At 34.9% G+C, this 144,179-nt stretch overlaps 1 pseudogene; it reads right to left on the bottom strand.

Annotated features, from left to right (window-relative positions):
- Positions 1–87,481: 87,481 nt before the first annotated feature.
- LOC122747723 lies at positions 87,482–140,633 on the bottom strand (annotated as a pseudogene).
- Positions 140,634–144,179: the final 3,546 nt, after the last annotated feature.

The following is a 144,179-nucleotide window of genomic DNA, read 5'->3' as shown; positions in this document are numbered from 1 at the left end:
TTGTTTGCTTATAAACTTTATAGATAGCATTCAAAGTTTGTATCATGAAAAATCATAAACAATTAATCAAAATTCTGTATTGTCAAAGGAGGAAAAACGTACATGAAAAAGCCTCAAGTATGTAACAAACTGCTTATTATCAACTCGGTAATTGTTGAACAGACTGGCTTTACTGACTATCACAGTCTTTGACTCAGTTCTGCACTCATGTCTTATTGTGTACTGGCAGTATATAAAATAAACACTATTATAATGAGAACACAGGAGGATTTGACATTCACATGCGAAACAATTCTCCAATAAATTGCAACCCAATGACAAGAAACATCCTATAAGATGTGTCATTTTTCATTGAGACCAATGATAATGGTTGTTCCTTGACATCAATTTTTATTCATCCAATTAGAGTGAGTTATGGCTTCCAGATTAAAGATTGTTTGAATAGAGAGTCTTACCATTTGATGTATATGGATGGCATCAATCTATGTGACTCCATAGAAAAGAAAAAAAAATTAACAGTTCCTTCATCTCATGTAATAGTTCTCTACTAAAGCAATTTCAAGGAAAAATAGACTGACTTCAAGCTTGTACATGGAAGCCAACTAGAAGTTGGCTAAAGTGTTAGAAACTCTTGGTTGTCTATAGGAATGACACATTGAGCATTGATATATAAAAGAGAAAAACTATGGCTATATATATTTAAGACATACAGGGATCTTGAATCAAACTTTATTAGAAAGAACATATCTAAAGTAATCTATAAAAATATAATTGGTAATGTATATCTTTTGAATTATAGAGTAAACCAAAATTAATTCAGAAGTACTCTTATAAAAACATATTCAATATTATCAAAATATAAGTACCCACACTCTAACTGAACTATAGAAAGAGTAATATTTTTGTGCTTAAATGGAGAAAAGCTATAGAAACTGGAAAGGAAACTCAGAAGCAATTTAGTTTAACTTCATTCATTATATTGATGAGGAAACTGGGGTCCAAAGAAGAATAAGTGCCTTGCCCATATTCAGTCAAGTATTGTATCAGAAGTGCAATTTGGGGACAGCTAGGTGGCTCAGTGGATAAATCACTGGCCTTGGATTCAGGATGACCTGAGTTCAAATCCAGCCTCAGACACTTGAAACTAGCTGTGTGACCTTGGGAAAGTCACTTAATCTTCATTGACCCACCAAAAAAAAATTAAAAAATTAAAAGTGCAATTTGAAAACTATTCCTCTGTTTCCAGAATCAGTCCTTTTCACCTGAATCCTGTAGCCTATTCTTAGAGCATATGATTAAATGGTCAAAAGTAAATTAAGTGATATTGAAAGCTGATACATATTGTGGAATTCCTAGAATGTAACAGAAAATAGTTTAGCTCCATATAGATTCTATACAATGTCTAAAATTCAATAATAAATTTCAAAGGGCCTCTGTGAGTTGCATCACCATCACTTTATCCCCTTGAGGTAAACAAGAAGCATCAAAATATTTATGTGTCTAATGGATGTTTGTGAAAAGAGATATTTTTGGTACTCAGTTGTAAGAAACCAGTTCTTAATAATAAGGGAATTTAAACTAATGAAGATTATGCAAAAAAATCAATGAAGACTATGCAAGACATCATTGTAAACTGTAAAAACTTCATTATTTAATGAATACTTAACAAGAAAAACTTTGGTGGCTAGGATTCTGAATCAAAACATTAAGAGAATGCAGGTACTGGTATATTAAATGCCCATACTACAAATATAGATCTTAAAGTATTATAGGAAATCCAAACAATATAAATTACTTCAAAGAGATAATTATAACACATGGAATAATTCACATTTAATATTGCTTCGTGCAAATTTAAGAATATTTTAATAGATGTCACCATCCATATACTTGTAATATTCCCAATATTTGGATGAAATGCTATCATACAGCTACTTAACTGAGGATGAAGTACCATTCACTGCAGCTGTCCTATTTTATTTGCTGTTGCATTTTTTTAAACCAAGAATTCTTTCAGTGAGCTGTAATAGGATGAGTTTACATTCTAATATTTTGTTCAACTACAAAAAAAACATTCATTTTGTCTCACCTCAGCAATGATCTGTAGAATACTAAATGTAAAGGAATAATAGGGAATCAATGTGATATTTCTATCTGATTCCAACTGTGGTAAAATTACTTATGGTAAAAAATATTGGAGTTTTAGCTGACTAATTTGGGAGGGGCACACCTGGCCCACCCTGAAGTTAGGTATGCTGCTGAGGTCAGAAGGAGAAACCTCTCCATAGGAAGTTTTTGAAGCACCTCCCCTTTTGGGGGAGGAAAATTGAATGATCCCTGAGGGAAGGCTGAGGTGCTTCCCAAACAGCTAGTTCTCTCTCTTCTGCCTTTCTGGTGGCACAAGCAACTGCAGACATCCCAGGTGTGGTGAGTAAACAAAAATTCCTTCAATTAGCTTAATTGGAATGAGTTGGGGGACTGTATAGACTTAGGTTAGAGCTAGTAGAATTTATCTGTATTTCTTTTTCCCTATTTCCTTTTCTTGATTTTTATTAATTTCACCTTTGTTGTTTAATTTGTTCCCAAGTAATAAAATCTGTGTTTTTTTTTTTGGTGGAAAAGAAGATGTAAGGCTCCTTTCTTATTGGCCTGGGAGAAATATATAAAAGGGCAGTTCACAGGGCAGGGAGCTTTGATCCTTGAGGTCCCTCATTATTTCTGGGACCCCAATAGTCTGGCAAGTCACCCAATTAACTTTCCATATATTATATTTGGTCCACGCACAACGTAACTGTTCTATTTATGACTATTTCTCTCTAAAATCAGATGGTAAATAAAGAAAAGAATGAGAAAATAGTGAGAACAAAATGTATGAATTAGATTAGGTTCATGCCTTATGCCTCAACATAAACTTCTCAATTCTACTTTTGTATTTCACAAAATTAATCTTTATTCTTCTATATACATATTATATCAGTAAAGAGATTGTTAAGTTCCTTCATGCCAATGCAATAGATTTTAAGTTCCTCTATGGCAATGACTACATTATTTTGTCTTTAGACACACAACCACCTACCACAGAGCATTGCACATAGTAGGCAGTGATGTTTATTGAATTTAATTAAATGAAATTATTTCAAATTGAACATGAATTTGAGAAAAATCAATGATTTTCAATTCGCGAGAAGCTGCCTTTAGAGGGAAAGCATTATAATGTATGGGCCTGAAGGTCAGTAAATTTTGGACTAGGGAATAAAGGAAGAATGCTATTTTAGGTTTAAGTATTGGTTAACAAATATGTAGAGTTGGAGTGGTATATGAAATCACTTAATTGGGGATGTTGGAGGAGAGACTGTGACTCCCACAAGTTCCCAATAAACCCATCCACTCACTCCGAAATAAAGCCATTAAAAAAAAAAAAAACGCAAGCAGTCTAACTCACATAAAAACAGAGCTAGACTATTTTTCTAGCCAAAGACGAGCAACTAGGATCACCTGCTGATAAGGCTGAGATAGGAGCTCAGCACACTGTTGAAAACCAGCCATGAATAGACCCTGCCTCCAGCATCTCAGAGTCTTCAAAGACAGAGGCTTCCTTCTGAAACTCAACTCATGGACCTGTGAACGGAGTTTGGCAGTTGCCTGGGGCAAAGTGGCTGCAGTATCTTCTGGAGCTGGGGCAAAGAATCCTAGTTCTGAACCAGTGGCCTAATCAAATGGTGGTTTGCCCAGTGGGGGAGGGGACACAGGCATGCCAAGCTTCCTGACCAAAGAGAATCACATTTCAATCAGACGTCTCCAACTTGGGTTGAGTAGAAAAAGAAAACAGCAAACAATAGACAGCTTCTTTGAGGGAGGGGTAAACCAGAATACACCCTCAGAAGAAGATAATAACAAAGTCAAGCTCTAACATTGAGAGCTTTCAAGAAAAATATGAATTGGTCTCAGGTCATAGACACACTCAAAAGGACTTCGAAGAGAAAGTAGGAAAGATAAAAAGAAGATTTACAGAAATGGAATGAAAGAATGGAAAGAGAAATGAGAGTAAAGCAGGAGAGTCATGAGAAAAAAGTCAACAGCTTGAAAAGCCAAATGGGAAAGGAGATACAAAATTTCTCTGAAGAAAATAATTGCCTAAGAATTAGGAACTTGAACAAATGGAAGCTAGTGATTTTATGAGAAACCCAGACACAGTAAAGCAAATTCAAGTGAGTAAAAAAAAATAGAGGCCAATATGAAATTTCTCCATGGAAAAAATAGCTAGATCCAGGAGATATAATTTGAAAATCATTGGATTATGTGAAAACCATGAAAAAAAATAAGTTGAGACATCATCTTCCAAGAAATTATCAGGGAAAATTGCCCTAATATTCTAGAAGCAGAAGGTAAATAGAAATTGAAAGAATCCACCGATTGCCACCTGAAAGACATCTCAAAATGAAAACTTTCAGGAACATTATAGCCAATTTCTAGAGCTCCCAGGTCAAGGAGAAAATATTGCAAGCAGCTAGAAAAAGGAATTCAAATACTGTGGAGCTACAATAAGGATAATGGAAGATCTAGAACCATTTAAATTAAAGGACCAGAGGGCATGGAATATGATATTCCAGAGGACAAAGGAACTGGGACTTCAGCCAAAAATCACCTACCCAGCAAGACTGTATAGCTTTTCAAGAGAAAAAATGTGATGTCAACGAAAAAAAGACAATTTCCAGCATTCATGATGAAAAGTCCTGAACTAAATAGAAAAATTGCCTTTCAAATACAAGACCCTAGAGAAGCATAAAAAGGTAAACAGGAAAAAACAAATTAGGAAGGATATTAAAAGGTTAAACTGTCCTATATTCCTTCATGGGAAGACAATATTTCTCACTCATAAAATCTTGCTCAGTATTAGGGAAGGTGAAAGGAATATACTTAGACAGAGGGTACATGTGTGAATAAATATGAAGGGATGATATCTATAAAGCATTTATTTTTTGTTTATCCTTGCTTTTTGTGGGTCAGACAGGGTGGGATGACTTATGTCTGGGGCCAGATGTGGGCTCAGGGCCTCCTGTGTCCAGGGCAGGTTCTTTGTCTGATGTGTCACCTAGCTGACTCATTATGACATCTTCAAAATAAAGTTATGGGGTAAGAGGAATGCACTGGAAGAAAGAGAAAGGCAAGAATTGGACTGGGGAAAAGTACTTCACTAAAAGAAATAAGAAAAAGCTTATGGAGTGTAGTAGGAGAGATGGGGAAGGAGTGGGGGAGTAAATTAATCTTACTCTCATCAGAATTGGCTCAAAGAGGGAATAACAAACACACTCAAGTGGGTATAGTAATATATTGTGCCCTGAGGCAAAGTGGGAGAGGAAGGAGATGGGGGGAGGAGAAGGAAGGAGGGGAATATTGGGGGAGTGGGTGGTAAAAAGGAAAAAAATTCAAGGAGAGATAAGGTAATGGAAGATGGAAGATAGATTACATATCAAGGGGAGGGAATAAGATGTAGGATAATGCAGTTAGCAATAGGAACTGTGAAAGAAAAAAGGAGCAGGATGCTATCAGAAGAATGTATGAAAATGCAAACCATCAACAGAAAAAGAACTGATGGTATCTGAATACAGATTGAAGTATAATTTTATTTGTTAGCTCCTCTTTCTAAAGGTATTTTGTCTATTTTCTTTCATAGCCTGACTAATGAGAAGATGTTTTGCATAACTGCATATGTATGACTTATATTGAATTGCTGGATTTCATAGGAAGGCATGAGGAGGGAGGGGAGGTAGAAAAATTTAGAACACAGAGGTTTAAAAATCATTGTGAAAAGTAATGATGAGCAGGAGTTTAGAGAAACCTGGAAGGACTTACATAAACTAATGCTAACTGACAGGAGCAAAACCAGGAGAACATTGTACACAGTGAGAGCAACATTGTGTGATGAACAATGGTGATACACTTGACTCTTTTTAGCAATGCAATGGTCCAAAACAATTTCGAAGAAGTTCATGATAGAAAATGTTCTCAACATACAGAAAAGAGAACTGTGGTTTATGAATGCAGATTGAACCATACTGTTTCTACTTTGGGGCTGTTTTTTTCTTCTTTTTTGAGGTTTTCCCCTTCTGCTCTGACTCTTCTTTTACAATATGACTAATGCAGAAATATGTTTAATTTGATTGCACATATATAACCTATATTAGATTGCTTTCTCTCTTGGGGAAGAGGGAGGGAAGAGAAGGTGGGAGAAACATTTGGAACTAAAAATTCTATGAAAACAAATGTTGAAAACTATCCTTGTATATAACTGGAAAATAATATAATACTAAACTATCATAAAATAAAAAATATATAAATGATTATTGGGAGATGGATTATTCATGTGTGAAGGGGCCAAATAGAAAGAATGATGGAAAAAAGTATCCTGGAACCAGATCTTGCATAGCTATGAATTCTAGAATAATCACTGAGCATATTTACCCACATTTCTCTATATTTGGTTTCTCAGTGGTCACAATCAAAATATAATGGTTAAAAAACCCTTACATGGTATGTAACATGTGTATGTATGTTTATGTGCATGCATGAATGTTAAAAAATAGGTGTTCTGATGACATAATAAAGGAAATAAATTGCTAAAAAATATTGATAGACAAAATTCTCCTGTCAAAACCAATGCCATTTCTCAGCGAACAATGAAGATGCAATATGAAACAGTTGTAAGATGTGACTTTCATCTCTACAAGTAAGGATACTTTTACTATTTTTTAACATTTCTCCTGCCTTCAGAAAAAAAAGAAACATTAATTTGCTAGCATGTTTATGGAGCAAGGCAATTAAGGTAGCATACTTCAATTACATACAAATAAGGTCACATGACTCTAAGTCTTTCTAAACCATGTTAATCCACTGTCTAGTTTAGTGAGTATTCTGAACCCAATATAATCATTAATTTCTTACTAGGAATCTTATATGTCTTGGAGTCATGATTATTAAACGCAGTGATTATTAGATACTACTTTCAATGTCCTCTACTGAAGTCTCATGCCTATGATTCATCATAGTGCAGAGATAGCCTTGGGTTCTTGAAAGCATCTCCATAGGCCCAAGTTCTGGCAAATTCTATATAGCAAGCTTTCACATGCCATTTTTCTAAATACTTAAAGGTAATAAACAATCCCATAAGCCTTCTCCTTCACCAATTCTTTTCTCTTCTCCTGACTGTACTTTTGACTTAAAAGACTTTGCCACCATGATGCAGCTGCACTTATATCCTAGAAATTCCATTATTACTTGAGACCTTCTCATCCTTTAGTATCCCTCTACTATGTCACTTTAATCTCTATTGGTGATTTTTTTTATGCGGACTCCATTTGTTGTATGGAGTCAGGTTAGCCTGCTTTTGTCCCCTTGTGGATCTGAGGACTTTGCAAACATCTTCTCTACAAATACCTCTTATTCCCATACATAGTCCCTTTCCAGCTTTTAAAACAAATGTTTTCCCCATTAAAAAGGGACTATCTTTCTCTTTGCTTGATTTGGATACTCCCCTGTTTAGCAAGGTGCTTAGTATATAGTAACTACTTCACTGGCAAATAATATGCATTTATCCGATGTTTGTTGCCTACTTGCCTCTAGTCTAATCATCTCTAGTTCCTTCAAATGAATCGTATATGACATAGTGTTTTTTTTTTCCTTCTTAGTCATCATCCCATGCTGGGAAGCAAGGAGTCTTGCTGCCTATGTAGGGAGGCAGTGAAGATTCCTGATGATGGCTGAGGATAGCTGCTTTTTTATTCTCCCTTAGGGAATTACCCAAGGCAAGAAAATTTTCCCAACTAAGGAGATGCATGCAGAGTAGAGATTTCTCTCACTCTTCCTACCCACCTTTAATGAAGAATTAAGCAAGAAACTACTTCAGAGGCAGCATACCTGGGAGGCAAGTGTATAAATATGGCTTACAAACATTTGATGGTAGTAGTGAAAGCTGGTGTGTATAGCAGGACTTATTTCCCAACTGATGGGCAGCCTCTCAATTTCCAATTCCTTACCACCACAAAAAGAGCAGCTATAAATAATTTTGTATGTGTGGGTCCTTTTCCCCTATTCTATGATCTCCTTGGGAAAAAAGATCCAACAGTGGTATTGTTGGGTCAAAGGGTATGCACAGCTTTACAGTCCTTTGGGCATAATTCCCAATTGCTCTCAGAATGGTTGGATCAGTTCATAGCTCCACCAACAATGCATTAATGTTCCAATTTTTCCACAGTTTCTCCAACACTTATTATTTTCCTTTTTTTCATATTAGGACAATCTGACAGGTGTTAGGTGGTATCTGAGAGTTGTTTTAATTTGCATCTCTCCTAATCAATAGTGATTTAGAGCATTTTTTCATATGGGAATAGATAGCTTTGATATCTTCATCAGAAAATTGCCTGTTCACTATATATATATATATATATATTTTTTGCGGGGCATGGGGGGTTAATTGAGTTGCCCAGGGTCACACAGCTCATAAGTGTCAAGTGTCTGAGGCCAGATTTGAACTCAGGTACTCATGAATCCAGGGCCGGTGCTTTATCCACTGCGCCACCTAGCCCGCCCCGCCCTGTTCATATACTTTGACCATCTCTCCATTAGGCAATGATTTGGATTCATATAAATTTGATTTAATTCCCTATATATTTTAGAAATGAGGCCTTTATCAGAAGTACTGGCCATAAAAAATTGTTTCCCAGCTTTCTGCCTCCCTTCTAATTTTGGATGCATTGCTTCTGTTTGTACAAAAAATTTTTTAATTTAATGTAATCAAAATCATCCATTTTGCATTTCATAAAAATTCTCTATCTCTTGATTGGTCATAAACTATTCTCCTTTCCAAACATCTTAAGGTAGACTATTCCTTCCCCTCCTAATTTACCTAGGGTATCACCTTTTATGTCTAAATTGTGTACCCATTTTGACCTTATTTTGGTATAAGGTGTAAGATGTTGGTCTATGCCCAATTTCTGCCATACTATCTTCCAGTTCTCCCAGCAGTTTTTGTCAATACTGTGTTCCTATCCCAGAAGGTGGAGTCTTTGGGTTTATCAAACACTACATTGTTAATGTCATTTAATACTGTGTGTCCTGTGCCTAGCCTATTCCATTTATACTCCACTCTATTTCTTAGCCAGTACCAGATAGTATTGATAACTGCTACTTTATAGTAAAGCTCCAGTTTGGTACAGCTAACCCACCTTCCTGTACATTTTTTTTTCATTATTTCCCCTCAATATTCTTGACTTTTTGTTTTTCCAGATGAATTTTGTTATTATTTTTTCTAGCTATATAAAATAATTTTTAGGTAGTCTGATTGGTATGGCAATGAATAACTACATTAATTTAGGTAGAATTGTCATTTTTATTATATTAGCTCAGCCTATCCTGAGCAATTGATATCTTTCCAATTTTTTACATCTGATTTGATTTGTGTGAAAAGTGTTTGGTAATTGTGTTCATAGAGTTCCTGGGTTTGTCTTGCCAACTAAACTCCCAAGTATTTTGTATTGTCTACCATTATTTTAAATGAAATTTCTCTTTCTATCTCTTGCTGCTGGACTTTGTTGGTCATGTATAGAAATGCTGATGATTTTATGTGGATTTATTTTATATCCTGCTACTTTGCTAAAGTTGTTAATTGTTTCAAGTAATTTTTGAGTTGACTTTTAGGATTCTCTAAGTATACCATCATATCATCTGCAAAAGAGTGATAATTTTGTTTCCTCCTTGCATATTCTAATTGATTTAATTCCTTTTTTATTTTCTGATTGCTAATGCTAACATTTCTACTACATATTGAATAATAGAGGATCACCTCTATTATTATATACTATTATGGACATCTCTGTTTCACCCCTGATCTGATTGGGAAGGCTTCTAACTAATCTTCATTACATGTAATGCTTGCTGATGGTTTTAGGTAGATATTGCTTATTATTTTAAGGAAAGCTCCACCTATTCCTAAGCTCTCTAGTGTTTTTATTAGGAATGGGTGCTGTATTTTATCAAAAGCTTTCTCTGCATCTTTTGAGATAATCATATGATTTTAGTTAATTTTCTTACTGATGTGGTTGATTAAGTTAATATTTTCCTAATGTTGAACCAGCCTTGCATTCCTGGTATAAATGCTACCTGGTCTTAGTGTATTATCCTGGTGATCACCTGTTGTAATATCCTTGCTAATATCTTATTTAAGATTTTAGCATCAATATTCATTTGGGAAATTGGTCTAGACACCATATTCCAGGAAATTGTTAAGGACAACTGCCCTGATATTATAGAATCAGAGGATAAAATCATTATTAAAAGAAGCCATGATCACCTCCTGAAAGAGACCCCAAAAGGAAAACTCCAAGGAATATTGTAGCCAAGTTCCAGAATTATCAGATGAAGGATAAAATACTTCAAACAGCCAGAAAGAAGCAATTAAATATCATGGAGCCACAGTCAGGTTTTCTCAGGACCTGGCAGCTTCAACATTAAAGGATTGCAAGGCTTGGAATATGATATTCTGGAAGGCAAATGAGCTTGGATGCAGCAAAGAATCTAGTACCCAGCAAAAATGATCATTCTCGTTCAGGGGAAAAGGTGGACATTCAATGAAATTGGGGACTTTCAAGGTTTCCTGATGAAAAGACTATATCTGAATAGAAAATTCAATTCTTAACATATAAGACTCAATAGAAGTTAAAAAGGTAAACAGAGGGAAAAAAGTTACTCAGCTAAACTAAACAAAAACAGGGGTAGCAATCCTTATCTCAGACAAAGCACAGGCAAAAATAGATCTCATTAAAAGAGATAAGGAAGGGAACTGCATCTTGCTAAAAGGCACTATAGATAATGAAGTAATATCAAATTAAATATGTATGTGCCAAGTGGTATGGCATCCAAATTCTTAGAGGAGAATTTAAATGAGTTACAAGAGGAATTAGACAGAATACTATACTAGTGGGAGATCTGAATCTTCCCCTCTCAGATCTAGATAAATCTACGCCAAAAAATAAATAAGAAAGAATTGAAAGAGGTGAATAGAATACTAGAAAAGTTAGACAAGATAGATGACTGGAGAAAAATTGAAATGGAGATAGAAAGGAATATACCTTCTTCTCAGCAGTAACATGGCACATTTTCAAAATTGACCATGTATTAGGGCACAAAACCATCTTAGTCAAATGTAGAAAGGCAGAAATAGTAAATGCATCCTTCTCAGATCATGATGCAATATAATTACATGTAAGAAAGAGCCATGGAAAAGTAGACTGAAATCAATTAGAAAACTAAATTATTTCATTCTAAAGAATGAATGGCTCAAACAACAAATCATAGAATGACAATAATGAGACAACATACCAAAATCTATGGATGCATTCAAAGCAGTGCTTATGGGAAAATGTATAGCTCTAACTGCTTACATGAATAAAAAAGAGAAAGAGGAGATTAATGAATTGGGCATGCAACTTAAAAAGCTAGAAAAAGAGCAAATTAGAAATCCCCAATTAGATACTAAACTAGAGATCCTGAAAATTAAAGGGGAAATTAATAAAATTGAAAGCAAGAAAATTATAGAATTAATCAATAAAACTAGGGGCTGGTTTTATGAAAAAAAACTAATAAAATAGATAAAATGTTAGTTAATTTGATTATAAAAAAGAAAGAAGAAAACCAAATTACCAGTATCAAAATTAAAGGGGTGATGTTAACCACCAATGAAGTGTAAATTAAATCAATAATTAGGAATTATTTTGCCCAACTGTATGCCAATAAATTTGACAATCTAAATGAAATGGATGAATATTTACAAAAATACAAACTGCCCAGGTTAACTGAAGAGGAAATAAAATCCTTAAATAAACACCATATTAGAAAAATAATTTGAACAATCCATTATGAACTCCCTAAGAAAAAATCCCCAGGGCCAGATCGGTGTACGGGTGAATTTTACCAAATATTTAAAGAACAATTAATTCAAATATTATACAAATTATTTGGAAAAATAGGTGAAGAAGGACTTCTACCAAATTTGCTTTATGACACAACTATGGTGCTGATACCAAAACCAGGCAGAGCCAAAACAGAGGTAGGGTTTTATTTTTAATGTGATTGTTATTAGTTTAATTTCATGTATTTCTATAACACTTTAACATTTGCAAATTATTATCCATATAATATTTTAAGAAGAATATAATACATGTATTATCTCCATTTTACAGAAAAATGCATTGTGGCCTAGTATTAAATCGTTACGTTATGTCTACTCACACAGTAATTGTAAAAGCAGGGATTCATACACACATGTCCTCCATCCAAGTACTCTTTTCACTGCTGCCATGGTGCATCTGTTTTTATTTGAATAACAGAAGTGTCAGAATAGAAATCTCAAGAAACACTAATTTGCTGGTGTTTGATGGACATTCACCATTTGAAGGACAACCTAATGCCAACTGAAATTGGTAGGAACTAATTTTAGTTTGATTTAAGAAGAAATAAGAATGGTTATGTGATGGCTATATCAGTTTACTGCCTGTTCAAATGAAGATATTTATATTCTACAGGGTGTAGAAATGACAACAAACTGAGATTTTAGAATGTCCTTAATTACTTAATAGACCAGCTTCAAAGGACTTTGCTAAACATAGACATATTCATTTTAGAAGCTGGATGATTATATGCTTTTTTACTCCCCTTCAAGAGTACAAGGGAATATTCAAAAACAATAATGTGATCTAATTATTGTTCATATATCCCCTAGTGTGGAAACACATTAGATTAATAGGCTCCAAGGCATAGAGCTTTAGAGCTGAAAGGAACCTTAGAGATCATCATTCTAGCCCCATATGTTCATTCACCTGATCATATTCTGCTTGCAATTTCATCCTTTCTTACCTCTTCAAAGAAAACTTTTTTGTACTTTCCTAAAGCATTTCACAAAACAATTTAACAAACATCTATTTAGCACTCACTACATACAGACAGAGGCATGTTGGTAAATGTTTAATAAGCAGCTTTCTGAAACTCACAACTACTGTTAAGTTTAATCTACATTAGTAACATTTTCCTCATCACTTTGTCAATTCTAGGCAACAATAAATGTAAACTGAGGATTTGTAAGCATTTGCTTATTTCCAGATTTAAATACTCACAATGAAAATGTAACAGTTGATTCATCTAAAGCTCAGACAAGCTGGCTCTAGCACACCTTTGCATACAGGGGATGGTGGTAAATACAGAGGACGCAAAGCGTGATATGTTTAAGTCTATAACTTCAAGACTTTTTATGCCACTTCTTGGCAATATACACATTTACCTACACAGTAAGGAGAGAAAGTGACAGAGTAGAAATTTATATGTCATATTTCCTTAAAGAGGGAGAAAACCTTTTAGGCTGAATACATAAGAGAAGGCTTCAATAAGAATGGCACCAAACCTTAGCAATGAAAGATGTAAATTTAAAAAAAATCTCTTGGCTGTAGAGAGAAGGAAAGCATTGAAACAGCCTAGCCTGTATGAATATCATGAAGCAGGAGATTGAATATCAAAGAATAAAATAAGTAGTCCAGTGTGGTCGATAGCACCACCACCACCAACCATCATCATCATTATTTTATCAAATGTGTTTTATCTCTTTAAAAATTGGAAAAAGAATTGGCACATGAGTTACAAAACCTTGTCCAAGAAAACACCTCCCTGAAAATTAAAAGGACAAAATAGAAGCCAATGACTTCATGAGGCAACAAAACATATGAAAACAAAGTCAAAATGAGGAGGGAAATGGAAGAAAATTGATATATATTCATAGCAAAACAAATAACCTGGAACATAAATCAAGGAGGGAAATCATATATATATATAATACACACACACACACATATATGTATATAATATATATACATACAATACATACATATATATATGGGGTGTCTGTGTTGATATGGTGTGGGTGTGTAGGTAAATTGTATATACTGTAAATATGTGATATGCATGTATGTATATGACAGGGCCTATGAGTGGTTCTGTTATGCCTTGATAATCTTAAGTAAAGAAATGGAAAGTGAGGAGCAAAGGAATACATGAAGGGGGGCATATGGTAGAGAAGGGAAAAGAAGATTAGGGGGAAATGTATGAATAGGTTGCACAAGTAGAGATCTATACAAAAAGGAGGTGTGGAGGGGAAGCTTATACTTGAATTTTATTCCCATCTAAATTTTTAAAAATTAAGGAAGAATAAACACGAACACTTGGGTATGACAATTATTTTCACTCAAAAGGAAAATAGACAGGGAAAAAAAGAGGGAGAAGGAGGGGGAATTAGAGAATAACTAGATTAATAGAGGAATTTGTTCTAAGCAAAAGAAACTGTAAAAAAAATATACAAAAGTATTTTTATCTCTTTGAAATGTCAAATAATGGGAATCTAAGGGATCATTAAAATTAGGGAATGAATAAACAAATTATGGTATATAAATGTGATGGAATAGTATTGTGCTGAGCTATTATTTATATAAAGACCAATCAAGCCTCCAGAAGGCCAATGATAAAATATGCTCCTTCTCTCTTGATAAAAAGGTGATGAACTCGCCTTTTTGAGACTTTTTTTATCATGGCCAATTCTGGAATTTGATTTGATTGACTCATTTTATAACTGTTTTTAAAAAATATATTCTTGATCATGGGAGGGGGAAGGTAGATTTTAGCTGATTGAAACAAATTTCTTTTTAAAATAATGAATAGGGGGGCAGCTAGGAGGCACAGTGGATCCAGCACTGGCCCTGGATTCAGGAGGACCTGAGTTCAAATCTGGGCTCAGACACTTAACACTTACTAGCTGTGTGATCCTGGGGCAAGTCACTTAACCCTCATTGCCCTGCAAGGAAAATAATAATAATAAATAGAATTAGAAGCTATTATTGTTGTTTATTCTTGGTATTCCACTAAATGCTTAATGTAATATACTTGTGTTGATAATACGTACATAATTTTTTTAGGACAATGAGGGTTAAGTGACTTGCTGAGGGTCACACAACTAGTAAGTGTCAAGTGTGTGAGGTTGGATTTGAACTCAGGTCATCATGAATGTAGGCCAGTGCTTTATCTACTACACTACCTAGCTGCCCCTACATACAAGATTTTTAAAGTGAACTGAGTTGAATTTAGTTTTTTTTTTTTAAATCTCTCATATCACCTTCTGAGAACCAATTGCCTATAGGAGTTTATTCTTTATTTCTCCAGAGAATAAATATAAAAATCATTACTGGAATTCTAAAAAGTGAACCCAATGGTAGAATTGACATTTCAAAGAATTGTGATACTACTTTGGAAGTCATTTGGGTATTTACCTAGCCCCTTGAGTTCTAGATGACATGTGCCCAGAACACATTTATTATGTGTGGGGGAAGGGAAGAAGCAGGGGTAATAGATAGATATATCACAGTACTCTCTGATTCTTCCAAATTCATCCTAATATAATGGCATTATGGGACTATGCATATCTTTCCCATCTCTATAATTATGATTGAACCAGCAGTCTCATTGATATAGTGAACTCCAAGTGAAGGTCTTCCACAAATGCATTGAGTCCAAACCTTAGGTTTAACAACATAATTTCCTTTCATTGATTTAGAAATGAACATTTTACTTCCACTTGCTATCAGTTTTCCAGGCTTTCTATTTCATGGCAATTTCATGAAAGTAAAGTAACTAAGCAGAGGAGATGCTGACCTTTTATGAAGTCTGTCAGTAATTGAGACTTGAGGATGCTTTTATTGGTTTATGTTTAAAAATGTTACAATTATATCTATAAAGATCTTTTCTAGTCTGAAGAAGGGACACTAACATTGAAACTTGAGCCATTAGGTTTATTTACAAGAATCTGGAAACCAAGGTAAAGAAGTTTTTGAGCTAAATACTTTCTTCTTTTCCCAAGAGTTTTCATGCACATCTTTTAAAAGTAATGGGACATGGTGGCCTAGTGGATAAAGCACCAGCCTGGAGTCAGGAGTACCTGAGTTCAAATCTGACCTCAGATGCTTGACACTTACTAGTTGTGTGACCCTGGGCAAGTCACTTAATCCCTATTGCCTCACAAAAAAAAGTAATGGACATGGAACAGCTAGGTGGCACAGTGGATAAAGTACCAGCCCTGGATTCAGGAGACCTGAGTTCAAATCTATCCTCAGACAGTTGACACTTACTAGCTGTATGAGCCTGGGCAAATCACTTAAACTTCATAGCCTTTCCAGAAAAAAAATAATAATAATATGATGCTCCAAAAACCTCTAAATAATGTCATAGGACAATTACTGGAACAGGAGAACCCACAAAAGAATGGGCTAAGATCATTTCCCAGCCAAAGACAGTTTAGAGGGTTGGTAGGAGGGCCCTGCTGTGCTGGAGTAGAGTGGAGCCCAACCCTGATGTCATGCTGACAGTGATGCAGTTCCAGGAAGTCCTCCCCCAAAAAAGAGAGCCTCAGGGGCCTTGAATCGTCTGAAGTGCCAGTGTCGTTTTAACTAATTTCACAGTCTGGTCAGAGGGCTGAGCGGTTGGTAGGGGGGAGATTTCAGGGGTCTCTGCTGGCCCTGAGGTGTAACTTGGGTGTTACACCCCTGCTGGGAACCAGGAAGTAGGCTTAAATGGTGGTGGCCCAGTTGGGGGAGGGGCACAGGCTCATCAGAGCTAACAACCACAAAGCACAAAGTTTTGCTGCCTGGTTAATTAGCAAGTTGGCCTGGGGTTATCTACAGATCGCGAGAACATGCCAGGGTGAGTGAAGAACCTGTCCCTTTTGAGATTTTCCACCATAGACAGACCCCCTGAATCTTGGGACAGTACATCCTGGAAGCAGTGCCCAACTTTAAAAGTCAAGTAAAAGACAGGCAAGTTGAGCAGAAAGAGAAATATTCAGACAATAGAAAGGTTTGTTTTTTTTGGTGACAAGGATGATCAAGGTGCACTCTCAGAAGATGAAAGCAACATCACGGCTGCTACATCTAAAGCTTCAAAGAAAAATATGAATTGGTGTCAGGCCATAGAAGTATTTATAAAGGACTTTGAAGATAAATTAAGAGAGTTAGAGGGAAAAGTAAAAGAGGTAGAGAGAAAAATAGAATGAGAAATGAGGGTGATGGAAGGTCATGAAAAAAAAGTCAACAGCTTGAAAAGCCAAATTGGCCAGATGAAAAAGGAGGTACAAAATTTCTCTGAAGATAGTCATGGCTTAAAAATTATGATTGACCAAATAGAAGTTAATGATATCATGAAAAATTAAGACATCAAAAAGCAAATCAAAAATGAATAAAAGAATAGAATGCAATGTGAAATGTTTCCTTAGAAAAATATCTGACCTGCAAAATAGATCCAGAAGAGATACTTTGAAAATTATTGGACTACCTGAAAACCATGATCAAGGAAAGACCTTAGACATCATCTTCCAGGGAATTGACAGGGAAAATTGCCTTGATAATATAGAAACAGAAGGCAAATAGAAATTGAAAGAATCCACCAATTACCTCCTTAAAGAGATCCCAAAAGGAAAAAATTCCAGGAACAATTTGGCCAAATTTCAGAGCTCTCAGGTCAAGGAGGAAATATTGGAAGCACCCACAAAGAAACAATTCAAGTACTGTGGAGCCAGTCAGGATAACACAAGATCTAGAAGCTTCTACATTAAAAGATCTGAGGGCATGGAATATGATATTACTGAGGGGAAAGGAATTGGCGATCACAACCAAAAATCACCCTACCCATCAAAACTGTGTATAATCTTTCAGATGAAAAAAAGGGACTTCAATGAAAAATAGGACTTTCAAGTATTCATGATGAAAACATCTGAACCGAAAAGAAAATTTGACTTTCAAATACAATACCATAGAGTAGCATAAAAAAGTAAACAGGAAGAAGAAATCATGAGGGATGTTAAAAGTTTAAATTGCTTCCATTCTTATATGAGAAGATGATATGTCTAACTCATAAGAAATTTCTCAGTATTAGGGCAGATGATAGGAACACATTTAGACAGGGCAGAGTTAGGAATTGATTTTGAAGGGATGATATTTGTAAAACATTCATTTTTTATCTTTGTGTGTGTGTGTGTGGGGGGGGTGGTTTGAGTTGGGTGACATGCCTGGAATTGAGCATTGGGTGAGCGTCTTCTGACTGGGGCCAGATTGGGGTTAGGGTCCAACTGGGTCCAGGGTGGGTGCTTTGTCCACTGTGTCACCTAGCTGCCTCATGATGACATTTATATGGTAAAATTGAAGGGGGGGAGGATTGCATTGGGGCTTGTGGAAGGATAGAGGTAGAATGGGGGTGAAATCGCACATGAACAAAATAGGAAAGGGCTTATGGAGTTTTTGGGGAGAGTTGGGGAGGAGTTGGGCAGTGAATGAACCTTAAAAGCATCAGAATTAGCTCAAAGACCTTAATTTCATCAGAGTTGGCTCAAGGAGGGATTAACATGCACACTCAATTGGGGGAGTAGTCTATCTAATCCTGAAGGAAAGTAGGAGAGGAAGGGGATAAGGAAGGAGAGGTGAAAGAAGGGAAGGCAGATTACAGACTGGGAGGAGGGGACAGTCAGAAGCAAATTGGTTTTGAGGAGGGATAGGGTGAAAGAAGATAGACAAAAGAATAAATATCATGGGGAAGAGAACAGGATGGAGGAAACAGTTAACAATAGTAACTGTGAAAAAGAGAGAAAAGGAAAAAAAGATGTACAAAAATCTTTATGGAAATTCTTTGTGGTGGCTAACAACTAGAGATCAAGGGAATGCCCATCAATTGGGGAATGACTGAACATGCTTTGGTGTGTGATTGTGGTGGAATATTATTGTGTTTTAGGAAATGACGAGCAGGATGATTTTGGGAAACCCTGAAAAGACTCATATGAACTGATGTATAATGAGGTGAGCAGAACCAGGGGAACATTGTGCAAAGTGACAACATTATTGTTCTATGAGAAATTGTGAATGACTTTACTCTCAGCAATACAATGATCCGGGACAATCTCAAAGGACTAATGATGAAGCATATTGTCCACCTCTGGAGAAAGAAATGATATTGATTCAGCACAGACTGAAGCATGCTGTTTTGTGCTCTCTCTCTCTCTTTTTTTTTTACTTGAGTATTTTTTGTATAAAATTACTAACAATGTTATGTTTTACATAATTGCACATGTATAACCTATATCTGGTTGCTTGCTGTCTCAAGGAGGGGGGGAGGGTAGGAAGGGAAAGAATGAGAGAGGGATATAATTTGGAACTCAAAACCATAAATAAATAGATAGATAGATAGAGAGAGAGATAGATAGATAGATAGACAGATAGATAGATAAATGAATGAATAAATAAATAGATGAATAAATAGAAAAAATAATTGATGGATAATGAATAAATAAATGGATCAAGGAATGAAAGAACTAATGAATGAATGAATAAATAAATAACAAAATGGATGAATGAACAAATGAATATATAATAAATGAATGAATGAATGAATGAATGCATGAATAAATGAATGAATTAATAAAGAAACAAACAAGCAAACAAATAAATAAATTGATAAATAAATAAATGAATGAATGATTAAATAAATGACATGAATGGATAAATAAATAAATAGATGGTTAGGTAGACAAATAAATAAAAGTAATGTGTTCTGTTCCTTGGTCTCTCTTCAATATGTGTGTAAGTGTGTATGTGTGTTTGTGTGTATATGTGTGTTTTGATGTTCAACCACACACCTGGCCAGTTTATTTTCTATGTCCCTTTTTTTTTTTTTTTAGTGAGGCAATTGGGGTTAAGTGACTTGCCCAGGGTGTCACACAGCTAGTAAGTGTTAAGTGTCTGAGGCCAGATTTGAACTCAGGTACTCCTGACAGCAGGGCCGGTGCTCTATCCACTGTGCCACCTAGCTGCCCTGTCCCTTTCTTTTTAACTGTGTTCTGCCCTGGCCATATTTCTGAACTCTGACCCTTTCTCTGGGATTTCACATTCCTGAGCTGTTCTCATGTGACTTGTCATTTTCCAGATAGGACTAGCCTTTTCTCCTTTTCAGTGTTTATATCAAGCAATATATATCAATCTATTCCCTCTGGAAATAATGGTTCATCACTCTTTAACACATGCTGAACAAAGGGAAATAAGGATGCTTGTGTTTGAGTATTGGCTCTGGCACATACTCAGTGACTAAGGTTGAGTCAATTAACCCTTCTGAACCTTAGTTCTCTTATCTGTACAATCAGGAAGCTGGATGAGATAACGTCTAAAGTACCTTTCACCTCTCATGTTCCATGATTCTATGACTTGGAATTTCCCTTGAAACCCCTGACACTTGTCAAAGTCCTTCCCCCTACATTGCCTGACTATCTATCTCCTTGATGGAGATTTGATAAAAGGGGAGTGATCTCAGAAGACAGAAGTTAGTGTTATCCATTGTTCTGACGATATGGTGAGGACTCACTCCCCAGTGGGACATTGTGTGTTGAGCCCCCCAGTCAGCTCAATTACATGACCAGCAGCTTTTTGGTGCTTCATCCATAGAAGAAATGAAATTAAAAAAAAAAAAAAGAGGAGATACAAAAGAGGGAAACATCTAGGGACATTAAATACCAGGAACCCATGGTATTCTGCTTAACAAGGCCCTCCCCAATTCCTTCCATGGCTGTCAAAACTTGGTGACTCTGAGAATGCATTATTATAGGAAGTAATTAATAATAATCAGCAGTATAACTCTCAGAGTTTTCTATTTGTTCTTGCTTCTAAGTAGGCCCCATGTGGCCGAGAGGCTAGTGTACTCTGGTGGGGTGAGTGACTCTAGATGCTCTTTTCTCACTTAAACAGTTTAGTTGTACTAGTCTCTTTGCCAGACAAATAGAAACTAATTATTTTCCCTCTCCTTTCCAACATTTAAAAAAACAATCAGTATTTATTTGACTTTTATATCATATTATTTGCTAGAAAACATCTTAGGGTAAAAATCTATTTGAAAACAACAAGAACAACCTTAAAGAGCTCTGCCATAATGAAAATCATGAACTAAATTTCAGGGAAATTAGTCATTAAATACATATTTCATTCCTCTTTGTATCTACCTACAGGTTTCAGAAAATAAATATGATTTTTGAATAATTTAGAAAAAAATTCTTTTAATTTTAAATGGCATATGGGATGGTTGATTTTAAAGAAGGATATTTAAAGTAATTTGCCTTCAAGATACAAATTGGGTAAAGTTGCACATAATACCTCATTACTGGGATTATGCCAAATTATTATTTTTTTTCTTTATCAAGTCATATCCCAGATCTCACTGCAGATCTACTTCTGATAAGAATTGTCAGCTAAGGAAATACTTGTAAAATGGATTGTCCCAAATTGGGAAGAACTTGATAAAAATAGGAGAAGTAACATTAGGTATTTGACCTATAGTTCTGTCAAGGAAAGAGGAATATTTAATAGGGTTTGAAAAGAATATAAAATTTAAAAGGAGAATAGTCGTGTCCTCTAGAATCTGAGTCTAAGGAAAGGTGCTAGGTCTTTTAACCCCTCATACCTTTCCTGAGTTCATGTTATTCAATAGAAACATCAATTGCTTCACTTTTATTTAGTGCATTGTAAATTCCACAGTTCTTTATTTTCAACCTTCCTGTAATGTAGAAAATGCAAATATTACTATCCCTCTTTTACAGATAGGAAAACTAAGCAGACAATATAGAAGCAACTTGCCCAAGTGACTATTAAATAGAATAGCTAGAATTCAAACCCTGGTCTTTTAATTCTAATTTTTTCCATGATACCATGCTTTGTCATTCCATGGGGTAAAAGCCTATTTAATTTAAATTGCAAGCACAGGGATAAAGCACTGGCCCTGGATTCAGGAGAACCTTAGTACAAATCCAGCCTTGGACACTTGACACTTACTAGCTGTGTGACCCTGGGCAAGTCACTTAACCCCCATTGCCCTGCAAAAAAAAAATTGCAAGTACAGTATTATGTATTATTTTAATTGTACTTTCACATAGATATACTAATAGGTAGACCCATGCCAATTCAGAGAATTTAGAGAGTAACTTTGAACAACTCTGGAAATAATATAAATACTAGATTAAAGGAAAACAGATTTTTCCTGATAATTCCACTTAATCTTTCTTGTCATCTATTTGTTCCACATATTTGCCAACAGAGAAACACCAATTCTTCCAGTTACCCTTATTTCTTGTCATGATGGTTTCATCACTTGTCATCTGTACTCAAGAATCTTCTCTATTTCTCTTTTTTTAGTTGTCAGAGTTACATGCAGGTGGCATAAATGTCCCAGAGGGATGATTCCTGTAAAATTCCAAATGTGATAGAATGTTTAATACCAAAAGAAAGTCTCAGGCTTTTAAGGGTTCTCCTGTGGGAGAATAAAACAGGCAGAACAAGTGGAGTTTAGACTATAATAAGTAAATGGCAAAGTCTAAAAAACTTATATATGCTTGTGAACTCACACACATATACACAAATATATACATACAAATATGTATATACATACACATACACAAACATATTAGCATATGTGTGTATATGTGAATAAATGTATTAATAAAAAAGATTTAGTTCTTACTATGTCTTGAAAATAATGTGCTAAGAACTAGATATATAAATTGAAAAACTCCCTGATTTCACAAAACTGACATTTTAATGTGAGAGACATCAGATAAAGGAGTTTGCAGCTGAAAATCAGATTGGAAGGCTCAGTCCTTCATAGACTATGAGGGAAAAACAATTATAATGCAGCTAAAGTAATATCCATTTCTGATGTTTAACTACTTTATGTGTCAAGGATTTGGGTGGCAACGACTTTTATTTTATAGGTCTCAGATTGCTGAAGAGGTAGAGGTTATGGTACCATCTAGTTAGTGACAGTCATTCAGGTGATACTACCTCCTGTGTCTCCCTTAGGGTACCTTGCTGCTTCAACTAGTTTGGTTTGTCTGCCTCACAAATTGGATTTATTTGGGAGTTGGTAGAAGGGAGCAAAAGTGGAGAAGCAAAAATATATTTATATATGTCCACTATGTATCAGGCATTGTGCTAAATGCTTTACAAATATTATCTCATTTTTTCTTCACAACTCTACAAAATTGTTATGATGATCAAATTGAAATAGAGGCTAGTGGAGTTCCTTCTTGTTCTGATAAAATGAGAAGGCAAGTTAGACCAGAACATATGAAATCAGTAGTAACTGAACTAAAAGAAATGCTTCAGTGCAGATGTCTTTGACAACTAAAGTGTGCAGACCACAAATGTACATGAAATGAACTGGGAGTTTGATGCTATTATTGTTTTCATTTTGCAATCAAGGACACCGAAGAAGAACAAGATTAAGTGACTTGCCTAGGATCACGTAGCTAGTGTATGAATTTAAATTCTAATATTCCCAACCACAGGTCAATGCTGTATATCTTGTGTCAAATAGATGTGGAGATGCCTGGCTCATTATCCACAGGGTTTACTTACCCACCTGATGAATGAAGGGGGTGTTTTTTAAGTAGTTTAGTGGTATTGGTGAGGTGGGAGAAGCGGGATATGTCTAATAGTCACAGGAATCTTGGTATTACCTTTCTGTCTGAAGCCTATTGGAAAATATAAAAATGAAATTATATTAATAAGTATAATGAAATCACATAATTTTATACATATCTTAATGCATATTTTACAATGAATGAAAATTGGAGAAAGCTGGAGCATACCCTAAGGCAAGAGGTAGCAAAGGCCCTCATTATATTAAAAGCAGACAGGTTGTATAATTTGCATTTCTTAACCCTTATCATTTACATTGATTTTTATAAATAAATTCTGCTTTGATTATTTAATTAAGAGGCTTCTTTATTGTTTGCTTATCAATTTTGGGAGTGGAGCAGTATGGAGAAATTTTTAAATGGCCCATACTAAGTTAATAGCAGTCAGATAGCAGACAGTCAAAAATCCCCAGATTAGTCCTCCAGATAGATTAGCCCTTTAAGCAGAACTCCAGTGAGATTAGGCCCAGCTAGTTAGCAAAAATATTCTTACATTTGAATGGCGACCATGGCAGGACTTACGGGCCAATTATAAATTTTCTAAAGTTATAATTTTTCATATAATTATAACTTTTTGTCAGTGCTGTTAGATAATTTTTTCAGATTAAGTTAATTATATATGTATATGTATATACATATATATATATTTTTTTTTTTACAAAGGGAAAGTAAAAAAATCATATAATACAATAATCTGGGAAACAAAAGTATATCAGAAATTCTTGACACTCTTAATTATCAAGTACAAGCAAATCTACTTCTGTAATAGCCCAATGGATGTTCAAGAAGAGGACCAATGGCATTAATGATTTGTAAGTAAATTAGATTTAAGTGAGGTAAGGTTATGCAAAGTCAGTAGACTAACTCTTTACTATGGAGTCATCTGGATCCAGTAGCAAGATACAGATAGGACGATTGGCCGTGTCCCCAGATGTGGTGGGAGACCTTGGCCCTTTTAAGCTCAGGTCTTTACCAGGTTTCAGTTTTTATGAGGAAATGGGCCTTTAGTGATTAAGGCTGGGTAAGAAATGAGCCAAAAGAATGGATTATTTTACCTAGGTAAAAAAAAAAAAATCAGTCTGGGAGGGAAAAACCTTTAGGGTTTCTGGCCAGAACAGAAACAATTCGTATATACACAGACTCTGAGATATCAAAACCCAAACAATGACCAAGCAAGGCTCGGCCTGGGATGTATTGTTGGCCAATCCATGGAACAATAGATAAAATGATGGATAATTGATAAAAGAGTAATAGTAGAATAGTGACTTGTCCCTGGACTCTGACAAAGACCAGTGACTTAAAAACTGACTGATTCAGTTCTCAAGCCAAAGAATTGCTTGGGACTGACAAAACATTATCATTCTGGTTTCTCATTATTTTGTAAACCCTCCAAACTCTCTCCTCCTACAATTCCCAAGCTTTCTTCATGCACTTTAGTTTGTTATGAGAAAGAACTTATCTGGTAAAACTATGAGATACTTAATCCCAGCAAAAACAGTCTCATTCACTCTATTTGTCTTAATATCCTATATAAACCCTGTTCCCAATCCCCCTCTTTGGGTACTCCATCACTTGCTGTGTAGTACCCCAAGCTGCAATTCATCTAACCTGATGAAAAACCTCATTTTTGTTGTATTAATTGTTTTCATTATAATTTCAGGTTGACAACTCTTTCAACTGGAAAAAAATTATCAAAAATATAAAACTATCTACTACTGATGATGATGACATTTTAAAATATTTTTAAAAATTTGTGTGTCATTTGAAATATTGTGAGGCTAGCCTGTTTCTGTCTAAATTATTGGGGAACTAGGCTGGGGGTTTTAAAGACATTGCTTCTTATAAATTAATGGCTACTGCACCCATTTATGTTGTAATCATTTATTAAGTCACATTAAATGTTAGGAGAGCATTGACCACATTTAACACAAGCTGAAAAAACACCAGCACCATATTGTCTTTAAGAGAGAGCACATGGCTCCAAGCAGAGTTCAGAAGTCCTAAATTACAGAGAGAGAGAGAGAGAGAGCACTATCAGACAGCCTTCCTTGCCTAGCATGCCACCCAGAATGGCCTTCACCTTGTGATCCCAGTCTCTTTCCCTCTTCTGATTGAAGTGGCTCTTTCACACCAATCAAAATTAATTGGCTAACATCATTCAATTCCATTGCTTGACTTCAGGGTGAGGGTTGCCCATATTAAAATGAGCTCTACAATGATGAGGTCACTGTCTAGTGAAAGACAGACCCTCTAAGGGCAAAGGCAATTTCTGATAGGTAAAGTTTTATTCTCTACTTTACTGAGTTAATCTCATCTCTATTCTACCTTGGAGCCACGAGATCAGCTAAGGTTCCTGAGTTAAATCTTTGATTGGGGGGCATCCCCCGCAAAACCCATTATTAATAATTATTTTCTCACATTTGCAAAATTTTAATCTGCCACTATACTTACTCACACAAAATATTTTGAAGTTCACATTTTTTCTTAGTTTAGGTCTACATGGTCCCTTAACAAATAGTATGAGCAACTTTCATGTCAATTTGTGAGGTCTAGATGGGCAAAGTGTTTCCTTCAGCTTATACACACATGCACACACACACATTCTGAGTCTGATAATTAATAAGGAAGTAAAGTATGGGTATGTGTTGCCTTAATTACTTACGTATGTTTGCCCTTAATCACTTTCCAAACAGAAAATAGTTGGTATGCTTGACTCCAAATTGTCATTTTTATGCTATCTTAAAGTGGCAGCTTGAAGTAAATTTATGTCTTTACCATCCTCCCCATCACCCTTCCCTCCCCTCCTTCCCAGTAGTTGTCAAAACTCATTACAAGGCAATTATGGTGATAAGCACCAAGACAGAATGGAAGAAAATTAGATAAAATGTAAATGAAGGCAGATGATTCTTAAGCTGTAGGGTGTAATCTAAATGACCTCCTATAAGACTGTTAAAAGACATATAAAAAGAGCAACATAACCTTGTTGTTCTGAAATTTTTTATCATCAGATTGATTTTGGTTTTGCTAATATAGTTGAAACCCCAAAGGGTATTCCCCAGAAACAATGTTCTTAGACTTGAGGGCTTTAAGTCACAACGAATGTGAGCAAATTTAGTAAAAGCAGTGAGTGGAGCTTGAAAAAAAATGATACTAAGCATTGCTCTTTTTTCTTTTCTTTTCTTTTTTTTTTTCTTGTAAGGGGGAGGGAAAAAGGAACTTGCTTGGACTGAATATGAAGAATTATAATTCCTGTATTTTATCATGGGAATGGGATCTGGCAAACATAATAGCCATTCCATTAATAGGTTATGCCATGTTAGCTGTAGGCAAGAAGATGTGACAGATGATAATGACTGCCTTTTAAATCATTCTGTCTGAATATTTTGCCCCACATCGTTTATCTAACACTGAAGCTTTCTTCATTTGTACCAGTTATCTGGTATGTGAGGACTATACTAGTTAGGAAGAACATTTATTTTTATACCTTAGAAATGATTTCCTAAACCTGTTTTTCTTTTTTAAAGAAACCACTTTTTTTCTTAAAGCAGTCACTTCTATGTAATTAAGTAAGTAATTTATTAAAGACTTACTGGATGAAAGATGCTAAATTACAAATGGGGAGCAAAAAGAAAATGAATGAAAAACAATTTTAATACTTATAATGGGACAAGCACCATATTAAGTGTTGGATAAACAAACAAACAAACAAAAAAGAAAGTCTCTGCCCTTAAAGAGGTTACATTCTAATAAGGGAAGACCAGAGAGACAGATAGATGATAGATAACTAGCTTATAGATAGATAGATGATAGATAGATAGATAGCTATAGAGAGAGTTATAGAAAGAGATGGAGATATAGAGGAGATAGAAATGATAGCTTTGGTGATATAGATATAGAGCTAGATGATATAGATATAGATAGATAAAATAATCCTTGCCTCCAAAAGCAATACAAACAAGGGAGTGTTGTCCAGGGAGGGCTATTTTCAACTGGGAAGTCACAGGAATGGTCAGTAAGGCTATAAGGCCAGGAAAAAAAAAAAAGTTGTGTTGACTTAATTTCCATCCACAGAGCTAAGTGTAGAGGTTGGAAATGAGTAGGTAAAGGTACACAAGTAGTGACATGGAATGAAGATGTCAAAACAGAAACATTATTGTGGGTCTGTGTTGGCTAATTATTGAAACCTCTTAGGAATCACAATAAAGCCCCAGACAGGGAGCAGGAGAGCCCAGTAGGAGGCAAGGAGGCATTGCAGGAAGATTATTGAAGAACGGAGTGCAAGGGAAAGAAGGGATAAAGAAAGAAAGAAAATGAGAGATAGTGATAGAGAGAGACAGAGACAGAGACAGAGAAACAGAGAAACAGAGAAACAGAGAGAAGAAAGATAGAGACAGACAGAGAAATGGCCCCTGGTGGCAAAGATCTGAATTATGGAGGTGGGGTGTTTAGAGAGGGGTAAACTTACAAGAGGCAGATACAAAATGTACTTAAGTAATTAAATACTATATACATAGTATGTATATACACACACATATACATATTTGTATACATGCATATATATACAAAATATTTTTATATGTGAAGAACATAAATAATGGAAAGGTTCAGGAAATATTTAATATGGGAATCTGAACTCATTCTAAGGAATGAAATGGAGGAGGGAGAATTGCTTCAAACATGGAAGACAACTTTTACAAAGGCACAGAGAGAGGAGATAGAATTCTATTTTTAAGAACAACAAAGCTACCAATCTTTCTAAAGTATAGAGTGTTTGCGAGGTAGTAAAGTTCAGTACTTTCAAGTGCAACTAATCCTTTAAAAACCAAAATTTTAATATTAAATATTCCCATTTTAATTTATTTCAAAAAACCTGAGTTATTTTCCCTGTGTTTATCAGTAACTTGAATAAATTTCATATATTAATAAACTCATAAATTTATCATTTAGAACATGTAAAATAATATCTAAGCTTAAAAAATATTCTGAATACATATCATGTAAAAGACCTTAATCAGATATATAGTGTTTTAAAATAAAATAATTATAAAGATATTTTTTTAGTGCCTGTTCCTAAGAAGTATGTAGGAAGTCATATCAATTTTAAAATTGTTTTATAAATTAAAGGGAATGATTAAAAGAAGAGGGTAAAAAAAGACCTGAAATGCACATGTATTTATCAATACAACCTACAGGCATACTTTTAATTTTTTTTATTGCACTTCACAATTACTGTGTTCCTTTACAAATTGAAGGTGTGTGGCAAGCCTCAGTCTAGAATGTCTAATCGGTACCATTTTTCCAACCACATGTACTCAAATTGCAGATCTGTATCACATTTTGGTAATTTTCACAATATTCCAATTATTTTCAAGACTATTATATCTGTCATGAAGATCTATCATCAGTGATCTTTGATATTACTATTGTCATTGTTGTAGGGATCCATAAACTGTTCTCACAAATTCTAGCTTCATCCCATAAGATTGCAAACTTATGTTTGCAACAAATGTGCATATGTTGCAAATGTGCATATGTGTTGCAAATGTGCATATGTTGCAAATCTACGTTTGCAACAAATGTGCATATGATCAGACTGCTCCACTTACTGAACTCTTCTGCATCTCTGTCCCTCACCTCAGGTCTTGCTATTACCTGAGATCCAACAATATAGAAATTGAGAATTAAGAACCTACAATGGCTTTAAAGTGTTCAAATGAAAGGATCAATCCAGGTGTCAAACTTCATTGTTGTCTTAGATTATGAAATTGCCACAGCTACTCCAACCTTCAGGAACCACCACCCTGATCAGTTAGCAGCCATCAATTTCAAAGACCCTCCACCAGTAAAAAAGATAATGACTTGCTGAATACTGAGGTGATGGTTAGCATTTTTTAAGCAATAAAATGTTTTTAATTACAATATATACATTATTTTTACACATAATACTATTACATACTTAATAGATACCAGTATAGAGTAAACATAAGTTTTATATACACTGGGAAAATAACAACAATAAAAATGGTATGACTAGCTTTATTGGGATATTCCCTTTATTACAGTGGTCTGGAACTGAACCCTCAATATCTCTGATGTATGTGTGTGTGTAAACATACACATACATCCATACACACATGTATGTATATGCATATATGTATGTGTGTGTATGTATGTGTATATATATATATATATATATATATATATATATATATATATATATATATATATATATATATATATATAAATTCATAGGCCTGAAATTAAGCACCAAAACTAAATCTATGCCCTCCCAAACCAGTCTCAATTTAACATTGCTCTACTTGAAAATTTCATTACTAAAAGCTGTATTTCATCTTAAAAATCAGAAAGGGCAACAATAATTTGTAGCAGTAAAGAGAACATGGTAAATCTAGTCTTGATAAATTCCCCAGAGTATTTTTTCTATCTTTGAGCTATATACTATATCTCTGGGCCTATTTTCTTATTTGTTAAGTTAGAAAGTTAAACTAGATGAGTTCTAACATAGCTTGTACTTATGATTATTGAGAATATACTGTATTGAAATACACAATGTAGTGGATAGAGCACTGGCCCAGGATTCAGGAGTACCTGAGTTCAAATCCGGCCTCAGACACTTAACACTTACTAGCTGTGTGACCCTGGGCAAGTCACTTAACCCCAATTACCCCGCAAAAAAAAAGAAAAAGAAATACACAATGTAAGTGATTATATTTGCTAAGACCACACTTTTAACATAGCACAGTTTTATCAAGTTAAATGTTATGTAATGGAGAATATGGGTTCAGTTGTAATAGGCATGTGCATGTTACAACATATAAAAATTTACTATCACTGGAGAAAAGTAGAGATGTATGATTGCAAAAGGTAGCGGGTGAGCCACATAGAGGGCTCCAGTTTGCAATTTATTTTTGTCCATTCAATATTCAAAAGCCTAGAGGAAGTCTTTCAGTATGCTAGGTATGCCCTCACTGGAGGATTCCCCTAAGGGCTTGGTTAAGTAATTCTCATGATGAGAAAACAGACATGGGTTGAAATGTGTACCTTTGTAGGTACCTTCAGATCCCTCCAAAAACTACAGATACATTATAGTGTAAACATTTGAAACGTGTAAGGCACTGTACTGCACACTCTATGAGCTAATAGTAGAACATTAATATAAAATCTATTTGTCATATTATTATCACCATCATCAGAACATTTAGCACATCTATCCATTGAGAATCCAAGTTTTTGTATTAAAAGTTACAGTAGGGGCAGCTAGGTGGCACAGTGGATAGAGCACTGGCCCTGGATTCAGGAGGACCTGAGATCAAATCCGACCTCAGACACTATCTGTGTGATCCTGGGCAAGTCACTTAACCCCAATTGCCTCAACAAAAACAAAGAAACCAAACCAAACAAACAAACAAAAAAAGCTATAGTAGAAGCACAATTTATCATTAAAATTGGGTAAGATACCATAATGAGCATAGCAGTTACCTGTCCAATTAAAAACAAACAAAATCTTTAGGCATTAGTTTGAAAATAGAGCCATTCTAACCAGATACCATCAGCTATTTTGATAATTATTGATGAGCAGTAAAATTCACACAGATATTCATGCATAGAAGACTGGCATTTTCTGCATCTTTTGTAGTCTTTACATGCATGTTTGTTGTTGTTGTTGTTGTTTTATCATGATCACTGTAGTTTGTGTTGATTATTTTAATACATATTTGGGATGAGAAATACCCTAACCTAAGGTAGCCTGATGTTATGGGATGTTTTTTCCTCTCCTCTTTCATCACTTCTTTTCTAAAGATTGGCAAAGGACTAAATTGATTCCTTTATTGTGTCTTTACCTGACCATGTGGTAAAGGTCTCAATCACCAGTAAAATGTATTTTTGACACTGTTTCTCTTGGCTTTGGGATTTTTCTCTGGTTGTTCCCCATTCCTAGAATGTCCTCTGCTCCAGTGACTGACCCATCTGGCTTCCTTTAAATCTCAACTAAAATACCACCTTCTAAAGTGAGAGAATCAAATGTGTTCTCCTCAGATAGGGCAGGCTACATTTTTCAAGCCTCAGGGGCTTTTGCCCCTCCCCACCATTCTCTTCCTTTTCCTGATGAGCTAGCAGTTAGTTATCTAAAGTTAGATAACAGGAGAACCATGAAATCCCTGTCCAGAAGTTGGCCCACAGGTCAGGGGGTAAATGTTTAGGAGTGTCACAAAGAGTGTATACCCAGAGTAGACAGTCAATGGACAGCCACAGTGAAATGGGGGAGGGAATCTCTGCCTTAGAGACACAATAAAGGGCTCATTAGATGATTTCAAGGTGCACAACTTCTTTCGAAGTGTGTGCCCTTTCTTGCAAGATAATAATAAAATGGCCTTCCTGCTTTGCACCAGACCAGTAATCCTATCTCTGTTTACCTGTTTCTTACATACAGGAAGCTTTCCTTAACCCCACCTAATTTCAGAGCTGTCTATCTTTTAAATATTTCCTACTTGTCTTGTATATATATGCTTTGGCATATGTTGGCTTGCATATTGTTTCCCTCATTAAATTGTAAGCTTCTTGATGGCAGAGATTGTCTTTGGCCTCTTTTTATATCCCCAGAACGTAACACAGTGTCTGACACATAATAGGCACATGATATATGTTTATTAAATTGAAAATGAATGACATTTTCTGCATCTTTTGTAGTCTTCACAGGCCTTTGCAAACTTTACATATAGGAGGAACTCAGTGTTTTTAAGTGAGTAAAGGGAAGAATGAATGTAGCATGAATCAATGAAACTTGGAGATTATAGAACATCCTTCTATTTGAAGAAGCATGTTTTATTTTGTTTTTTGTTTAGCTTTTTAATATTGAATAGAATTTTCTTTTTTCTTTTCCAAAATATATGTAAAAACAAATTTTTACATCAATTTTTTAAAAAAATTGTGGTCCAACTTCTCTTCCTCCCCCCACCCACTAGAACTCAAGCATTTCAAAATAAATTATACATGAGTAGTCATGGAAAACATTCTCACATTAGCTAGGTTGTGAGAGACAACAGTAAGAAAAAACCCCAAAACTTCAGATTGAGGAATTGTCAAAGAGGAAAAAAAAATTTTTTTAAATGTGTTTCCAGGGGCAGCTAGGTGGTGCAGTAGACAGAGCACCGACCCTGGAACCAGGAGCACCTGAGTTCAAATCCGGTCCCAGACACCCAACACCCACCAGCTGTGTGACCCTGGGCAAGCCACCCAACCCCAATTGCCTCACAAAAAAAAAAAAAACAAAAAAACGTGTTTCCATCTATTTTCAGATACTATCACTTCTTTCTCTGTAGATGGGTTGCCATTTTCATAAGTCCTTCACGGTTATATTGGATCATTGCCTTGCTGAAAATAACCACATGCTTCCCAGCAGATCATCTTACACTATTGCTGTTATCTTGTATACAGTACATTTCACTCTGCTTCAGTTCATTTAGGTCTTTCCAGGTTTTTTTGATAGTATCCTGTTCATCATAGCCTAAATAAAGTACCTTAAACTTGACAAAGGATTATCTTCATATTAGCCCAGTGAAGTAGGTACCATACATTTTGCCATTATATTCAATCATCATAACTATTTCCCTCCATCCTATTCCCTTCCCAAGATATTTACTCTATTTTCTATCTTCTTTTAAACTATTCCTCCTCAAAAGTGTTTTACTTCTGACTGTCCCCTCCCATACTCTGCACTCCCTTTGTTTTCGCCCTTCCTTCCTTTTCCTCTTCCCCTCATACTTTTCTGTAGGGTTAAATAGATTACTCCTCCCAACGGGGTATGAATGTTTTTTTTTAAAGTATTTTAATATGTTAGATAACTTTTTTCTCACCTAATTTCTTAAAATTTCAGAATTTAACTGGGAAAGTAGCTGTTTGGAAACACAAAAGAGAACCTTCAACAATTATCTTAAAGTTTTACGTAGTCTAGATTGGAAATGCTTAATGACACAATCTCTTTCTTCAAATCATAAGCATACTTTTTATTTTGCTATCTAAGCTTCATAAAACAGCCCTTTGTAATTGCTCTTCATAGCAAACCTTTCTTTGATAATTTCATTCTGAATCAATTTCTTTCATACCCCCAGCACAGAGTCATTCAGTTTAAGTTACATCCTTGAATTCATATAATATCCCTGCTAAATGTAGTGAGAAAAAAGGATTTAAATTTCATATTCATTTTAATTTCATTGCTAAATCCCCTTTAGGGATTACATTTTATCTGTTAAGATAATTATTTTTAAAAAAGGATCATTCAGTACAAATTTGAAAACAGGATAATAAACTATCCTTTGGTTTGCGATGATATGCATTGGATATAGAATTTATGTGCTTCACAGATCAAGCATATAAATATATTAATACTTGAATAACTATACGTAAGCAAATGTGATTAGATCATATCTCTTCCAAAGAAAAAAGAGAACTATTAACTTAGTTATTCTACAACAAGTAGTTGTATAGTAATTTGTTCTTTCTAATTAATCCATTTTTAATTTTTTCATTAAATGTTTTGGAGTATACTTTTTGATGTATCATTTATTTGGAAAAGCTGTTCCTTTTCAAAGAAAACTTTTCTAACATTATTATTTCATCTACAAAGTCCAATTATACTTTTCAGTCTCTGTTGAAAACTTTTGTCAAAATCTATTCCCTGTGAAAAGACGTATAGGCTAAGATCTTTAAAATAGGAATTATTTACTGTGTATACTTAGTTCAATATTGTAAGCAAATTATGTTTATATGTAATAATTGAGTTTCAACAAAGGAAAATTAAGTGAGGATTTCTTATTTCTAACAAGAGGCAGTATAATGTTTCTGCTCAGAAAGTAAATATAATAGTGTTCCTTTTCTGGGTGACATTGTCTTCCTATCTGGTTGTTTCACTTCCGTTTTGATTGCATGAGATAGAGTACTCAGAAAGTCAGGGCACCATGGGGAAAGGTATGCTATGGACCTTCTAGTTGATCCAAAGGTTAAAAAGCCTTCTAAACTAAAGGAGAGAGAGTGAGAGAGAGAGAGAGAGAGAGAGAGAGAGAGAGAGAGAGAGAGAGAGAGAGAGAGAGAGAGATCTTTTAATCAGCCACAATAGCTCAAAATAGATGAATTAATGATTTGTAACTATGACAAAAAGTTATCTCAAGAAATTTGCCTGATGGATCATGTGAAACAAACTGGATAATAATATTAAACCTGAGCAATGTCTTCAAGAGCAATTTTACTCCAAGAGAATGCTGAGCATGAATTGGAAGAGATTCAGATTTTGAAGATAATGCAGAAATGGATTGTGTTTATTAAGTGCTATATACAGCACACTAGACTAAGAGCCAAGAGATCACAGCAGCTAGGTAGCACAGTGGATAAAGCACCAGCCCTAGCTTCATAAGGACCTGAGTTCAACTTTGGCCTCAGACACTTAACATACTTACTAGCTTTGTGACCCTGGGCAAGTCACTTAACCCTCATTGGACTGAAAAAAAAAAAAGAGCCAAGAGATCTCTGAGTTGCTGAAACTCTTCATCAATGAGATGAGTGGTGTTAGATGGCTTATCAATTTTCTTCCAGCTCTAGCAAACATGGAATCCATGATAACAGTGAAGAATTAGTGGGAAAGGTTTAAAAGTGTACTTTAGGGGCAGCTATATGGCACAGTGATAGAACACTGGCTCTGGAGTCAGGAGTACCTGAGTTCAAATTCAACCTCAGACACTTGACACTAGCTGTGTGACCCTGGGCAAGTCACTTTACCACAAGTGCCTCACAAAACAACAAGAAAGAGTCTTTGGGGGTAGCTAGGTGGTGCAGTGGATAGAGCACTGGCACTCGATTCAGGAGGACCTGAGTTAGAATCTGACCTCAGACACTTAACAATTACTAGCTGTGTGACCCTTGGCAAGTCACTTAACCCCAATTGCCTCAACAACAACAACAAAAACGTGTACTTTAGAAAACTTAAACTAAAAAAAAAGTTCTATATGTATCAGTTTCCAAAATAGAATTTGTTAACACTAGCTATCTATTTATATAAGAATTATTATTAAGGGAAAACAATCGCTTAAAATGGAGACCACTATGTCATGCTAAATAGTTAAGGGGAAAAATAAAGGTTTCATTAGGACTTTTTTTCTTAAAAATGAAACAAAGTTATGAAAATATTTTTTTTTAATTTGACTATTTAGATTTTCTTTGTACCACATTTTCAAATTAACATAGAATACATCGAGTGTTAATAGTATGAGTTTAATTTTTCCAGTAGGATTGTATGTCCAGATAATAAGACTTACATTTCATATTCACCATTCATTAGAGGGTCATTGATACAAAAAGGGCATCATCAATTTTCCCCAAGGCCTCCTTTTATCCTTTGATATTCAAATCATTCTGTTTTCATATACCTATTAACATTTACCAAGAGACAGACCAACAAAGGAGTTGACTGGGTATCAGAGAGGACTGATTCTAATCTTAAATTTGTGGATTATACATGGGAACTAATTTATGTTGCTTATTTAAGGGAAGCAGCATAGTGTATTGGCCAGAATGAGAGCTTGCCCATGGAGTCATGAAGACCTGACTAAAAGTTGCTCCTCTGACATAAGTTGTTCTGGCAAGTCATTTAAACTCTCAGTGATCTTTAACAATAAATATTACAGCTGGTAATTTTGGTAATTACAGTTGGTAAGAATTGGTAATGTTGATAAGTTCATAAATTTCGCTATCAGTATTTCCCTAAGTCAGTAAAATTATAGGCAGGGATCAAAGCAAAATTGAAGCTTAGATAACAACGAATACCTTTAGTTTAAATTCATTTTAAATTGTTATATTTAATTGAATAAATTTGTGTAGACATGACCTCACTGATATGTATACTCACTCCATTGATCCAAATGATAACTTATTCTTGCCTGTTGCACTGAATTTTTGTCCATGCTCTTCAAAAATTATTATATAACAAACCTACCCAACATGCTATGATCATTGCTCTAGGTATTTTTAATATTTTACAAAGGCCATTTACAATATTTAAGCTTCTTAAATTATTCTACAATTTAATTGCAAAAAAGATAAATACATGTTATTTGTTTATGTTATATAGACATATGTCTATAAGTATGTACATGTATATGAAAATACTTTAAAAAAAAGAGAGGCCAGATTGTTATGGATTGTTAGAAGATAGAATAGGACATTACATTGTTAGAAGTTAGATTGTTAGAAGCTTCTTAGAAGTTAGAATATAACATCATACCCAAAATATTGTTGCACTATTCACAATGTATCCTTACTATTAACAAATTAAAAAAAAAGAAAAAAAGAAAATACCTTGTGTGTTATAGTAATGGCAACAAGTTGTCTCACTAGTGTAGATTGCAGATGGACCAATGAAACAAGGTATATAGATGGTAGAAATGGTTCCTTTCATATCAAGGATAGAGAGAGGATTCCACAGAGAAAGAAATATTCCTCAACAATTTTTATCAATATATGCTCCATTTTAAGATGAAATCTTTTAATTGTTAACAACCCATGAAAAGATGGCTCCTTTTAAAAAGAACAACACCGGGGCCGCTAGGTAGTACAGTGGATAGAGCACTGGCCCTGGATTCAGGAGGACCTGAGTTCAAATCCAACCTCAGACACTATCTGTGTGACCCTGGGCAAGTCATTTAACCCCAATTGCCTTACCAAAAATAAAAAATGAAAAAAAAAAGACCACCACCACCAAAATGAACAAACAAAACATTATCATTTATATGTACCATAAAAGAACAAATTCCAAACTGCCAAGATACTCTTACATCTGTGTGCTGGGAGAAATGTTGCTGTTTGGCATCTGCACAATCTATTTCTGTTTCCCTCCACCAATATTTATAGCACTGAAGAAATGTTGTGTTTCCAACTTGGTAGTAAATTGGGTGATTAAACTAAGTCTCTTCTTAGTTTCTTTAAAACTATTATTTGTGTATGTGTGTGTGTAAATGCATGTGTGTATACACACTTATATGCATACATATGTATATGTATATATATACATATGTGAGCTATGTATTGTAAAATATATGCATGTATATTCTATGTCTCAAATAAGGTTAGAATGGTAGTTAGGGTAACAAGCCTAATTTCATAGCATAATTTCCTTCCTCTGTATCTGCTAAGTGTACCCTTCAAAAATCTTTGACTATAGGCTACTGAGTAGAATACCATACATGCCCACCTACCTAAGTTGTCTTCTTTCTGATCATTTGTCATGCAGAATTTAGCCAAATACTAAAGTAAATGATAATGTAATTTTATCATTCAAGAAAATATCTGCTACAAAGCCAATTCATTTTCACCCTAGACTAGATACACAGAGCTACCCTAAAGCCTTAAAACTAGAGACCCCTGATTATTGAATTTGTGAGAGAAGTTGGTTTAATAAATCAATTTGACTTTCTTTGGTAGCCTGCACTTCTTCTACTGTAGTATATACCAAAACCACTTTAGAATCAATGATAAGTACTTCTAGAAGAAGCTAGTAACAACATAATACATAGAGTAAACCCTAACTAGGAACAAATAGCATTCTGTGACTTTTTGTGCTTAGAAAACATCACGAACTTCAAAAGCCTATGTGGCAATTGAATGTGTTATTCGATTCCATGCTGATGATTGACTCATCAACAAACATTTAAATTACAATGAATATATTTCACTTAGGGAACATGCCATAGTCTTGGGCTTGTCATCGGGAAGACCTGGATTCAAATCCTATACTTCTGATGCTATCTTTATTAACCTGGGGAAAGTCACCTAACCTTTATATTTATCCTCAGACATCATACTAATTTTATCAAATCAATTATAAAATGCATGTTGTAAACTGATAAAATTAAATATATTCTATATTCATCTTATCAATTAAGAAATATGTAATATAGATTTTGGAAAGATTTCTGTAATGTCTCCTCACTTGTACTTAGGTAGGTCATCATACTCATTAGTATTTCCTATAATAGACCCTAGACAGATTAAAGTAGAAAGTATTAAGGTAACTACTAATATGCCTTTATAATTTCCTTTGGTTTATGGCTAGTGTTCTGCATAAGAAATTACAAGAAATCCAGCTACTAGATACATGGGAATGTCATGTTAATGACCTATTGTGACAATGGAATAATTGAACGATATGGGATCAGCTAAATTCTGATTATATTTATAATGAATCCCATTTGCCTTTTTAAAAAATCCTATTTAAGTACTGTTTAAAATGTTCTGTTCTGGAAATTATTCATGCTCTTCAAGAACACAGGCTCAAAGGAAATATTTCTGACTATATGAAGACTGTCTCAAATCACTATTAGCAGCAGGCTATTATAAATATAAGGAAGCAATATCTATAAGCCAAGTTTTCTCATAACTCTGGAGAAAATAAAAATAAAGTGGAAAGTTAGTGACTTCTGATTAGGGGAGAAAAGTCAAAGGAAACCTCATTGACGAGTAAGATCCTTTGTTGTGATTTTTTCAATTCCGAGAAAGTGGAATCTGTACAACCTAAGATATAAAGTGGTGGGGAACATCACAAAAGGTGGGAGAACCATGAAATTTAGGCAGATTTGATTTCTTTGGAAATAATATTCTGGGAGCTGTTGAATGGTAAAACCATTGCTAAAGCCTGTAGTATGATGATCAGCTCAAGTGACACCTCTATCAAGAGGTCTTTCATGATTTCCCCAGTAATTAGTGTTCCCCAACTTGGAATTATTTTGCATTTCCTTCATATGGATTTTGAATTTACTTAAATATGTACACATTATGTCTCCCCAGTAGATAAACTCAATTTTCCAGTTAACTCTCCATTTTCTATTTGCAGCTCTGGTTGGTCTGGACTCTAGACCACATGGAATATCTACTGGAGGCCTCCCCTTCCAACCTCCTTTCCAGTTTTCTGTTCTGTGTTGTTTTCCCTCATTAGATTGTCAGCTTCTTTGTGGCAGGACCTGTCTTCCTTTTTCTTATTTGTATCCCCAGAGTTTAGCACGGGGCCTGGCATATAGCAGGTGCTTAATAAATAATTATTATGTTGAACTGAACTGAATAAATATAAGATTCTGGTGGTCACAGACTTTTGATTTTGTTTTAATATTTTTTCATACATTGAAATTAATTTTGACTATACTGTGGGTATGTTGTTGAAGTTACTTGAATAATTTCATAGAACATATCATCCTGACCTTTTAAAAAGCTTCTAATCTGGAGGTTAAACTCCTGTTCTCTTTGCATAAGTCTAATAACTCAGGTTTTATGTTTGTGCCTCAGGTATTTGTTCCAAGAAAAACTCTGTGGCAGAAAAAATATTCTTTTCTCAGCATCTGAGAGGTCTCTACAGGTTAATTTCTGCCACAAGAGTAACTGCTCTGATAAGCATTGACTTTCACTGACATCTCCTGCAGGCATGCACCTGCATACCCAGGTATGCTTTGTGACAGTGGCACCAAATGTAACTTCTCCAACTTTCTGCCAGGAAATCTCAGAAAGTTTCAGAGACATCCATTTAGTAATCACTTATACCATTTAGAGAGGTGATATTAGCCTGTACTTATGAGGTGCTATTCCTGCCCAACAGTCTCCCACTGGGTAGCTGGTTGGGTACAAAGTAAAGATGAATGATGAAACTTCAGTGTCATTCAATTTTCAGCTAGAAACTATAGAAAATGAAGTACAGATAAGAGGTGAAGTGTTTTGGAATTATACAAAGTGCTGCCAATATGAATTAAAATAAAATAAGTAATCAAAAATATTGTATACGACAATAAAATACACGTGAACCACAGAGACATTTCGCAAGCTTTCAAACTCAGTAATTGAAACAAAAATCACATTAGACTTTTATAGAGTACATGTTCTACTAGGTGAAATGAAAGTTATTTGTCATGTATAAAATAATAAATATAGTTTTAACATCTTAGCATAGTATTATTTTGACTTAATTTTACAAAATCCTGCAAAGATACTGGGGTATCTAGAGCAGCTTGTTTGTGACCTGTAAGTGATATTGATCTCTGACAGTGCCACTATGGGGCTTTACTTTTCACAACATTGCAGAATGATTGGCTTTAATATTGTGCTAATATTAGTCATATTGTGTTGGTTCCTAAAATTAAGCTTCCAGGAAATGGCTTTAGGACATTAAGTGAATGGAGTTTCTCATTACTTATTGAACCCCCAGGGACATTTCTCAACCCTCAGCCTGGTCCACATATCTGCAATTTCGTCCTTACCTAATTTGGCACTCTCACCATGCTCCCTTTTGGAATCAACATGTAGATTTTTCAACTTATCCACTACCCTAATGTTTCAAGAATAAACCAATGGCTTCATCACATTTTCTGAAAGATATTATCTACTAGTAAAAAATGGAAATACATTTGGCAACTAGGTGGTGCAGTTGATAGAATGCTGGATCTGAAGTCTAGAAAGATTAGAGTTCAAATTCTGCTTTAGGCATTAGCAGTGTGACCCTAGGCAAGTCACTAAGTTTTTTGTTTTGTTTGTTTTGTTTGTGTGTTTTTGGTAGGGCAATGCGGATTAAGTGACTTGGCCAGGGTCACACAGCTAGTAAGTATCAAGTGTTTGAGGCAGAATTTGACCTCAGGTCCTCCTGAATCCACAGTCAATGTTTTATTCATAGTGCCACCTAGCTGCCCCCCCCCCACTTAGTTTCTTTTGCCTCAGTTTTCTCAACTGTAATATAGAATCATAACAGTATCTACTTCACAGGATTGTTGTAAGAATCAAATGAACTAACATTTATAAAAGAATTAATATGTGCTACATAAATGCTTAAATCCTGCCCTTGAGGGGTTTAAAATATGAACATTAATTAAAAAAAAAAAAACTAGAATATTTTTCCTGAGGTAAAGAAGACTTAAGTAGACAGAATAACTGTCTTCAAATATTTTGAAGACTATTCTGTACAGGGGCAGCTGGGTAGTGCAGTGGATAAAGCACTGGCCTGGATTTAGGAGGACCTGAGTTCAAATCCAGCCTCAGACACTTGACACTTACTAGCTGTGTGACCCTGAAAAAGTTACTAACCCTCATTTCCTGCAAGAAAACCCCAAAGCAACAACAACAAAAAGAGTATTCTGTAGAAGTGGTATTAGACTTCTTTAATTTGGCCCAAGATGGAAAAAATATAAGAAAAAGAACTTAGAGATAGGGCAATTTAGACATAATGTAACAGTAATCTTCCTAACTACGAGATCTGTTTTAAAGGGAAATAGACTGCCTTGGGTGGTAGGAGGGCTCTATATGACTGAAGGGTTTCAGTTGGAAGCTGGCTGACCACTTGACAAGGATGCTATTGAGGTTAGTAGTGGCTTATGTGCAGTCTAATTCTAAGTGATCTGTTAGCTCCCTTCCAATTTCATGATTCAATGGAAGAAAAAAAATAAAAGAGGAAAATCATAAAGTTATAAAAGGTCTTAAAATCTTAGAGGACATTTCTATTCAAAAATGGAAATGGATTGTAGTGAGTTGCTAAAATAGAAAAAGTAAATTGAGCTTCTTAACTATAATTCTCAGATCATTTTCTTTTAATTCCATCTATAGTCATCCTTAGCCCAGTTCTGTATAGCAGGTATGGTGGGTAGTATAAAGGGGCCTACATTTGGAATCAGAAGTCAGGCATAAAGATTTTTTTCCCATTTACTAGTTGTATGTAATCAGGAAAGACTTGGTGTCAATCTAATAGCTTCAGTATATCTTGTTTGATAAAAGAAAAGTACTTTACCTCTCTAAGAACCAGTTGCCTCATTTGTAATAAATATATATGTGTATATGTATATGCATATGTATACATGTATATACACACAAAAGTGTATTGTGTGTATTTATATATTCCTGCATCTATATAGTGTACATATATAATTATATATGCACACACACATACCATGTGAGATAGGTGATCATTATTATTATCCCAGTTTTATGAATGAGAAAGCTACAATTCAGGTAGATGAATCAAAATGACTTGCCTATAATTAGACATGCATGTACATGTGTCTGTATATACATGCATACACATGCATGTAGAAGCCATGTACCTGCATGCATGTACATGTGTCTATATATACACGCATAAATATTTGTCTAGTTATAAATCAGATATATATACCTATATGTATGTATATACAGATGTGTGTATACATGCATATATACATATATACACACACCTAAATATTCCCACACATATATGTATGTATGAATGTGTATATGTGTAGGTAGATAGATAGATAGATAGATAGATAGATAGATAGATAGATAGATAGATAGATAGATAGATGGATGGATAGATAGATAGATGGGTCAAATGATATCTCTGGAAATTGCTCTGCAAACCTTAAAGTGATACATAAACATTTTCCCTTCCATCTACCCTTGAACCAGTTACAATCATGGCCTTCTTGGTTATTCCAATCTAATTTGGATACTTAATAGTTGACTAGAATGTAGTTAAGTAACTAATTTACTATGCTGAATCTCTTAGCAAGAAGGATCTTGAACCTCTAACAATTATATTCATTACAGAAAGCTTCCCTTTCCTCACAAGACACTTCTTAAATAATATATTCCAAGACATTAATTCTTAGATGCCTTAGGGAAACTAAAGGGAAATACTTGCTACTATTACACAATAATGATAGGAAATACAAATCCTGTTTCATTTGATCGCTGTCAATTTTTCATTTAACATCACCTCTCATTCCCTTACTTATTCAAGGCTATCCTAAAATCCATCCAGGACAGCTGGGTATGAGGAAGACATCATACCACCTACTGATATAGTACAAGGACCCTTTGGCTTTTCATTCTCTTCCTGCAGCTGAACTTTCTTTTTTACAAGTTGTCTGACTCAATTATTGTTTGAGCTCTTTGAGAATTTATTCAAAATTTCGCATATAGTAACACTTGAAAATACCATGTATCTCAAAGCAAAAGGTTTTTTTTCTATTTGTATTTAGCACACTTGTTACATAATAATAAATTAATATATGATATTTTTCATTAATTTGTTCATTCATTCATTCATTGAAAAAGTATATGTTGCTAACCCAATATCATGAATGGTTATTCATTCACTGCTTAGCAATAGAAGTAATATTTCTTTGGCTCTATTTTTAATACCTCAAAATATCAATGATTTTATTGACATGAGTATTTCTTATACTGATACACATTATAACCTCTCTATGTCTGAGAACAAGGGCTTAATTCAGTGTGCTATAAAGAATCATTCTTGTTATTCTTTTGTTTACAACTCATATTAATGTCAATTTGAGTTTCTTGGCAAAGACATTAAAGTGGTTTGCCATTTCCTTCTCCAGCTCATTTTATAGATGAGGTAACTGGGGCAAACAGGATTAAGTGACTTGCCCAGAGTCACATAGTATGTGACTGAGGCTGGATTTGAACTCAGGAAGATGAGTCTTCCTGAATTCAGGCCAGGCATTCTATTCACTGTGCCACAAAACTAAGCAACTGAGAGTTGAATTGACATTTCCAGGTTTACACATAAAAAATGTGTCAGAGGTCTTCCAGGAGCTTCCAGAGCTCTCCATCCACCAAGCCAGGCAGATAATACTATCATCACCATCACCCCCCCCACCTCCACTGCCCACTACCCCATAGCATTACCATTTGCTACTATAATTATTACTGCTACTACTCACTTCTAGCCAAAATTTAGGGGCACCTATTTGGCACAGTGGATACAGTGTCAAGCCTGGAATCATGAAGACTAATATTCCCAAGTTCAAATCTAGGCTTAGATACTTATGGGCTGTGTGACCCTAGGCAAGTCGCTTAATTCTGTTTGCTTCAGTGTCCTCATCTATAAAATAACCTAGAGAAGGAAATGGCAAGCGACTCTAGTATCTTTGCCAAGAAAACCCCAAATGGGTTCACAACATGATTGAACATGATTGAAAAATGACTGAACACATACACACAGCCAACTTTTATTATCATCAGTATCTTATAGTAATGACAATCAAAATCCATATTGCACTTAAAGGTTTACAAAACACTGCATATATATTTATCATTTCATTTGTTCTTCCCAATAACACTGTGAGACTAGTGCTATTACTCTTCACATTTTTAACAGATGAGTAAACTGAAATCAAGAAAGGTTAATTGATTTGGTTAAAGTCACAAAGTGTCTGAGGTGGGATTCAAACTCAGATCTTTCCAACTCCAAGCCCAGCACTATTAAATACATATCTTTTTCTGGGTCCATGCTTAAATATATTGATGCTTGCTAGAGTCTTCAAGATACTCTTTGCTTTCAAAACTATTGAAGACTCAGGGCCTTCTTCATGGAACAATAAATCATCATAGTAGGAATTTGATCAAATTAATTGCTAATTTTTTAAAAATTTTTTAAAAATTCTAAAATTTAGGTTTAGAATTAAATCTACAACTATTTCCTCATGTATTTCAAAGTGATGAGTTTTGGGGGCAGCTAAGTAGCACAGTGCATAAAGTACTGGCCCTGGATTCAGTAGGACCTGAGTTCAAATCTGACCTCAGACACTTGACACTTATTAGCTCTGTGACCCTGGGCAAGTCATTAACCCTCATTGTTCTGTAATAAAATAAAATAAATAAATAAAAATTTAAAAGTATGAGTTTATTTTCCTTAGCTCATTTGGTAAATTATGTTTTATGGGTTTATCATAATATAATATTTATTAAATAGATCATGGATGCCAAAGAAGCATTTCCGAAACCTGTTCCAACCACATTTTACAGTGACTACAACTATGACTATACAATTATATTTTATACAATAATTAAGTTGTTCAGATTGGAATTATTCTTGCTTGATTGGAATGAAGCTTTACTGGTAACTGTAATTAACCTCTACTGATGTTAATTACACACAAAGAGGGATCTTGGAATTGCTGACATTGCAATTCCCTTAAAGACTCATTTGTCAATATATATTACGTTGTGTGCATAGAAACAGTTGAAAATATCATATTCCTCATGGCAAATGATATAATGGGTACTAGAATGAAACTACAGACCTCATTCATTTCCTATGATTTAGAACTTATTTTATTTAGATCCTCTGTTAGAAATTTGTAACACATTTTGTTATATCAATCTCCTCCCCAAGTTCAATTAGTTTAGGTGAAAGATCGAGCTATTCAATCAGTAACACAGAACACACATAATGCACAATATTTCTATCCTTTTATTCCTGGTGTATACCTTTCATTCAGTCATATCATCTTCCCTAATATACATGTTCTAGTCCATTCAAAGTTCTTATTCAAAATACCATACCCATCCCTCCCCCACTTCAGCAACCTTTATCAATTACTAAAAGTTCAAAGCATAGTTTTGATAAATTCCTCTCCCTATTTCATTATATTGAAACTTTCTTAAGTGTAGAAATAAATTATCTATTCTTATTATAACAAATGCAATTTATTAGCTGAATTGAACATTATGTTCCCCATGCATATTAATTTACTTATTGCAAATAAAAACTATGAACTGATGAACTAATATACCAATAGAAACTCAGCTCTGTCTTGCATTTATTATGTTGAGTCACTTAAGTCCCTTATTTTCCTAAATAAATGCATTCTGCCTAAGTTGTCTATTATAAATGCTACATGTTTTTCCCCCTTTGCTTAGCATTATAGTATTGAAGATACATACTTTTAGAGAAGTTACATTTAAAGAAAAAACATGTAGTCATAGTTAATAATACAACACATTTAAAGTAATTTTACATTGAAATTTTAAAAAAATAATAAATTGACATGAGGCATAAATAAAAATTGACTAGATGCTCTGGAAAACATACCTTTAAATCAAAGTTCATCTTTCAGTGATCATTTTGTAAACTTATGCAGTTCTTCTAGCAAAGCTGTGATTCTGTTAAATGTTTTGCTATTGTGTTATGAAAGTTAGCAGAATTATAGTGGGAGAAAAAGTCAAAGTCTTGGAATAACTCAATTATCTGTCAATATTTTCCTTATGAGAAAAATCATGATTATGAGAGATGAGTTATCTCTCTCAAAGGGTAGCTATGAGGGGAAAAAACTTCATAAAAAACAAGGTATTATAAAAATAAGTTTTTTTTTTAATTTTAGAAATCTTTTGGAGTCATTTTCTGTAATTATGCATTCTTTGAATGTCCTCCATAATGATAAATCTGTATTTAATGAGGGTAGCATTATATTTTATAAAACAGAAAAATAATTCAGAGTCAAACTGTTTTTCCCCAAAAGTAAGTATTTAACCTTATTTATAATATTTTTTCATCAAAAATGAATAATAGCAACAATGTTTTTTTATATTAAGAGCAATTTATCTTAAAGATTTAAGAAAAATGAATGAAAGCCTAATAATAATAGACTGGACTATAATGTTTAGCTTTCAATCAACTAATTCTATCAAAATTTATTGAGCTCTAACATACAAAGCACTGTGATATGTAGGACCCATGGAGAAGTCAAAGAATATCAAAATATAAATAATATCTTTACTCAAAAAATGCCAAGATATGGATGATACCGTCACTCAAGAAGCTTAAATTTCAATAGGAATATTAAATATGAATGATTCTAACTATAATGGCAAGTAAAAGCACTTATTCAGAGGAGGACAAAGCAACTAGTTTTGTTTGGATGGAGTTTTGGACACATTGACAAACTACACTTGGGAAATAAAATGGAAAAGGCAGATTGATGTCGGATTGTAGGATCATAGATATGGAATGGAAAGGCCTTTTAAGGAATTGAATGGGTATACATATAAAGGAACATATCTATGCAAAACCTAAAAAGAAGTATTGGTGACAAATTGATTTTCTCTGGCCACTGGAACCTTTCCTTGCTCCCCAACTTCATCATGTCTCAAATCTAGCTAGCTCTTTCCCTGAAGTTTTTCATTCCTCAAGACAGCAAAGCTACAGGTTATGCATTTCCATATTCGGGATTATTTGCCGTTAATAAACAAGTTACTTTTGTTTACTTTTATCTGCATTGATAGCTCCTGAACTTTTTTTTTTTCTGGGCAATGAGGGTTAAGTGACTTGCTCAGGGTCGCACAGCTAGTAAGTGTCAAGTGTCTGAGGTCAGATTTGAACTCAGGTACTCCTGAATCCAGGGCCGGTGCTTCATCCACTGTGCCACCTAGCTGCTCCCCCCTCCTGAGCTTTTGAAAATGTACAATTCAGGCCAACTCCTTCAGGAAATATGATACAGAATCAAGGAGATTCTCTACAAAAGAAAAGAGGTTTATTTGTTGGCAAGAGATATATATTTTAGGGGATCAAGTTAGCAGTTTCTTTATTTTCTCAAGGAAGGTGGATGGTGGAAAATAACAAGGTTTGGAAGAACAATAGAAGATTAAAAGTAAGAGAACATTAATTTCAAATGGTGAAAACTAGTATATTATTCTGACAACTGACCATTATTAATTCAAGACTATGCTGAAAGAGGATTATTGGAACCATGACAATGGATAAAATAGTGAAAACATTTGTTACAAAATATATCCCCCCTTACCTCACCTCCAAAAATTCTGTGACACACAGTCCTATTAGTACATAAAGAGTCTAGCGAAAAGCCTCAATCCTAGAGAGTACTCTTGCTGAAAACATTTTTCTTCTTTTGGGGGAATACGTATGAAGGTTTACTAAGGTATTTTTTAGTTATTTTCCTGGACTCTTTGTAGAATTGTACATATGCAGTCTTTCCTTTGCTTTTAGATGCAGATGCTGCCTTCAGCTGAGGCATATATATTGCTAGGAGACTATGGGAAGATTGGAAGTCAGTTGGATTTTTAAGTTTTACAAAGTTCTCCTTTAGTAAATGTGGGGATGCAAGCTGACTGAGACTCAAGATTTTGATCTTTCTCCCTTCCCACCAACTCTCATTCCTTCCTTACCAGAGGTTGAACTAGAAATCTCTTTCCTCTCTACTTGCTCTGATCTAGAAATATTTTTCATTTGATATTTTAGAAATAGTTCACAGAGCATGGCCAAATTTTCTTAGCCAATCCAATCACTTTTCCTTATAATGTCACTCTATTTCTTAGAAAGCCTTGTGGCAATTAATATAAAGGCAATGATGATGGCTTTTTAGATATCTAGTTAATTAAAAACACCTTCAGTCCACTGGATAGGGTAATTTAATTAAATTACTCAACACTCACAGTTACGTGTGTGTGTGTGTATCTATATATACACACACACACATATATATATATATATATATATATATATATACACATATATATGTGTGCGTGTGCGTGTGTATATATATATATGCATAGTCTGGAGAAACTCATTCTTCACTTACATAGCACAGAAAAAATGACAGTTGAGTAGTTCTGTATTTGTTTTAAAAATTCATTAATATTATTCTATTCAGTGATTTGATCACCCAAAAGCAGAATTTTAAATAACTAAACCTAGGTTCTAAATAAGATTAAATAAGTAAAATTTTCTTTTTCTTGACCTTAAACTTAACTTCACAGTCTCTGTTCTGAGATTTGGTCCACTAGAAAATGTTCCCACAGATCCCTGGCAATATTTTTTTATCCTCCTTTACCATACATTATTTCTATCTTTTTTACAGGTATTTTTAAGCTCATCTGTTAAATAATTCTACATCTTTATAGATATTTCTCTTTGAATAACTGTCATACCATTTTTCCTAATTAAAATAATGTATCTGTCATAAGAATTTCATCTTAAAGAATTTGAAGTTCTCTTTGATGGGATTTTCCTCTACAATTTTGTATTGTGAAATCCTACCTATTCTTTCTTTAGCACTTTTAAATCCATATACCCAAGATTTCTGTTTTGTACTATGCTATTTCTGTATTACCCTACTTTATCTGTCACAAATACTAAGATGAAATGTAAAGTTTCTCCCTTGGTTCCTTCTTTAGTAATCAGTTCTCTTTCTCAGAATATGATACAGTATAAAGTTCCTTTTATCACTTCCTCCTCTTTTTGAATAATAAAATCAACACTAAGGTGTGAACAAACAAACAAAACTGCAGTTTCATAGGAAGAAACCACAATCCAAAGTGGGCTATTTAACTACCACACACACAAATGAAGAAATATTCACTAATAAAGTCTGAGGACTATCATTCTTATGTTCATCTCAATGGTTACTTATTTTACTTAACATAATCAGGTACTGATCCAAAATATTATTCTATATATTGTCTTCATAAATGACTACTATTTTCTCCTTGCTTTTCCCCTTTTCTGAGTAGTAAGACATCCCATTCATTAGTCTAAATGGTTATTGTGGATGTATCCAGTCAGGTTTCTGGTTGAATGCCTACTTACTGCCAAACTCTTCTGTCGTCCTATCTTGCTTCATTTCAATGAAATTCAATCATTCAAGCATGGACCAATTGCAAGTTCTTTACTCTTTATAGTAGAAGAAATGGAAAAGAACCATATAATTAGTCATAAGTAAAGTGAGGATGTATGTTCATATGGACTGGAGAAGTTCTCCATTATTACTCTATGGACCTTTGAATTCGACATCCAAGTTGAGGAGAAAAGCAATAATATAAAGGGAAAGAGAGAAGTTAGAAGTGCAACTAGCTTCTGAAGAAAGACAAAGATTTGGTTATGGCTAAGGTGACATTGGCTGTCCAAACATAAATCTTCAACACATTTTTTCTATCACTGTCTAAGAGTCAGATAGCCTATAGCCCTCAATTAATATAAGAATTCTTATTTTCTCATCTCTAGGACAATTAATTTGTCTTTATTCACTTAATATTGTCTTCTAAGATTAACTTTTTTCTGTAGATAAATACCCCATGCTTAGATTTTTCTTCCGAATTGTTCACATATTTCTAGCTCAGGAATTATTTTCAGAACATTAACTTTTTAAATTGTCACTGCCACAAATTTTATAACAAATTAACAAAAAATTGGGCTCTGAAATTTTTAAAATATAATTTTGTCAATTTTCATAGGTGGATTTCCATCTTTATCTGGAACTGCAAACTCTATACAATGCAACTCCATTCATGTGGATGTTATAATATGCATCTGCATTAATTCAATAACAACTTGGTTATATGTTCATGTCAAGAGAATCAATACTATTGTGCTTCTAACCATAACAGCTTTCCTGTGTAATTGCAATGGAAATTATAGATCAGTCGGAAATGTATTTTATTGCATTAATTAATGGCCATCCTTCTAAGTAGGAATCTAGAAAATGTCTTTCAGTAACCTTTAGCTGTTGTTCTTTCCTGTAACACATGGGTCACAACCTGACATCAAACACAGAGAGAAAGTGTCTTTGAAAGCTTTGTAGAGTTGTTTACCAGCTCTTTGATGTTATTTTACTGTAACACTTGGTATTTGAGCACAAAATAAGTTTTCAAAAGGATCAAAGATTATTAAAATGATGACATTTGGCTGTAAGACTCCACATAAACCATATGCTCATTTTTGTATATAAATGTATATATTGCAAAGCTGTCATTCCAGTATTAATGCACTGGCCTAGCAGTGGGTATAATGTGATGATTATTGACACTGTCACCTAATTACCTAATATCATCAAAGTAGATAGTGACATTTCTCAGGATGTCATATCTTGTTTCCTTTTCCAGTGCTCAGGTTTTATTAATGGAAGTGAATGCCCCCAAAAGAACAATGAATTGGCATTACTTGCATAATGCATACTCTGACAATAACCAAGTTAATTAGAGGAATATTTCTCAGATTTTTTTCAAGCCATACACAACATGGAAATGGTCAAAGGCTCTTTTTATCACTATCTTTCACATTGTCACTCTTATTCCCTTAGCCCTCTTCTTCCACCTTACTTTAACTCTTTACTCTCCTCCCCAACTTGCCAAACACACCAAACTTTTGCTTGTGTAAATAAAAATACGGAATTTGGTGTCATCAAGGTATGAATTTTCATTTTCCCAACACATACTGCTTGTTTGTCTGTGTGTAAATGATTTAACCATGTTGACTTTCAGCCTCCTCATTTGAATATGAGAATAATAATATCTAAATCATCCATTCAACCAGCTATATAAGGTTCAAATAAGGTAATATATGTAAAAACCTTTTGTAAACTTTAATGGGTTTAAGTGTTAATATGAAGATAAGGAGAAATATTTTAAGGACTGGAATGGTACACATTTGAAAATATTCTCCAATGATCAAAACCACATAGGTTCATAGAGTTACTTGGAGGACAGTGAGACATTAAGTGACTTGTATTTGATAATATAATTAATAAGTGAACTTTAACCTAGACTCTATTCAGAGGTAACCATTATTGGTTAAATTAAATAAACCCAGTGTTATTTATCCACTTTAAGCAGTTACTATTCTTCAGTGAAGTGATTTATTCCAAATGTATTTCTGCCAATTTAGGACCTGTTTTTCATGTGTTCTAATACCTATCAATCTTCTTCATCCTTTCAGAAAAGGAAGTGGTAATTTTTCTATAGTTGCCTTAAGTTGATAGGATCCATGTTTGGAGAATATTGTAGTGTGTGATTAAAAAAAAATTTGGTTAGGGTATTGATCAGATTATTATAATTCATTTGCAGTTCCAGAAGTGTATATTATGACTGATATTACACAAATATTGTTTCAAACGTAACCTTATTTTTGATGCTAATTATCTTTTAACAATAAATATCAGTCACACATTTATCCTTGATAGGTTTATATTCAATATGTCTTACCTAAAGAGGACTAAGATTATTTTTATCATTTCTTCTTCCATTGCTCTTATTTGACACCTGGAATCAAACTTATATCCTTCAATCTCTCTTTTCCTTTGACTTTCATTAAGAAATTTATACTTATAGAGTACAAATTAATTTTTATATCATTAGATAAATATTATAAGAGATGAATGAGCTATTTAATATGCTAGTATAGTGGCATAAAGCCTGATATAATAAATGAACATTAGTGAAAAAATGTTTTATTGTTCTCTTGTTTAACTTGGAAGCCATATTTAATTCTATTTAGGAAAGATGATAATAATGGATTTGAAATTAGGTTGAAGCATAATGGATTTTAAATTATGTCCCTGAAAATGCCAAATTTTATATCAGTTATTGTTAATATTATTGTGTTTGTGGGATATTTTAAATAAAAAAAATTATCATGTGGGTACCACAATATAACCTTCTTTCTATATTTGGTCCCATTATATATATATATATATATATATATATATATATATATAAATACATGGAAAATACATGAACACTGGAAGGAATCCAAGTAATCAATAAGGCAATATAAATTTTATGGCAGTCTTAGTCTTTTCTATAATTACAGAATCAATTAGTTTTTCTGAACCCTTTCAACTACTGGTAAATCTTTTTTTTTTTTTTTTCCCTCTTGAGTGACAATGTATATGGACACATACTGTGTCCTTGAATGTGTGTGTGTGTGTGTGTGTGTGTGTGTGTGTGTGTGTGTGTGTGTTTGGTAATTTAAACTGGGAATACTTTGTATAAAGTACATAGACATATAACTGAACTCTATTTGGAGGAACGGTCAGTATCCTTATATCCTTTCTTTTTTGATTTGTGATTAGATCAATGCTAATTAAAATGATGGCATCACATTTGTATCTAAGAAGAAAATAATAAAGTGTTTGGGCAATAATCCATGCACCACTGTGAAACATTTGAGGGAATAATTTTGACTATATTCTAGCCCCACAATGTTGCAGTTTTGCAGAGATGCTAATTTCATCTACTTTTCCTGACATCAATATTGTGTCACATTGAATAGTTTATTTTATCCTTTGTGCTATTTTCACTCTTTTTATTGCCTTAAGTTTTAACATCGCACATCACTCAGATAACTCCTAATATCTCTTCAATTACCTCTATCTTACTCAAAGATGTGGTCTTTTCCTTGCCAAGACAAACCCCTCTACCAAGACAAATGATCACATTCTAAATCCTCTTCTCATGAAGATCATCTCTTTTATTATCCAGACTTTCTAATTTTCTTCAGTCTATCAATTTCTTATTTCAAAAGCATGGATCTTCACATTTACATAGCACAAATTGCTGTTGTCATTTACTACATGTATTGTATCAGCAATCCATTCCACTGTATTTCTTAGTCAGTACCATACAAAATTCTTCTAATGACTACCAATTTGTAATAAAGTTTGTTATCTTGTACTGTTAGGCAACCTTACTTCATATTTTGTTTTTATTCATCCCCTTGATATTCTTGACCTTTTGTTACTCTTTTTGAATGTTGTTACTATTTTGTTAATATTTTTTCTAATAACCTAAAACACTTTTTGGTAATTTGGTAGTTTAATTTATATGGTAGTGAATAAGTAAATAAATTTAGGTAGAATTGTCATTTTTATCACATTTGCTTGGCCTACCAGTGAGCAATTAATATTTTTCCAATTATTTATATCTGACTATTTTTGTAAAAAGTGTTTTGCAATTATGTTCATATTGTTATTAAATTTGTCTTGGCACGCAGATTCCAAAATAATTTAAAATGTCTACAATTATTTTAATAGGAAGTTCTCTTTCTGTCTCTTACTACTGGATTTTTGGTAATGAATAGAAATGTTAATGATTTTTTTATAATTTATGCCCAATTTGTTGGTCTTTCTTTCTTTTATTATTTTAAGGATTTAGAGAAATAAACTTTCCCCTGCCTCCTGCTTTGGTCACATCCCATGAATTTTGTTATACTGTCTCATTATCCTGCTCTTGAATGACATTATTGTTGGTTGCTTTTTTATTTATTTGACAAACTCATGCTTTAGGTTTAGATGTGTAGGTTTAGATTTTGTAGTTTCAAATTAATTTTCAAACTATATTTTCTTGACTCTATTGGAAAGGTTTTATTGTTATTTCATTATGACCTTAAAATGATGTATTTAATGTGTTCTTTTCTGAATTTGGTCAATTTTTGTTTAGGTACCATATACCACTGAGAAAAAAAAATATACCCTTCTAATCTTAGTTGATTTTCTCCTGAGGTCTATAATATTTAGCTTTTCTAAAATTCTCTTCCTCCTCTTAGCTTTCTTGTTTTTGTTTTTGTTGTTGTTGTTGTTGTTGTTGTTATTGCTGTTATTGTTGTTAGATTATTTTAATTCTAAAAGGGGAAAATTTAGGTTTCTCACTAGAATAGGTTTACTATACTATTTCCTCCTAAAAGTCATTTAACTTTCATTTAAGAATCTGGATGGAGGGTGGAGCCAAGATGGAGAGGAAAGGCTGTGATTCTCCAAGCTCCCGACATAGCCATCCATGTACCACCAAAAAAAAAAAATGTCATAAGACAACACCTGGAGCAGTAAAATTCACAAAAGAACAGAGACTATTTTCCAGTCAAAGATGACTTAAATAGGCGGCAGGGATCATGCTGTACAGGGTGAGAGAAGAGCTCAGCATGCAGCACAGATACAGCCCCAGGCAGGTGGCCCCTCCAGAAACCCCTAATCTTCATCATTGGAGGCTTCTTTTGAAACTTGTATCACTGATCAATGAGGGGGTGATCAGTTGCCTGGGGGGAAATATTGGTGGGATCTCTGTGGAAGCAGAGGCAGAGCAAGTTGCCCAGGAAGCAGACTTGAGTGGCAGAGGCCCAGTGTAAGAGGGGCGTAGGCAACAATCTTTCAACCATAGAGAATCAGATTTCTATCAGAGTCCTGCTTCCTGGTTAAAGAACAAACAGACCCATGGTTACTTACAGGTCAGACAGACTGAGAACGAGCCTAAATAGTATAACCTGGAACACCCAATAGCATGGGACAGTGCATCCTGCAAGCAGCACTACATGTTATGAAAGAGTTAAAAAGCCAAGAAATAGACAGACAAGAAAACAGAGTCAAAGCTCCTACATCCAAAGGTTCCAAGAAAAATATTAATTGGTCTCAGGCCATGGAGGTACTGAAAAAGTTATTTTGTCTGTTTTCTTTCACAACATGACCAATGTAAAGATGTTTTGCATGACTTCACATGTATAACGTATATTGAATTGCTTGATTTCTTAGGGAGGGGTGAGGAAGGAGGTCAGAAGAAAGTTTGGAACACAAAGTTTTAAATATTCAAAATGTGTTGGTTTTTTTTAAACATGTAACTTGGGGAAAATTCTAAATTAATAAATACATTTTAAGAAAAAAAACATGTGTATACTACACCTTTTTGGTGAATATACTTTCCTGTCTTATCTCTTTAAATTGGATATATTTTTGCTTCTGCTTTGTTTCAGATCATATGGGCAACTCCAGTTTGTTTCTTTGTTTCTTTCATTGTTTTTTGCTTTGCTTTCATTTTAATTCAGCTGAGTGAGGCATAAGAGATTCTGATACAGCTTTTTTTTTTAAACAGTATTTCTACTTCAAGCATGTTTCTTGTGAATAACATATTGTCAGATTCTGAATTTTTATCCCCTATGCTATCAGATTTTGTTTTACGGGTGAATTCATCCCATTCACACTCATAGTTATGATTATTGTTGTTCAATCATTTCAGTCTTGTCAGACTCTTTGGGACTAAGGGATTTGAGGTGATTAGAACACTAAAGTACTAGTGGAAACTGAGTAAACCACACTGACTCAATGTTGTGACTAAATATTTGATCAAGCTCAGTTTCCTTTCTATTCAATTTTGTTTCTAGTCCAATTTATACCTTGTGAAGAAAAATTCAATTATGAGAATTGTAGAGGTGTGTGTGTTGGGGGGAACTTTATTATATTTTTTTAACTTATCCCAGTATAGGCATGAACCCATTCTACTTCCACCTGCTGTTTAGAGTCCCTTAAATAAGGAGCTCATTTATGCTGACCAGAAATTGTGTCAGATCCAAAGATTCTGGTACGGAGTTTTCTCACAAGTATATATCTCAATTAACCCATAAGTCTTATCTGAAAAGTGACCCCATAATGGTCAATCAGCTATTGTTCCTTTGATTGTTTATAGACACTTGGGGGAAGTGGGACATCACTTTCTTATTTAAGGGAATTGCATTTTAGGGACTACTATTTAGGGAATTAAAATTCAGGAACTTAGAAAGTCCCTAATATATCCTCCAATTAGAAATCAGATCACCTAATGTTGTATCCTAGTTTGCTGTTTCCTTTTAATTAATTGCTCTTACTTGTTAATCATTTCATTATATAAAAATTGCTTTCCCCTTATATTCAGGGACCAATTCTGAGGAAAAATACTTGGTCCCATTGTATTGGACAATTGGCATTCATTGCTTAATTAAGTGATATACATGGTAGCTCGACGATTTGTTACCTCAGTCATTTCATTTTTCACTTGCCACATGATCCCATTTATGTTTTCTTGGCAAAGACACTGGCAAGCTTTGTCATTTCCTTCTCTAGCTCATTTTATAGATAAAGAAACTGAAGAAAACAGGGTTAAGTGACTTACCAGGAGTCACACAGCTAGTAAGTGTCTGAAACTAGATTTGAACTCTCCATTACTGTGCTACCAAGCTAAGCAGTTATAATTACTGTGTATTTCCTATTCTTTCTATTTCCCCATTTATTCTTCTCCCTGTCTCCTTTCATCTTGTCCCTATTCAGAAGAATTTTACTTCTGTCTGCCACATCCCTTAATCCACTCTTCCTTCTCTCACCCCTCCCCTGCTACTTCTACTTCTTTGTGTGGCACCAAACATTTCTATACACAACTACCTATGTAGGTTATTTCCTCTTTGACTTAATTCTGATGAGAGTAAAGTTCAAGTATTGCATGCAAACCTTCTCCCCCACTCTCCTTTGTACCGGTTTTAAGTGAAATAATTTACCCCATTCTGCCTCTTCTTTCTCCCAATGCTATTTTCTTTTTCACTCCATCATTTTATTCTTTTAGATATCATCCCAATATATATAAACCATATCATGCTATCTATCTATATCTATCTATCTATCTATCTATCTATCTATCTATCTATCTATCTATCTATCTATCTATCTATCTATCTATCTATTTGTAACTGCCCTGCTAATAATAAAATTATTAGCAGTCATAAGTATCATCTTCCCATGTATTAATGTAAAATTTTTAACCATTTTAATCCCTTATGATTTATTTTTCATGTTTATTATTTTAAGGCTTCTTCTGAGTATTATTTTTGAAAGTCAGTTAAAAATGTCTGCTCTTTTCATCAGGAAATCTTGAAAAAAATTTGTTTTTCTCTTTTTTTCTCTTGAAGGATTATTCTCACTTTTTCTGGGAAGGTGATTTGTGGTTGTAATTCTAGTTTCTTTCCTCTCCAAAATATCATATTCCATCCTTCTGATCTTTTAATATGGAAGCTGCTAAATCTTGTGTTATTCTGACTGTGGGTCTATGATATTTGAATTGTTGTTTTCTCTGATAGCAATTTTTTTTCTCCTTGGCATAGAAGCTCTGGAATTTGGCTGTGATTTTCCTGGGAGGTTTCAATTGGAGAACTCTTTTAGCATGAGATTGGTGAATTCTTTCCATTTCTTTTTTAACCTCTGGTTCTAGTATATCAGGATAGTTTTCCTTAATAATGTCTTGAAATGTTATGTGTAGGCTTTTTTATTTTTGGTCACAGTAATTATTTGGTCCATTAATTATTAAATTATCTCTCCTTGATTTACTTTCTGGGCTACATATTTTTCCAATGAGATATTTCATATATTCCTTTGTTGTTTTTTCCCATTTTTTGAATGTGTTTTATTGTTTTTTGAAGTCTCCTGGAATCATTAACTTCTGTTTGTTTAATACTAATTTTTAAGGAATTATTTTCTTTAGTAAGCTTTTATACTTTTTTTTCAATTTGGCCAATTCTACTTTTTAAGGCGTTCTTTTCTTTAGTGATTTTTTGTACCTCTTTTTTTCCATTTGTACAATTCTGCTTTTTAAGAATTTTTTTCCCTTCATTGCAACTTTGTACCTCTTTTGCCTGACTATTGACTCTCTTTTCATGATTTCCTTGCATCACTCATTTATTTTTAATATTTTTCTCCACCTCTCTAATTTGATTTTTAAAAATCCTGTTTGGGTTTGTTACTAATTCAATAATTTTCTTTGAGGCTTTGCATGTCACTATGCTAATTTTGTTGTTTTCTTCTGGGTTTGAATCTTGATCTATTTCTGTTCCCATAGTAATTTTCGATGGTCAGATTATTTTTTGTTGTTATTTACTCATTTTTATAGCCTTTTTTTTTTTTTTTTTGGTGAGGCAGTTGGGGTTAAGTGACTTGCCCAAAGAGGCTGGATTTGAATTCAGTCCTCCTGACTCCAGGGCCACTGCTCTACCTAGTTGCCCCTTTTCATCCTATTTTTAAACTTTGGCTTTACTTAAAAATTGGACTCGGCTGGAGGGGGCACTGTCCTAAGGTGAAGGTTTTTCTTGCTGTTGTTTTCAGACCCATACATTTTTATTTCTTCCCAGATGATATGATCTAATTAGAAGTGTGGTCACTGCTTTCCTGGCCTGTGCTCTGGTCTGTTAGTGACCCACAACACTCTTTTTTGGCCCTGAAATTTTTACCAGGCTTCCCATTCCCCCATGGCTGTAAACACTAATCTTAGTGGTCATCCTTCTTCAGGGACTGTGATCCATATCCCTATGTTGGCAATGTGACAGAGTCCTACACCCAATGTCAACAAAAGATCCCTTTTAATCTCCTCCTCATCAGTTGTCAGATTATAATTTGTTGACCAAGAGTTCTGAAAAGAACAGCTGCTGCTGAATACACCCTCAAGGCCTGCTGTGGATTTGCCTGGGCCAGCCTGTGCTGCATTGTGCTCCACTGTCATTCCAGTGAGAAAGAACTTTCATGTTACTTTCTAAGTTCTCTTGGCTTTAAAAATTGTTTCATTCTCACCTTTTGTGTTCTGCTACTCTAGAATTTATTTTGAGGTATTATTGTAAAGTCATTTGGAGGTGAATTTGATAGAACTCAGGTGAGTTCCTGCCTTTTTTTCTACCATCTTGGCTCCACCTCCCCTGGCTTTCTGTTGCAAGAGAGAGAACACATGGTTCCAAATTTACTTCAGGTTTATGAAGGGAGAGGAAGACTATGGGAGGAAGGTGATGTGAAGGAAAACTAGTAACTTTGATCATATCTTGATGCTTAGCTAGAGACTTCAAGCAATTTCCTTTTTAGTAAAAATTGAAACTCTCCATTTCTCTCTCAGTTGAGGTAAGTTAACTCAGCCCAATGGGAGAGCTTATTTACTGAGTGTTTTCTGGTGTATACTTTACATACCTTCTTTATATACTTTCTCTGGTTTCTATTCTGGTATCAACTTCAATAAATGGGTTTATTTGGTATTTCATATGTATATTTACTGTGAAACCTTCAATGACCAAGGTATCAAAGCTTGTATATATTGCTTGAGGACTTTTTCTATTAAGATATAGTGATCCAGAGAACATCTTGGACAAAAATGTTATTTCTCTTAGATTAACAATATTTAGGGGAGGAGGTAAATATAGTTCTGGCCTTGTATTCCTTCTCTGAGGAGATCAGTTTATAGTCTCTGGTGACAACTTCCTTCTTCCCCCTCTGGAAGGAATCAGTCTCTCTTAGAAAAAAGGGCAGAGGGGCATTGTCTGTCTGTCTGTAAGTAAATGCATACATGTATATATGTATATTGTTATATAAGTATATGACATGGAACATATTTTTATTATGTATAACGTGTCCATGTAGGCATATGTAACATATGTTGGCAAAATACATATATGCATACATGGATACATGCATAATACATGCATACTAATTTATATACACATACCTATGTGTGTATCTTGCATATATTTGTTAATTTTATTTGGAAAAGCTTACTTAACGCTTATGTCATATTCACTTTCTATGCCAATAATGTTTAGAAACATACTCTAAAAAAATAAATACTGCAGTCATACCTGTTTCCTGTTAGGTAAAGAAATTATTATTTCATATAATAAAAATGCCTTTCACTATACACATTAACAACATCTATTCCTTTGTATAACATTCTCCATGACTAAATGGAGTGCCTGATGTAGATCTTGTTCTTTCTAAGTAAGTAGTAATGCATTTATTCTTTCCATCAGAATTTTATACTAAGAAAATAAACACTCACCAAAGGCAGAAACTAAATATAAGTACACATACATTTCTCATGCACCCCTCCTAATTACATGCATCCAAATCTTACTGAGTGAGATTTCTTTGGCATTTTTTTTTGTTTACTATTCCAATGGCCATATGCAATATCAATAAAAAGTCACATTTCAAAAACATATTCCCTTATTCAGAAGGCTTTGTTTTCTTTTTGGCAATGGTTTGCTTCTGCTGGAAATGACTAAAATGATTATGCCACTTGGGTTGAAAGTGTTTTAACAGATTGAATGATTTGGAGAGTTTTAAATTTTGAAATATAATTGAAGCCATGGCTGGTGTGATATCAGCTGGAGCACAGTGCTGTTAGCCTCAGGCTTTAGTTTCTATACTTAGAAGTTAAAACCATAAAGTTGCTGGGCTTCAAACTCTAGCAATCCTCCATAGGTTTTCTTTGTTCCTGTGTGAGACTGATTCCAAATTATGGGTGTCTGTCCTTTAAGAGTTGGATGAGCTAGAAGGAAGCTTTACCTTCTTGTTTATAAGCCAAAAGTTTCTGAGGTGCTGCTGAAATGATTTCAAATGGATGATTGTAGGAAGAGATATATTCAGTCTGATTTCCCTCATGTATTCTTTTTTGAATGATGCTTGTCACAAAATGATGGTGAAATCAAGATGGAATCCTCTTTTTGTTGTTATTGTTGTTTTGTTTTCTTTTATGGAAGCTTAAATAACAAACTCAGCAATTAATGATCATTTTAATACCTCTTCCCCTTGATTGTTAAGAACATCATAAAAAAGAGAGGATTATTGATTTAGAAAATATAGTACTTTGCTTTAAAGATATGAAGTCAAGTCATCCTTTATTACTTTTAATGAATGGTGAATTTAAAATTTAGAAAAATACTAAAATAAATATAAAACCAATTTATATGAACATACATATTAATAAAAGTATGATGGAGACATAATATTTTGGTTATGTGTTTTTTTTTAATCCACACAAAAGTATAATGTGAAGTAAATGATAAAACATGGTAAAAATTTAGGATCAAGAATAAGGGTGATTAATGAAATAAACCACAGAGGCAAATAACACATCAAAGGTTAGTGGGAGAACAGACCTTGAACATTAGTGTGACGAGTAAAACTAAATGTGTGGTTGCCTTATTCCTGTCAAAAGTGTAGGGAAAATTAGCTAGGGTTTAGGTATTAGTAAAAAGAGAACCCCTGAGTCAGAAAGTTAAGAAAAGGCCTATCTAGCTTAGAGCTCCAGTCTGTTCTGGTTCTTCTTCAAGTCCTCCGCCACAAGCCTGTCTGAGCAAAGAACTGCCACCTAATAACTGTGTGTGGAAGCTTTTTATGGGCCTGAAAGAGAGGTGGTCATTACATACTGCTTCAAGCTAATTGGCTAGCATCAACCAAATCTATTGGTTCACAGGACTTGAAGGTGGTCCCATGCAGAGGTCAGAGTTCACACCCTCTGAGAACATACTTTCTTGAGGGCCAGGAAGGGGTGGTTTTAATTGAATTAACTTTTAGGGAGTTAATCAGTGAAGTCAGTAAATCCAATCAATGTTAATCCAATCAATCCCAGCTGGGGCCTTTGCGTGTTGGCAAAGCCCATTATTTTCTTACATTAGGTAGGAAGTAAGTTATTCTAACATTTAATGGAGAAAATGTTGCCCCAAATTATCACAATGTGAGTCATCATGAGCACAAATATTAATAATAGAGGACTAAAGATTGAATATTTTGCCACCAGCATGCATGGAGTACCAAAAGAATTTAAAAGTGACAAAAAGAGATAATAACTGTACCTTGTTTGGATTCTTGCCATTATCAAATTCCATATTTACATATTTGTCTTCTTCCTATATTAGACAAAATAGGCATTTTCTTGGAGACTCTTAGAGAAAATGAAATATTCCAAAAAGTATGAAAGTGAACTCAAGTTAGAAATAAAGAAACATATGATCAAAAGATTCAGAAGTGAACAATGGTTATGTGTCACAAACCTGAAATGTGACAGAATACAACAAAGGAGAAGTAGAGACAGCAGTAATAAACATGAGACTATTTTCAAAGAGCGGCTCCTGAACTTTTTTTTCTAGTATTTTATGATTTTCTAGTTACACGTAGAGATAGTTTTCAACATTTATTTCTAAAAGATTTCTAGTTTCAAATCTTTCTCCCTCCCTCCCCCATTCTGAATTCAGCAAGCAATCTAATATAGGACATATATATATATATATATATATATACAATCACATTAAATATATTTTTGCATTAGTCATGCTGTGAAAGAAGAATCAGAGCAAAAGGGAAAATTTTCAAAAAAAGAAAACAAAAAAAGTAGCAATAGTATGGTGCAATCTGCATCAAGAATCCACATTTCTTTTTTTCTGGATTTGGAGGGCATTGTCCCTCATGAGTCCCTTCAAACTATCTTGGATGATTGTGTTGCTGAGAAGAGTCAAGTTTATCACAATCAATCAATACACAATGTTGTTGATATTGTGTACAATGTTCTCCTAGTTCTGCTCATCTTCCTAAGCTTCAATTCATGTAAAATAGTCCAGGTTTTTCTGAAATCCACCTGCTGATCATTTCTTTGTATTGATTTTTTAAAAAAAAGTTTGTGTTCTACTTTTTCTTCCTCCCTCCCTCCCTCCTCAACCTTCCCTCTAGAATCAAGGAATTCAATATAAGTTATACATGTGCAATTATGCCAAACATCTTCACATTACTCAAGTTGTGAAAGAAAATAGACAGAATAACTTTAGCAAGAAGAAGTAAGGAATAAAATTATACTTCAATCTGTATTCAAATACCAACAGTTCTTTCTCTGTTGATGTTTTGCATTTTTCAGATGTCCTTTTGATGGCTTCCTGCTCATCATTTCTTTCACAGTTACTATCGCTAACTGTAATACCCTTCATCCTGTTCCTGCCCCTTGATATTTATTCTATTTTTATCTTGTTTCAACCTATCCCTGTTCAAAAGTGTTTTGCTTTTTACTACCCCCTCCCCCAAATCTTCCCTCCCTCCCTTCACTGCTCTCCCCTTTTCCCACTCCCCTCCTACTTTCCCTCAGAGAAAAAAATATATTACTATACCCACTTGAGTGCTAATGTTATTACCTGTTTGAGCCAATTCTGATGAAAGTAAGGCTCACTCATTCCCCAGCTCCATGTACATTTTCCCCTTCACTCCATAAGCTTTTTTCTAGTTTCTTTTATTTGAGTTACTTTATACCCTTCCACCTCTCCCTTCCCCTTTATTTCATTGCATTCCTTTTACCTTTTAACTTTATTTTAAAGATGTCATCATGTGTCAGCTAGGTGACACAGTGGACAAAGCACCAGCCCTGGACCCTGGAGGCCCTGAGCCCGAATCCAGCCCCAACCTGCCTACCCTACAAAAAAACAAGGATAAATACTTTACATATATCATCCCTTCATATTCAATTCACACCTGTGCCTTCTGTCTAAGTATAATCCATTCAGCTGCCCTAATACTGAGGAAGTTCTTATGAGTTGGAAGTATTATCTTCTCATATAAGAATGTAAACAGTTTATCCTTTTAATGTACCTCATGATTTCTTTTTCCTGTTTACCCTTTTATATTTCTATAGGGTCTTGGATTTGAAAGCAAAATTTTCTATTTAGTTTAGGTATTTTCATCACAAATACCTGAAATTCCTCTTTTTCATTGAAGTCCCATTTTCCCCCTAAAAGATTATATTTAGGGGCAGCTAGGTCGTGCAGTAGATAAAGCACTGGCCCTGGATTCAGGAGGACCTGAGTTCAAAGCTGGCCTCAGACACTTAATACTTACTAGCTGTGTGACCCTGGGCAAGTCACTTAACCCCCATTGCCTCTAAAAAGAAAGATTATACTCAGTTTTTCTGGGTAAGTGATTTTAGGTTTTAATCCCAGTTCCTTTGCCCTCTGGAATACCATAATCCATGCTCTCTGGTCCTTAAATGTAGAAGCTTCTAGATCTTGTATTATCCTGACTGTGGCTCCAGAGAATTTGAATTGCTTTTTTCTAGGTGTTTGCAATATTTTCTCCTTGTCCTGGGATCTCTGGAATATGGCTATAATATTCCTGGAAGTGTTCAATTTGGGATGTCTTTCAGGAGGTGATTGGTGGATTCATTCAATTTCTATGTTACCTTCTGCTTCTAGAATGTCAGGGCAATTTTCCCTGAAAATATCTTAGAAATGGTGTCTAAGCTCTTATTTTGGTCATGGTTTTCAGGTAGTCCAATGATTTTCAAATTCTCTCCTGGATCTATTTTCCAGATCAGGTATTTTTAACAATGAGCAATTTCATATTGCCCTCTTTTTAAAAATTTATTTATTTGGATTTTCTTTACTGTGTCTTGGTTTCTCATAAAGTCACTAGCTTCCATTTGTTCAATCCAAATTCTTAGGCAGTTATTTTCTTCAGAGACATTTTGTATTTCCTTTCCCATTTGGCCTGTCAAGCTGTTGATTTTTTTTTTATCTTGATTTTCCTGAATCACTCTCATTTTTCTTTCCATTCTTTCCTCCACCTCTCTAAATATTTCTTCCGTCTCTCCTACTTTCTCTTCAAAGTCCTTTTTGATAGCTTCCAAGGCATGAGACCAATTCATATTTTTTTGGAAGCATTGGATGTTGGAGCTTTAACTTTGTTATTCTCTTCTTCTAAAGGTATACTCTGGTCTAGCTTGCCCCCAAAGCAGCTTTTGACGGTTTGCTGTTTGTTTTTTTTCTTTTTCTGATTAGTCATCTTGATTCCCTATTTCTTGGCTTTTAACTCCTTCTTAAAGTGTAGTGTTGCTTCCAGGATGCACTGTTCTGAGCTACAGCTTGTCCCAGGGGGTGATTGGACTTTTTCTCAGCCCACCTGGCCTATGAATAACCATGGCCTGCTTTTTCTTTGACCCAGAAACATAATTTTGATTAAATTCTGATTCTCTATGGTTGGAAGCTTGACATACCTGTGCCCCTCCCCCACTGGGTGGCTTTCCTTCAACTTTGCTTGCTGGTTCAGAATGTGGGCACCCGCCCTAGTTCCAGCAGAGACTGCAGCTATTCCCCCCAACTGCTGGATCCCCACATTGATCCACAAGCCAAGCCTCAGAAGAAACAGCTGAAGATGCTGAGGCTTTGGTTGGAGGCTTTGTCTTTGGCTTCCTGCTTGAGACTGGTCCTGCTCTACATGCTATTCTCCTCTCTCAGCTCTAACAGCAGGTGATCCCAGTCATCTAATTAAGCTGTCTTTAGCTGGAAAAGAGTCTCACTCTGTTCTTATTTGGGCTATATTGCTTCAAGGGTCTCTTATTGCATTAGTTTTGGAGGTATGTGGACAGGTTTTCCAGAGCTGGGAGAGTCATGGCCTTTCTTCCTCCATCTTTGGCTCCTGGGCTCTTTGAGGAAGAAAGAATAATTTGTAATCCAAGGAATGAATAGCAAGGTAGATTCAAAATTGGCTGAAAAAGAAAGTTTATCCTAAAGGTGATTTAAAGGATAATGATAAAAAGTGGAAGAATAGTATTATTGATTCTGCCTGCCAACAGGCACCAAGGAAGCAATGTTTAAGTATAATACTAATAGGAAGGTCTGTTTTCCTTTATGAATATGCATGGGATGAAATAGGAGACTCCCCAAGATTTGTTCCTTTTGCTTCCCTTACAGATTATTATAAAATGTAGTGAACCTAATATTTAAAGGATGTTTTTTTTTTGTTTTCATAAAGCCAACTCTGCCTTTAGTATCTTCTATCCTCTTATTTTAAATGTTCTTTCTCAAAAGCCTTTGAAATGGGTTCTGCCACAATACTAAGTACATATGAAAAGTCAACTTTCCTCTCTATCTTTTTAAAAAAAAAACATTTATTTTATATTTACATTTACATGTAAGGGTAGTTTTCAACATTCATTTTTATAAGATTTAGAGTTCCAAATGATTCTCCCTCCATCCCTCCCTTTCCTCCCCTCTCCACAAGATTGCAATCAGGTTATATATGTACAATCCACAAGTGTTCTTTTTATCAGTCCTTTCTATAGGGGTGCATAGTAAGCTTCCTCATTAGTTCCTTGGGATTGTCTTGGATCATTGCACTGCTGAGAGTAGTTAAGTCATTCACAATTACTCATTGAACAATGCTGCTGTCACTATGCACAATGTCCTTTCAGCTTCACTATACATCGATGTTCATTAGTCTTTGAAGGTTTTTCGGGGATCATCCTGTTTGTCATTTCCTGTAGCACAAGTCCATTCCACTACAATCATATAACACAGCTTTTTCCATCATTCCTCAATTGATGGACATTCTCTTGATTCTCAATTCTTAGCCTCCACCAAGAGTTGCTATAAATATTTTTTGTACAATTTTCCCCCCTTTTCTCTTTTTTCATGGTTACTATTCTTAACTGTTTCCTTTCCATCCTATTCCCTTCCCCATGATATTTATTCTATTATCCATCTTCTTTCATCCTATCACTCTTCAAAAGGGATTTGCTTCTGTCTGTCCCCTCTCCCACTCTGCCCTTCCTTCTTTTGCCCCTCTCTCTTTATCCCTTTCCCCTCCTATTTTCCTGCAGGGTTATAGAGATTACTCCACCCAATTGAGTGTACATTATTCCCTCCTTGAGCCAATTCTAATGAGATTGAGGTCTTTGAGCCAATTTTGATGAGTGTTAGGCTCATTTACTGCCCAGATTAAATAGATTACTCCACCCAGTTGGGTGTGTCTATTAGTCCCTCTTTGAGGCAGCTCTGATGAGTTTAAGATCTTTGAACCTTTTCTGATGAGTGTAAAATTCATTGACTGCCCTGCTCCTCTCCCATCTCTTCTCCCACTCCATAAGTCTTTTCCTGTTACTTTCATGTAGGATTTCACTTCTGCCGTTCCCCCTCCCCCAGTGAATTCCCTTCACCCCTCAATTTAACCCTAAAGAAGTTATCATCTAGCTAAGTGACACAGTGGAAAAATCATCACCCCCAGACCCAGGGGGATCCCAGCCAAAACCTGGCCTCAGACACAAGACAGTAACCCACTGTACGACCCCAGGTTTGTCCCCCAGCTCCAATTTTTTTTTTTATGGTTCTCTAGGGTCTTGTATTTGAAAGTCAAATTTGCCAATTTGCCATTCAGTTCAGGTCTTTTCATCACAAATATCTGAAAGTCTTCTTTTTCATTAAAGTCCCATTTTTTCTGCTGAAAGATAATGATGAGTTTTGCTGGGTAGGTGATTCTTGGTTGTAATCCCATTTCCTTTGCCCTTTGGAATATCATATTCCATGCCCTCTGGTCCTTTAATGTAGAAGCTGCTAGATCTCGTGCTATCCTGACTGGGGCTCCACAGTACTTGAATTCTTTCTTTTTGGCAGTTTGCAATATTTTCTCCTTGACCTGAGAGCTCTGGAATTTGGCTATAATATTCCTAGGAGTTTTCTTTTTGGGATCTCTTTCTGGAGGTGATCGGTGGATTCTTGCAATTTCTATTTTAGCTTCTTCTTCTAGAATTTCAGGGCAATTTTCCCTGAGAATATCTTGGAAGATGGTGTCTAAGCTCTTACCTTGATCATGGTTTTCAGGTAGACCAATAATTTTCAAATAATCTCTCCTGGACCTATTTTCCAGGTCGGCAATTTTTACCAGAAGATATTTCACATTGCCCTCTATTCTTTTATTCATTTGGATTTGCTTTATTGTGTCTTGGTTTCTCATAAAGTCACTGGCTTCCATTTGTTCAATCCTAATTCTTAGGCAATTATTTTCATAAGAGAGCTTTTGTACCTCCTTTTCCATTTGACTTTTCAAGCTGTTGAATTTTTTCTCATGTCTTTCCTGCATTACCCTCATTTCTCATTCCATTTTTTCCTCTACCTCTCTAATTTTATTTTCAAAGTACTTTTTGAGTGCTTCTATGGCCTGAGACCAATTCGTATTTTTCTTGGAAGTTTTAGATATAGGGGCCCTGATGGTGACATCTTCCTCTGAGGGTGCCCCTTGGTCTTCCTTGTTACTGAAGCAACTTTCTATGGTCCTCACCTTTCTCTGTCAGCTCATCTTGCCTTTCTTTTACTAGACTTTTAGCTCCTTAAAGTGGGGCACTGTTTCCAGGCTGCAGTATCCCAAGCTTAAGAAGTCCCAGGTGGTATGATTTAAGGAGAATCAGGTTCTTCCCTTGCCCAGCCTGTTTCCTGGTCCTAGATGACCCCAGACCAACTTGCCAATCAACCAGCTTTTTGTGTTGTGGTTGTTAGCTCCGACAAGCTTGTGCCCCTCCCCCACCTTGGCCACTTCTACTCAAGCCTACCACCTGGTTCTCAGTAGGGGTGTAAAATCCAAGTTCTGCCTTAGCACCAACATAGACCCCTGTAGTCTCTCCCCTGCCCAGGGCTCAGCCCAATCACCAGACTGTGAACTTAGTTCCTGATGACACTGGTGCTTTAGCTGATGCAGAGACTCTGGGTAGTCTCCTTCTCTGGTGAGGACTTCCTGAGGCTGGATCTGTGTCACAGTGACTGGGGATTGGGCCCGACTCCTGTATCACCACAGCAGCTCCCTCCTTCTGACCTTCCAAGCTGTTCTTGGTTAGAAGATAATTTCAGCATATTCTTCTGTGAGTATTGCTGCTCCAGGCATTTTCCTATAACCTTATTTGGATGTTTTTTGGAGCAATCATGTCATGAGTTTGGGAGCTCACTGCCTTTCCTCTGCCATCTTGGCTCTGCCCCCTTCCCTTTCCGGGAACTATCTATCTTTTAAAATATGAATTGAGGGGGCAGCTAGGTAGCACAGTGGATAAAGCACCGGGCCTGGATTCAGGAGGACCTGATTTCAAATCTGGCCTCAGACACTTGATACTTACTAGCTGTGTGACCCTGGGCAAGTCACTTAACCCTCATTGCCACGCCCCCCCAAAATATAAATTAATCATTTTTGTTTAGATGAAACAACTGTGTACAAAGCATACTCTTAATAAATTTAAGCAAAATAATATAGACAAATGCATTTTAACTTAAATAAAAGAAAGAGAACTAAGTAGCCATTCAAAGAGCTGGAAAGTGATTGGATATGACATTTGCTAGTGAAATACAGTTCTGTTGATTTTCCAGGGGAATCTGATCTCTTTTTGGTTTTTTTGGGGGGTTTTTTTTAGTGAGGCAATTGGGGTTAAGTGACTTGCCCAGGGTCACACAGCTAGTAAGTGTTAAGTGTCTGAGGCCGGATTTGAACTCAGGTACTCCTGACTCCAGGGCCGATGCTCTATCCACTGCGCCATCTAGCTGCCCCTCTGATCTCTTTTTAAAAACATTTTTATTTAAAATTTTTAGTTCCAAATTTTATCTCTCCTTCCCTCTCCTCTCCTCACCCTTCCATGGAGTGGTAAGCAATCAGATATAGATTATACATGTGCAATAATGTACAAAATTATCATATTAATCATTTTGTATAAGAAAATTTAACAAAAAGAAAGTGAAAAAATAGAATGTTTCAGTCTGTATTATCAATATCACTTCTTTCACTGGAGGTAGATAATAGTATGTTTCATCATTAGTCCAGGATTGTCTTGGATAAGTGAATTGATGAGAATAGCTAAGTAATTCACAATCCTTCAGACCTAACAATATTGTTGCTACTGTGTATAGCATTATCTTGGTTCTGTTCACTTCATCATACATTAGTTCATATAGGTCTTTCCATGTTTTTTTTTTTCTGAAATTGTCTTCCTTGTCATTTCTTATAACACAACAATATTCTATTACAATTGTATACCAAAGTTTTTTTCAGCCATTCCTCAATTGATGGGCATCTCTTTGATTTGCAATTCTTAAGATAAGTATAGCTTAAGAGCTGCTATAAAAATTTTTGTACAAATAGGTCCTTTTTACTTTTTTGGATGTCTTTGGGACATAAACCTATTAGCTGTGGATTTGCTGGATAAAAAGGTAGCACAGATTTATAGCCCCATTATTATAGAGGGATCCAATCTCTTAATGTACTTCAGTACTAAAGGCCAATTGGATATGTTGAAACTGATCTTAGACATCAGTTCATTGAGCATCAATCATAAAATCATAGAAAGCTATTGACTATAGAGATCATCTAGCCCTTCATCTCATAGACATTGGAAAATGAATAATAATGAAAGGTAATGAGTTAGAAAATAGTATAACTGAATATCCAAGATGAATTGATTGCTCAGACCTGAAAACTAGTCATTAATTGTTCAATGTCAGTTTAGAAAGAGATTTGCAATGGTGTACCCTCAGAACTGATGCTCAACACTGTGCTATTATCATTAAAAAGATTGGCTTAGATAAAGGTATTGGAATCATAGTTATCAAATTTTTCTAAGACACAAAGCTAAAAGGCATATCTAAAATAATGGGTAATTGGGTGAACTTTCAAAAGATCTTAGACTAGAAAACTGAGTCAAATTAAACATGATGAAATTTAAGAGGCTTTAGTTGGTGCTGTGGATAGAGTGCTAGGCCTAGAATCAGGATGTTCAGTTCAAATTTGGCTTCAGATACTCACTCTTTGTGTGAAGTCACTTAAGCTCTGATTGTCTCAGTTTTCTCAACTGTAAAATGGATATAATTATAGTGTCTACCTTGCAGAATTTTTGTGATGTTTAAATGAGATAATTTGTAAATAAAAAGTACATAGTACAATGCCTGAGATATTAAGCATAATATAAATATTTATTTTATTTCATTCCAGTAATAAGGATATGTGGAAAGTCATGAACTTAGGTTTAAAAACAACAACAACAGGGGAAGCTAGGTGGTGCAGTGGATACAGCACCAGCCCTGGAGTCAGAAGAATCTGAGTTGAAATTTGGCTTCAGACACTTGACTTGCTAGCTGTGTGACCCTGGGCAAGTCACTTAACCTCAATTGCCTTGCCAAAAATAAAAAGAAAATTAAAAAAAAAGAAAATAACAACAATACAACAACAAACAATATTGGAAAAAGAGATTATGGAGAAGGTCACCTGTAAAACAAAGGTCTAGGGGGTTTCTATAGTACAGTTTCAGTAACATAGATGCATTTCTAGGGTACATTAAAAGACAAAATATTCAAAAATAAGCTGATGATATTCCTTCTGTATTCTACTTTGGTCAAGTTATAGAAGAGTTCTTCATTCAATTTGGAGTACAACACTTGATAAAGAACACATTAATTAATAAAGACCTGAAATAGACCAACAAGATGACTAAAGGACCCTTGAATTTATGCCACATTAGAATTCGTATAATAATAAAAACAAAAAACAATAACAATAATAATTTTAAATTTATCTAGTGCTTTTCTCCCATTTCCAAACTAATTACTTTTTTCAATTTGTTCTCATAGGATATATTTGGACACTACCACCCTCCCCCTACCAGCCTCTACAATTCTTTTCTGAATGAATTTAAAAGAATAGCCACAGATGTAGCATCTATAAAGGTACATCATACTACAGACATTGTCATAAGATCATCTAACATTTAATTAAGTCTTTCTCATATTTAGATACCTATTCTTCTGCTATTGTACCCTAAGATTAAGTTAATTTATTAACTCATTTAACTATTTGTCTATCTATGTGTACATATATGTGTATATACATATATGTCTATACATATATACATACATACGGTTCCATATGGATCCATCCATTCATCCATCTCTCTCTCTCTCTCTCTCTCTCTCTCTCTCTCTCTCTCTCTCTCTCTCTCTTTTTCTCTTTCTCTCTTTCTCTCTCTCTCTTTCTCTTTCTCTCTATCTGTCCTCATTCTAAACTTTGTGCAACTTAAATTTCCAGATCTTTTTCACAAGAACAGTGGTCAATATTACTGGCCACATCCTCCAGCTGAACAATTGATTGGTTTTAGATTCTCCCAAGTGTGCACATTTACATTCAGATCTGGATAAATTTTTATATTTATATGCATTTATATTATTGAATTCCCAGATTTTGATAATTATTCTTCCTCTGTATCTTTCTGTTTTATGCTGCCAAGTTTCCCTAAAGCAGGACTGCTGATAGTATTTCCATCACAAAGTAATTCCTGACACAATGTGGCATAACTAGTGATTTGTTCAGGATCTAGGAAATCTAAAAGGAAAAAATATGTGCCATTCCAATTTTGGAAGGCAGGCAACAGGCTTGTCCACATAGTATATATATGACAACAGAATATATCTCTCTATATAGTCACAGGAGTCAGAAGAACATAGTTTAATTGCTGTAAATTATTCATCAAAGGTTAAGAATATTGAAGTGACTTCTTCTGAATCTGGTCCAAGATGATATGATTTTGACTGAAGATATTTCCTTTTGCTATCAAGTAATTAATAAGAGAGTTTCTGGAAACATTTTTGTTTTACCTAGTCAGATTTATACCCTTTTTGTTGTGCTTTTTTTTTCAATTTCTCTGTTTTCCCCCTTTCTTTTCTTTATCCTTCCTTCCTTCCTTCCTTCCTTCCTTCCTTCCTTCCTTCCTTCCTTCCTTCCTTCCTTCCTTCCTTCCTTCCTTCCTTCCTTCCTTCCTTCATTTTACCCAAATGTCAAAAGTATACAGAGCCTTCTTGGGTTCCTTAACAACAAGAGTGTAATGGTATTTTAAAATTTCAACATTTTCACTAGATTTCCAGTCCTAAGTATACTTGGGTCAAAAAGATTGTCTAGATTTAAAGATAATTTTAAAATCTACTTCTTTCTTTTTACAAAACAAAGAGACACATATATACCCCTCATTCACTGAAAGAATTTTAAACAAGATAATATTTTAATAATTATTCAAGGAACAACAAAATAAGCTATAAGAAATGTGTAAGAGGCCCATAAGGACCACCATAAAATTCTCGTTGCTGTTGTTGAGACCAAGTCTTCCCATCTTGCCCAGTCTGGAATACAGGAGCAACTTCTAGGCCCAATCCCACAGCTGATGGACACAGGGTATTTTATTTCCTCCATTTCTGAACTGGATTAGTGTGTCCATTGTTAAGCTGTTTAGTGTCCCCTCACTCCTCAGGGTTCACTATAATGGTGTTAGACTTAGTATGGACTCGGATCAGCACACTGTAGATCAGAACTCCTGAGCTCAAGTGATCCCCAGTCAAAGGAGATTTTAAATGTCCTTCTATGATATTCCTATATCTTTGTAATAGTACAAAGCCAATATTCAAGATAGCTTTTTTTTTTTTTGTTTTACTTGATCTATTAAGCTTCATTACCTACAGATGAATGGTAGTAATTTGGCCATGGCCTTTTCTTCTATACAATGAAACATTCTCTGTGTTGTAAATTTAGCAAAATATTCATATGTGTATCTTAGGTCCAGGGAAAACAGGATTCTACGGAAAAAAATACCAAAATGTAGAGATCAAGGCAGTAATATAGGGCATGCTCTTGCTAGAGGTTAGAGAAGGCAGTGAATCAGGAATTAAGACAGTCAAGATGAGGTCTAAGGAGCACAAAGATACTAAAGTGAAGATGAGGCATGAGGACTGGAATCCATGCAGCAGTTCAAAGGACACAAATAGAGTAGCAATTTAGCCAGGCAGAGCCAGAAAATATAATAAATAGGGCATTGTCAAGATGAAGCTAAAACCAAGGTAAATTTCTACGTCAGCAATAGGTCTATTACTTGCCTAATACAAAAATAGGAATTAATCCTAGGACTTTGTCAAAACTAACCCTCTGCCTCACACCCATTATTTAGAGAGATCCTCTTGGGGAAAGTCTTTGAAATTCTTTGTATTAGACAGTTGTAAGGGACATTGAATCCAGTATGTGTTCAGAAGTGAGCCTTGAACATGACTGTCTGGTCTCAGAGGTTAGACTTCAAATCTACTTTTCCATGCTGCCCCTAAAAAGTATTAAAGTAGCTAATAATTAGGCAACAACTGTATTTCAGGGGAAAGACATTCACATAAAATTTGGGGTTTATAGGAAATTCTGTAAAAAATTATAGATGGTACTTGTGTAGAGAAGGATACAGAAATCGGTAGATTATGATGGACAGAGAAGTCACAATCTAGAGTTAAGGCTTTTACAATAAGAAAAATGAAGACATAAAGGCATAAAGATAGCAATGATGAATATTGGAAGAATATCTCTATGCATATTGGGGCCGTCCTTCAGGCCAGCTTTACAATTCAATAGTCCATAAGCTAGCAGAGCAGTACAACTTGACTCCCATATAACCTCAATAGTGAGTAAGGCACTACAGGAAACAATTTGAACACAGATTCAATTCAATAAATATTTATTAAGCACCTACAATGTGTCAGATTCTGTGCTAAGTGCCTGCATGCAAGAAGCTTACAATTTAATGGATTAAGATAATATGCAAAAGGAAGCAAGAAGGGGAAGTAGCGAAATTCCAAGGGGTACCCATAGTTGGGGCATCTTGTTCTGTGTAGTTAAACCAGGCAGTGGAGCAGATGAAAAGTGGAATGAGATGAAATTCCAGCTTTTTCCCTCTATGAAAGATGGCATGCCAGTGGATAGAGCACTGGCCCTGAAGTCAGGAGTACCTGAGTTCAAATCCAGACCCAGACACTTAACACATACTAGCTGTGTGACCCTGAGAAAGTCACTTAACCCGAATTGCCTCACCAAAAAATAAAGAAAGAAAGATGGCATGGGAAGGATTTTGGTATTCTACCCTTCAGGCATCCAATAAGAGTAGAGTGGGAGCTGAGGGAGGTGATTTCAATTAAGGCTTAAATTAGAAGCATGGTTATGAGATTAGAAGTAATTAGTTTATATTAGGAAGGACATCTTTTTATTCATGAAGTTGAAACTAGGCAGAGCAATAGATGAAAAGTAAAGGATCAGGGCAGCTAGGTGGTACAGTGGATAGAGCACTGGCCCTGGAGTCAGGAGTACCTGAGTTCAAATCCGGCCTCAGACACTTAACACTTACTAGCTGTGTGACCCTGGGAAAGTCACTTAACCCTGATTGCCCCCCACACACACACACAAACACACACATGCGCACATGCGTGCAAAAAAAAGTAAAGGATCAGCAATTATTCCCAGCAATAGAATGATGAATAAGGAGAAACAATAGTGGTGGGAGTTAAGGGAGGGTGGGTCATGTCCTATTTCCTGAGTCCCCTAATTGAACATTGGCTATTGTGGAAGTTTGGTCTTGATTAAAAGGAAGTTTTTAAACTGGATCAGATATCAAGATATTTTTTTGTTAACTATTTAATTATTGGATTTCAAAGTAATTGGTTTACTTTTTTACATTGTGCATTTTGTTTTATATACTTAAAATATTATTCTGATAAGAGGTCCAAAACTTCAAGAGATGACTAAAAGAGTGACATAGAGAAAAGGTTGAGAACTCTGTTCTAGTTGCCTTTACTAATTCCTCTATTTACTGTACCACTCCCAGCACCAGGACTCCATCACTGTCTATTTATTTTTGCATCTATTCTGACTATACTTGTTTATGGACATGCTATATCAACCCAGTATAATGGGAGACACTTTGAAAGTAAAGACTGCTTGCTTATTAATTAGTATTGGGTGGGTGTTTTGGGGATCAAACCTACTCTGCCAGCAGTTCCCTTAGTGGTTTAAAATGATAACATTAAGATATCTAGAACTTAGAAAGAAATAAAATTATAGAAACTTTGTAAAATAAATATATTGGGTAAACTAGAAAATGTCAGAACTTGATATTGATGGAAACAAATGCACATGCCTGATCCTAGTGGTCTGAGTGTATTGAACATGGTCATATTTCACAGATCGAAATCTTTGAGCCTAGAAATTTATGTTGGAAATACACTCCTTTGAAATGGTGTAGTATGATAAATAAGGTGGGAGATTTGGAGTCAGGAAGACCTGCATTTTAATATTGCCTCATACAATTACTAAATATGTAATCTTAGGCAAATCACTTAACTCCTCCGAACCTAAGTTTCCTCATTTATAAAATAAATCACTTTTATTTGATGACCTCTAAATTCCATTCCAATTCCAAGCTTGTGATCTTCCTCCCTAGGTCAACTCTTGATGTTCTCAATAGGTTTCTATCCAAAGGACATTTTTCTGATGACTTATCAATTCTCCTGAGGTTACACATACACACACACATATACATGCACTCATATATACACTCACACATACATATATGCATACACATATATACATATATGTATATAAATATACATACAAACATATAGACATATGTAACCTTGGATGGTATTGTACATAGAGTGATCTTTTGTTACCTCATTTAATAAAATCTGATTCTAAAAGTGTTCTAAAAATAAATGTGAGGGAGAGATTACAAATACAGAGGAGTGGCAAAGAGAAGGATGAGATCCACAGTTGAGGTGTAAATGGAAGGAAGAAGACAGTTTTATACACCTAAGAACTTTCTATATAATGACCCTAAATGGATAAATTTAACAGCTATATATGATAAGAGAGTGCATTTCATATATAGGTCTTATTAAAGTGAGGGGAACGGGTCATAGATAATGTGCTGAAAGATGACAGATTTGAGCCCTAAAGAGGATAAATTATTTGCCCAAGGGAAATCAGGTGTGCAAACAGAAAGTTTGCTTGTCCAGTTTTCCTGAAGAATGGAGGGTATGCACAGCTTTATCGCCCTTTGGGCATAATTCCAAATTGCTCTCCAGAATGGTTGGATCAGCTCACAGCTCCACCAACAATGTGTTAGTGTTCCAATTTTCCCATAGCTTCTCCAACATTTATTATTTTCCTTTTTTGTCATATTAGCCAATCTGATAGGTGTCAGGTGGTACCTGAGAGTTGTTTTCATTTTCATCTCTCTAATAAATAGTGATTTAGAGCATTTTTTCATATGGCAATAAATACCTTTGCTTTCTTCGTCAGAAAACTGCCTGTTCATATCCTTTGACCATTTCTCAATTGGGGAATGACTTGGATTTTTATAAATTTGATTTAGTTCCCTATATATTTTAGAAATGCAACCTTTATCAGAAGTACTGGCCATAAAAAATGTTTCCCAGCTTTCTGCATCCCTTCTAATTTTGGATGCATTGATTAAGTTTTTAAGTTAAATTACTCCCTTTTGGGGTAGATAAGTGGCGCAGGGGATAAAGCACTGGCCTTGGATTCAGGATGACCTGAGTTCAAATATGGCCTCAGACACTTGACACTAACTATCTGTGTGACCCTTGGCAAGTAACTTAACTCTCATGGCCCTATAAAAAGAAAGAAAAAAAGACAGAAAGGAAGGAAGGAAGGAAGGAAGGAAGGAAGGAAGGAAGGAAGGAAGGAAGGAAGGAAGGAAGGAAGGAAGGAAGGAAAGAAGGAAGAAAAAGAAAGAAAGAGAAAGAAAGAAAGAAATTACTCCCTTTTAAGGAAGTGATTATTTCCTCTTGAAAAAGAAGTAGCAAATTCTAGCTTCTCCACAAGATTTTAAAAGATTCATATTTTACATAAAATTATTTCCTTAGCAATGACCTTTTACAACATTCTATGGTCTAAAATGTAGTTTTAAACTTTTCAGTTTATAATAACAACAATTTTCTAGAAGGAACATAAATTCTTCTGTAACTATATTTTTACTTTATTTTTAATTTATGGAATAAAACAAGCATTTCTAATACATAGTAAAAAAAAAGATTATACATGAAACTGCAAATTAACTTGGCTCAACTTGCACTTGCTTTCAATTACACAACAAATGTATTCTCTAAATTTCTTTTTCTTCCCTCTCCTCCCAACCCTAGAGATGGCTACCATCACACACACACACACACACACACACACACACACATATGCACACAAACACCCCACATGTTTGTATATGTATAATTATTCAATGCATAACTTCTATTTATCACTTTTTTCTCTGGATGCAGACAGCATCTTTCATCATATATTCTTTGTACTTGATGTGGGTATTTATAAAAGTGAAAATAACATTCTCTCAAAGTCATTCTTAAAACAATATTGCTCTTACTTTATACAATGTTCCCGTGGTTCTCATTTCCTTCATTATTTCATACAAGTCTTTCTATTTTTCTAAAATCCTTTAGCTCATCATTTCTTATAGCACCATAGTATTTCATCATAAGCATATACCACAACTTGTTCATTCATTCCCCAATTAGTAGACATACCTCCAATTTCCAGTTCTTTAGCACCACAAGGAAAGCTGCTATAAACACTTTTAGAAGACATTTGATCTTTTCCTTTATCCCTAGTTATCTTTCGAAGAAGAACAAGAAGTGGTGTAGCTGGCTGAGAGGATATACATAGTTCAAAAACTCTTTGGACATAATTCCTGATTGCTCTCTCTGCTAACAATGAATTAATTAGTGTTCCCTTCTACAATTTTAGCCTGTCTGGTAGGTGCAAAATGATATCTCAAGGTTGTTTTAATCCTCATTTCTTAAGTCAATAATAATTAGGGTATTTTTATCTGATTATAAAGTGTTTTGATTTCTTCATCTGAAAACTGCTTGGTCATTTCCTTTGAACATTCTTAAATTGGAGATTGACTTTTTTTCTTTAGAATCAACAAAGTTCTTTAAATTTAGATATGAGACATTTATCTGATAAACTATTTCCCTCCACTTTCTGCTTTCCTTCTAATCTTGGCTATATTTGCTTTATTTGTATAATTCTTTTAAAATGTAATGTTATGAAAATTATTCATTTAACAATTAATTTTTCTCTCTCTCTTATTTATTCATAAATTTTTCACCTATCCATAAGTCTGATAAAAACATGTTCCATGCTCTAATTTTCTTGTAAAATATCTAAGTAATATAATCATTTGAAACTTACCTTGGCAAATGGTGGGTCATATTGGTCCCTGCCCAGTTTTTGCTTTACTGCCTTCCAGTCTTCTCAAAAATTTTTATCAAATAATGAATTCTTATCCCCAATTCTCAAGTGTTTATACACTTGTCAAATACAAGGTTATTATGTTTATTTGCTGTTGTAAATGGTATGTTTACTCTATTCCATTGAGCTAACTTTCTATTTCTTAGCCAGTACAAGAGTTTTGATAATTACTGACTTATAATACATTTTAGGATCCAGTACTATGAATTATCATTCCTTTATACTTTTTAAAATTATTTCTTTCATATTCTTAATTTTTGCTTTTCCAAATGAATTTTGTTTTTTATTATTTCTAATTAAGTCATATTTCATGGTAGTTTAATTAGGATGGTATGACTTTGAGTAAAGTTATCATTTTTATTATATTGTCTCTACCTACCAATGAACAATTAATATTTCTCCAATCGTTTATATTTCATTTTGCATGTATAAAATATTTTAAAATAATATTGTTTATTAACAAATAATCTTATATAGGTTATGTATCTACAATAACATTAAACATATTTCTGCATTAGTCATGCTGTGAAAGAAGAATCAGAACGAAAGGGAAAAACCTCAAAAAAACAAAAAAATAGAAACAGTATGGTTCAATATACATACAGATTCCACAGTCCTTTTTTCTGGATGTGGAGAGCATTTTCCATCATGAGTCCTTTTGGAATTATCTTGCATCATAGCATTGATGAGAAGAGTAAAGGAAGTCTATCACTGTTAATCAAAACACAATGTTGTGGTCTTTAAATGTTTGATAAAATTCACTTGTAAATTCATCTGGTCCTGGTTGTTATCTCTTATGAAGCTCATTCATGGCTTGTTTAATTTCTTTTTTTTTTCTTTTTAATAGGTCTATTTCAATATTCTACTGCCTCTTCTGGTAATCTAAGCAATTTACATTTTTTATAAATATTCTTTCTTTTCCCATAAATTGTTAATTTTCTTGGCATACAATTGGGAAAAATAATTCATGTTTAATTTAATTTTTTCTTCATTGGGATATATTCATCCTTTTTAATTTTTGATACTAGTGATTGTGTTTTCTTCTCTATAAATGAAATTAATCAATTGTTTACCTATCTCATTTGATTTTTTTCATAAAACCAACTACTTGTATTATTTATTAATTCAGTGGCTTTTTTACTATAAATTTTAATAATCTCACCTTTAATGTTTAGGATTTCCAATTCAGTGTTTAATTGGGGACTTTTAATTTGTTCTTTTTCTGGTTTTTTAAATGCATGCCCAATTTATTAGTCTGCTCTTTCTCTCTTTTATTGATATAAGCCTTTAGACATAAATTTTACTCCAATCACTACTTTTGTTATACCCCATAAGTTTTTATATGCTGTCTAAATATCATTTTCTTCAATGAAATTATTGTTTATATAATTTGTTTTTTTGCCAACTCATTTGTTGTTGTTGTTTTGTTCTGTTTTGTTTTGTTTTTTTTGGTGGGGCAATGAGGGTTAAGTGACTTGCCCAGGGTCACACAGCTTGTAAGTGTCAAGTGTTTGAGCCCAGATTTGAACTCAGGCACTCCTGAATCCAGGGCCATCATTTTATCCACTGCATCACCTAACTGCCCCCTAGCGCAATCATTTATTAAGAATAGGTTATTTAAACTTCATTTTGTTTTTATTAATGTTTCATTTATACCTCATTAAATATATATTTTATTACTGAGAAGGATTCTATTTAATATTTCTGCTCTTAAGTACAATTTTCTAAAGTATAAATATATAGTCAACCTTTGTAAAGGTAAGATGAACCATTGAGAAAAAAAGTGTATTCCTTTATATTTTCCTTCAGTTTTTTCCAGATACCTATCATATCTAGTTTTCCTAAAATTCTATTTCCTTAACTTCTTTCTTATTTATTTTTTCATTAATGTATCTAGTTCTGGGAGGGGAAAACTCAAGTGACTTACTATTATAGTAGTACTATTTATCTCTACCTTTATTTAATTTTTATTTAAAAAATAGATGCTATAATATTTGTTCCATAAAGGTTAGGTATTGCTATTGTTCCTTTGTCTATAGTACCTTATCAAAATGTTGTTTACCACTTTTAATTAAATCAATTTTAGCCATAACTTTATCTGAGATCATAATTGTTATTCCTGCCCTTTTTTGCATCAAAGCATAATAAATTTTACTCCTTCCCTCCAATTTAACTCTTTGTGTAGAAGAATTTCCATCCATCTTATTTTTACTTACCATTTTCCTTGTCTACCTCTCTTTTCACGTGATTTCTGTTCCTTTACCTTCTCCCCTTACTCTTATTCCTTATTTTACCCACCTGACTAAAAGTCCCTCCCTATCTATTCACCCCACCCTTCTAAAAAATTTATACCCTTCCAAAAGTCCCTGACATACCCTATTATTTAGTTTTACACACACATACACACACATTTATACATATACTTATATATATATACTCAACTTTTATTGGTAGATACACACAGATACACGCACAAATACACATATATACATATATATGTTGTTTCTTCTTCAACCCAGATGAGAGTAAGATTTCAATACTACCAATCCTCTACCCCATTTGTTTTCTTCATATTAATTCTTCCTTTCACATCCTATTTTATGAGATGACTTCTTTTATCCTTTTCCTCCACATTAAAAAAAAAAAATCACCTAATCATACATGACTTACCCCAATCTATTTTTTTAAAACTACTTTAGTAATGATTAGAGTTTTTAAAGAATGCTATAGGGGGGCAGCTAGGTGGCACAGTGGATAAAGCACTGGCCCTGAAATCAGGAGGACCTGAGTTCAAATCCAGGCTCAGACACTTTACACTTGCTAGCTGTGTGACCCTGGGCAAGTCACTTAACCTCCATTGCCCATAAAAAATAATAAAATAGAATACTAGAATGTAGTAAACCCCAACCTCAACCCCAAAGGGGGGGGGAGAATGCTATAACAAATAATAATTAATATTTAATAATATTTTCATATATTACAAGCTAATAATTTAACCTTTTTCAGTACCTTAGAATTTGTCTTTATTAATTTCTTCATATATCTTACAAAATATAAAATTTATAATATATTATTAAATATAATTTTATAAAAATTTACTTTGAGTTCTAGTAATTTTGTTACAAATACCTAAAAGTCTTTCAACTCATCAAAATACTTTTTTTAAAAATTCAAGATTATACTAAATTTTGCTAGATAAGTTATTTTTGAATGTAATCCCAACTCCTTTGCTCTTCAAAATATAATGTTCCAAGACTTACAGGTTTTTAGTGTAGAAGCTGTTGGGACATGTGATATCCTGTCTTTCAATAGTATTTTTTTTTGTTGTTGTTTTCAATACTTTCTCTTAAACTGGTAATTTTTAAACTTGACTATGACATAACTCTAAGTTTTCTTCCTAGAATTCCTTTCAGTTGATGAATAGTTGAGTATTTCTATTTCTTCTTTACATTCTTGTCCTACAACTTCAATGCAATTTTCCTTAATAATGTCTTATAGTATTGTATCCAGATTCTTTTATTTTTAAACCATATCTTTCAGATAGTCTTTCAATTCTCATGCTGTTTCTCTTTCATCTGTTCCAGATCAGTTATTTTTTAAATATGTTGATTCTTTTCTAATTTTTTCTAGTTTTATTGTATTGTTAAGGCTAAAATTCCAGCCATTCTGTCTAAAATATCTAATGCATCATTGACAATAAATTACAAGCCTTAGAAAGAGTTAGGCTTTTAAGCATTTATTAAGGAGAATAAGAATTTGGTAGACAGAAGAAAAGGCCTAGACTCCTATCTATTAAAGGGAGAGCACATTTCTAGCTCTGCTCTCCACCAGAGTCCTTAGGAAAGAGTGCGAGTCAGAGCACCCAGCTCTTCCTTCTTCCTCCCACTAGCAAACATCACTTCCTGACACCAAAGAAAAGATTCCTGGTCTTGTCCTCAAAGACCTTTGCTTCATGGGTGGAACTCTTCTACAGTAAGTCTCCAGCAGGTGGCATCATTCCAATCATTACAGTATCTTGCTATCTTATAACATCATTCTATTCTACTTGCCCAATTCTAGTTTTCAAAGAGTTATTTTCTTCCTTAAAGTCTTCTGCCACAATGGCAAAAGAAAGGCAATAACTTGCCTGAGCTCTCCCCAAGACACCTCCAAATACCTTCAAATCATGCCATAAGACAATTCCTGGAGCAGCAGAATCCATACAAGGTCAAATCATTTTCTAATTAAAGACAGTTTAGAAAGTCAAGAGGAAAGATCTGTTGTACTGGAATGAGAGTAGAGTGCAATGCAGTGCTGCAGCAGCACACCACCAACCCCCATACAGACACAGCCTCAGCAAATCAGGCCTCAGGAACCTTTGTATCAGCTGTACTAGCAGCTGCTTCTGGAACTCAGCCCACAGATAGTGATAGGATCAAACAGTTGGCCAGAAGGGGATTTCAGGGGTCTCTTTGCTGTTGCTGAGGCAGAACTCAGTTGTTTTGTCCATGCTCAGATCCAGGTCACAGGATTGGGTGGTGGCCCAGGTAGTGGAGGAGAGTGGGCATGGCAGAGATTGCAGCCACAGTGGAGCAGGATTCTGTTCTTGGTTGGAGGGCAGAGAAAAAGGCCTGTGGTTGCTTGCAGAGAAGAGCACAGGAGTGGTAAATGTACCTATCCTTAAATTTTGCCACCTTAGAGGAACTAAGGACTTACAAATTCCTAGAAATATCTCAGAGAACAGCTGCTCAAAATCCCTGAAGCTTGGGACAGTGAGCCCACCACCCTGGAAGCAGTGTCCCAGTATAAGGAGTTAAAGTTCAAGAAATAGGCTAATAAAATAAGCAAAAAGAAAAAAATGTTGACCCTAGAAAGTTTCTATGGTGACAAGAAAGATCAAAATACACTCTCAGAAGAAGATAACAAAGTAAAAGCTCCTATATCCAAAGCTTCCAAGAAAAATATGAATTGGTCTCACAGCATATATGTGCTTAAAAAGGACTTGGAAAATAAAGTGAGAGAGATAGAGGAAAAATTTGAAAGAAAAATGAGAGTGATGCATGAAAATCACAGAAAAAACAAGGCAACACCTTGAAAAGCCACATTGGACAAATTGAAAAGAAGGTAGAAAAGAACTCTGAAGAAAATAATTCCTTAAAAAATAGGATTGAGCAAATGGAAGCTAAGGACTTTATTAGAAATCAAGACACAATAAAGCAAAACCAAAAGAATGAAAAAACAGAAAGCAATGTGAAATATCTCCTTGGAAAACAACTGACCTGGAAAATAGATATAGGTGAAAAATTTGAAAATTATTGGACTACCAGAAAGAAATGATCAAATAAAGAAGTTGTCAGAGAAAAATACCCTGATATTCTAGAATCAGAAAGTAAAATAGAACTTGAAAGAATCCACTGATTACCTCCTCAAATAGATCCCCAAATGAAAACTTCCAGGAATATCATAGTCAAATTGCAGAGCTGCAAAGGCAATGAGAGAATACTGTAAGCAGCCAAAAAGAAACAATTCAAATATTGTGGAGCCACAGTCAGGATGATACAAGATAATGTAGCTTCTACATGAAAGGATCAAGGGGCTTGATTCTGGGGGGCAAAGGAACTGGGGTTCCAACCAAGAATCACCTACCCAGCAAAATTGAATATAATCTTTTATGGGCATAAATGGGAATTAAATGAAAAAGAGGACTTTCAAGCATTCTTGATGAAAATAACTGAGGTGAATAGAAAATCTGACTTTCAAAAACAGGACCCTAGAGAAGTGTAAAATGGTAAACAGGAAAAAGAAATCATAAGGGATATTAAATGGTTAAACTATTTTGCTACATGCACAAATGATTTTTGTAACTCAAAAGAACTTTCTCAGTATTAGGGCAGCTGAAAGGAGTATATTTAGACAGAGGGCACTGGTGTGAGTTCAGTATGGAGGGATGATATGTTTTTTAAAAATTTAAGGGGTGAGAGGAATGCACTGGGAAAAAGGGAAAGAAAAATGTGGAATGGGGTAAAGTATCTCACATAAAAGAAGCAAGAAGAAACTTATGGACTGGAGGGGAAGATGGGGGAGGTGCAGTGGAGAGAGTGAGCCTTAGTCTCATCAGAACTGGCTCAAAAAGGGAATAACATATGCATTTAATTGGGTATAGTAATCTAGCTTACCCTGCAGGAAATTAGGAGGGGAAGGTTGAAAGAAGGGAGGGCATATTGGGGGAGAGAGAAGTCAGAAGCAAAACACTTTTGAGGAGGGGTAGGGTGAAGGAAGATAAAAAATAGAGTAAATATCAAGGGTAGGGATGGAGGGTAAATAAATAAGTATATAAATGAATAAATTAATGAATAAATGCATAAATAAAAATAAAAGCCATTACCCAAATGTTAGATGATTAAATGGCATGAAGTTTCCAAATGAAATAATCATGGGGGCAGCTAGGTGGTGCAGGGGATAAAGCACTGGCCTTGGATTCAGGAGGACCTGAACGAGCACAAGCAATGTAGACTTCCAGGTGTTGGTGAGTTAATTAAGGAAAACCCTAAATTCCTTTGAACTAGCTTAATTGGAAATGGTCTGGGGAGTGCATAGGTTACGTTTAGAGTTAAGGTTATTTCTCTGTATTTCTAGTTTCCTATTTCCTTATCTTAGATTTTTATTAGTTTTACTTTTGTTTAATTAATTCCCAAGTAAAAAAATCTGATCCTTTTGATAACTAAAGCTTAGAAGCTCCTTTCTTATTGGTCTGGGAGAAATACCTAAAAAGGGCAGTTCAGAGGGGAGGGTGAACATAAAAGGTCCCTCACATTTCCAGGATCTCAATATTAAGGTGAGTCGCCCAAATAATGCTCCATATATCCAATTTTGGCCCTCACAATAATTAATAATAGGTTTCCCCCCCAAAGATATACCAAAGGCATCATTTTAAAATTTTAATCCAAATTTTTAATATTTTATCCATCATTTTCTTCAGTCTAGATAATCAACAAAAAAAAATAACCTATCAGAACTTAACTTGTAGAATTTGTTGATTTTCAGCATATAAATGGGAGTTCCAGAAAATTGACAATTGGCTTTTCAAGCCATTTGAATCTGGCTCCAGTACACTGCTGACTTCTAAGTATTGTCATAGGGAAAGAAGGTACAAATGAAAAACGAAAATAAGCCTTCTCCTAAGGGACTTCAAATTCTATTGTAGTTCTCTCATGTTTTATTTGGTATTATTTATTTATTTATTTATTTTTATTTTTGTGGGGCAATGAGGGTTAAGTGACTTGCCCAGGGTCCCACAGATAGTAGTTGTCAAGTGTCTGAGGCTGGATTTGAAGTTAGGTTCTCCTGAATCCAGGGCCAGTGCTTTATCCAGCGTGCCACCTATCTGCCTTCCGTATCTTTTATGAGAAGAGAACTGCAAATTTAGAAATAGGATGGACTTTCTTAATTATTCAGAACTACACTCCTTCCATGTTTAGATGAGAAAACCAAGGCATAGAGATATGAATTAACTTGCTCACAGTCACATGCTTCTTATGTGGTATGTATGATGCAAACCTAGGTCTTTCAGCTCTAAATACACTCCCTTCTTCCTTCTGCTTTGTTTTCACTTCAATAATTAGAACAGAAAAAAAGAAAATAAACAAAGCAAGGGGAAAAATGAAGTGACAGTAGAAATTGTTTGGGGGACATAAGAAACTATCAAGATTTCCTATTTATATATTAAGTGGCACAATGTATAGAGTACTGGACCTGGAGTCAGAAAGCCCTGAGTTCAAGTCTGGCCTTAGACACTTGCTAGCTGTGTGACCCTTGGCCCATTTTTTTTTTTTAATTTTACAAACTTTACTAAAAAACACCATAAAACTGCCTTCATTTAAGCTCTTTCTTCCCCTGTCCTGTGAGCCAACTGGATATCTTTGGGCAGGATAGTGACTCTCTTGGCATGGATGGCACACTGGTTAGTATCTTCAAAGAGACCTCCAAATATGCTTCACTAGTCTCCTGAAGGGCACCAGTAGCTGCACTCTGGAATCTCAAGTCTGTTTTGAAGTCCTGAGAATCTCACTCACCAACCACTGGAAAGGATATTTCCTGATCAAAAGTTCTGTTGATTTCTGGTAACCGTGAATCTCACACAATGCCACAGTACCAGGCTGGTAATGGTGAGGCTTTTTGACCATGCCAGGAGAGGGGGCACTTTTCCTAGCAGCCTTTGTAACCAGCTGTTTGTGTGGAGCTTTCCCAGCACTGGACAGACACGTAGTCTGCTTTGTACAGCTATCTTGTCTGACTGAACTGACAATTGATGCTTTTTTGTTTTTGTTTTTGTTTTTTCTCCTGGATTCACTGGGATTACCAATGCTTCAGTCTGCTCTGCGATGCCATTGACTCAGATCGGCTTTGAGTAACTTAAGTCGGGTAACACTCCTGCTCCAATTAGTATGGGAATATACAAGGGATAAAACTGGGGCCCACAAGAGTGTAACTAGGGCAAACTCTTCTTCCCCCAAGTCTGTGGTTTGGCACCTATGCACTAGCCAGCACACCCTTCTTCCTGTTATCCATTGCCTCCACCAACTACATGCAACCCCTGCCCACCATTCTGTGCCCTCCTGTATGTATGTGAGCAGCTTGCCACAATGTAACCACCATGTACCCATGAAACCCATTTGTATCTGAACTAAAAGTTATATAACTACAGCCTGAATATACATTTGGGGCCCAGATTATCAGAGTCCCAACTCTATTCTGGGCCCATGAGTTAATAAACTGCTCTTCCTCATTTCTGAGTGCCGTTTGGGTTTTTCCAACACGGTTTCGCCATAACACAATCATTGACCAAATGGCTCTGTGCTTCGCTGACCCTTGGCAAATATTAACAATTATGTGTTGTTTGCCTCAGTTTCCTCATCTATAACATGAGTTGGAGAAGTAAATGGCAAACCAATCCAGTATTGTTGCCAAGAAAACTCCAAATACGTTCACAAAGAATGAGGCAAGGGGCAGCTAGGTGGTGCAGTGGATAGAGCACCGACCCTGGAATCAGGAGTACCTGAGTTCAAATCCAGCATCAGACACTTAACACTTACTAGCTGTGTGACTTTAGGCAAGTCACTTAACCCCAATTGCCTCACTAAAAAAAAAAAAATGAGGCATGACTCAATAGCAACAACAACAACAAAAACAGGAGATACCTAGAATATAGAGAACCACATTAGTTAATGCTCCTAACAAAGAATTATAAAGTCTCAATAGTTACCACCCTCTCTTCTACAACAACCTTATATATGATTATTTCTAAAATAATTCTCTCATTATATGAATAATATTTTCCACCAAGTAAAACAAAAAGAAATCCCTCAAACTCAAAGAATTTTTACTTTTTTCTGACTTCCTTTCTTATACTTGTGGATCACTTATTGATCTCATCATGTCTCCTGTATTTAATTGGCATTTTTATATTGATAATTCTCAATTCTACCTTTCATGTCTCAGTCTCTCTCTAATCTTAATTTCTTATTTCTAACCACCTTTCAGACCTATCAAACTGAATGTTCAGTAGACATCTGAAGCTCAGTGATGTCCAAGACAGAATTTATTATTTTTCCTCCTAAACTCTTCTCTGATCCTACCTACTTTATTACTATAGAGGGCAATATCAATCTCCTAGTCCTTAAGGCTTGTAAACTAGTAACGATACTGGATTCCTCACTCTCTCACTGTCTATATCCAAATCTATGCCTATTGATTCTACTTTTGCAACATCTCCTGACAATATGCCCTAGCTTCTATCCTCTGACAATACCATCATTCTAGCACAGGTCCTCATCATCTCATACCTTGATTACTATAATAGCCTGCTCATGGGTTTTCCTGCCTGAAGTGTCTATCCACTCTAATCCATGCTCCATTCAGCAACTGAAGTACTTTACCTAAAACACAGGTCTGATCACATTAGCACTCTTACCAGCCCCCTCCCCCCAGCCCACAATGGATTCCTTTTGCTTCCAGGGTCAAATATAAAATTCTCTGTTTGGCATTCAATATGCTTTATAACATTGTTTCCTTCTATCTTTCCAGTATTCTTGTCCCTTACTTCCCAACTTGAACTCTTTTATCTAGTGACACTGACTTCATGGCTGTTCCATAAAGAAGATACTCCATCTCTCTCCTCTGAGTATGTTCTCTGTCTATCCTCTATGCCTGGGTTACTCTCCTTCCTCCACTCTGACAACTGATATCTCCTGGCATACTTTAATTATCAACTAAAATTCTACTGTCTACAGGAAGTTTTCCCTCTAAATTCCACAGCACCATTTAAAAAAAAAATTAAGCAGGGCAATGAGGGTTAAGTGAATTGCCCAGGGTCACACAGCTAGGAAGTGTCAAGTGTCTGAGGCCAGATCTGAACTCAGATCTTCCTGAATCCAGGGCCAGTGCTTTATCCACTGTACCACCGAGCTGCCCCTGTTTATTTATTTATTTTTCCCAACACCTTTTAATGCCATACATACACATATATGTGTGTGTTATATACATATGTGTGTGCATGTATGTGTATGTGTATTTATATATACACAGTATATTTTTTAATTATTGGGGGAAATAGGCTTGGATTTTAATATACCGCTACTTATAAGTCAATGTTTACTGAACAAATTTAGGTAGTAAACATTTATTAATAAAGTATATTAAATATTAGTAAACAATTGATTGTATAGCATTTTCCTAACTTCTTCACCAGTCACAGGATTACAGGCCTAAACAATTACGTACTCAGCTTGAAGAGCAAGAGTGCCAAGAAGAAGAGCCAAGAAAAAGAGAGCTCTAGAGAGTCCCAGAAAAAAGAGAGTAAGGCCCTTGTGGTCCAGTCCCCTTCCTCCTTCAGTAGAGATGGCTCCTCATCCACTGATCAAACCCAACTGGTCAGCATCATTCAATTCCATTGATTGACATGACTTGAGGGTTTTCAAGGGTGGTCCATATTAAAATAAGTTCTAGCATGATGACATCGAGGTCTAGTGGGAGAAAACCCCTGAGGGCAAAGGCACATTCAAATAGGTATTGTGGTAAAAAATTATTTGTGGTAAAGATTAATGTTGCAAGTTTTAGCTGAATCATTGGGAGGGGCCATACCTGGCCCAACCTGAGATTACATATGCTACTGAGGTCAGAAGAAGAACTCCCCATGAGCAGCTTTTGAAGGACCTCCCCTTTTGGGGAAGGAAAAATTGAACGGGACCTAAAGGGAGTCAAAGCACTTCAGTAGGCTAAACTCTCAGGCACTTCTGGAATGCGGAACACTCTCTCTGGCAGTTGACTGAGGTCGCAGTGGTGCATGAGCAACCTTAGACTGGCAAGCTGTTCAGGTTGGTGAGTTACCTACTGAAAACCCTAAATTCCTTTGAAACAGCTTAGGGTAAAATTAGAGTTAAGAGCATCTATCTGTATTTCTATTTTCCCATTTCCTTATCTTTGATTTTTATTAGTTTCACCTTTGTTGTTTAATCAATTTCCAAGAAATAAAATCTGATCCTTTTGTGAACTAAAGCTTAGAGGCTCCTTTCTTATTGGCCTGGGAGAAGTATCTAAAAAGAATAGTTCAGAGGGGAGATTAAACCTAAAAAAGGTCCCTCATATTTCTGGGACCCCAATCTTAAGGCGAGTCACCCAAATAGCTCTCAGTATATCCAATTTTGGCCCTCACAGTATGGTTTCTATCTCCATTTCTATGGATCTGCACATGAGCTCCTGGCCTAGTATCAAAAAAGGGATCAGCTAAAATTTCAAACAACTATGTTTTCCTAAGTTGGGCATGAAGAAAGAAACCTAAGACTGGGTCCCTGCGTCCCCAAAGAAATTCATTATTAATAATTATTTTCTCATAACACACTTTGTTTTGTATATGTTTCTGTTCCCTGTTAGATTATAACCTTTTTGAAGAGAGGGATGGTCTTTTTTTTCCTTTGGTATCCCCAGCATTTAGCACTGTGCCTTGCACATAGTATGTGCTTGATGAATGCTTATTGAATTAAATCATTTTATGAGATTTTCCCACCATTTGGATATCTTTCTTTGTGAATATATAAAAAAACAACAAAATCAACTCATCACTTCTGAATTGCATTTTATAATTTTAAAGAAAGATATTTATTCTGTGAAATATGTAAAACAAATTTATTTGATATGTAGAAAACTCTAGTCCCCACCTCTAAATTCCCCAAGATCCTATATTGATTGCCTTTCTTTATCAGAGATGGTTATCTTTTAACATTCCCTTTTTAGATAATTTATTTTAATTAAAGTCACTAAGAATAATTTGAATTTTTATACTGTCATTAAATGTTTTTTCCACAATAAATTAATCTAACTGTATCCCATTATCTCACCATAAAAAATGTATAAATTGACCAATTCAAGGTCAACCTGTATCAGAATTTTATGTTATTAAGTGCTGACACTCTGTGGTCCATTTTTTGTAGTTTATAAGGCATCATCACAGGTTTTTCTTTTACTTGAAACACTGCTATTTCTAAATATCAATGTCAATATGTCCTGTAATTATACTAGAAATGATTAATGGTTTCCCAATTACATGATTTATCATGTAATTATGTGAAATTTAAATTTTATCTCCATTAAAGAGACCATAAAAGTGTGAAGCAAGTCTTTAAAATCATGTGCACCTGGTGAGTATGCTTTATTTTTCTTGGAAGAAGATGAAAAAAATACTTCCATTACAGTCCTAGTGTACAGGTTTGGTCCTGGTGTGATAGTCTAATACCTATAAGAACTGATAAGGTTTCATTTTTATTGGGTTTAGTATAGTGAAGCATAATAATTATATTAGGTTTGGTACACTTCACTAAAATACTTAGCAGGCATCCAACTTCAATATAAAAATTTTCATTCTATATACAACCATGTACATTACCTGTTCTCACAAGGTTGACTGTAGTATATTCAGCCTACCTGTTATCTCTTGCTCTTGGTCGGTGACTTGTTAATTATTGTTTCCAGTTATATTTCTACAAGTATCTGCTATCCTTGTTCTCCTTTTACATATATAATGAAGAGAAAAAAATGCTCTGGTCACTGATCTCAAGGAACTTACTTTCTAATAGCGAGTATATTATATTCATGCATATTACATACCAATCACTATTGTTATTATTATTTTTTGGTGAGGCAAAAGGGGTTCAGTGACTTGTCCAGGGTCACACAGCTCATAAGTGTCAAGGGTCTGTGGCCGGATTTGAACTTAGGTCCTCCTGAATGCAGGGCCGGGGCTTTATCCACTGTGCCACCTGGCTGCCCCACATACCAATAATTATTACAGAAGGCAAGATATAGTAATTACAAAGCTATATAAAGAGAATACTGAAAGAAGCATAAGAGGAATAATCACTTTCAACTGAAGGGACAGGAAAGACTTTCCAGAGGAGTTGGTATTAGATTATAAGGAAAATGATTTCAAGAGGCAGAGCATAGGGTATTTCCTGAAGATGATACAGAACAGAAGTTAGCAAAAATAGATAACAGGGTGTGAAGATCAAAAGTTCTTGTATGGCTGGATGAACTTAACTTATGCAAAATTCTTTAGTGGGGTATAAACTGGAAAAGTGGGTTGCAGCCAGATGATGCAAGGATTAAATGACTAGCAAATGCAAATTTATTTTATCCTAGAGGCAACAGAGACTCACTGAAAGTTTTTGAGCAAGAGAAGGTGACACAAACTAATTATTTTGGTAACTATTTAAAGGATGAATTGGAGAAGGGAAGTTTTAGAAGTATATGGACAAGTTAGAGTAATATTCCAATAGTCTAGATAAATGCTGGTGAGGGTTTGAATTAGGGTGTTATTAAAAAGGTAAAGATAGGATATGGGGAATTATACTCAATCATCTCCAGTTGAAGAAATAAAAGTTATTAAATCTGAAAGGAGAAGAAAGAGGGGAGGACAAGATAGTTGTCTTAAAACATTTTATTTTTGTTTCAACCATGTGGAGGAAGATTAAATTTATTCTGTTTGTCCTAGAGGGCAAAATAGGGAGTAATGGGTATAAAGCTCAAGTGGGTTGATATGAGGAACATTCCTCAACAATTAAAGTTCAGTTTTATCAATAATGCATATTTATTACTGGAGTTTCCATTTTTCTTTTATTTTCAATGGCTGAGGGGAAGGGAGGAGAAGAAAATATACTTTTCTTCATGGGGAAAAAGTTGAATTGTATCAAAGTAAAATGAGATTGTTAGGTAAATTCGAAGTCCCTAGAGTTTTTTTCAAATACAGACAAGATAGTAAGTTGAGTCTAATATTGTAGAAAGGATATATATTGAGGAAGTGCAGACCAGTCAAAATTTGAGTTTCATTTCAACTATGAGATTCTAATCTAATGGAGTAGAACTGACAGAATTTTTAAATAGAGCACAAGAATGAGAGAGAAAAGACAAATATTTATATGATGTTTGAGTTTACATGCATAAGACCATGATCATTGACAGAAAGAGGAAAATTGGATCAAAGGGCAGGCTTGAGGGAGAATCTAATGACATCTGATTTGAGCCACATAGGTTGGAAGTACAAAGACCTCTAAGTAGATATTTCCAAAAGGTAGTTGGAAAGAGAAAGTATTAGGATGTACTGGAAATACCATTGGGTTTAAAATCAGAAGAACTGGGTTTGATTCTGTACTCTGCCATTTATTAAAATCATTTGATCTGAGGAAAAATTTCCGTTTCCTTACTTAAAAAAGAGCCTAGTCTAAATCATCTCTAAAGTCTATTCTCACTCAACTAATATTTAGTTCTATGTAATGTATAATTAAGGCTGAAAAAAGGAGACATTGACAGAATATATAGATTCAGGTGTCATATTTGTAGAGGTATTATTAGAACCCATGAAGGTGTATGTTATCAACAATCAAGAGAATGTTGAGAGAATTAATAAGGGTTAAGAGTTGATGATGACAATGGGAGGGAGGCATTTAGGATTCATAAGAGAAATATGTACTATTAAAAGAAATGGAAAAAGAGGGATGAAACACACGGTTCCTCCAAGGATTTTTAACTCTTAGTCTATCTAACTTCTAATTATATTGGAAGCAAAGTGGTTTGATTGTTTTTTTTTTCTAAGAAAATCACTAAGCTTTATGGTAGTTAAAGACATTGTGTACTTTTGAGAATATGGATAATTCACTTAATCTTTCTTCGTCATAATGTACTTTTTTCTGAGATGATAATAATATTTCCTCTTAAATAGTTTGTAGAATTGTTTTTAGCACAGAATCCAAAAATATATTCAAAAACTTTACAAATATGTTAGCTTTTATAACGATGATGGATTACATTTCTATAGAATTTACATAAAGCATCTCATTTAATCATTATAATAAACCAATGAGGTAGGTAGTGCAGTTATTCTTATCCCCACTTCATGAATGAAATAACTGAATCTTAGTGAAGTTTTGATATGTATCACTGGAAAGAATACCCATCTTGATATTATCTCAGATCCATCAAAGTTCAAAGTTTGTGAATTCAAAAAAATGAATCATAATATATGTTCTAGAGATAAAAGGGACCTAGTTTTCTATCCAGGAAGCAAACACAAACACAAACACACATAAGCAAAAACATACAAAAATACCAAACAAAACTAAATTGTGTCATGTATTTTCCAAGAGAATGAATGTTATATTCCATATCAAGTCACATGCCTGGTCCTAGGACAAGCTATCTTTCAAATTTTTCTTTCTGAATCTCCTTGCTACATGGTTCATATTCTACATTGGTATTTCAAGCCTATAACATCAGTATTTTTTAATCCTATTATTCTGTACTTTGTTTATAACATTCACTCGTATACTTTGTTTTTGGTTTTTTGGGGGTTTTTTTGGTGAGGCAGTTGGGGTTAAGTGACTTGCCCAGGGTCACACAGCTAGTAAGTGTCAAGTGTCTGAGGCTGGATTTGAACTCAGGTCCTCCTGAATCCAGGGCCAGTGCTCTATCCACTGTGCCACCTAGCGGCCCCCCACTCGTATACTTTGAATTATTAAATCATTGAGGGTGCTAAGAGTTATTTTCCTGTGCTCCAGTCTTCCATTATACAGAATTAATATTTTAAAAATATTTTTAATAAATAAACAGTGCATATCCTCTGACCCAGCTAAATCATTGGTAAGCCTATATCAAAAAGACATCAAACACAGAAGAAAAGATATTATATGCAGAATATATATACATATACATATATATATGTATATATACATATACATACATATATACATATATGTGTATATATACATATGTGTGTGTATATGTGTGTGTGTGTGCATATATATACTCTTTTTATGGTAGCAAAAAAAATCCTGGAAACCAAGGGGATGTCCATTAACTAAGGAATGGCTAAATTTTGCTTTGGGAAATGTAATAGAATATGATTGTGATATAAGAAATTAAATAGATGATTTCAAAGAGATACGGAAAGTTTTGTCTTAATTGATATAAAAAACCAGACGAATAATATATACTATAATAGTAAAATTATAAAAATGAACAATTTTGAAGACATAAACTAATGAAGAATAAAACAAGCAGAATCAAGAAAACAATTTATTCAACAGCAATAATAGTATAAATTTAAAAAATTAAAAGTATAATAACTATAATCAATGTACTTATCTATTATTTCAGTATTCATTATCTCGTTCTGGTTCCCATAGCTAGTTTCAAAACATCTTCATTTTTCATTTATTTCTACTCTAAGTTTCTATAGGCTGCCATTTTATCATTGTTATAGCTTCAAGTCCTCATGGGCTCTCTCCCTCTGTTCCCCTTATGGGCACTGATTTCTGTGGGTAAGGGTACCTAGCATCCTGACTTGTAAGTTATCCATTAACTGGGGACTGACTCCCTTTTAGAGCTAATATCTGAATTAGAGCTCAGATCTTAGGTTTTTCTATTAACCCCTTTTTGCCTCCTACATCAGATGTAGTAGGAGACCTTGGCATTTTCAAGACAAGATCTTTCCCAGGTTTTCCCAGTAATTACTTAGTCTATACGTGTGAGAAACAAATTATGAGAAACCCCATTTGAAAATTTCTGGGACTCAGTGTTGGAGAAGCATCAAAGTTCTTTATTCACACATTCGCACATGAATGGCCCAGCTCTCTAATGGAAATGGTGGTGAGGGGGTGTGTGGCTCAGGAGCCCTTTTATCTCTTAACCTGGCTGGCTCCATCATTCTTCCTCAGTTATAATCTTAGTGCCAAGACACTGGCACCAAAAGCTAGCCAATCAGAATGCAGTATAGTCAAAGGGGCAGCCCTCTAAACTCCTTCCCCTCGTGACTAGCCCTTGGTCTCTCTCATCATGTGACCCTGATTGCTGGGGATGGGGGTAAGAAAGGAGCCATTAGTAAGCACCCTTTTCCCAACTGAAATTCACCTCCCAGACATTCCCCAGACAACTTAAATCAGCTTTTGGGGGGGGGGGCATATTTTCCCACAATACCCATTCAGTGATTAAAGGCTAGGTAAGAATTAAGGCAATAGAAGGCCTAGTTTGACTTCCCAAATTAATCCATCTGGGAGGGTAAAACCTTCAGAGTTTCTGGCCAGATCATAAACAATTACTATTTACTCTCGCTCTGAGCCATTAAAACTCCAAAAATGAGCAAGTGAAGCTTAGTCTGGGACCATATTGGTGAAAGCCTCATGTGTTATTATGCTTAAAGACAAAGTCTGGTTTCATGAATGAAAACTACATGAGACAAAAGAGTTAATTGGCCCAGTTTGTATAATTGTAACAAAGGAAGGCTGAGACACAATCTTCTCCTGGGCAAGATAATAATTTATCAGCAGTAAAGCATTAACCATCCATAAGTGAATCATGATGGCCATCTCAGCCAAAAAGTCAGGGACCTGATCATGATAAATTTATTAGTTGGCCAAGCAGTAATCAATGAATTGGGTGAATGGACTCTCACAATGAGCAAAGACCCCAAGTGAGGGCTGACAGGTTCTCTTAAAACTAGGTGTGTCTTTCCTCTATGTCAAGGCCTGACAGTAAATCATTTCGATCTCCACTGGCAAAGATAAAACAGTCCTGATTGGTAGGCATTTGTATTGTAAAGGTTTTTTGAGATTCGTGAGGTATAATAAGCACACTCACACTTCTAGAGTTAAAAGAACTTTATTACTTATAGGATAGTGACTTAGACAAGGACAATAAGTTTCAGAGGCATAGAAATAGCGAAACAAAGACACAATAACAATTCCAATCACAGCTTCAGTAATAAAAGAAATATATCACCAAATTAGGGAAGCACCAAGATCTGGATTTCTAGCTGGGGAATCCCAGTTCATAGCTTCCAGAGTCATGACTGGGAAAGATCCTGGGCAGAGCATACTCTCCACAGGTGAGATTCCAAAGACCACTTTTCCAGTGAAGACATATGTACAGTTTTTAAACAAAGAAGACATTAAGTCAACTGCTTGCTTGCCCAGCAGAGATGTTATCTTCATTTCTCAAAGGCTGGCCAAGCCTGTGAGATAGGAAGAACATCCTGCTTTGATTGGAATACATTTATCTGTTTCCAAACTTCTGCAAAGTTTTTGTTTTGTTCCAAGGAAGCAGGCCAGGCTTTCAAGGAAGAAAACAAACCTATCAATCATCCTGATTGATAAGTCTATATTCTCATGAACGGGGAAGATCTTTCTGATTTCATAATTAACCCTTCAGAATTTTAATATGAAGATGGTTTAAGACTTACCTCAGCTCCTCCCAGATGTAGAAGTCAAAAAGGATTAATAGAAAAACCTAAGATCCAAGCTCTAATTCAGATATTAGCTCTAAAAGGGAGTCAGACCCCAGTTTACGGAAAACTTACAAGTCAGGATCTAGGTTCCCTTACCCACAGAAATCAGTGCCCGTACTAGAAACAGAGGGAGAGAGCCCATGAAGACCTGAAACTATAACAATGATAAGATGACAGGCTATAGAAACAGACTAGAAATAAATGAAAAATGAAGATGTTTTGAAACTAGCTATGGGAACCAGAGACAGGTGCAGAAAAGGCCAAATTTGTCCCCAGATTCACCTTATGACGTGTAAACCCCCAAAACACACCTCCCCAGAAAAAGGTACCCACCTTGGGGGACCCCAGGAATTCCAAATTAGGATAGGCCCTCCCCTGTACCTCCCCAAGGTGGAGATTATTATAATGAAACTGAAAATCAATTTATCCATACTATAAATATAACTTTCTACCTTTCCTTATTGGAGAGATACCTTTCCATATTTCTGGTTCACTCTCTGTGGTCACTCACTGTATTGCAATAAAACTTGGGAAACTGAGTCACTGAGTCTTGTAATTCTTTTGGGATGACTCACGATCATTTTGACCCCAAATTCAACCCACATCATATCTAGGGCCATGCCCAGTCATCCTGACCTATGTCTTACCACTGGGATATGATGACTCTGGAGAAGAAAGTGAGGCTGATAAATTTGCACAGCCCTGCCCCACTTAAATCCAATTCATTTGCAAGTCAGGACATCACCCTCCTGATGTCATTGGTTCTCTTGAGAACTAAGGACCAAGAACAACAACAACAAACAACAAACAACAACTCTCCACAATTGTCATGATCCACTATAGATATTAATACTTTTTATGTTGGGATCTCAGAACTCATTTATTTCTACTCTTTTTACATTTTCTTAAACCTGCCTCTAACATGTACTATGCTGACATGAATTACCCTAAGAAAGCTAAAATGTCTTAGGGCTCTTGGCATGGCACTACGAATACAAATTGCATAGAAAGGTGCTGATCTGCATTGACAGAATGTCCTCCCCAAGAAGTTCCCTATAATACTGAATTAAGTGCATTGGTCCTTATCTCAGTCCATATCCCTTCTCCTTTTCCAGACTTGCATTCATATTTTCTCTTTCACCTTTTAAAACCTTTACCTTTTACCTTTGTAAAACTAAAGTCCTTTTACAAAGTAAAATTGAAAAATCCAACTTTAGAAGGAAATAGCAAGAAGTTAAGGGCAAAGAATATTATTATTTAATAAAATGTATTTCAAAAAAATGAAAAAAAAAGATTCAACTTTTTTTTTTGGTAGAAAGATGGCTAGTGGAGTGAGGAAATGTGGAGAATAATCAGTGCCCTGCACACAACAGACAGTGAATAACGGATTTAGTTTAAGTGAATTTAAAATAACATATACTAAGAAGAGAAAGAACAAATAGTATAAACTGTTAAAGCTAGTCAATATCCTTAGTGCTAAAACAAACCTTAGAGAATAAGAAATTGTTCCACAAATAAGAAAAGTGCCACTCCGTTTGTAAAATGATTAGCTCTAATAAATAATTGTATGAGAAACATGGGACACAAAATCTTATACTGAAACTAACAAACATTTCTGTCAAATTGAATCTTTTTGGAAGAGGGAAAACCCTCCAAAGTTTAGCTCATTTTTCTTCTTGTTATATGTGCTTGGATAGGCTGGTATTGACTGGTTGGGAACAATTCTCCCTAGAGACCAGATTTACTCCTTAGTGAAGTAGTAACACATTCTCAAGTGTTCGAGACTGTTTCCTGGAGAGTGACAGAGAAATTCTTCCAACCCCAGGGATCAATGAAAGGCAAAGTAAGACCAGACAAAACAAAGCTCTTTACAGATGGCAACTGGATGCTAATTGTCAGAATTTGTTCCCTAGGTGGGAAAATAACAATGACTCTTAATGGCTTTCTGTCATCTTCATATTTCTCTCCTTATAAGAATGGATGTAGATACTTTTCTGTAATTAAAATGTTTTATATTATATATATGCACATGTACATATGTGTGTGTATATGCATATATATATATATATATGTATATATATAATTTCAAATACTTAATTAAGAAGTAAATGATAGGGCAGCTAGGTTGCGCAGTGGATAGAACACCGGCCCTGGAATCAGGAGTACCTGAGATCAAATCTAACCTCAGACACTTAACATTTACTAGCTGTGTGACCCTGGGCAAGTCACTTAACCCCAATTGCCTCGCTAAAAAAAAAAAAAGAAGTAAATGATAGCTATAAAATTTTCTATGAATGTAACCTAAGGTTAACCTCATGCAGTTGCATAATTCTTTCTTGATTGGTGGAATAATTTATTACTTGAAGCTGTATATTGGGATGCAGGGCGCAGTTGAGGAAAAACTTGGGAGAGGAAAGACATTTCCCACTGATAGACAAAAAGGGTTCAAAGCTGTCTCCCTGGGATACTTGCTTATTTTACACTCAGTATTTTAAAATGTAATTTTTAAGAGGTCCTAAAAATAGAATATATTATAACAATAAAAAATACAAAAGGAGAAGTCAGGAAAGTAAAGATGGGAGTCTCCTAGAACTAAAATTGTGAAGACACTAACACTTAAAGACACTAAGACACTAAGAACACTTAAAATATCAAGAAAAAGGGGAAATTGGCTAATATAACTAATATACATGCATTGAAAATTAATCAACCAGATTAATTTTTTTTAAAGTTATGCAGAAAATATAGAATCATACACCTCATGGAGGATGAAGCAGACAACAAAAACAAATAATAGAGTGTATATTACAGTGAAGTAAGTCTCCAAACAGTATTTTGTTGCAAATGACTGACAGAATTACCCTTTATAGACACATTTATGATTTTTTAAATTAAAAATGGTTTAATAAAAAATAGAATAAATATTATCAAATAATTTACTTATTTTTAAATTATTTGCTTTGCTCATTTATTTTTATAATTATCCTTGGATAAGGGGAAAAATAAACTTCAAGTATTAAAAATGGCTAAGCTTTTACAATTTACTTTCCCAACACGTCTCCTATATGAATGGAAATGACTTTATGAGTCATTTTAGAAATCAGTGGAAGAAAAAGGTTGCTTCTCTGAATTTTAGATTATCAGGAAATCTCACCCTGAAGAAGACCTTCTTGCCACTCAAATATTAATTAAAATGTGTTTCACTTTAATTATTGATTTAAAAATATTATTTTAGAGTTAGGAAGTATCTTCATATCTGGCAGTGGGGTAAAGGAATAGATTTTATTACAAGTAATCTATCAGTTGATCTGCTGCAAATGACTTAGTAATTTCTAGCAATGTAATGATCCAAGAAAACTCTGAAGGACTTATGAAAAATGCAATCCATCTACAGAAGAAAGAACTGATGGTATCTGAATACTGATGGAAGTATATTTTGTTGTTGTTGTTAGTTTCTTTTTCTAAAGTTTTTTTTTTTTTTCTGCTATGTTTTGCACAGCTGCACATATATAACTTACATTGAATTGCTTGACTTCTAAAGTGGGGATAAGGATGAAGGAAGAGAATCTGGAACACAAAGTTTTAAAAATTGATGTTACAATTTGTTTTTACATGTAAGGTAGGGAAAATTTTAAATAAATAAATAATTAAAAACAAAAAAACAAACAAACAAGTAATCTATTAGTGATAAAAATATCCATATCAGTGTCTGCTTCATGCTATAATAGAATATGCCCCAGCCTTCATGCCAGTTACATTTTTTTAATTTATAAAATAACCAACATAAGTACTAAATTCCTTCTGTTCAGCCCTCTCCATCTATTCCTTCCCCTTTCTCATATACCTTGGCCTTATACCTTTCTTTCTTTTCTCTTTTTCCGTTGTAGGTAGTATAATTATAAAACAGATATTATTCAAGTATAATGAATATTAATTATGAAATGTTTCTTTTCTCTTTTCCAATCTTTAATTATTAATTTTACATAATTTAAAAATTAATTAGGAAAGCAGAAGTTACTTAAGGGATCAAGTAAATAATTGAATATTCATCAATTTTTTCAATCTGAGTGTGTGAGGGAAAAATTCATCCTCTTCTCAATAATTCTCAGGAACTCAGCAGCGAGGTGACAAAGGCTTTATTTTCTTCTCATGAGAAGGAGGCACCCTAGTGTGCAGCTAGTGGGTGCCCCAAAAGGGGGCTCGAAGGCCCTGTTTTATACCCTAGTCCCTAACACGAATGGACCTTCCCCTTTTTCATCACTGGTCAGGGTTACAATCTACGCGCAAAAAACTAGCTAATCGGAGTGCAGTATTTCCCCCCACCTTCCTTGTATGGGCATAACTCAGGAGTGGACCTTATACTTCCTTATATGGACACAACTCTGGAGAGGACCTAATTGAGACCAGGGCTCCTTGAACCATGTGACCTTGCTAACCTGAGGGGGAGGAGGGGATCTGAGACCTTTGTCCTACAAACAGGTCAGGGGAGTATGACTGACTGTTATATCCACATTGAGAGGAGACAATTACCCATTTCTCACAGAGTGTTTGATAAATTACTTTTTTATAAAAAATGCTTATTTTGGGAAAAAAACCTAAATTTAAAAGATTATGTTGCATTTTAAAATGTTAATTGTTTGGCTTCGGGAAATTTCACCCTCCTCCTCCGCCTTTTGTTTCAATATAGGCAAAAATTAGTATTTGGTGAAAAAAAAAAAAACAGAGGCATAAGTTTTCCCAGTGCTATGTTTCCAATTGGTGGTTCTGAAAGCAAAGCATGCGGAATTTTAGAACAGCACCTGAATCTGTTTGCTGGAAGACTAGACTAATAATGGACTGAACTTTCTATTCCTTTTCACAGCTGGTAAGTGCTGTACCTCAGACTTTGTATCATCAAATCATTAGCATTTTAGTTTGAAAGAAAAAAGGAGAGTCAAGCACTATGTTTTCTTGCCTTTGATTTCAGCCTGAGGCAAGTGGTGTTTGTTCTTTTTTTTTGCTCACCTAATATAAGCCACAGATTCCATTTGGTTGCTTCTCTTGGGTTCTGCTTGCTAATGTCATTTAAAGGATACTCTTATGAAAGACATTTATATTTTAACAGATTAATTTATTCAATCAGGTGTTCTTAGATCATTAGTTCCTTACATCCTTAGCTCCTTAGTTCCTTAGCTTCTGAGGATATCTAGAGGGATAATCTACTAGTACAGGCATTTTCACTATTAAAAAAATAAGAATAATGGATGTTTGCTTCCAATCATAAAGTTAAATTTCATTGTACTGACATCAAAAGTCTTGATTTGAAGCTTTCTCAATGGTGTAATCCTATAATTATCTTAATCCATTCTGGTGATTAGGAAAATGGGGTAGGGGTTTGGGAAAGGGATAGGGGTTTGGGATAGGAGTAGAGTTAGGGATTAGGGGTTTGGGGTACTTGGGAATTCCTCTTTAAATAATTACACCCTCTTGCACACAAAAGCAATTAGAATAAGATAGTAATGTATTTAGGGCAGGGGAAGGGAAGGGAAGGGAAACCATGAAAGAAATCTTTGGACTTCTCATGGGGAGAAATACATGGCACAGAGAGTGGCTCTGAGATACCAATCTCCTTGAGCAGGATACAGGCAGGTACTTTTATAGAGGACTGATGGGGGTGACCATCTGACTGTGGAAAGTTCCCTTAGTGAGGGAGGACCATCCCCCACTGGTGGTGGCTGGAGGAGTTGGATGAGAAGTGGCTGCAGATCTCTCAAGCCATCTCCTCAGGAAACAAAGGCAGCAGCCACTCCTAATCTTATCTCCCCAGGGTTGAGGAAGACTAGAATGTAGCTAGCTCAGTCTGATCTGGTTCCACTTATCTCTTTAGGTGTGTCTGTCCTTTGGTTTAGCTTCTCAAGGAGAAGGTTCATTGATGTACCTCAGAGAACTTCTGGGGTGCTGTGGGTTCATAACAAAATGCTAAATAGAATATCATAAAAAACTATTATTTCACAAAATCATATTTCTAATCCCAACTCTACCATTAACCTCTTTGGCTGTTTTGTTTCTCATATTTTAGTGGGGGGGGGGCGGGGATGGCAAGATATTTTTTAAGGATCTTCATGGATCTAAAATTCTTTGATTCTGAAGGCACGTACATCATTTGCTACTAATAGAATTTTGTAAATGCCTGCAATTGGATCTTCATATCTTTTATCAGTTACAAATCAAATACTTTTGAAAATGCATTTCAAATTCTGTGAAAATACTTTGGTAACCTAAGTTCATGATGTGATATAATGGAAATAGCTCTGAACTTGGAGTGCAATGACATGAGTTCAATTTCTGGTCCCTTTTCTTATTAGCCATGGCTAATCAGTTATCTTTTTTTAATTACTTGTCCTTATACTTAATCTTTAATCCTAGTCCTATCCTCAGTTTTCTTTTCTGTAAAATGAAAATAGTAGAATTTGTGCTGCCTACTGCATACTATTGAGTGCAATATGAACTAGAATATTCCACTTAAATGCAAATTATAATTATATACAATTTATATAATAAATACAAATATCTGTGTGTTCACATATTTATATGTATATGTGTGCATGTATGTAATATTATTTTAAGGACTAATGATCAATCCAGCAGGATCTGGCACAGTACTAACTTAACCAACTGAAGACAGTTCCACCCAGATGTAAATACATTTCTAATATTGCTCTGTTAGGGGGTGATCTGACAAGTAATCTATCATAACAGGATGTCAAGCTTAGTAGTCACAGTGCAGGTTTGATTTTTTTTAAATTAGTTATTGGATCACCCTATATTTATCAAAAATGTACAGACGGCATAAAAGATCAATGGATAGTAATATCTGGAAGAACACAGGGAATGAATGAAGCAATAAATAGGAAATAACTTTATAGGCTTGATTGCAACTTTCCTTTGGATAATAGGCATGGTATAATGTAAGATAAAACGTACTTGATTAGAGATAAAAATGGAATAAAAGATTACTTTAAAATGAAACTTAATAACACTTGTAAAAAGCACATTTTAGAAATCTTCTCTAAGCTTGGAGGGGTTCATCTGCTAAGAGTATTAATGGAATAAAAAATCAGAAAATAAGATTGACTTGAAATAACCATTTTTAAATCACTTTCACTGAGTTCAGATTTTTTTAAAGGAAAATAGCATCCCAAATAAATGCAAGGAAACAGTACAGTCAGCTGCTGAAATGCATCAGAAATCACTGAAATACAAATCTTACTTATAACTCTACATCCTGGATTCTCTAGAATTGTTTAGGTTTTATATATTGTATCACTATTGGCCTCATAAATTCTTGAAATGTCTGAAATTTCACTAATCCAGAAAGTACTGACTGAATTAATCAATTCAGTAAGCATTATAATAAAAATATTCACAAATCACAAAAGATTCAGAACCACAAAGGATAGAGAATCAAAGGTTGAAGAAAGATCAGGATTATAGAAATAAATGACTTCATGTAGTCTAATATTTGTTATATCTCCAACTACATTCCTAAGATACTAAATTTGGAACAAGAGAAGACCTTGAATGGAATTCAGTTCAGTCCCCTCGTTTTACAGATGAAGAAACCGAACTGAAGACACTGAATGTTAACCTTCTGGAAGGGAGTTGGGAGGACTTTAGGCAAGAAAATTCCTGTATCATCCATCACTCTTCCTTAACTTACTTCGCCCAAAATATGGATGAGTACTCCAGTAACCTTCAGGGCATTAGATGTATAGTGCCAACATTGAAGATGGTTGAAAGGGGAGGTGCTTGAAAACCACAAATTCAAAACAACTTTCCTCTATTAAAAAGGGAGCTTTAAATTCAACTACTAAGTGATTACCAGTGGAAATATAGACTCACTAATCAATATAGAAACCTCTCCAGAAATACTCTGCAAAATAATGGAAATAGAATTCTCAGCAACAACGTTAATTTATACATATATAAGTTATTTTATATATTTAGATAAAATATATTATTTTGTATTTTATTACATTAATCTATTATTACATGCTATTATATAGTATATTATTATACATGTGCATATATATACATGTATATGTATACATTTTATAATTATATTATAAATAATATAAGGGTTGCCTTATATCTGCCTCTTACTTTCTGGAGAAATTGAGAACTACTTAGGGTCCCCTTAGGTAAAGGAATCTAGAATTGAAAGCCAGGTCTGACTGTTGCTACCACATGACCAGCCAGAAGGGAGAAAAACAAAGGAAACAAATTCAAGGGTACAACCTCCAACAGACCTGTCAGAAGTCATACTCTAAGTGAAATTCTACTCATGTGCCCTCCTACTAAGATTCAAGTTTGCTCCCTAGCTCTTCCTCCAAGGACAAGGCAGTATCACAAATATATATTTTATCTCTGCCAACAAAGAAATAACTTATGAATGTAATAGGTTTCACCTCATTCATGAAGAGAAAGATCGTTCCAATTCAAATCTAAATGAGTCATTGGAAGCACAGATTCAAATTAGGAGAAATCTACTCCATTTACAACTAAAAGTCTTCCCATCAAAACTATACTTGTTTGTGAATCATTTATGTTCTAGCATGAGTCAGGCAAAGGAAGAATAATATTCTCTCCATATTCACATAGCTAACATTTTTAAGTTATGAACATAATCTTGCTAGAATTAAGAAGCTGGGATATCTTTATAAGACAAGTGGGTTGAGATGATTTATTCTGTAATTTTATTTATGTTTTGGCTTAAGACCATATTTTTATTATTATCATTTGATAGTTATAAACTGTTTCCTTTCTCCTTTAGTTCTCAGTTGGATGCTAACCTCCATGTGTAGAGTGAATGGCTTTTCTTTCTATTTCCCTTAGACAATCAAGAGTGTTTTATAAGAGATCCCTAGACTTCATCTCACCATTTCTCAAAAAATCACCTACATCAAACATTATTTTACTCTAGCCTGGTCACAGCAAAAGAGCTCTTTCTTATCCTCATTAAGGCTATTTACTTCCCCTGTGTCCATGATCTCATTTACCTCACACACCCAATAGGATCTATCTCCTCCAATCATCCCTCTTTTCTCACTCATGTTCAATCTCCCTTTCTCCACTGTCTGGTTCTCATCTGCCTACAAAAATCTTCCTTTTGATACTCTATCTCTTTCCTTCCTTTCCCCATCAGACATCTTAAAAAGCTGGTTACACCCAATAGTTCTTTCTCATTGCACACTATTTTGTTTTGTTTTTTTTTTGTTTTTTTTTTGTGGGGCAATGGGGATTAAGTGACTTGCTCAGGGTCACATAGCCAGTAAGTGTCAAGTGTCTGAGGCCAGATTTGAGCACACTATTTTTTCAAGTCTTTCTAATATGGCTTTTATCCCCACTTTAATGAAATTTTAGCATGGCAAAGTGGGAAAATTACTGGCAATTAAAATCTTATGATTTCTTTTTCTTTGTGACTGTGGGTAAGTCACTTCACTTGTCTATGCCCCAATTTCCTCATTTGTATAATGAAGGAGTTGAAATGGAGTAGTATGGGTACTTCTAGGCCTAGAAGTATACTTTTATGATACCTCTCAAAGTTCAATAGCCTCCCAATCTTCCAATTTAATGGTCTTTTTTTCAGTCTTCATATTCCCTGACATATCTGCATGATTTTATACTCTTTTGGCATAGTTCCTCCTTACTAGACCTTAGACCAACTATATATTCCTGCTTTTCCTTCTGCCTAACTGTTCCTACTTTTTCTTTTTTCTTTGTTTTGTTTTGGCTCCTCATCCTCTTTCTGTTCCCTACCTCAACTAAATATTTCCAGACCTACATTTTTCTTTGTCCCAAATGTATTAAGCCACAACTAAAATCCCATCTTCTACACAAGGCTTTCTCACAAACTCTAATTCTAGCTCCTTCTCTCTGTTACTTATTTATATCTATACCGTACAAAGTTTGTTCATACAAATGTCTTTGCTTGTTATCTCTCCCACTAGATTGTGAGTTCTTGAGGGTAGGGGCTGTATTTGGTTTCTTTTTGTAACACCAGCATTTAGCACAGTGCTTGGCATATGTTAACTTATTGACTAACAATGAAATGACAAGTCTGGACCGCTCCCCCCACCCCAATTTAATATGTCCTCATACAAATATATATGAGTGGGGTGTAAAACTGTGACAATGTAAAATTTCTAGTAATGTCATACAGCAAATGATCAAAAGATACAATTTTGCACCAAGTTAAAATTCACATACATATATGTAAATGTGTACATAAAGATATCTATATGCTTATATCTATCTATATACAAAATTTTAACAAATCCCAAATTTAGCCAATAAGAAAAGGTACATTATCTGTTTTTCTTCATTATGTTTTAAAGAGATTTTAAAGACATCCAAAATGTTCAAATTTTAGTAGTTAGTTTTTTATTACAGGTTATTGGCAAATTAAAGTACTCTAATAAAAAATAATTAACCAGTCATTCATTCTTAACATCATTTTTGTTAATATTCCTTCTGTCTGTGATTTTTATAACTACCATTATAAAATAGCAGTCATCTATTTTTGGACTTGATTAATTGTTATTAATTACCAGGAAGTAAGTTTTTTACTGTTAATTGCAATGTCTATATTTTCAGAACCTTGGGAAGTGATTAGAGGTCTCTATGGAACTTAGAAGGAGCAATTGGGAAGTATTTAGCATGTCAACTTAAGGAGTTTCTAAAACACTTTTTCATTCAGAAAATTTATTTTCCTGCCAAATGTGGATAATTGAGAGATGAATGGTTCTCCTTTATGGGTGTGCATGTGAATGTAATTAGCCATTTATGGAAATAGATTTAGTTAATTATCTGCAAAATGATCAGAAGTAACATTTAGGGCCCTTTACAATCATTGAGGTTATTTATTTAATTTACAGATTAACAAATCAAAATGAAAATTTGGTTCATATATTTATAGCTAGAAGGAAACTTAGAGGTCATCTGGTCAAACTCCCTTCATTTTATAAATGGGTAATCTGAAATTAGAGAGATAGAAGGGTGTGTTCAAAGCCAGACAGGCAATAGATAGTAATCTGGATTTGAAACTAGATCCTGATCCTTGAAATCCAGCACTAAATCTTACTCTACCATAAAAAGGGGAAAAGGTCCCACATGTACAAATATATTTATAGCTCTTCTTTCTGTGGTAGCAAAGGATTGGAAATTGAGGGGATACCCATCAATTGGGAAATGTCTAAAGAAGTTGTGGCATATGAAAGTAATGGAAAACTACTGTGCTGTAAGAAATGATAAGCAGATGGATTTCAGAAAAACCTGGAAAGACTTACAACTGATGCTGAGTAAAATGAGCAGAACCATGAAAATAATCATGAGAAGAGTGAGAACATAAGACTGACCACCCATGGCAGGATTTTTTCAATATAATTCTAGCTTTGTTGTGGGTCCTTCATGCTTCTATTACTTAATTTAATGGGACAATAGTGGTCCAGAAGACATCCTTTTTGTGGGTCATGGTGGTTAAGTGATTTAACCAAAGTCTTCACACATCTACTAAGTGTCAAGTGTCTGAGGCCAGATTTTAACTCAGGTCCTCCTGAATCTAGGGCTGGTGTTTTATCCACTGCACCACCTAGCTGCCCCCCCAGCTGCCCCCCCAGAAGACAGATCCTAAACAAAGAGAGACCTCAAAGGATTAAGACAGATTGAAGTTAGAGAAAAAGTACTACTTTGTCAGTATGGCTTTTTTGCAACATCCAGCCATCCCTTTTTTATTCAATAAGTAGATGCTCTAATGATGTTCCCTTTTCTCCATGTACATAGTTACTACCATAGCTCAGACTCTGGTACCTCTTTCTTATTAATTAGTCTCCCTTCTTCCAGTCTTTTATTCCAATTCAACTTCTACATAACAGGTAGAAAAAAAATCTTTCTAAACCATTAGTATGATTATGTCATTCAAATGTCTTATTAAGCTCTTTGTCTTACCTTTGTTTATTGAATTAAATATAGACTCCTAAATTTAGGAGTAAAAGCCCTTCACAATCTGGCTACAGCATACTTTTTTAGACTTATTTCAAATTACCTCACTTTCAGATAATGTGACCTTTTTATTGTTTCCTCAACTAAGCAATATATCTTTTAAATATACAAGTTTGCTCTCTCTGATGTCTGAAATTTGTTTCACATTTACCTTTACATAATATAAGGCCTATTTTCCTTTAAGACACAGGTTGTGTGTCAGATTCTACAGGAAGCCTTCCCTAATTCCTGTAGTTGTTGGCTCCTGGAGGGAACAGAATTTTTAAGTGTGTTTCCAGTGCCTTGAATATAGTACATGTTTAATAGATGTGTGTTAAATTGAATTGAAATTTTCTTATTGTTATTTGGTAGTCATTTAAAAATACAGCATTTCATTCACAAATATTTGTCATTTAGCATTTGAACTATATGCAAGGCATTGTGTTAGGGTCTAGAATGAAAGACAAGATATAGACTCTGTCCTGATCCAAGAAACTTATTATCTTGTGGGAGTGACTAACAAATAACAAATGATAAATTGCAATAATAAGGTAAAATCTGATAATTTTTAAACAAGTGGTTCAGACAAGTAGTAGCAGGTCTGTGGCTTGGTGAAGTGGGAGAAGTCTTAAGTTATGAAGAGAGTGAAATTTTAAATAAGTGGGGAAAGAAAAGAGAGTAAAGAGGACCATGATACTTTTCTCTTCCTACTACCACACCCGTAATTCTTACCCTCATTTCTTAAAATTACCCAATTCATCTTCCTATTTCCAATCTCCTCCCATTTTAACATACATTATACATTTCTTCTACAATATTATTTACTTTAAAATTTATAAATGGTTTATAAAAATTCTCATAGTTTTTCCAAATATACTAAATAGTCTTTCCCATACACCTCCCAGAGAGCTATACCATATAATAAAAAGTATTCATTAATGAAAAAAATAAAAATAAAAAGAGGACAAAAATCAGCATAGCAAATGAATATATTGAAAAAGTCTGACAACACGTACAATGTGCAACAACCATATATTTCTCCCAAATGTGAAATTGGGGTTTGGGAGTGTCTTCTCATATCTCTATTTTTAAGTCATGGTTGGTCTTTATCATCGTACTATGTTCACTTATGATTTTTTGTTTCTTTTCTTTTTTTTTTTGGTGCGTGCATGTGTGTTGGGATTATTCTATTTACATTGTTATACTTATGTATATTATTTTCTTGAATCTGCTTAGTTCACTCTGCATCAGTTCATGTACATATTTCCTTACTCCTCTGTATTCATCCTATTCATTGTTTCTTACAACAGAGTAATATTCCATTACATTCATGTATCCCAGTTTGTTTAACTAGGACTTATTTGATGGACATCTAGTTTCTTTCCAAGTATTTGCTATCACAAAAAAAAATGTGGCCATAAATATTTTGCTGTATATGGTGAATGTCTTATTAATGGCTTCCTCAGGTTATAACCATAGTGATGAGATATTTGGATCAAAGAGTATAGATATTTTGATCACTTTGTATAATTCCAAATCGCTTTCCAAAATGGTTGTAACAATTAAAAACAACAAAACAAAACAAAATGGACATTAGTGTGTCCCTCCAAACCCATCTATCATTGCCTATGGCTCCTTTGTAGTATATTTGCCAATTTGTAAGGTATGACATAAAACTTTTTCTTTGATTTGCATTAATCTTATTATTAGTGATTTAGAATATTATGTCAAGTGGTTAATAATACTTTGCAGATCTTAATTTGAGAAATATTTTATTTTTGACACCTTATTGTCAACTTATCTATTAAGGGATGATTTTATATGTGTATATACATACATATACACACAGAAACACAATTATTCATATAGCTTAGATAATGATTATCAGAGAAATTTGATACATAGTTTTTTTCCCTTCTTCAAGTACTTTTCTTAATTTTTGTCACTACCTTTTCCACATTTCCTTTGATATTCCAGATCTTTTGTCTTCCATCTTGTGATTATTTTACCAATATCCATGAAGTGTCCCCTTAATGATTTTATTGCTATAGAACTAGAACTGTAAGATAGCTTTGGTTTTATTAAGATTTTTGTTTTATTTGTTTTCTCAATATAAGAAAGGATTCTGATATTACCAGTCATGAGGGCTCATGGAAAATTATGGCAAAATTTGGTTGCCTACAAAAGTTCATCAGTATTGTACATCAGTTTCATTCTGGCATGCTTGCATGGTTTTGGATAATGTACAATGTTCACACTTTCCCAGTCACCAAGTGAGTAAAACATGACTGTATGTTTGCTTCCTTTCTTTTTTGCATAATGTTTTCATCAATGTTGTCAGATACCTTAAATGATGACCAAAAATGTCATCAAGGTCAGCTACCTCATTGATAGTAAATTGTTTAACTTAAAATAGGCTACAAGGCAAGACTAAAGTGGAGGGAGAGTTAGTGCTTGACTTTCTGTTCCAGATGATTGTGCACTCAATGCAGCCTTTGAGGCTGAGAAAAAACAACATATGGATTGATTCTCTGCTGTTTATGCAAATTTTGGCTTAACAATTAATACCAAGAAAGAAACCATGAGCAGGCAGATTTCACAGAAACCTGGAAGGACTTCCATGAACTGATGCTGAGTGAGATGAGCAGAACCACAAGAACATTGTACACAGTATCAACACCACTGTGTTGATCAACTGTGATCGACTTGACTCTTCTCAGCAATACAGTGGTCCAAGATAGTTCCAAAGGACTCATGATGGAAAATGCTCTCCAAATCCAGAACAAAGGAACTGTGAAATCTAGATAAATATTGAACTATACTATTTCTACTATTTTTGTTTTTCTTTTATGAGGCTTTTCCCTTTTGCTCTGGTTCTTCTTTCACAGTGTGACTAATGCAGAAAAATGTCTAATGTTATTGTACATATATAACCTATATCAGATTGCTTTCTATCTTGGGAAGGGGGGAGGATGAGAGGGAGGGAGAAAAACAATTGAAACTAGAAATCTTATAAAAAGAAAATAATAAAATACTTTTATGATAAAAAACAAACAAAAATACTAAAACAACAACAACAAAAGAATTAACACCAAGGGAACAGAGGTTCTTCACCAGCCAACACCACACCATCCATATATGAAACTGCTGATTATAGAAATTGAAAACTTTTGGATGTTTTGGATAATAAATACACTTACCTTTTCAGTATACTTCCCAGGGATGTAGACATAAATGTTGATGTAGGTGCATGCATTGCTAGAGTTAGTTCAGTGTTTGAGAGGCTCTGAAGGAAAGTATGGGAGAGAAGAAGTATTAGATTGCCTATCAAACTGAACAACTATAGAGTTATTATGTTGCACTTATTGTTGTATGCCTATGAAACCTGACCAGGAAACTGAATAGATTCTATTCAAATTGTCTTAAAAATATTCTGAATATGACTGGGCAAGATAAGGTACCTAACACTGAAGTCCTTACTCATTGTGAATTGACAAGCATTGAGACTACTCTAGTTGCCTAAAGTTCAACTCTGATGGGCTGGCCATATTGTTGTTTAAATGCCAAGAGTACAATGTGTCTAAAAGATTGTTTTACAGAAAACTCACATAAGGAAGACACTCACATGGAAGTCAGAGGAAACAATATAAAGACACTTTCAAGATCTCTCTGAAGAACTTTGGAGTAGATTGTGAAACATGGGAGGGTGCAGTACTGCCCAGCATGACAATGCCTGCGTCAAAGATGGTGCTGTACTCTATGAGCAAAGCAGAATTTCAGTAACCCAAAAGAAATGAGAGATGTGTAATTTTAGAGACATTTCTGCTCAAAATGTTCATATGGACTATTTGTGCCCACCCTGTGGTAAAGTCTTTGGAGCTCATATTGGTCTGATTTCTTTCTTTTTTTTTTTTTTTTTGTGAGGCAATTGGGGTTGAGTGACTTGCCCAGGGTCACACAGCAAGTAAGTGTCAAGTGTCTGAGGCTGGATTTGAACTCAGGTACTCTTGACTCCAGGGCCGGTGCTCTATACACTGCACCACCTAGCTGCCCCTCATATTGGTCTGATGAGTGACATTTGGACACACTGGATTTTGGTCCCAACGTAATGATGTTATTTTTGTCTTCTTCAAGATCAAAGGACACTTATTAGCATATCCCAGCCACTAGCAATGAATATCCCTCCAGTTATTTAAGGATTGTTTAGTAATTGAATACAGGCTAGGCGTTTGAGTGCTTTAGTAGTTACATCCCCTGATACTTTTTGGATTTTGTAATTATTTGGAAATCAATTTGCCTTTCTATTATTGTTTTTTAAATTTTGCTATTGTCATATTGAAATTGTGTTAATTTTTGATGGTTGATTTTGTAGCTTGCAATTTTGCTGCCACTATTAAATTTCTTAATTACTATTTGCTTATTTCCTAAGATTTTCCAAGTATACTATGATGTTCTCGAGGCAGCTAGGTGGCATAGTCAATAGAGACTGGGCCTGGAGTCATGAAGACTCATCATCTGAAATTCAAATCCAGCCTCACACATTTCCTAGGTATGTGACCCTGGGCTAATCACTTAACTCTGTTTGCCTCAGTTTATCATCTGCAAAATGAGCTGGAGAAAGAGAAGACAAACTACTCAAGTATCTTTACCAAGAAAATCTCAATGGTGATCATGAGGTGTCAAACACAACTGAAACAATAGAACAAAACCAATATCATATCATCAACAAATAAGGATAGTTTTGTCTCCTTTTTATCTTTATGTTTTTAACTTCTTTCTCATATTATTGCTATAAATAGCATTTCCAGAAATATAACAAATTATATTGGGTAGAGTGGGCAGCCTTGTTTTTGTATTTATTCGGGGGATTTCTTATATATCTCACTAAATCTTTGCTTTTTATAGGTGATTTTAATGATATTTAAAAGGTTCCCTGTACCTATATGTTGTAGGGTTAGTATAAATGTTTCTGGTACTTTATCATCAGCTTTTTTCAGCATCTATTAAGCTAATCATGTCATTTTGAATGGGTTTATTTGTGATGATTAATTATATTATTTCCTTTTCTAATATTGAACCATCCTTGCATCCTTGGTATAAATCCAACTTGTTCATAATGATTTATTTGATATGCTCTTTTATTTGGTTTGACCATTTTTTGAATTGATTGGTCTATACTTTTCCTTTTTATGTTTTCTCCTTTTTGCTTTAGTTATTAAGAACATATATGTCTCATAAAAAATTCTGGTAGGATTCCTATTTTCGCAATTTTGGGTAATAATTTGTATAATCTGGGTATTAAATGTTGTTTTTTTTTTTAAGTTTGATAGAATTCTTCTGTGAATCCATGAGTATCAAGAGTTCCCCCTGACTTCTTAGTGATTCTTTTCCAGTGCTTCCAAATGGACATTGCTACAGCACTGCTTTCACCATCTTCTCCACTACACATCTTTAATCATCCCTATCAACAAATACAGTCTTTGTGAGATTGTTTTAAGTAACATAATAGCTTCCTACATGAAGAAATCTTCAAGGTAATAAATACATTAATATAAATCTGTCTTCTTTACTAGCTGTGTTTGAAACAGAAAATTTACATATTCAAATGATACAAAATTTTCTTAATTCTCCCAAATCTTTATAAATAACATTTTTATTACATCAATCAAAACATATTTATTTATTTCCTACAATGTGACAGGTTATAAGAACACAAAGGACCCTGTTGGCAAGAATCTCTTAGAGAAAATGATGTCTATGCATATGAATGAATGAATGACTAAATAGCTACCATATAAATATAAACTAAATTTAGATAGAGAGGCATTAATAAGTGAGAGTATCATAATTCATATGCATTATTGTTTATATTTATATGATAATATTATTATGTAAATCTATAATAAATACATATTTATGTTTATTCATATGTTTAATTGCCCTCACTACAATGTGAGTCCTGTAAAAGTACGCCCTGTATCTTATTTCCATTTAGAACTTGAAGCTCTTCATCACCTAGCTCCTTCTCATCTTTTCAGTCTTATACTTTACTCCCCTCCATGGAATCTATATTGCATTTTCATTGCCCTACCTGCTATCCCTCAAGTATGACACTCTATCTCCTATTCTCAACCCTTTGCACTGACTTTCTCTCATACTTGGAATGTTCTACCTTCACATCCACTTATTCATTTATTTGGCTTCATCCAACTCTCATATCAAAACATACTTCTACCAGTAATCTTTCTTATACCTCCCCCTACTAATTCCTTCTCTCTCAAGCTACCTTCTATTTAATCTATATATAGCTTATATTTATCTATTTATTTGCATGTAGTCTCCACCACTAAAATGTAATTTCATTGTTGTCAGGGACTCAATTTTGTCTTTTCTTGAATCCTCTGGACTTATGTGTCTGGTACATAGTAAGTGCTTGCTAAATCTTTGTTGACTGAAGAAGTCTAGTAGAATATCTGATTACTTGCATATGGCTAGGTGATCACTTGACATTTGTTTAATCAACAAAATAAAATATTTCAATTATTGGATTTATGAAAAATAAAAATCATACTTATATATATCATTTTAGGAAAAGAATTCAGGTCTTCAGAATTTTAATTCAATGTGGGTTTCTTTTGGTTGTTTTTGTTTGTTTGTTTGTTTGTTTGTTTGTTTTGTTTTATCTCTACTTCCATTATATGGGTTATATTAGAGAAAAAAATCGGATGAATAGGGTTGATGTTGATGACTTTTTTAAAGGGAAGGTTGTGGAGTTTGTATTAGCAAATATCTCATTTTATCATCACAACTTACCTGTGATTTGGGTGTTATTATTACCCCCATTTTACAGTTGAAGAAATAGTGGCAGATAAAGATTAAATGACTTACCCAAAGGCACACAACTAGGAAGCATTTGAGGTTGGATTTTAATTTAGATCTTCCGAAGTCTATGTCCAGCACACTATCTACTACCCCACTTAGCTGCCCCTGACTTTAAAGAAAATCATTTCAGCAATATAAGCATGAAGTAATGATTACTTAATGTAAACTAGTATGAATATGAAAATGGTGAGTGAAATTCAGGTGATAGTGCCAAAAAAATTCCAAGATTTGACTATGTAGTTGAATTAATGTAAAGTCTTAAAGCCTTTAGTTCTTGAAAATGTGGTGCTTTGAGAAGTATGGAAAGGCTGTTGATTTTAATTTAATTTTTTTAAAGGATCTACTATTTGGAAGGCTTAGCATTAGAGATACAAAGACAAAAAAACAAAAAACAAAAAACAAACATTTTTTTTTCCTTAGGGGATAATATATTCTAAGGAATAAGGCATATACAGAGACAAGTACATATGAAATAATTTCATAGGGAGACTTGGGAGGTAAAGCAATATACTCTGTGTTTAGATATGTTTGGGTTTGAGTTTATAAATTAAATTAAATTGAACTGAGATAAATTTAAATATTATTGTGGCAGCTGGAGATATGGAAATAGAAACATCAGTGTTTCTCAATAAGTTCAAATCATCCCAGTATTATCAAGATTTCTTCTTAGCATTATGTGGCAAATTAAAATAAAACAAAATGAAATATATATCTTAGTCCAGAGTCTGTGTAGCACTTTCTTCAAGCTTATAATATCATGACATTATACCTCTATAAAGAAATGTGAGGGATAGTGAAGACAGTACAGAACATGAAGTCATCAGGGCCTGGATTCATATCCCACCCTTAATACTTACTAGATATGTAATCATCTGCAAGTCACTGAACTTCTATACCTGCTTTAATTCTCTCTTTTGTAAAATGCAAATGACAATATCAGTGCTAAAAGGAGATAATTGGATAAAAACCTATTCCTAAACAAATAAATATCTCAATTTGGAAGCTAATAAATGATAGATTATGAAGAGCCTACTTATCCCATTGCTATACTAATGATGTCAAGAAAACATGGAAAGGGTGCTAAGCCTGTTGGGAAGACCACATGAAACTAATTTATGCAAATATTTGGATCAGAATTTTACAGGTTGGACAGGTATGGATGAACACCAGTCTTCATTTTTAAGAGGAAATACCCATTCAGTGATTTCACAGATCCTTAGGATTATTGTACTAATTTAATTCTGATAAGACACTTACTATATTTATGACCTTGGACAAGTCACTTAACTTCTCTTGGTCTCACATCTATTAAAATGAGGAGGTTGGACTATGTGGAATTCAATTCAATAAATATTTATTAAGGACATACTTTGTTCCAGGCACTGTGCTAAGTGCTGGGGATACAAATTAGGGAAAAATGATCCTCCCTGACTCAAAGGAGTTTATAATCTAATGGGAGGGGGAAGACACAAAAGGAAGATAGAAACCAGCAGGAATACTGGAGATGGGCATGGGGAAGGAAAAGATTCAAATTCCAGGAGCATAATGTTCTGTTGAGTTTAAATCAAGTAGTTCTATAGATGGAAAATGGAGTTAGTGGAAATGTATTCCACTTGCAAATCTAAGAACTGATTAATAAATACTGATCTATCTAATTATCTATTGGTCTAGCACACACACACACACACATATATATATATGCATAATACATATAATACTCATATATACACATGTATATGTTTGTATGTATGTAGGTTCTAAATATCTTGGAAATATTTTATATGGGTATATTGAAATTGTTATATATTTTTACAATTTGAAAATCCCTTCTAATTAAAAAAATCATTCCTATGAATAATTGCTAGGTATATGAACATAGTGTGAATCACGTATTTTGATGCAGAAATATTATTGAGTTTGCCATTCAAGATGATTTTTATCATTCCAAAGCATTTTATTATTTTCACATTTACTACCATAAGGGAACAAGCAGTACTAAAACATTTCCTGCTGAATACTCTGATTTTTCCATGCAAAGTCTATTCTTGAAAAATAATATATTTAAGCTTATGTAAGCCATAATAGTTGTGCCTACCTGACTATTCTAGGTTAATGTGATCTTGGAGATGTTAGTATAACAAAAGTAATAAGCTAGGACAATACTTTATTCCATCTTTTCACCCCTCCCCAAAATTTGTTCTATGCCTCCTACTCTTTTCTAATTTAATTTAGAATCCTATCTAGAAGCTAGTCTTTGTTTTTTGATGCTAAAATTTAGAAAATATATCATTTTTTTTCCATTATAATCTGGAAACAACCCATGTTATGCAAAAATTCATTTTTTGTTGTTGAATAAAAGCAATCTGCCTTAAAGTCTGAAAATAGAAATAGGAATGAATATAATATTTGCATGCTCCAAGAATGTAAGTTTTAATGAGCTTACTATCTAAATGGTCTATATAAAAATCATTATGTTTCATTTTTAAGGCTATTGAAAACCAGGCAAGAAAAAAAACAGGCTTAAAAATTTTAATGTAATAATAAGCTTTGTCTTCTATATAAACTTTACTGTTTCCTTAGGACTTACATATATTATTTTAATAATTATGTGATATAGGCACTATAGGTATTAGTATCTTAATGTACAAAGGAAGAACATGAGACACTGAGAGGTCTAGTGGCTTGCTCATGTTTATCCAGCTATTGTCAGATGCATGAATCAAATCCAAGAACCAAATTCCTTACCCTAAGACCAAAACTCAAGGGTCATGGGAAAGAAAAGGTTCAGAACCACAAAGTTCTTTGTATTTTGCAGAATCTTTTATTCAGTAATCTAGTCACTCACCCCACTAATGCTGATATTGCTAACTCCACTTTTTTGTTTTATGCAATTCCTACTATGTTTCCTTATGAACCTCCCATGAAGTCATAATATCATGTTGTTGTGGTGGTTTTTTATTCTCTTGGGAAATCAATATGAAATTCTATTATCTCTTCTCTCTCCTTGCTACAAGATCAGCTTATCTGCTTTTACTGTTGTGCACAGCCTCAGCACTTCTTTTTTTCGCACCATTTTATGTGACTATTTGGTATTTTATATTATATTATAGTATGGTATTTTAAATAGTAAACATTGTATTTAAAGTTTTGTGTTCCAAATTTTATCCTTTCTTCCCTCTCCTGTCCCCTTCCTGAGGTGGTAAGCAATGAGTTATAGGTTATACATGTGCAATTATGTAAAACATTAACATATTAGTTATTTTGTATAAGAAAACAAATAAAAGAAAAAATGAAAGAAGATGAAAAATAGCATGCTTCCAACACCTGCAGATCAATGTAGGAATGTCATAGTACCTTAACGAAAGCTACATGTCATATTCTAGACAATATTCAAACACTTCAAGGATCTCATGTGTACAGATACTACTACCATCAATGCAGAGAATAAAACCTCAGAAAGTTGTATGATTTTTTGAGTTATTGTGGACAATGTTTTTAAGTCATCTCCCCACAGTTAAACTAGAGATCATTCTCTCTGAATTGAGCTAGTCTAGTTCTTTTCTTTTTTTTTTTTTGCGGGGCAATGGGGGTTAAGTGACTTGCCCAAGGTCACACAGCTAGTAAGTGTCAAGTGTCCGAGGTCAGATTTGAACTCAGGTACTCCTGAATCCAGGGCCGGTGCTTTATCCACTGTGCTATCTATCCACTCCCCTAGTCTAGTTCTTGTACAATTAGTCAGGCAAAAAGTCAACAAACTTTTATTAAATGTTTAGTTTGTGCCAGGCACTGTACTAAGTGATGGGATACAAATATAAGTAGAAATAAAGACAGTCCCTGCCCTCAAGAAGCTTACATTTCATGGGTAAAGATAACCCCTAAAAAGAAGCTGAAAGTGAGGAGGGCAGAAGGTGGTAGAGAAAGTCTGAGAGTTCAACTTTAAGAGGAAAGAGACATGACTGGCGTGGGTGCTGCATAGACTTCAACCCCAAATGGAAGTTCTGATGTGACAGGTTGTAGGGCTTGAGGAGTTCTTCCAATTTGTGAATTCCTGGGCTTGAGTGAGGCTTTAAGATAAAGAAATAGAGAAATGTAGAGGAATTCTGGAGTGCAGTCTCATTGGCCACAAAGGTATTCTGTTAACAAAAGTGTTGTTAAATTTCATCAAAAAGTTTTATATTGTTCTATGAAAATAATAAAGAAAGAAAGAAAAGTAATCACTTTACCAAGTTTGGTGTTTATTCCTCAGAGATCAATGAAAGAAAAAAAATATACTATTTAATGTTTTCCCAAGAAAGCTGACACAAGCATTTAGCGCCTCATTATCCTATTTGTCATATCTTTTGAGTTCATTTGTTTAAATATATGATTACACAAAATTTATAATAAATTCTATTATGAAGATTATTTTGTTCAGTGCATTGATTATTGGCATGAAGGGAAGAGTTAAACAGCATGATATGTGTTTAAGTAAGGTGCTTGCTTGCCATTGTTTAGAAGATGTTCTATGCATTTAAACATTAAATATTATATATATGCATATATATATATATATGCATATATATATATATATATATATATATATATATATATATATATATATATATATATATATATATATATATGTGGGGCAATGAGGGTTAAGTGACTTTCCCAGGGTCAGACAGCTAGTGTCAAGTGTCTGAGGCCTGACTCAGATCCTTCTGAATCCAGGACTGGTGTTTTATCCACTGCGCCACCTAGCTACCCCCAATACTAGTACTTTTAATGACAATTTTGGTGTCATATTAAAGGATAATGTCAGCTAAAAGATTTGGTATACAGCAATTATCTTTAGTAGAGTCCATTTCAAATTCTGAAGTTTTCATTTGTGGTAAAAAAAAAATGAAAGTTTTTTAACAGTCGGTTGGGATAACTGAAAGACGTCAGTTTTTTTTTTAGGACCACCCTTTTGGGGAGGAGACCAACGGCATGAGCTACGAACACCAGTCCGCCTGCGACGCACGCCAGATTGCCTGCTGAGCACTCGACTTCCGGGGTGCGAGCTTAAAAGGCAAAGAGAAAATGGAAGTGGGGGCTTTTTCCTGCTCCACTGGTCTCCTGGCTGTGCTGCACAGACAGACGCTAACTGGAGTGCGACTCGGCCGGGCTCTCGGTTAGCAGCATGTGCTTAACTCGGTCTCTCTCTCTCTCTCCCCAAAGGTGGCCTTGGGTTTTTGGTGAGTTTTATACAGAATATAGACCAAGCTTAGACTTAAGATGATTTGCTTTATATTTCTACTTTCCTATCCCTCTAATCAACATCACCTTGTAACTACCATACAATAAAAGCTCTAACTAGAAAACCAGAAGCTTCTTCCATTTACTAGTCTGGGAGATAAATTAAGGGAAAAGTTAAGTAGGGGTGATTTATGATCTAATATCCAATTTTAAATCTCATAGTTTTGGCAACCCCTGAAGGGATCTTAAAGACCCTCCCACCCTCCCTAGTTTGGCCATGAGCCACCTAATTTAGTGGACTTTCTCTTAAATACCCCCACTGACTTTCCCTCATTTGCCTAATCTCCCTTGCTTTAAGCCTCTAAAAGCCATGCTTTAAACAGAAAAGCCAGCCCAGTTTAAAGGGCAAGATGCTCGAATATTCTACTATCCCTTTGATTTTTCTCATCTGAATGTATTGGGACAGCATAACATCCCGACTTAGAGGAATAGTTTAGTCAATGGTCCTTCATAACATTATTGATTTTTTCTTCATTCAGGGAGCAAAAACTTTTTTGTATAATAGTCTAAGTGTGAATCTTTGGGAAAATGCATTTAATATAGATAGAAATTTTATGCCTGCAATTGAAATACCTTTTAATACCACATCCATAGTTCACACGACTAAGGATTTTATTTTTGCTATTATCATTGTTATAATATGGGGGAAATTGTTACATATGGAGAGAGTCGTCAAGATAGCTCCTTCTACTAGAGATGATCCAAGTTTAGAATCAGATCAGCAGAAACTGCTCCCCCTGCAGGAAACTATAGATCATACCAAAAAAGGAGCACCAATTCCAGACAGAAAATACAGCCCCTTTAAACCAAGTGACTTGAGCGCATGGAAATCAATCATCCCTAGTTTTGAGAAAAATCCAAACACTGTAATTTCACAATTAAGGACTATATTTAATATATATCAACCCACTTGGGCTGATGTTACTTGCCTTATGGATACTTTACTGTCCCCAACTGAGATTACAGATATTATCTCAGCAGGAAATGCCCTTGTTGCGAAGGGTAAGGCCGATGTGGAATGGCCTCCAAAGGATCCAGAGTGGAATTATAACAACGACAGGGATTTCCAAAGATTAAAAGACACTAGAGAAACACTTCTGAAGGGAATGGAATCTTGATCTAGAAAACCGGAAAACTGGCAGAAATTTTTAAGCCTACCTCAGGAGGCTAATGAAAGACCAAACAGATTTTATGATAGACTTTGTGAGGTTGTTAGACAGTACACCATATTGGATCCAGTAGATTTAAGAGATTCCTATATCGTTCTCAACACATTTGTTTATAATTCACTGCCAGAAATAAGCAGATACTTTCTGACTCAATGTCCAGATTGGAGGACCTTAACAGCTGATAGACTTAAGGAACTTGCAAATTATGTCTTTGACTCACGTGAGGAAGGTCCAGATCACCCTAAACAGAGCATTCTGGCACTGGCAATTCCTAGTCAGATATGTGAACACCTGAACAAGGACACTAAGGTATGTTGTTACTGTCGTAAGGAGGGGCATGAATTGAGGGAATGTAGGACTTGGAGAAGAAATTCTAATTCTAATTATAGGCGAAATCAAAATAGAAATAGATCTTTTCGGAGGAATACAGAAAGGCAGTACCAGAATAATGGTAACCAAGGTCCCTCTCAGAGGAGGGCACAGGAATGACGGGGTCTTGGGGAGGAATGGAACATAGATAATGAAAGCCATATATTCCCAGACCCAGACTTTTTGAATGCCCTTGTACCAGTCCATTCACCTCCCCAGAGTAATGAACCACATGTCACCCTAAAAGTGGGGGAGACTTATTACAATTGTCTACTAGACACAGGAGCCTCTAAATCAGTATTAGTAAGCAAACCAGATGCTGGGTGTAGACCTGTAGGATTTTTTAATGTAGTAGGAGTCTCAGGAAAGAGCCAGAGAGTGGCAAAATTGAATCCTCGCATGATATCTATGGGGCCCTTAACAGTGGAACATTTGTTCTTACTCATGCCTGATGTCCCTGTAAATTTATTAGGTTGTGATCTCCTTTGCAAGCTTAGAGCAACCATATCTTGTGCTCCAGATGGGGCTATCTCCCTACAATTGCCAGAGGATACTGTTCATTTATTACCAATTTTACTTACAGAAGCTCAAGGAACAGTAGGGGAAGTATCCAAAATTCCCTCTGACATTCCTGAGTCTTTATGGGCCTCATCCCCTAATGAGGTGGGGCTCCTTAAGTCTGCCATGCCTGTTACCTTTAAAGTTAAGGGGGGACCACCCCCCTCCATTCCTTCAGTATCCATTGTCTAGGAAAGCAATAAAAGGGATCACACCTATAATTGAGGCTTTGAAAAGCCAGGGTATTATTATTCCATGTCATCACTCTCCATGCAATACTCCCATTTTGCCAGTTAAAAAAACCCAAGCCTGGGCCAGATGGTAAACCTGTTTATCGTTTTGTGCAAGATCTTAGAGCAATTAATAATTATGTTATTCCTAGACATGCTAGAGTTCCAAACCTGGCTATGATAATTTCATCCATTCCCTATGAATCTACATGTTTCACAGTGGTAGACCTCTGCTCTGCCTTTTTCTCCATACCAGTACATGAGGACTTCCAATATTTATTTGCTTTTACCTGGAAAAATAGACAGTGGACCTGGACTAGACTCCCACAGGGATTTGTAGACAGTCCCACATTATTTTCCCAAATTTTACAGCAGGATCTGGCCTCCATCACCTTTAAAGGCTCCACACTAGTACAATATGTTGATGACTTACTTTTGGCTTCTCCTAATGCTAAAATTTGTCAGGAAGATAGCCGTCACTTACTGCTGGAGCTGCACAAGAGAGGACACAAGGTTTCCAAGTCAAAGGTACAATGGTGTTTGCCCCAGGTAGAATATTTAGGATTTATTTTCGCTGCTGGAACTCACTCTGTCTCTTCTAAGTGAGTCCAGGCCATTCAACAACTCTCTGCCCCCACTACTAAGAGGCAGTTGAGAGCCATTCTGGGAGCAGCCGGGTACTGTAGACAATGGATACCCTCTTTTGGTGAAATTACTAAACCTCTCATAGCTCTAACAAAAAGTTCTGTCCCAGACATTTTACAATTGGATCCCCAGCATCTCTCAGCCATAAAGGAATTAAAACGGGCCTTGTTATCAGCACCTGCCCTAGGACTACCAGATTATAGTAAGCCTTTCACTCTCTTTGTGCATGAACAAAGGGGGGTGGCTTCTGGAGTTCTGACTCAATCACTGGGGCCTAACTAACCCCCTATAGCCTACTATTCAATTTAGCTGGACCCTGTAGCGGCTGGAGCACCACCTTGCCTTAGAGCAGTGGCGGCCACAGCCCTTTTGATAGAAAAAGCCTCCGATTTGGTCCTAGGTAACCCTCTAACTGTGCAATGCCCTCACGAAGTGAAGGCTCTCTTACTACGGCACAGGACACAAGCCTTTTCAGATCAAAGGCTGGCTAAGTATGAAATAACCCTGTTAGGTAATGAGAATATCACTTTAACATGCTGCACAGTTCTCAATCCAACAACACTACTCCCTAACTTACCATTCTAAGGGGAAACCATTGCACGACTGTGCTTCTTTAGTTGATATGGCTGAAAACCCTCATGATGATCTTTTTGATACACCTTTAGAAAACCCTGATCTTGTCCTCTATACAGATGGTTCCTCATTTATGAGAGAGGGAACCCGTTTTACTGGAGCTGCTGTAGTTTCTGATTATGACACCCTCTGGGCAGCTTCTCTGCCTTCCCATTTTAGTGCACAGGCTGCTGAACTTGTGGCTCTTACACAGGCCTGTAATATAGCCAAAGATAAGAGTGCCACCATTTTTACTGACTCGAAACATGGCTTTGGCATATGCCACTTTATTGGTATGATTTGGCGTCAACGAGGCTTCCTAACATCCTCGGGCAAGGCTATTGCCAATGGGGACCTTATCAAGGACCTCTTAGATGCCCTGAAACTGCCTTCTTCCCTAGCCATTGTACATTGCCCTGCCCACACAGGGAATAGTGATCCTGTTTCAAAGGGAAATGCACGAGCCGATTCTGCAGTCAAGCTTGCTGCATTAGAAGCTCCTGAACATGTATTTAACCTTTCACCTTCTGAGGATATTCCTTCCAACCTAACTTATGACGATTCTGAAGTAGAAAAGTGGAAAAAGAAATTTAAGGCGAAACAGATCAATGGCATCTGGGTGTCTCCGGAAGGTAAGCCACTTCTTCCCCAAAAATTCTACCACCAGGTATGACTCTCTGTTCACAGAAAAGGTCATTTTGGTACACAAGGCATTGTAGACTCTATTAAGAGAACCTGGATAGCACCAGGTGTGACTAATACAGCATCTCGAATCTGCTCGGGCTGCTCCACATGTCAATCTTATAATCAGTATGCTTTTAAGGCCAAAGCTTATGGAGGGCGTCCTCTAGCATATACACCTTTTGAGCACTTACAAATTGATTATATTACTATGTCAAAAGCAGGACATTATAAATTTTGGCTTGTTATAGTTGATCAGCTCACTTGGTGAGTGGAGGCCTTTCCCAGCCCCCAAGCCACAGCTGCCTTTGTTCCCAAAATTGTTCTTAAAGAGATAGTACCTCGTTTTGGCCCACCAGCCCGCATCGATTCTGACAAAGGCACACATTTCACTGATTCGATTTTATCCCAAATCTACTCTTTCTTGGGAGTGACTCCAAAATTCCACACGCCCTACCATCCACAAAGTTCAGGCCAAGTTGAACGTATGAATAAAGAGCTTAAGAGTATGGGTGGCAAATTATGTACTGAAACCCATTTGAAATGGCCTGATGTTCTACCATTGGCATTATTCTATCTATGCAGTAGACCAAGAGGAGAACTTCATATATCTCCTTATGAAATGCTTTTTGGTGACCCTCCTATCCAAGCTAAAACTTTTTCCTCAGTTTATACATCACTGGTGGGAGGTGATACTGTTGCCTCCTATATATAGTAATTACAGACCAGGCTACGTGAACTCCATGAGGCAGGAGCTGTGGTCCAGGCAGGCCCATTAGACTTTTCATTGCACAGCCTCAACCCAGGAGATAAAATATATGTAAAGAATTTTCAGAGAACCAGTGGAACCCAACTTGCCTGGGAAGGACCTTTTCAGGTATTATTGACAACTCCTACTGCCAATAAAATTGGTGAAAAAGACTCATGGATTCATTGCTCTCATTTAAAACCTGCACCATTCATAGGTGAAGAGATTTCAGATAGACCTGAGGTAGAAGCTAAAGAGCTAAAAGCCCTAATGATAGCAACTGTTAAAGAGCAAAGAGAGTTCAGAGGAAATAGGCAGTTCCCATTTGATAATCCCACTGATCAGTTAAATGCTTTGGGACTCAGTCTTTGTGAAGTATCAGGAGATGGAAATTGCCTTTTTAGGGCTTTAGCAGACCAGCTAGAAGGTCACTGTAGAAGTCATCTCAGACACAGACAAGAAGCTGCTTCTTATATGATTAACCATAGACAAGAGTTTGAGTCTTTTAGAGTAAATGACTCCCCTTTTGAAGAATATGTTGACGAATTAAATAAATTTGGAAAGTGGGGAGGAAATGATACAATTGTAGCATTTGCTAAGCAGCATCAGCTGAATGTGGTGGTTCATCAATTAAATCAGCCCTTATTGAAAATCAGTGGCACAGACAAAACTGATGATAGAGAACTCCACATCTTCTACCATAAAAAACATTATGACAGCATTAGAAAGATCAATGACAATTCAGACACCCCTGCCACTTTGGCATGCAGAGAATTGGGGAACCAGTTAAAACAATGTGGCATACCCCAAATTCTAGCAGCTTAAATACCTTAAAATTTAACAAGCATTTCCTTCTACAGGCAAAGCACTGAAGCACATGGCCTAGTTTTCTGGCCCACCTCAATTTCTCCCACCCTTTCCCTACCCTATACCTATTTTTTTTTAATCCTTTTTGTTTTCTTTGTTTTGACTTTTGAAAGGCACTGAAAAGACCTGGAATTCACCACACCTTTAAGTTCTTTAAGAGCACAAAAGGGTGCTTAGCAATTCTTTTGCTTTTTATTTTTGGTTTTTGGTTTTGCTTTGTTTTTTGACTTTTGCTTCTTTTGCTTTTCTTTAAAAATCCGATTTTGTAAAGTAAGTGACTTTTCAAACACATTTACTTATATTTTATTTCTAATTTGAAATCATATCCAACATGTTTCCTCTTATTTTTTCCATTGCAATCAAAGAAATATAGACATTTTATTATAATTCTTCATTTTCCCTGTTTCTTTAAAATTTTTGAATTTGTTGTAGTTTGAATGGTATTTTTAAGGAAGCATTTTTGCCTTACCAAATCAAACAAATACTTTAAAAAGTAAAATAAGCACAGTGGGATTTGGTATAATTTACATTTTGGTCACTTTGTGATAATAAAGATTTGCCAATTTACAGAATAGTTCTGGACATAATCCGAATGTAGACATGATTTTTCATATTGAAGATGTTCTCAATGCATGTGTAGATGGTTCCCACAAAATTTTGGATAGATAGGAAAGTAAGCATACAGTTTGTCAGTGTTTACCATTTTATTGCACATTTTTTTAGTTAATAATAAATTTGTTTTCCTTATGGCAATTGATATATATTAATTGTACTTCTACGGGCATTTCATTATGACATATAATCAACAACTTTTTTTAGAATATAGCTGATAAGAACTAAGTTGTTTTAGTTGCACACCATGTCATCTCAACTGAATCTTCTAATTTTGTACTAATTGTTGTTGTTGTTGTTCTTTAAGATTTTATTCATAGAAAAAAAAATTTAGCACTTAGGAAAGTTATGGAATGTGAAAATATATATTTCCTATAACCAGCTAATCACTCAAATAGTTACCAATCAAATTTGTTAATGTTAACAATATTACTTTTTTTCCCAAAATATTCCAATGAATCTGAGTCTTTCCTCCAGTAATGAATATTGCAACATATCCGTGTCTACTTATCTTGTATAATTTTCTTCCATGTCTTCCCAAAAATGTACCATAAGGGGTCCATCAAATATGTTGAGGATCTTCCTTAAGTTCTCCTCATAATTTAGCAATTTCAATAGAGCCTGTAGCCTGGACATTGTTTATACCCAGTTATATATATTTTTCCCTAATGATACATTTGTTTAATTATATCCTTTGAACAACTACTTCTGCCTAATTCTTCATACACACTTATTCCCAGTCTACTCACTATGATATTCAAAGTAAATATAAAACTTCTCCATAATAAAAGATACTTATAATATCCTTTGGAAGAAAATGTATTACTTGAAGAAATGAGACACATATGAGTGACTTTGAAGAAAAATTTAATGATGATTATTGTTATCACATATGTTTGAAGAAATAGACCTAAATTTTTCTACATGTTTTCAAGTATATATGTGTTTTGTGTATATGTATTTGTGTATACATACACATATACACATATATATAAACACATTTTTTCAGAGTCTACTGTGTGCCAGTCACTGTGATATGTAGATAAGTACACACATATAATCACACACATGTGCATATAGATGCATATATACATATAGATACATTAGTATATGTGAGTATATATATGTATATATCTATCTGTGAAGATAGACAGATATATATATACAGAGAGAGATATGAACACATAGAAAACATTTAAATAGATTTGCCCAACTCACCTGAGTGAGATATGAAATTTTACTGTTATGCATATATAATTTATGTTTAAAGGGGGGAAATTCAGCCCAATCGAAATTATTTCTGGTACATTCATTTTTGTCTCCCCTCTGCCTGATATGTAGTAAGTAAGCAACAAATGTGTATTCCATTTAAAAAAATACAGAATCCTATTGAAAAGTATAAATTCCATGAACTAAATAATAACTTAATCTAAACAGCTAAAAGATATTATTTAACTTACCACTCTACTTAGCTTGCAGAATTCCCATTGTCAGAATCATAATGAGTCAACTTAATCAATGCATATTTGTATGAAGAGATATGGTAGCTAAACTGATAACAATTAAGGGACATTGAAGGAGATATTCCTATATGCCTATCTCATATTTTCCTATCTTCTTATCATGCATAGCACAAATTCTAATTTTGTCATTTCAATTAGTCTTTATTCAGATTTTCAAATCTCAATATGGACAAATCCCCCCTCTTCTTTATATATAATTTAAGATTTGTAGTTATAATGTGTCCTGGCAAATGTATCCAACAACTTAACACCCTCATAGTCTTCTCCTTAAAAACAGGAGTATAAATTTACTAAGTTAATAAATTTAAAAGTTCATTGATCAGATTGGGGAAAATTTTAGTTCACCAAAAAGTAAGAAAATCATTGTTCATCAAAGTGAAAATTAGTTCAATCAGATAACTACTTTACATTTAGAAACTTATCCACACAATCAAGCAGAGAAGACACATACATGAAAGAGAGCAGCCAGCATTAATGAAAATGAGAAGACATTGAGATGGAAGGCTAGAGATATAAGAGGAGTGCAGAACTTAAAGTGAAAGTACTTCTAGAAACAATGGACAAGGGAGTGGGAAATATTCTTCCCAAGGTTCCATAGTTTCATTTTCAGGTTCATTGGGTCTCCTTTCTAAGTAGGGAAAACAAAACAAAACAAAACAAAACAGGAGAATCCCTGAATCTCTCAAATCTTACAAAATAAATAAGAAGACAAGATCTAAAAAAAAAAAATGATGTGGGCTAGTAGACTCTGATTCCTTCCTTCATTCCAGAGAGAAAACAATATAGACATAACTTCCCAATAGAGGAAGCAGCAGAAAGCAAAAGAACAAAAGAAAATTGTCTTCTCTCACTTTAAAAAACACGACCTCTATCCATTTAGATAAATAGATAGATGATAGATAGATACACACACACAAATATATATGTATATATACATTCACATTTATATTCAACAAGCCGAGTACAGATTACATCATTACACTTTGCTTTCCCATGGCAGGAAGACATAGAAATACATAGAAATGTACTTTGATCTATTGTTGTTCTTTCTATTCTAATTTGGCCCTTAAAATAAACTTATTTTCCACATAAACAAGTTAATTGGCTACACAAAAGACCAATATTAGGGACAGAGCTATCTTGTCAATTGATCACATGATTTACTTTGGAAGTAAGGGAGGTAAGAGAATGAACATATTGGGAACTATTGCTACAGTATTTTAAGACATTTTTAGTCTGGTAATTATCAATTGGGCTTGTATAATTTTTGTAGAAATAGTTTTAATTATGAACAAAATCTGTCAAAATGGCAAATTCATGTGAAATATCTTTATACTATCTGAGAAATAAAATATTAAGACCAATATAGTCAATAAGATGGAGGTCTGCCTTTTTCTTTTTCTTTTTTTTTTCATCAGTACCAAATCACTTTATTTGGATGTAAATGGTGGTAGTTTTTTGGTACAGATTATGAAAAGGTGAGATAACCAAAATATAGATGCAGTGAAAGATAGGAGGAGTGGTGCCTCATTCCCAAGTGTGGGGAAACCAGGTGTGGCTTCATTCTCATTCTCACTGTCTCCAAGGGTGTGCTTGTCAAGAAGATATTCTGCCATGCCAGAATACTCATGCTCATACTCTTCAGCTTATTAAACCCATATTGCAGCTTCATAGGGCAAATTTATTTATAGTTTAGGTTATGTCCTGCCTCTTCAGTTTACCCTCAAAAGGCACATAAAAGTTACTCATTGTACAATAAGAATCAGGAACAGGACAGATAATTTATTCCAACACACAAAACAGATTTTAAATACAAAGAACTTGCAACTCACATTAGAAGAACATTTTAAAAAAGGACTCCCTAACTTAATGTATAGCTATTTTTGCAATCTGCTGGGAGGCTGATATACCTGATGAGAACATTAAAGCAATTTTTCCAGGACTATTTATTATTACTTTACATTTATGATTACATTCCATCTTGACTCTATATGCCTGCTGATAAATTGGTGAAGGTTGGACTGATCTTGTTGCTGGCCATTCTCAAGATACTTGGAGTAGTTGCCATATTTTCTTCTGGCCCCCTTCAGTTATGATCCAGTGGGACCCAGGATCTCCATACTTAGCAAATTCACAAAATTGCCTCTAAGCCTGGACACTATAGAGTGTTCAAAAAATCTTGTTTCAGTTTTAAGCTTTAGTAACTTGACTTTAGTAGCTACTAAAGTTTAAAATTGGATTCACTCACCTGAGTTCAGGAAATAATAAACACAAAGGAGGAAAAGATAGCAAGGGATTTGGGCACAAGAAGGTCAACTAACCAATTCCCATGCCTCACTGGAAGATTTTTAGTTAAATTATTCTACTTAGGGAATTAAAGGGAAAAAAAAAACCAAAAACAAACAAACAAACAGAAAAAGTTTCTTTTGGACACTCCCACAATCCTGGTGCAGTCCCTCATCACCTCAGGTCTGGACTATTACAATAGGCTGCTGTTTGGTCAGCTTGACTCAAGTTTCTCCCTATTTGAGTCCATCTTTCAAAATGATCTTTCCTTGTCTCCAAGTCTAAACATGTCCTATGTCACCCCACTCTTCAACAAATTCCATTGGCTTCCTATTGTTTCCAGGATCAAATATAAAATACTCTGTTTCAGCTTTTAAAGTTCTTCATAGCCTAGCTTCCCAGTCTTCAGTCCATACACTGCAATTGAGTGACATTTGCTGCATTTCTGTTCCTACAACAAGACACTCCATTTTCTGATGCTATGCATTTTTCATTGTTCTAGATGTCTGAAATTCTTTTCTTCCTTTCTTCTATCTTCTGGCTTCCTTTTGATCTTACCTACATTCCCATTTTCTGTAAAAAGTTTTGGTTTTCTTTTTTTTTTCCCAAGTACCACCTTAATCTTACTGTCTTTACTCTAAGTGTAATTATAGTTTATCCTGTTTATATCTTCCTTGTATATAGTTGTTTGCCTGTGCCTTTCACTTCCCATTAGCTAATGCTCTCCTTGAGGTCAGGGACTGGTTGGTTGTTGTTTGGTTGGTTGGTTTTTCTGCATCTCCAGTACTCAGCAAAATTCCTGAAAATAGGAAGTGGTTTCTAAATGCTTGCTGACTTATTGACTTGATCCAGCACTCTGTCCCTCTGCCCCTGTCCTTGGGGCAGGATAAGACCAAGAATCAATTCAAGTTTTGTCATACCATCCCCAAACCAAGAAAGTTTTCAGCACTGGAAGAACCCAAGTGTCTAATGTAGTCAATTTCTGAGAAACATAACTACTCTATAGTATTGTTGACTGAGAACAATTTCATCTGACTGCTCCTTCTTAGTCTTCTTTGCTGAGTCATCAGTCATATCTTATTCCCTCCCCCTAACTATGGCTCTGTAGTGACCCCCTCTCATCTCCACACAACTGCCAAAGTAATATCCCCAAAGCACAGGTACGACCATGTCACTGACTGCTCAATAAATGACATTTTTCCCCTATTTCTTATAAGAACAAGTACAATCTCCTTTATATAGCATAGAAATAGTTTTTGTTGTTATTATTGTTGATTTGTTTTTATTTTTCACAACCTGGATTCATCAAATTTTTCTAGGTTTATGCTATATCATTTCATACAGTCTATAGAATGACACACAAACCGGTATTCTTGAAGTTATTCACACAAGTTATTCCATTTCTAATCTCCATGACTTCGTATAGACTATTCCCACCAAAGACTAAGATGGCCTCTTTCTCACCTCTGCTGCTTGTTTCAAAATCCCTACTTTTCAGAATCATGTCTTACAGGAAGCCATTCCCATTTTCCCAAACAATTAATGCTTCCTTTCACCCCCACATCCTCTCCAAATCACCTTGTTTTACTTTGTAAATATTTTAAACTACCTAAATATACCCATCTTGTTTCATTTAATAGAATATACATTCCCTAAGTATAGGAATATGTTCCTTTTGTTTTCTTATCCTCAACATCTAACATAATGCCTGACATTTCTTAGGTGTGTAAAATACTAGCTTATTGATTATAATCTATAGTCAACAATGATGTTTAGAAACATTACTATGTGGCTTTCTGATGTCTACCATGAACACTTGTATACAGCCTAAAATACTCTGGACTTTATAATTTCTTCCTAACCAGCCTATTAGAACACCTGCCTTCACCATCTGCTCTCTCCAATTCATCCTTCATTCAGCTACTTCAATCTAACAGATGCATTTTTCCCAACCTCAGAATCATTTAGTGGCTTCCTCTTGACTATAGGATTAAATATAAAATTTTAAAAAAAAACCTCTTTAACTAACAGAATGTGCATTTAAGGCCTTTCACACTCTAGAATCAACTGATTTTTCAGTGTTATTTGACACAACTCCAAGCCCCTCTTTGTTCCAGGTAAAAAGGAAGAAGAAGAAGAGCAAGAGCAAGAGCAAGAACAAGAAACAAAGAAGACAATATAGAGTACCATGAAACCTATATGTGATTTTCCCATAATAGCTGAATTCTTTATTCCAGCAACTTCAAAGAGGTCTGTAGGTACCCCTACATCAAGATGATAGATGTATTAGAGTCTCCAATAGCCCTGATCATTTACAAACTGAGTAATGTTTTGATGGACATTTTGGACCAGATTTACTTGTATTTTGATTCATATGTATATGGCTTAGCATTAGACTAACTCATTTCAAACTGTAATACTGTATTAAATAATTAGTTTCCCTTCGACTAGGTATCCACCTAATTATTTTTTTTCATTTAAGTGTTCTTTGGTGGTTTAGTGAAGTGAATGGTGAAATGGAATAAAGACTTTAATCCTACATTCTCATTAGTAGTAGATACTTTTAAATAACTGTCCTAATTTTTCAAATATTAAATCTTAGTAGTTTTCAAATTTCCATGGGTTCTGTTCAGTTGATATGTAAATGGAGCAAGTTTCATTTTGATTAAAAGTATGTAACAAAAATTTAAATTATTTATATTCTGTTGCTTGGCTTGAATGTCTCATTCTGCTCCTAGATCAATTTCCATGAGAAAGATGAAAAGATAAAATGTAGTTAGTATGTTTGGAATCATTGGATTCTGCTGCTTTGAAAGGGCACAGGGTATTTGAACTTCTTCCATTTATTTCTTAGGTATTTCTCAGTGAATTCAATATCATTTTGATTTATTTGTAACCTCATCAAAGTCATTGTTTAGAAGTGTGGTAAAATAATGGAATTTGGTAGACAGCCAGGGGTCCTACTTGATTGATTTAGAAGTGTTTGAATTAGGTGTGAATGAGAAACTACTAACTACCCACTTAAGGTAATTAGATTGTTGAGCCACACCTGGCCCACCCTGTTAAACCTATTTTAACTTGGCCAACCCTGAGAAGGTGTGTCCTCAGAGCATGTGCACTGCATCATCACCAGAGGACCAGTCTCAGCCATATAACTTGAAGGACCTCCCCTTTGGGGGAGGAAGAAAAAAGTAGAAAAAAGGGACCCCAACAGGAAGTAGCCCTCTCTCTGGCCTTGGAGGAGCTTTCAGAGCAGAATGGAGACTGGCTGCACAACTGACTCCCATAGAAATTATGGACCCCTGGTGGTGAGTTAATAAAATTCAGATCTTTGAATTAGCTGAGCTGAAAGCAAGTTTTTTTTTTTTTTAAAGTGAGGCAATTGGGGTTAAGTGACTTGCCCAGGGTCACACAGCTAGTAAGTGTTAAGTGTCTAAGACCAGATTTGAACTCAGGTACTCCTGACTCCAGGGCTGGTACTCTATCCACTGCGCCACCTAGCCACCCCCAAGTTTGGGTTTTGAGACAGCCTTTGCTAGACCCAGGGAGATTATCAATTTTCCTCTTTCCCTATTCCCTTGTCATTGGCTTAATTAATTTCACCTTTGCTGTGTATTTTATTACCATTAATAAAACCTGATTTGTTTGTGGAAAAGAGGTTGTCAATCCCCTTTCTTATTGGCCTGGGAGAAGTAACTAAAAAAGGCAGTTCAGAGGGGATGAAATTTTGGTCCTAGATGTCCCTCATTATTTTCTGAACCCCAATATTATGGCAAGCCACCCAATTAACTCTCCCCATATTAAATTTGGCCCCAACATTTTGGCTAGCAAAGCCAGTAGCTAACCAATCTCATGTGCATTTCTTTAACCCATCCCACCCACCCCTTACTTGGCCATGAACCAACTAATCTGGTGGATCCCTCCCCACTGCCTCCCACATTTAAACAACCTCCTTTATTTTAAACCTCTCTGAAAGTCTTACCTCAGGAGAAAAGCCAGTCCAGTTTAAAGGACATTATGATTGAATATTTTTTCCTCATGCTTTTCCTTATTGGAGTATTTTGGGACTACTTAATGTCCAAGTTCAAACACATGGCCTACTCAGTATTTACTCATTGTCTTATGAGCTTTCTCCTCATCTATGTAGGATGTAACCTCTGGGATAATGGAGTGGGAGAGTGTGTCCCCCTCACTAAGCATTAGTGTTAATTAATGTTACTGAGAGCATTGTAACTAAATTTGAACCTTACCATGAGAGTATAACCATAGCTCTAGTGATTATAATTTTTATTCTCTCTATTGGCAATATTGGGATATGGTATTTTCACATAAAAAACTGTTCAGAGAGGAAAGAGGATGTTAGCAGGCCACATGGTGAGAGAAACACTAAGACAGCAGGTGGAAGGTGATTATAAAATTCATAATTCTCTTTTTTTTAAATTATTTTTTATGATTTTTTAATCTTATAAATTATTTTCCTTGTTATTTTCACTTAACTCTGTAAAAGTTGATAAAGTGTCAGATTATCTGAAACCATTTTCATTACTTCTTTCAGCACAATAGTATTCCATAATATTTATTTAAATCAACAAAATTTAAATCAACTTCAGATATTCCCCAATTTATGAAGACTACCTCAGATTTCCATCCTTTGTCATATGGAAAAGAGCAATAATTATTTTATACATCCTTAGTTTTGTCGTACCCCCTCATTAATTCCCCCTTCTCCCTTCACTCCTTTTATTTCTATTTCCCTATTGAAGAATATTTTTTCATCTAACTGTGTATTCTCTCCTTTGCTAGTTCAAATGAGAGTAATATTAAATTATCTCCTGATATCACCCACACTATCCTCAAGATTTGTATACATGTCTAAATGCACACTTTAATTACATGCAAAAAATTTCCCATACCACTTTCCCTCCCTCTTTCCTTCTCTTTCATTCTTCTCTTCATATCATCAAGACTTAACCGAAACACTGCCAGGGGTTTTGCCTAATTGGACAACTTCTAGGACCCATAATGATGACAGAGTTCAACAGGAACATATGTCATCTCTCCATATTAAAATTGTTTCATTGTTTGGTCCTTTATTATTCTTTTTATTAGTATTTTTAAAGATAGTTTTCAACATTATTTTTGTAAGATTTTGAGTTCCAAATTTTTCACCCTCATTCTCTTCCTTCCTCACTCATGAAAATAGCACAAAATCTGAGATTTTGAGTTCCAAGTTTTCTCCCTCCATTACCTCCTCCTTCTCAAAACAATCTTATATAAATTATACATTGCAATCACATTAAACATATTTCCACTTTAGTCATGTTGTAAGAGAAAATCAGAACAGAAGTAAAAAACCACAATAAAGGAGAAGCAAAAAAGGGAAAATATTATGCTTTGACCTGCATTTTGATGCCACAGTTCTTTTTCTGTATGTAGAGAGCATTTTCTATCATGAGCCTTTTGAAATTGTCTTGGATAATTGTATTGCTGAAAAGAGCTAAGTCTATCATACAACACAGTGTTCCTGTTATTGTATAAAATGTTCTCTTGGTTCCGCCCACCCCACTTCACTCAGCATCAGGTCAAGTAAATAGTTCCAGGTTTATCTGAAATCTCCCTGATCATCATTTCATGTAGCATAATAGCATTCCATTAAATTTATATACCTACAGCTTGTCCATTTCCAAATTGATGGGCATCCATTCAATTTCCAATTCTTTACCCCTACAAAAAGAACAGCTATAAATATTTTTGTACATGTGTGTCCCTTTCCCTTTTTTATGATCTCCTTAGTATGTAGAACTAGTAGTAGTATTGCTAGGTCAAAGGGTGTGCACAGTTTTATAGCTTTTGGGGAATAGTTCCAAATTGTTCTCCAGAATATAGGATCACCCCCAAAACAGCAATAAAACAAGCCCTGGAGTGGCAAAACCCACAAAAGGACACTGAGATCATTTTCCAGATTAAAGGGGGCCATACTGGGCTATGAGCAGAATCTAACCCCTGATTGTGCCAACACAGACCCCAAACATGCTGCACAAGAGAAATTTAATCCCAGTCTCTGTATCAGCTGAAGCACCTGTGTCTTCTGGAACTAAACTTACTGTCAGGTGAGAAGGCTAAATGGCTGGCCCAGCAAGTGGAAAACACAGGGGTGTCTGTGGGACCTGAGGAATTTAGATATCCCACCCCAGCAGGGAACCAGGGAGAAATCTTGACCTGCAGAGGAGGCCAAGATGGGGGAAGGGTACAGGCTCATTAAGGCTAAAAACCACCACAGCACTCTGCCGACTGGTTAACTAGCAAGTTGGCATGAGGCTACCTTCGAACCAGAGAACAGGCCAAGTGAGAGAAAAACCTGCCCTCCCTCAAACCAAAACACCTGGGACACTCTAAAGCTTGACAAAGTGTAGTTTGCAAGTAGGGACCACTGTAAGAAGGAGCTAAAAGTCAAGTAAAAAAAATGGCAAGATGAACAAGCAAAGAAAGTTGAGAACAAGAGAAAGTTTCTTTAGTGACAAGCAAGATCGAGGTTCACCCTCAGAAGAGTATAAGAACCTGAGGGTCCCTACATCCAAACCTTCCAAGAAAAATGTGAATTGGTTTCAGGCTATGGAAGCACCCAAAAAGGACTTTGAAGAGAAAGTAGGAGAGATAGAAGGAAGATATAGAGAGGTGGAGGAAAGAATGGAAAAAGAAATGAGAGCAATGCAGGAGAACTATGAGGAGAAAGTCAACAGCTTGAAAAGCCAAATGGAAAAGGAGATAAAAAAGCTCTCTGATGAAAATTATTGCCTAAGAACTAGGATTGAACATGTAACATTGTATTATGAAATCAAAACCATCTTACATTGTTTCAAAATTAGATGAATAAATAGAACAAAAATACACACGGAAGAATAAAAGAAGATGAAATTCAAACTGGGGAAATCTAAATGAATATGAACTTAACATTAATAAGAGTATTACAAAATATAAATTTGACCACATGACTATAAAAAGCATTTACAAATATCCCCTTTTTTAAACTAAGTATAAAACACAATCTTAAAGGAATGAAAATCTCTATGAAAATAAACCCATACTGTTAATTTCAAAATGTAGATGTAATAGCATAGAAATCCTATGTAACCTCTGAACTGACATTATTTCTCTGAGTGAATTTAGACCATTTTTGATTCTGATATCTAAACCCCCAAAGCTCATATAGATACCTTGCTGTTTACTTCTACATTTCTGCAAAATGTTTTCTTGAAATATGATAATTGTCCTATACATTTCCATTAAGCTTAAGTTTCTATTCTTTGTCTTTAACCCCTTTATTTTCTCTGACTGTCCTTTCTCAATACAAATGCTTTATAAGGTTACTAAAGACAAAAGCAGATTAACAAAATGATTATGAAAAAAATGAGCATATCTGGAATTCAAAGGGTATTCCAAGGTCGGTTTGGGAGAACCATAGCAGGTTGAGTCAGAATCACGGCCTGGCTGGGGTAGGGCTGAGGCTGACTGGGCAAGGGCAGTGTCTGGTTGCTCTGGTAATAAAGCAGAAGCTGCCAGCACAGGTAGAGGAGGCTGGGCATGCTCAAGCTCAGGACCTGAGGAAGGTCGGTTAGATCCCTTGACTTCCCTGGTCGGAGGATCAAGGGGTGTGTCCATGGCAGGAGTAGGAGGTAGCAGCAGGGGAGGTGGAGGAGGTGGGGTCCCAAGAGAATGTGGTAGAACCATCTCTCCCATGTGCTGCACAGCCTAGAAGGGATTAGGGCAATTTGAATAAGGCTTGGTTTTTGAACTCAGGCTTGTGTTCCCCTCCCACCACCAGGGGGACAAAGGCTTTTAGAGGCTGAGTCATTGCCTCCAAGTATGAAAAAGGAGAGAAAAACTCAGTGTTAGAATTTGAAAAAAGTGCAGGAGTCAGAGGTTTCTCTGAAAAGGCATGGTTGGGAGGGGGGGGGATATTTATATTCCCTTGTGTGAGCACCTTGCTAGCTCTTCAAACAAAAATAAAAATAGAAAATCTACAAAAACAAAGCATTAGCATGATATTATCCCCCATTTGTCTGGTTAAACAGACTAAACTCAGAAACAAAGTACTTAGGGAGTTGAAAAAAACATTTGAAAATTTAAAGGGAAAATAGCTAATAGTTAGAAGTACTTGGGAGTTTAAAGGGACAGACTAGAGGAAAATTTCTTACCCAAAAAGAAGATCAGAAGATTGAGGTTCAACTTTCCTCTTCATGGTCAGCCATCTGTAAAGCTGCTATCTGTAAGGGGCTAAAATTCTAGCTAAACTGTATAAAAATCTAATGAGTGGTCTCCATAAATTTTAAGCTTTAGCAAGAGTTTAGACTTTTAAGTATTTATTAAAGAGCATAAGAATTTAGAGAAGAGAGAAAAAGAAGCCAAAATTCCTTTCATCTATCCATCTCAGGGAGCTAGCATCTCAGCTCCACACTCGGTTACAAGGTAATTGGCTGGTAGCGTTGATCAACAGTACCCATGAGCAAATATCACTTCCTGATGCCAAGGCCACATGGCTTGTCCTCAGGCCAGAGCTCACAAAATGGTCCTCCAAGCAGGGGGTATTATTCCATCTACCACCAATAAATGGAAGCTAGTGAATTCATGAGAAACTAACACACAGTAAAGCAAATCCAAATGAATAAAAAAAAAATAGAGGGCAATATGAAATATCTCCTTGGAAAAACAACTGACCTGGAAAATAGATCCAGGAGAGATGATCAGAATGGTTGAATCAGTTCACAATTTCACAAGTCCCCAATTTTCCCAAATCTCAAACATGCGTCATTTTCCTTTGTTGTCATATGAGAAATTTGGAAAAATGTGAGGTTATATCTCAGGGAACTTTTAATTTGCATTTCTCTAATCAATAAAAATTGAGAATTTTTTTTCATCTGCCTTGAGATAACTTTAATTTCTTCATTTGAAAATTGCCTATTCATATCTTTTGACCATTTCTCAATCAGGGAATGATTTCTATTTTCAAAATTTGACTCAGTTCTCTACATATTTGAGAAATGAGGCCTTTATAAGAAACACTAAATGTAAAAATTGTTTCCCACTTTTCTGTTTTCCTTCTAATCTTTGTTGCATTGGTTTTAATTTAATGTAATCAAAACTATCCAAATTGCAGTTAATAATAATCTCTATCTCTTGTTCAGTCAATTTCTTCCCCTCTCCATAGATCTGATAAGTAAACTAGTCCTTTCTCTTCTAATTTGTCTACAGAATCTCCCTTTATGTCTAAATAATGTACCCATTGTGACCTTATTTCAGTATATCATGTAAGATGTGGTTTATGAATAGTTTCTGCCATTCTAGTTTACAGTTTTTCTAGCAGTTTTTGTCAAATAGTGAGTTATTATCTCAGAAGGTGGAATTTTTGAATTTGTCAAACAATTGATAGCTATATTCATTTACTACTGTGCTTTTTATGCCTATCTGATTCCACTGATTCAGCAATCTATGTCTTAGTGAGTACAAAATAATTTTGATGGCTAACTCTTTATAGTATAGTTTTAGGTCTGGTATGGCTAGGTACATTCCTTTGAATTATTTTTTATTCATTAATTCCCTTAATATTCTTGATCATTTGTTTTTCCAGATTAATTTTGTTATATTTTTTCTACCTGTAAAAATGATTTTTTGTAATTTGATTGTTATGGCACTGAATAAGTAAATTAAGTAGAATTTTAATTTCTATTATATTATCTCAGTCTATTCATGAGCAATTAATTTTTATTTTGGATCTGATTTTATTTGTGTAAGAAGTGTTTGGTAATTTTGTTCATATAGTTCATTGGTTTGTCTTAGCAGGTAGACTCCCAAATATTTTATATCACCTACACTTATTTTAAATGGGATTTCTCTTCTATTTCTTGCTCAGCTCTGTTGATCATATATACCAATGTTGATTATTTATTTAGATTTATTTTATATCCTGCAACTTTGCTGAAGTTGTTGTTTCAAGTACTTTTTAAGTTCATCTTTAGGATTCTCCATACCATCAGATAATCTTCAGAGTGATAGTTTTGTTTCCCCTTGCCTATTCTATGTCTTCAATTTCTTATTCATTTTAAGTTTTGAGTTCCAAATTCTATCCCTCTCTAATTTCATCCCTCCCTACCCTCTCCCCTCCCTGAGGTGGGGAGCAATCAGATTTAGGTTATATGTGTTCAATTATGTAAAATATTACCATATTAATCATTTTATATAAAAGACTCAAGTAAAAAAAAAATCAAGGTAGCATGCTTCAGTCTGTGTTCATTCAATATTAGTTGTTTTCCTGTGGAGGTGGATAGTATGTATTATCATTAGTCCTTTGGGATTGTCTTGGATCACTGTATTGCTGAGAGTTATTCACAATTGCTCATAGCATACTAATGCTGAAACTTTGCACATTGGTCTCCTGGTTCTACTCACTTCACTATACATCAGTTCATATAAGTCTTTTCAGGTTTTTCCAAAGTCATCCTGCTCATCATTTCCCATAGCACAATAATATTCCACTACAATCACACAGCACAGCTTTTTCAGTTATTCCCCTACTGTTGGGCATTCCCTCAATCTCCACAAAGAGGTGCCATATTTTTTTTATTATTTTTTTCCTTTTCTCTTTTTTACAGTTACTATTTTTAAAAATTATTTTTCAGTTACATATTACATATAAGGATAGTTTTCAACATTTGCTTTCACTGGATTTTTAGTTCCATTTTTTTTTTCTCCTCCCTCTCCCTTCCCTCCCTCCTCCCCAAGATGGAAAACAGTCTGATATAGATTGTATATGTACAATCACATTAAACATATTTCTACATTAATCATCTTGTGAAAGAAGAATCAGAGCACAAAGGAAAAAAATTTTCAATAAAGATTTTTGTACAATTATTTTTTCCTTTTCTTTTTTTCACAATTACTATTGTTAACTCTTTCCCTCCATCCTATTCCCTTCCCCATGATATTTACTCTATTCTATATATTCTTTCACCTTATCCCTCCTCAAAATGGATTTGCTTCTGATTGCCCCCTCTCCCAATCTGCTCTCCCTTCTTTCACCCTCCCTCCTTATCCTCTACCTCTTTTACTTTTCTGCAGGGTTGGATAGATTACTCTACCCAATTGAGTATGTATTTTAATCCTTCCTTGAACCAATTCTGATGAGATTAAGGTCTTTGAGCCAATTCTGATGAGTGTAAGGTTCATTCACTGCCCCACTCCTCCCCCATCTCACCCCTCACTCCATAAGCCCTTTCCTGT

Source organism: Dromiciops gliroides, chromosome 3 (genome assembly GCF_019393635.1).
Source record: "Dromiciops gliroides isolate mDroGli1 chromosome 3, mDroGli1.pri, whole genome shotgun sequence".
Classification (NCBI taxonomy): domain Eukaryota; kingdom Metazoa; phylum Chordata; class Mammalia; order Microbiotheria; family Microbiotheriidae; genus Dromiciops; species Dromiciops gliroides.
The sequence above is the reverse complement of the archived record's forward strand: the minus strand, read 5'-3'. Positions and strand labels throughout refer to the sequence as shown.